At 43.8% G+C, this 142,589-nt stretch overlaps 7 protein-coding genes across 25 annotated transcripts; 5 read left to right on the top strand and 2 right to left on the bottom strand.

Moving 5' to 3' along the window:
* Positions 1-12,818: 12,818 nt before the first annotated feature.
* Positions 12,819-13,614, bottom strand: LOC120023247 (hydroxyacid oxidase 1-like). Its single transcript, XM_038967292.1, has 4 exons — positions 13,429-13,614; positions 13,227-13,318; positions 12,997-13,155; positions 12,819-12,902 (listed from the first exon to the last, which is right to left on the bottom strand). Exons 1-4 carry the CDS (start codon positions 13,601-13,603, stop codon positions 12,819-12,821), a joined length of 510 nt encoding a protein of 169 aa, XP_038823220.1. The 5' UTR covers positions 13,604-13,614.
* Positions 13,615-28,258: 14,644 nt separating this feature from the next.
* Positions 28,259-44,925, top strand: LOC120023748 (exocyst complex component 3-like protein 4). Of its 4 annotated transcripts, none has more exons than XM_038967836.1 (14): positions 28,259-28,482; positions 29,819-30,177; positions 30,690-30,812; positions 30,991-31,200; positions 31,413-32,046; positions 32,193-32,310; positions 32,468-32,596; positions 32,750-32,850; positions 32,994-33,092; positions 40,339-40,462; positions 40,755-40,877; positions 42,786-42,938; positions 43,186-43,307; positions 43,991-44,925. In XM_038967836.1, the coding sequence occupies exons 2-14, from the start codon at positions 29,850-29,852 to the stop codon at positions 44,217-44,219; spliced, it is 2,493 nt and encodes an 830-aa protein (XP_038823764.1). In that variant the 5' UTR covers positions 28,259-28,482; positions 29,819-29,849; the 3' UTR covers positions 44,220-44,925. The 4 variants fall into 4 exon arrangements, with proteins under 4 accessions (XP_038823764.1, XP_038823767.1, XP_038823768.1 ...); XM_038967838.1 differs by lacking the exon at positions 28,259-28,482 and adding an exon at positions 29,469-29,575; XM_038967839.1 differs by lacking the exon at positions 42,786-42,938.
* A 6,823-nt stretch (positions 44,926-51,748) lies between these two features.
* Positions 51,749-59,031, top strand: LOC120023604 (tumor necrosis factor alpha-induced protein 2-like). Of its 2 annotated transcripts, none has more exons than XR_005472717.1 (12): positions 51,749-51,832; positions 52,249-52,461; positions 53,306-53,957; positions 54,056-54,167; positions 54,384-54,506; positions 54,673-54,767; positions 54,902-54,997; positions 57,247-57,373; positions 57,602-57,724; positions 57,822-57,928; positions 58,071-58,192; positions 58,429-58,545. XR_005472717.1 is itself a non-coding variant. In XM_038967645.1 (12 exons), the coding sequence occupies exons 2-12, from the start codon at positions 52,251-52,253 to the stop codon at positions 58,565-58,567; spliced, it is 1,956 nt and encodes a 651-aa protein (XP_038823573.1). In that variant the 5' UTR covers positions 51,749-51,832; positions 52,249-52,250; the 3' UTR covers positions 58,568-59,031. The 2 variants fall into 2 exon arrangements, 1 of the variants encoding a protein (XP_038823573.1); XM_038967645.1 differs by having other exon boundaries at positions 57,822-57,977; positions 58,429-59,031.
* Positions 59,032-66,541: 7,510 nt separating this feature from the next.
* LOC120023153 (eukaryotic translation initiation factor 5-like) lies at positions 66,542-72,978 on the top strand. 2 transcript variants are annotated; one of them, XM_038967163.1, is made up of 12 exons: positions 66,542-66,647; positions 66,902-67,109; positions 67,799-68,078; positions 68,259-68,340; positions 68,508-68,680; positions 69,182-69,293; positions 69,402-69,523; positions 69,712-69,876; positions 70,109-70,270; positions 70,408-70,572; positions 70,743-70,880; positions 72,620-72,978. In XM_038967163.1, exons 3-12 carry the CDS (start codon positions 68,007-68,009, stop codon positions 72,716-72,718), a joined length of 1,290 nt encoding a protein of 429 aa, XP_038823091.1. In that variant the 5' UTR covers positions 66,542-66,647; positions 66,902-67,109; positions 67,799-68,006; the 3' UTR covers positions 72,719-72,978. The 2 variants fall into 2 exon arrangements, with proteins under 2 accessions (XP_038823091.1, XP_038823090.1); XM_038967162.1 differs by lacking the exon at positions 66,542-66,647 and having other exon boundaries at positions 66,654-67,109.
* A 111-nt stretch (positions 72,979-73,089) lies between these two features.
* On the top strand, positions 73,090-109,251 carry LOC120023151 (MAP/microtubule affinity-regulating kinase 3-like). 12 transcript variants are annotated; one of them, XM_038967161.1, is made up of 19 exons: positions 73,090-74,520; positions 74,918-74,995; positions 76,024-76,194; positions 76,446-76,499; positions 86,525-86,573; positions 90,597-90,662; positions 95,570-95,640; positions 97,716-97,772; positions 98,362-98,598; positions 98,748-98,867; positions 101,135-101,234; positions 102,378-102,490; positions 102,596-102,743; positions 102,859-103,061; positions 103,176-103,279; positions 104,428-104,694; positions 106,417-106,496; positions 108,188-108,232; positions 108,580-108,777. In XM_038967161.1, the coding sequence occupies exons 1-19, from the start codon at positions 74,470-74,472 to the stop codon at positions 108,654-108,656; spliced, it is 2,091 nt and encodes a 696-aa protein (XP_038823089.1). In that variant the 5' UTR covers positions 73,090-74,469; the 3' UTR covers positions 108,657-108,777. The 12 variants fall into 12 exon arrangements, with proteins under 12 accessions (XP_038823089.1, XP_038823087.1, XP_038823078.1 ...); XM_038967159.1 differs by having other exon boundaries at positions 98,748-98,888; XM_038967150.1 differs by lacking the exon at positions 106,417-106,496 and having other exon boundaries at positions 108,580-109,251.
* A 62-nt stretch (positions 109,252-109,313) lies between these two features.
* Positions 109,314-113,638, bottom strand: LOC120023154 (creatine kinase, testis isozyme-like). The gene is made up of 8 exons (XM_038967164.1): positions 113,548-113,638; positions 112,654-112,855; positions 111,714-111,868; positions 111,447-111,579; positions 110,755-110,926; positions 110,341-110,464; positions 109,997-110,186; positions 109,314-109,619 (listed from the first exon to the last, which is right to left on the bottom strand). The coding sequence occupies exons 2-8, from the start codon at positions 112,844-112,846 to the stop codon at positions 109,441-109,443; spliced, it is 1,146 nt and encodes a 381-aa protein (XP_038823092.1). The 5' UTR covers positions 112,847-112,855; positions 113,548-113,638; the 3' UTR covers positions 109,314-109,440.
* Positions 113,639-115,434: 1,796 nt separating this feature from the next.
* Positions 115,435-129,146, top strand: LOC120023394 (tRNA (adenine(58)-N(1))-methyltransferase catalytic subunit TRMT61A-like). Of its 3 annotated transcripts, none has more exons than XM_038967405.1 (4): positions 115,435-115,625; positions 116,560-116,963; positions 123,193-123,459; positions 128,215-129,146. In XM_038967405.1, the coding sequence occupies exons 2-4, from the start codon at positions 116,633-116,635 to the stop codon at positions 128,505-128,507; spliced, it is 891 nt and encodes a 296-aa protein (XP_038823333.1). In that variant the 5' UTR covers positions 115,435-115,625; positions 116,560-116,632; the 3' UTR covers positions 128,508-129,146. The 3 variants fall into 3 exon arrangements, with proteins under 3 accessions (XP_038823333.1, XP_038823332.1, XP_038823331.1); XM_038967404.1 differs by having other exon boundaries at positions 115,436-115,625; positions 116,601-116,963; XM_038967403.1 differs by having other exon boundaries at positions 115,619-115,718; positions 116,601-116,963.
* The last annotated feature ends 13,443 nt before the right edge of the window (positions 129,147-142,589 follow it).

Genomic DNA, 142,589 nt, shown 5'->3' with positions numbered 1-142,589 from the left:
TTTACACCACTGGTGGCAACAATAAATGAATGACACACAATATTTGTTTCAGTCATCAATGGCACTGCCCTTGCTCTCACAGACACCTAATGGGACAAATAAAAATATGAGTCTTCTAGCTAAGTCTATGGTTTAAGTCTATGGTTATTCCTCATCTCCTATTTGCTCTTGTGCCCTCTTTCCCCTCTGTCACTTTCACAATTTTCTCTCCGGACACACAGAGCTCTGTTTTGACTGGATTACTCACTGAGCCCATCCAGGCATCTTACAGCCCAGTCTGCTTGTCAAATGCAATCACAATGGCTGGCATGTCCATCTCATACAGGGAGATGATCCTCCTCTCTGGTGGCACATCTAACAGCTGGGATATTACCATTTGACATCCTCAGTGCCAGGAGGGGAGCAAGGAGTGGATTGTGATCAGATCTTCCTGACTACTTTCGTAGGTAGTCAGGCACGCATTGTACACTTACAAGTGTAGACTGATCTGGACAGTGAAACCATTTAAATCATCATTATCCCGCCTTCTAAAATAATTTACAGGTGGCACCATTGACTTATGGCATCAATATGTGTATAAAATAAATACATATTATTTTGAAAGAATAGCTGTCAAATAATTTGCATACAGGGAGGGACCAGTAAATCGGGTCACAATACTGACACAGTGAATGGATATGAAAAACATTTTAATACCATGTGTAGACATATTTCTGTAAATGTGGGCACAATCAGAATGTGGACCAAATCAGGACAAAGGGCGCATGTTAGTGCCAGGTAATAAAGGAGGCTTCTGAAACCTACTCTAGAGTATCATGGTCACACAATATATCGATAGTATAAAAAAAAATGTATAATTGAAATAGTCAGCACAATAAGATAATATAAAGTACATTGAGTAAATGTCACTACCACTACCTGGTATAATTTTATCATACGCTAAATGTACTGATCAAACAGGACATTTATAGATTATTGACAGTAGCCTACGCTAATATCGTACATAATACACCTACATTTTTGCCTCCATAAGTCTGTTTACTTATGTGACCTTTCTCACAAGACAGACCATTTAAACTACTGTGAAAATGCTCTTATTAAAGTAAATGTATTATTTTCAAATGGTAAAGCTCTCAGTGGATTATAGTGCAACCATTAAGGCTGTTGCTCACATGCTCCTGCCACCAGCTGATACAGTTGAAGTCGGAAGTTTACATACACTTAGGTTGGAGTCAATAAAACTTGTTTTTCAACCACTCCACAAATGTCTTAACAAACTATCGTTTTGGCAAGTCGGTGAGGATACACTAAGTTGACTGTGCCTTTAAACAGCTTGGAAAATTCCAGAAAATTATGTCATGGCTTTAGAAGCTTCTGATAGGCTAATTGATATAATTTGAGTCAATTGGAGGTGTACCTGTTGATGTATTTTAAGGCCTACCTTCAAACTCAGTGCCTCTTTGCTTGACATCATGGGAAAATCAAAATAAATCAGCCAAGACCTCAGAAAAACAATTGTAGACCTCCACAAGTCTGGTTCATCATTGGGAGCAATTTCCAAACGCCTGAATGTACCACGTTCATCTGTACAAACAATAGTACGCAAGTATAAACACCATGGGACCACGCAGCCGTCATACCGCTGAGGAAGGAGAAGCGTTCTGTCTCCTAGAGATGAATGTACTTTGGTTCGAAAAGTGCAAATCAATCCCAGAACAACAGCAAAGGACATTGTGAAGATGTTGGAGAAAACGGGTACAAAAGTATCTATATCCACAGTAAAACGAGTCCTATATCGACATAACCTGAAAGGCTGCTCAGCAAGGAAGAAGCCACTGCTCCAAAACCGCCATAAAAAAGCCAGAATACAGTTTGCAACTGCACATGGGACAAAGATTGTACTTTTTGGAGAAATGTCCTCTGGTCTGATGAAACAAAACTAGAACTGTTTGGCCATAATGACCATCGTTATGTTTGGAGGAAAAAGGGGGATTCTTGCAAGCCGAAGAACACCCTCCCAACCATGAAGCATGGGGGTGGCAGCATCATGTTGTGGGGGTGCTTTGCTGCAGGAGGGACTGGTGCACTTCACAAAATAGATGGCATCATGAGGGAGGAAAATGATGTGGAAATATTGAAGCAACATTTCAAGACATCAGTCAGGAAGTTAAAGCTTGGTTGCAAATGGGTCTTCCAAATGGACAATGACCCAGAGCATACTTCCAAAGTTGTGGCAAAATGGCTTAAGGACAATAAAGTCAAGGTATTGGAGTGGCCATCACAAAGCCCTGACCTCAATCCCATAGAAAAATTGTGGGCAGTAAAGCGTGTGCGAGCAAGGAGGCCTACAAACCTAACTCGGTTACACCAACTCTGTCAGGAGGAATGGGCCAAAATTCACCCAACTTATTGTGAGAAGCTTGTGGAAGGCTACCCGAAACGATTGACCCAAGTTAAACAATTTAAAGGCAATGCTACCAAATACTAATTGAGTGTATGTAAACTTCTGACCCACTGAGAAAGTGATGAAAGAAATAAAAGTTTAAATAAATCATTCTCTCTACTATTATTCTGACATTTCACATTCTTAAAATAAAGTGGTGATCCTAACTGACACAAGACAGGGATTTTTTACAAGGATTAAATGTCAGGAATTGTGAAAAACTGAGTTTAAATGTATTTGGCTAAGGTGTATGTAAACTTCTGACTTCAACTCTATCTGTGACCATGGCTGGTGTAAAAGCCCAACGGTCTGAATTGTCTGAGGAAAGTTCCACTGAACATGGCTCGAACACATCCCACAAAGCTCTTCTGACAACCTAGAGAGAGAGAAAACATTTCACCCCTCTTCTCCAGCTCTTTTTGCCCTTTCTCTCACTCACACACATTTTCATAAAAGCTACTCTGACAACATAGGGCTGGAGAGAAACACATTTCACCTGGGTGTTCTCCTTCCTCCGCTGAGTAGAGAGAGGGAACAGGATGAGTCATGGCACAGAGAGACTGGAGGAATTAAACAGACTTGATTTGTTGCATAATTCAGGTTTCCTGACACTCTCCTGTACTGCTGAAGGTGGGAGGGGGGCTAATTTTCACATCATGCTGAAGTTAGACACATACATGAGCAGAACATTGATAGACAGAATTACATTAAAAAGCACTTTGTGTGATTCACCTCTATCACGTATACACAAGGGAGTCAAGAAGCAGGTGCAGAAAGAGGGTTTAATAATGATGATGCTAGGTAGATGAACAAAAGGGTAGCGTACTGAATGTGAAAATAAATCAATACTGCCTGATGACTGAGGCTACTGAGGGCTAAATAAAGGGAAAGTAATCAAGGTGATGATGAAGTCCAGGTGTGTGTAATGATGGGGAGTAGGTGTGCGTAATGATGGTGAGCAGCTGTGCGTAATAATGGTTTCCAGGGCCAGTAGTTAGTAGACCGGCGACATCGAGCGCTGGAGAGGGGGAGCGGGAGTAGGCATGACAATATTCCCCCTGAAACGCAGCTCCAGTTGTAGGACGACGCCGACCAGGAGGACGGCCCCGAGGGCGAGGAGCGGGCCTGTCCAGACGACGGAGTTGGAAATCCCGGACGATGTTGTGGTCCAGGATGTCGGCCGCCGAAACCCAACAGTGCTCCTCTGGGCCGTACCCCTCCCAGTCCACCAGATACTCCCAGATACTCCCAGTCCACCAGATACGCCCCTACGACGTTGGGAGTCCAGTAGGGACCTGACAGCATTGGCAGGGGTCCCATCGATGTCCAGGGGAGGCGGAGTGGTGTCGCGGTGTGCGGCATCAGCCATGGGACCATGAACCACCGGCCTAAGGAGGGAAACATGAAAAGAGGGTGAGATCCGGTAGTTGGTGGGCAGTTGTAAATGGTAAGTTACCTCCTTGACCCTCCAGAGGCCTTGAAGTGCCCCACAGACCGGGGTCTCAGCTTCCAGCAGGGCAGGCGGCGCGTGAAGTTCCTGGTGGAGAGCCAGACGCGATCACCAGGATGGAACGCGGGAGCCTCACTGCGGTGACGGTCTGCCTGATCCTTCTGATGGCGGACAGCGCACTGGAACCTCACGTGGGCTGCATTCCACATGCCGGAACCACTCGTCCACTGCAGGGGCCTCATTCTGTCTCGGAGTCCAAGGGGGAGGTAGGTGCCGGCACTCCCGAAGAAGGTTATCCAGACGGATGGCCATCGGGATGAGTGCGTCCAAGGATGTGTTGTGAATCCCGACACGTCAACTTCATCTGGACCTCTTCGCGCAGTGCTCTCCGGAATAGAGTGCGGAGAGCCGGCTCATTCCATCCACTGGAGGCTGCCACAGTCCGAAAGGTGAGGGCATACTCTGCAGTGTTCTGGGCACCGTGCTGGAGTTGGAGAAGTCGTTCACCTCCCTCTCTGCCTTCTGGAGGATGGTCGAAGACCTCCCTGAATAGAGCCATGAACCTCTCATTGGAACCTAGCTCTTCCTCTCCCTTCTCCCAGACGGCGGTAGCCCACTCCAACGCCCGCCCGGTCAGCAGGGAAATGACCGTGGCAACCTTGGACCTCTCGGTAGTGGGAGTTCCCTTCTGAAGGGCAAAATAGAGGGAGCACTGGAGTAGGAAGCAATGGTATTTCGATCGAGTACCGTCATACTTATCCGAAAGGGACAGTCGGACATCGCCGACCTGGGCAGATAGCTGGGTAGGCTGGGGGACTGGCTCACTGTGACGACCAGTGGTAGGATGCCCTCTGATAGGGGTAGGGAGAGCCTCGCTGGTGGTGTCGAGGCGGTGGAGAACGTGGAGGAGCTCCTCCATGGCCGTACCCAGTTGCACCAGCTGGTCGTGGTGTTGCTGGAGTAGATGACCCTGTTCCTTGAACGTCTGCAAGATGGTTTTATCCTCTGTTGCTTCCATATTCTGAGGCAGTATTCTATCACGTACTGTATATGCAGGGAGTCAGGAAGCAGGTGCAGAAAGAAACTTTAATACTGATGATGATGATGATGATGCAAGGCAACGTATTGTACGTGAAGATAAACCAATACTGCCTGATGACTGAGGCTACTTAGGGCTAAATAAAGGGAAAGTAGTCAAGGTGATGATGAAGTCCAGGTGTGCGTAATGATGGTTGCCAGGGACGTTGGTTAGTAGACCGGCGACATCGAGCACTGGAGAGGGGGAGCGGGAGGAGGAGGGAATACCTGACAGGTGCATCACACATTTTTATTTTACAATAAATTACATCACCAAGTGGTGAGCAAAATAAAGAGTAGTACCTAAAATAAAGAAAGGCAACCTACAACTGTAACTATCACATACAATAGGTGATTCTGGTCTCACAGTGTCAACATATGAAAACATTAATATCACTAAGCATTAAACACTGCAAAGTCCCAATCCTAAAGGCCTCCTCTGAGAGAGCTGACAAGGCTATTTAAAGCTCTTCGCTTTGGGGATGACAGTCGATAATCTATCTAGCTCTCTACTGTACTGGGAATGTATAATTTAACACAAAGTAGGCAGCACTAAAGTGACAAATTGTGTCTCTATTCCTCTCCTGGTTGCTGTGCTGTTCATGAGTGACTGTGGAGAGGATGGACCATTCCTCAGTGACCTCCATCTCCCTGGTTGGGCAGGTTTATCTCTCTGAAGCTAAAACCAGACCTGACACACTCTGTCTGGGCTCTGTCTGGGTGGTGGGTATGGAAGTTTTATTTTACAATGGATGTAGGGCTCTGTAGCCTGAATGCAAATTAGCTGATTTCCATTTTAAAAGGGAGAATAAATGTTGGGTTTCCACCGATATACTGACTATTAGACGCAGCCTAGTTTAACTGTGTTAGGACAAGTGTAGAGTGATGTGAATGTTTTACTTCTTTAAAAACTTTATTTATAGATTTTCAGATATGAGAACAGAAACAGTACAACCCAACAGCTCATTTTCCCATCCCTCCCTCCCATCCATCCATCCCTCCAACCCACCCACCAAGGCATCATACAAGGATATGCTAGAAAAGTAAATTAAATATGACAGAAACAAACAGTAATAGAAAAAAAAACAATGGAAAAAGTTCAATAAAACGAAGTAAAAGACAGGCTCTCCAAAAACGGCAGTGAACGGGTTGTGGCTAACAGTTGTATGACACATGTGAGAATGCCTCAAAAATGGGATCCCAGAAGCCACTCAAAGATTGGCATGACCAAAACATGTGTCCCACAGTCGCTGGACTGGTGGCATCTCAAACACTTGGGGTCAACATTTGGATATATTTTTGACAATCTGTCATTTGAGTAATGAAAGTGGTGCAAAACCTTAAACTGAATGAGCCCATGCCTTGTGCAAAATAATGAGGTGTGGATACGCTCAATATTTTGTTGTCATCTATCATCGGGTAGGACAACACCAATGTCTTGCTCCCATGCAGATTTTGTACCTGCCAAGGAAGGCGGATTAATGTTCTGTATTATGTCGTATAATCTGGAGATTGTGCCCTTCAGATACGGGTTAAGATCTAAGCACCTATCAATTGGACACTAAGTGGGCTCAAGTGGAAATGAAGGGAAATGTTTTTGGCAAAGCTGCGAGTTTGCAGATATCTAAAAAAGTGGGTATTGGGAATATTACGGTCAACCTTCAGAGTATCGAATGAGACAAATGTGTTTTCAACAAATAGGTCACAAAAAACACCAGACCATTCCTATACCAGAACGCTGTGTCAATCTGCGATGTTGGTAAGAGATCATTAAATGTTAATAGAGAGAAGCCGCTTGCTTGTTTAAACCTAAAGTGATTTTGGAATTGAGAGCAGATTTTAAGGGAGTTCTTGACAATGGGATTCAAAACATGGGTGCCAAGGTTCATGGGCAGTGGGGAGCACAGGAGGGAGACCGGAGAAGTTGGAAGGCTTGACTGTAACTCCATGATGGCCCAAGTTGGACCATCCTTGTTCTCAAATGTAGAAACCCAATAAACACATTTAGATATATTTGCTGACCAATAGTAGTGTAGAAAATTGAGGCTTAGGTCTCTCTAAATATGTCACGGTTGTGTGTAGAGACGGACCAAGGCGCAGCGTGCTCTGAGTTCCACATCTTTATTTATGTGAAACTTACACAAAACAAAAGGAAACAAACAACGAACCGTAACATAAGAGGTGCTACATGCACTAACTCAAACAAGATCCCACAAAACACAGTGGGGAAATGGCTGCCTAAATATGATCCCCAATCAGAGACAATGATAAACAGCTGCCTCTGATTGGGAACCATACCAGGCCAACATAGAAATAAAAACACCTAGATAGGAACACCCCCCCTAGTCACACCCCGACCTAACCAAAATAGAGAATAAAAAAGGCTCTCTATGGTCAAGGCGTGACAAAATATACCTTTGTCATTCGTGGATTTGACTTACTCCAAATGAAGTTGGAAATGTAGCTGTCCAGTTGTTTGAACATCGACTTTGGCAGAAAAATGGGAATCATTTGGAATAAGTATAAAAACCTAGGTAGTACAGTCATCTTGACAGAATTAGTGTGACCTGCTAATGAAATGGGAAGAGACAACCACCTTATGAAATTCTGCTTAGTGCGCTCCAGGGGTGTTTTGAAGTTATGGTTAAACAGAGTCTTAAATGACCATGTGACCTTTATCCCCAAATAAGTAAAGACCTGATGCTCCACCTTAAATGGGAAATTGGCATACCCAATTCCTTCTGCTAACTGATTAACTCTTGAAGCTAGGGGGCAGAATTTTTATGTTTGGAAAAATAACGTTCCCAATGTAAGCTGCCTATTTCTCAGGTCCAGATGCTAGAATATGCATATAATTGACAGAGTAGGATAGAACACTCTAAAGTTTCCAAAACTGTCAAAATATTGTCTGTGAGTATAACAGAACTGACTTTGCAGGCGAAAACCTTATAAAACCTTATTTTGAAAAATCCCTGTTCCATTGCCTGCCTTTCGTCCATTTAAAGGAATATCAACCAGATTCCTATTCCTATGGCCTCCTCAGGGTGTGAACAGTCTTTAGACATAGTTTCAAGCTTTTATTCTGAAAAATAAGCGAGATATATCAAATCGTGTCAGTGGATAGCCAGATGTCCTTCCATTAGTTGATGCGCTCGAAAGTGGTAGCTCAACATTCTCTTTCTCTCTTGTATTGAATAGTTTACAGTCCGGTTGAAATATTATCGATTATTTATGTTAAAAACAACCTGAGGATTGATTATAAAAAACGTTTGACATGTTTCTACGAACTTTACGGATACTATTTGGAATTTGTCAACCCTTGATGACCTGCCTAAGGCTGTGGAATACTGAACATAACGCGCCAACCAAATGGAGGTTTTTGAATATAAAAATAATCTTTATCGAACTGGGAGTCTTGTGAGTGCAAACATCCGAAGATCATCAAAGGTAAGCTATTAATTTTATTGCTTTTATGACTTTCGTGACCAATCTACATTGCTGCTAGGTGTTTGTAATGTTTTGTCTAGTGATCGATAAACTCACACAAACGCTTGGATTGCTTTCACTGTAAAGCATATTTTCAAAATCTGACAGGTGGATTAACAACAAGCTAAGCTGTGTTTTGCTATATTGCACTTGTGATTTCATGAATATAAATATTTTTAGGAATTCTTTTTGAATTTGGCGCTCTGCAATTCAGCGGTTGTTGATGAAAATGATTCCGCTAAAGGGATCCGTGCGTCAAGAAGTTAATGGGGAAGAGCACACTTTTTGTTAGGTTTAATTTATAACCAGAGAATGTCCCAAAACCTTGTAGCATGTCCAAGAGATAGGGTATAGGCTCCACAGGGTTAGAAATGTATAAAATAAGATATTCTGCATATAATGACATATAGTGAATTATGTCGTCCTTAGTGTTCCCTTAATCCTCTCCTCCGCACACAGGGCGACAGCAAGAGGCTCCATAGCCATATCAAATAGGAAAGGGGATAAACAGCAACCCTGACTGGCCCCCCTGTGGGGAGGGAAGTAGCTGGAGGTAACATTGTTGTTGCGAACACAAGTCTCTGGGGACGAGTACAAAGATAATTTGATACCTTAGACATGCTTTTAACTACTCCCACACAGTAGAATGAGACAAATTAAGATGGCACCGAAGAACATGGCTGATGTTTTACATTCTCCCAACCAATTGTGCATTTTTTAAATACATTTTTTGCGTTTTGTGGAACTTTTTAAAAACTTATTTTGTACATAATGTTGCTGCTACCGTCTCTTATGACCGAAAATAACTTCTGGACATCAGAAAAGCAACTACTCACCACGGACTGGAAGAATATTTTTCCTTTAACGAGTCCGACAAGAAGGATATCTTGCTTTCACTGGAACAGGCCCAGATCCACGCCTTTTAAGTGAAGAAAAGACGCTGGAAAAGGGGACGCAGATCGGGGATCCTTCTGAGAAGCCGAAGGTGAGCAAGTAAACTCCCAATGCCTTCCATTCTCCCTGCTAACGTGCAATCGTTAGAAAATAAAATTGATGACCTATTATTAAGATTGTCCTACCAACGGGACATTAAAAATCGTAACAACTTATGTTTCACCGAGACGTGGTGAAGATACGGACAACATAGAGCTGCCGAGATTTTCCATGCACCGGCAGAACAGAGACGCTACATCTGGTAAGACGAGGGGTGGGGGTGTGTGTATTTTTGTCAATAACAGCTGGTGCGCGATGTCTAATATTAAAGAAGTATCGAGGTATTGCTCACCTGAGGTAGAGTACCTTAAGTTGTCGACCACACTATCTACCAAGAGAGTTCTCATCTGTATTATTCGTAGCTGTCTATTTACCACCACAAAGCGAAGCTGGCACTAAGACCGCTCTCAACCAACTCTATAAGGCCATAAGCAAAGAAGAAAATGCTCACCCAGAAGTGGCGCTCCCAGTGGCCGGGGACTTTTAATGCAGGCAAACTCAAATCAGTTTTACCAAATTTTTACCAGCATGTCACATGTGCAACCAGGGGGGAAAAAATCCTAGACCGCCTTTACTCTACACACAGAGATGCATACAAAGCTCTCCCCCGCCCTCCATTTGGCAAATCTGACCACAATTCTATCCTTCTGATTCCTGCTTACAAGCAAAAACTAAAGCAGGAAGTACCAGTGACTCGCTCAATACGGATACGGAAGTGGTTAGATGACACGGACGCTACACTACAGGACTGATTTGCTAGCACAGACTGGAATATGTTCCGAGATTCATCCAATGGCATTGAGAAATACACCACCTCGGTCATTGGCTTCATCAATAAGTGCATCGATGACATCGTCCCCACAGTGACTGTACGTACATATCCCAACCAGAAGCCATGGATTACAGGCAACATCCGCATCGAGCTAAAGGCTAGAGCTGCCACTTTCAAGAAGCGGGAGACTAATCCGGACGCTTATAAGAAATCCCACTATGCCCTCAGACAAACCATCAAACAAGCAAAGCGTCAATACAGGATTAAGATTGAATCTTACTACACCGGCTCTGACGCTCGTCGGATGTGGCAGGGCTTGAAAACTATTACGGACTACAAAGGGAAACCCAGACGCGAGCTGCCCAGAAATGCGAGCCTACCAGACGAGCTAAATGCTTTTTATGCTCGCTTCGAGACAAGCAACACTGAAGCATTACCAGGACGACTCAAAGCATGCGCGGACCAACTGTCAAGTGTCTTCACTGACATTTTCAACCTCTCCCTGACCGAGTCTGTAATACCTACATGTTTCAAGCAGACCACCATAGTCCCTGTGCCCAAGGAAACGAAGGTAACCTGCCTAAATGATTACCTCCCCGTGGCACTCACGTCGGTAGTCATGAAGTGCTTTGAAAGACTGGCCATGGCTCACATCAAAAGCATCCTCCCGGACACCCTAGACCCACACAATTCGCATTCCACACCGCCCTTTCTCGCCTGGACAAAAGGAACACCTATGTGAGAATGCTGTTCATCGACTACAGCTCAGCGTTCAACACCATAGTGCCCACAAAGCTCATCACTAAGCTAAGGACTCTAGGACTAAACACCTCCCTCTTCAACTGGATCCTGGACTTCCTGACGGGCCGCCCCCGGGTGGTAAGAGTAGGCAACAATACGTCTGCCAGGCTGATCCTCAACACTGGGGCACCTCAGGGGTGTGTAATTAGTCCCTTCCTGTATTCCCTGTTCATCCACGACTGCGTGGCCAAACACGACTCCAACACCATCATTAAGTTTGCTGACCACACAGTGGTAGGCCTGATCACTGACAACGATGAGACGGACTATAGGGAGGAGGTCAGAGAACTGGCAGTTTGGTGCAAGGACAACAACCTCTCCCTCTGTAAGCAAGACAAAGGAGCTGATCGTGGACTACAGGAAAAGGCAGGCTGAACAGGTCCCCATTAACATCGCCACCGGACAATTTATATTGAGAAAAAAAGGAGTACTGTTTAGCAGTGGGTTTGCTCCTCCTCCATGGATCAGACAAATTATAGAAGTCTAGAAATGAGTTGATTACTGAGCCTGATTTAGAAATTACATTGTTGGGTTTCGGTCTGGATTTGTTTAGACTTGGATGCAATACACAATTGAAATCTCCGCCCAGTATCAAATGAAGAGAGTTAAGGTTGGGAAGGGTTGCAATGAGGTCAGAAAAATTGAGCGGCATCCCAATTAGGACCGTAGGGGTTAGCCAGAATAACCTGTGTGCTAAACAATTTCCCCATCACTATAACATATCTGCCATTATTATATGAAATGACTTTGGAGGAGACAAACGGGGTGCCTTTTCTGGTAATGATAGCTGGCCCTCTGGCCTTAGCACCAAAGTTGGAGTGAAATATTTGGTCTACCCATCCTCTCTTTAGTTTATCATGGTCGCTGAACCAGAGATGGGTCTCTTGGAGAAAAAGAATGTCTGGACTTAAAGACTTAAGATGAGCATACATTCGGCTACTCTTGACCATATGGTTAATTCCTTTTAAGTTCCAGCTGATAAAGCATGTGGAGCCTAGAGTATGTGAATTAGGTATAGTCATAGTAATTAGAAATTAATGTTAGTACGATCACATGGCCAGTGTGCTGAAAGGTCAGAGTAATCAAATATAAAGAAAATAAAAAACAGCTAAAAACAACAAAATACCCAGAAGAAAACCTTGGACCCATATGCTGGCCTTCCCCCTGTTGGAAGGCTGCCTCTACCTCTCCTAGACTAGAGCAAGATACTACCATGTTAAACTGAACCTCAGTAGAGCTCTATCCAGGGCGAACATAATCAAGTTTACACATAGGGAAGGGATTCTGGAGGGAACCACCTCAGTTCTCAAATGTATCTTGTTCAATATGCCTATTTGAAGGATAGTAAAACAATATATAAAAAGGAGGAATATGTCTCCCCCCAACCAACCCCATCCACTTGGGATGACTTTAAAAAAAATAACAATAATGATAATGAAAGGAAAACAAACCCAGTATAATTTAACATTTGTATAAATGTAACCCTCGGTTGAACATCCTAACAAGCCAGAACACTGAAAATTGACTGTGAAACATTTGATAATTAATACCCGTCCTGCAGTGTTCGCTCGGCTGTACAACCTGCGGTCCCATGCCAGCAACCACTAAGCACCAAGGCGGACCAACCAGTCTTAAAGTAAAGAATAATACACGTGGTCCTTTGGGAGTATAAACTTGTAGGTATTAAACATGAAAGTAACCTTTACCTCTGAACTCAGATAAAGGAGAGGATAGGTTGAGAATTAGTCGACAAGGAGGAAAGGCAATGTGAGGAGGAAATGGCCAGAGTAGGTTAATTATCCATTGTTACCTGCCAGGGCCATCGCCAGGTGTAGCTCATCTCTCATGAGCTCCAGAACATCACTGACACCCTGCTCCCCCTACAAACACACATTTTGACATTTTAGTTATTTAGCAGCAGGTAAAACAACCACATATGGTCCTTGCATTATCTGCACACACACACAGTGGTACCTGGCAGGCGAGCCCCCAGAGTACAGGCCGTCCGAGGAAGACAGCAGTAGCCCCCAGAGCTAAGGCCTTCAGGACGTCTGTCCCTCTTCTCACCCCTCCGTCAAGGTACACCTCACACCTCCCTGCTACTGCTGACACCACCTCAGACAGCACATCCAGCTACACACATAACATATGTCACAGGTCAAGAAGTGAAATATTACTGAAGAGTGTGTGTTGGGCTCCCTCACCGTAGCTGGGACCCCGTCTAGCTGCCTTGCTCCGTGGTTAGATACCAGGATCCCATCTACACCGTGGATAAGTGCTTCTAACGCATCTTCAGCTGGAGGGAAGAAGGGTAGATATAGATGTATAGACATGTTACTACTTCTCTGCCATGAAACTTAAACCTGCCTTATCATTATGTGGCGTGTACTGTGTGTTGTGTGTCACCTCTCAGGACACCTTTGACGACCACAGGGAGGTGTGTGTTTTTCTTCAGCCAAGCAATGTGTTCCCAGCAGAGAGTAGGGTCGATAGCCTGAGCGACATAGACAGCCAGCCCACTGTCCTCACCGTAACCCTCAGCACTGGAGAACGCCAGCTCTGCCGAACCAAAGTTAGTCATCCTACACACGCACACACACACACACAAACACAAACACTCAGGTCTGGTCTGTTCAACGCTGGTCCGACCAATCTGATTCCACGCTTCAAGACTGATTCGATCACGTGGATTGGGATATGTTCCGCATTGCGTCCAACAACAATATTGACGAATACGCTGATTCGGTGAGCGAGTTCATTAGAAAGTGCATTGACGATGTCGTACCCACAGCAACGATTAAAACATTCCCAAACCAGAAACCGTGGATTGATGGCTGTGACGATCGTCTTGCCATGGAAGAGAGGACCAAAACGCAGCGTGTGAAAAATACATTCTTTTTAATTATAACGCCGAAACAAAAACAACAAACTGATGATCGTGAAGCTATTTAAACAAATCGTGCTGACACTAAACACTACACAATGACATAGACAATTACCCACAACAGCCCAATGCCTATGGCTGCCTTAAATATGGTTCCCAATCAGAGACAAATGAATGACAGCTGTCTCTGATTGAGAACCATTCAGGCAACCATAGACATACCTAGAAACCTACACTCAACACTAACCCATACACTCTAACAAAACCCCCTAGACACTACAACCACCCAAGACAAGAACACAAACATCCCCCCTGTCACACCCTGACCTAACCAAAATATTACAGAAAATAAAGATAACTAAGGCCAGGGCGTGACAATGGCAGCATTCGCATGAAACTGAAAGCGCGAACCACTGCTTTTAACCAGGGCAAGGTGACCGGAAACATGACCGAATACAAACAGTGTAGCTATTCTCTCCGCAAGGCAATCAAACAAGCTAAGTCCCAGTATAGAGACAAAGTAGAGTCGCAATTCAACAGCTCAGACACAAGAGGTATGTGGCAGGGTCTACAGTCAATCACGGATTACAAAAAGAAAACCAGCCCCGTCGCGGACCAGGATGTCTTGCTCCCAGACAGGCTAAATAACTTTTTTGCTCGCTTTGAGGACAATACAGTGCCACTGACACGGCCCGCTACCAAAACCTGCGGGCTCTCCTTCACTGCAGCCGAGGTGAGTAAAACATTTAAACGTGTTAACCCTCGCAAGGCTGCAGGCCCAGACGGCATTCCCAGCCGCGTCCTCAGAGCATGCGCAGACCAGCTGGCTGGTGTGTTTAAGGACATATTCAATCAATCCTTATCCCAGTCTGCTGTTCCCACATGCTTCAAGAGGGCCACCATTGTTCCTGTTCCCAAGAAAGCTAAGGTGACTGAGCTGAACGACTACCGCCCCGTAGCACTCACTTCCGTCATCATGAAGTGCTTTGAGAGACTAGTCAAGGACCATATCACCTCCACCCTACCTGACACCCTAGACCCACTCCAATTTGCTTACCGACCCAATAGGTCCACAGACGACGCAATCGCAACCACACTGCACACTGCCCTAACCCATCTGGACAAGAGGAATACCTATGTGAGAATGCTGTTCATCGACTACAGCTCAGCATTTAACACCATAGTACCCTCCAAACTCGTCATCAAGCTCGAGACCCTGGGTCTCGACCCCGCCCTGTGCAACTGGGTCCTGGACTTCCTGACGGGCCGCCCCCAGGTGGTGAGGGTAGGTAACAACATCTCCACCCCGCTGATCCTCAACACTGGGGCCCCACAAGGGTGCGTTCTGAGCCCTCTCCTGTACTCCCTGTTCACCCACGACTGCGTGGCCATGCACGCCTCCAACCCAATCATCAAGTTTGCGGACGACACTACAGTGGTAGGCTTGATTACCAACAATGACGAGACGGCCTACAGGAAGGAGGTGAGGGCCATCGGAGTGTGGTGTCAGGATAATAACCTCACACTCAACGTCAACAAAACAAAGGAGATGATTGTGGACTTCAGGAAACAGCAGAGGGAGCACCCCCCTATCCACATCGACGGGACAGTAGAGGAGAAGGTGGAAAGTTTTAAGTTCCTCGGTGTACACATCACGGACAAACTGAATTGGTCCACCCACACAGACAGCGTTGTGAAGAAGGCGCAGCAGCGCCTCTTCAACCTCAGGAGGCTGAAGAAATTTGGCTTGTCACCAAAAGCACTCACAAACTTCTACAGATGCACAATCGAGAGCATCCTGTCGGGCTGTATCACCGCCTGGTACGGCAACTGCTTAGCCCACAACCGTAAGGCTCTCCAGAGGGTAGTGAGGTCTGCACAACGCATCACCGGGGGCAAACTACCTGCCCTCCAGGACACCTACACCACCCGATGTCACAGGAAGGCCATAAAGATCATCAAGGACAACAACCACCCAAGCCACTGCCTGTTCACCCCGCTATCATCCAGAAGGCGAGGTCAGTACAGGTGCATCAAAGCAGGGACCGAGAGACTGAAAAACAGCTTCTATCTCAAGGCCATCAGACTGTTAAACAGCCACCACTAACATTTAGTGGCCGCTGCCAACATACTGACTCAACTCCAGCCACTTTAATAATGGGAATTGATGGAAATTATGTAAAAATGTACCACTAGCCACTTTAAACAATGCCACTTAATATAATGTTTACATACCCTACATTACTCATCTCATATGTATATGTATATACTGTACTCTATATCATCTACTGCATCTTGCCATCTTTATGTAATACATGTATCACTAGCCACTTTAAACTATGCCACTTTATGTTTACATACCCTACATTACTCATCTCATATGTATATACTGTACTCTATACCATCTACTGCATCTTGCCTATGCCGTTCTGTACCATCACTCATTCATATATCTTTATGTACATATTCTTTATCCCTTTACACTTGTGTGTATAAGGTAGTAGTTGTGGAATTGTTAGGTTAGATTACTTGTTGGTTATTACTGCATTGTCGGAACTAGAAGCACAAGCATTTCGCTACACTCGCATTAACATCTGCTAACCATGTGTATGTGACAAATAAAATTTGATTTGATTTGAAGTATGTTAGTAGGGTATCCTATTAAGGCATGTAAAGAGAGGTCAGTGGCTAGCCTTAGGTTGCGACTATATCACATTTTAAGGTATGACCCAGGTGCAGACAGTGTTGAAGAAACAAAAGTTTCTTCTTTAAACAAGGGCAGGCAAACAACAGGTCAAGGCAGGCATGGGTCAATAATCCAGAGAGGGTGTAAGACACCGGAATAGCAGGCGGGCTCAGGGTCAGGTCAGGCAGAGGTTGGTAATCAAGAGTAGAGGCAAAGGTACAGGACGGCAGGCAGGCTCAGGATCGGGGCAGGCAGGCAGGAAAGGTCCAAACCGGGAAACTAGAAAACAGGGACTACAGAAAAGACAGGAGCAAGGGAAACCACTGCTAGGTTTGAACGAACAAAACGAACTGGCACAGACAGACAGAAAACACATGTATAAGTACCCAGGGGATAATGGGGAAGATGGGCGACACCTGGAGGGTGGTGGAGACAAGCACAAGGACAGGTGAAACAGATCAGGTGCGTGACAGACTAGGCTAATTAATACCTTGACACCTTGCACCGAGGCTGTACAGCCGCAGCTAGTTGGTAAAAGCTAATTGTGCCATGTACTGTAAATAAAATACTATTCAAACTATATTGTCCTTGTGAGAACATGTCACGCATCATTGTTCATAACGTTAATGTCACGCCCTGACCATAGTTTGCTTTGTATGTTTTATATGTTTTGTTTGGTCAGGGTGTGATCTGAGTGGGCATTCTATGTTGTATGTCTAGTTTGTCTGTTTCTGTGTTTGGCCTGATTTGGTTCTCAATCAGAGGCAGGTGTTAGTCGTTGTCTCTGATTGGGAACCATATTTAGGTAGCCTGTTTTGTCATTGTGGGTGTGGGTGATTGTCTATGTGTAGTGTTTGTGTCAGCACTATTGTTTATTAGCTTCACGGTTGTAATTTTGTTGTTTTTGTAGTATTCAGTTTTTTCAATTAAAATGACGAACACTTACCACGCTGCGTATTGGTCCTCCGATCCTTCTCGATTCTCCTCGTCAGATGAGGAGGACGAAGACAGCCGTGACAGAATCACCCACCACAAAAGGACCAAGCAGCGTGGCAACGGGCAGCAGCAGCGATCACAGGACTCCTGGACATGGGAGCGAGATCTGAACTATGTCACTACTTGGGAGGAGATAGACAGGTGGTCGGTCGACCCAGGGAGAGTGCCGGAGCCCGCCTGGGATTCTCTGGAGCAGTGTGAGGAGGGATACCGGCGAAGGAAGGCAGCACGGCAGCGCGACAGGTACGAGAGGCAGCCCCCCCCCAAAATTTGGGGGGGGCACACGGGGTGTGTGGCTAAGCCAGGTAGCAGACCTGAGCTCACTCCTCGTGCTTATTATAAGCAGCGCGTTACTGGTCAGGCACCGTGTTATGCGGTTAAGCGCACGGTGTCGCCAGTACGTGCCCATAGCCCGGTGCGCTATAGGGCAGCCCCCCGAAAGTGTCATGCGAGTGTGGGCATCCAGCCAGGGCGTATGGTGCCTGCTCAGTGTGTCTGGTCCCCGGTACGCCGTTTCGGTCCAGGGTATCCTGCGCCGGCTCTGCGTGCTGTGTCTCCGGGGCGCTGGGAGGGTGCAGTGCGTCCTATGCCTGCGCTCCGCTCGTGCCGGGCAAATGTGGGAGTGGAGCCTAAGGGAGAGGTGCGCATAGTAGGCACTAGATCTCCAGTGCTCACCCACAGCCCGGTTCAACCTGTGCCTGCACTCTGGAGGGTCCGGGCTAGAGTAGTTATCCAGCCTGGGGGAGTGGTGCCAGGGCTGCGCACCAAAGCTCCAGTGCTCCCCCACAGCCCGGTCCTTCAGGTGCCTCCTCCTAACACCAAGCCTCCTGTAGGTCTCCCCAGCCTGGTGGGTCCTGTGGCAGCCCCACGCACCAGGCTGTCTCTCCGTCTCCTCCCTACAGAGCTGCCCGTCTGTCCAGCGCCGCCTGAGCCGCCCGTCTGTCCAGCGCCGCCTGAGCCGCCCGTCTGTCCAGCGCCGCCCGTCTGTCCAGCGCCGCCTGAGCCGCCCGTCTGTCCAGCGCCGCCTGAGCCGCCCGTCTGTCCAGCGCCGCCTGAGCCGCCCGTCTGTCCAGCGCCGCCTGAGCCGCCCGTCTGTCCCGCGCCGCCTGAGCCGCCCGTCTGTCCAGCGCCGCCTGAGCCGCCCGTCTGTCCTGAGCCGTCAGAGCCGCCCGTCTGTCCTGAGCCGTCAGAGCCGCCCGCCAGTCAGGAGCCGCCCGCCAGTCAGGAGCCGCCAGAGCCGCCCGCCAGTCAGGAGCCGCCAGTGCCGCCCGCCAGTCAGGAGCCGCCAGAGCCGCCCGCCAGTCAGGAGCCGGCCGTCAGTCCTGAGCCGCCCGTCAGTCCTGAGCCGCCCGTCAGTCCTGAGCCGCCCCTCAGTCCTGAGCCACCCCTCAGTCCTGAGCCGCCCCTCAGTCCTGAGCTGCCCGTCAGTCCTGAGCTGCCCCTCAGTCCAGAGGCCCCCCTCAGTCCAGTGGGGCCCTTCAAGAGGGTCGCCGCTCAAAGGACGCCAATAAAGTGGACTAAGACTATGGTGGAGTGGGGTCCACGTCCAGCGCCAGAGCCGCCACCGCGGACAGATGCCCACCCAGACCCTCCCCTATAGGTTCAGGTTTTGCGGCCGGAGTCCGCACCTTGGGGGGGTACTATCACGCCCTGACCATAGTTTGCTTTGTATGTTTTATATGTTTTGTTTGGTCAGGGTGTGATCTGAGTGGGCATTCTATGTTGTATGTCTAGTTTGTCTGTTTCTGTGTTTGGCCTGATTTGGTTCTCAATCAGAGGCAGGTGTTAGTCGTTGTCTCTGATTGGGAACCATAGCACGCACCCCTGGGGAGCTCCAGTGTTGAGGATCAGCGTGGCAGATGTGTTGCTACCTACCCTCACCACCTGGGGGCGGCCCGTCAGGAAGTCCAGGATCCAGTTGCAGAGGGAGGTGTTCAGTCCCAGGATACTTAGCTTAGTGATGAAGCTGGTTGAGAGAATGCCAAGAGTGTGCAAAGCTGTCATCAAGGCAAAGGGTGGCTACTTTGAAGAATCTCAAATATAAAATATATTTTCATTTGTTTAAAATGTTTTGGGATACTACATGATTTCATATGTGTTATTTCATAGTTTTGATTTCTTCACTATTATTCTACTATGTAGAAAATAGAAAAAATAAAGAAAAATCATTGAATGAGTAGGTGTGTCCAAACTTTTGACTGGTGTCCAGACAGCGATGTAAGGGCCCCCTCACCTCATTGAAGGCTGACCTCTTCTTCATGACTGCCGCCGTGTAGTAAATGCGAATATTCTACGGAAGACATCCTCCTTCTCCTGAAGTTAGTGGAATTTGACTACAATGGGTCTTGCGGTTCCCCATTCTTCGGTGCGGACTGTAAGCTTTTGTGCACACGGTCAAGGGTGGGGGCGTAATCGAGGCCTAGAATTTCCTGTAGCAGTTTAGCTATAGACAGGGTAGGCCGCAATCCACCTACGGTCTCAAGTCCCTCTCTCACACCGAAAATGCAACCGTTCCCCTGGCGCTGTCTGTTCTTGAACAAGTCACCCGATGATAGCCGGGTGACTTGCTCTTCCAGTGTCACCACTTTGTCGGAGTAAGTATTTGCGTTGCCTTCTAGGCTATTCAGACGGGTGTCCTGTTTCAACCAAGTCTTGTTAAACGGAGTCCATCTTTGTGTTGACCTCGGTGGCGAGAGTGGCTATTTGTGAGGATAGGTCAGTGGATAGTGACTCCACCTTAGCCAGCACAATCTGTTCAGACTTAATGATAGCCGCCATTACCTTGGCTAGCTCGGGGGGGATCAGAATCAGTGTCACATCAATACTCAGAGTCACATCAATACCTTTGTCAGATAACACTGTTAAACAAATAATGTATGCTACTGCTAGCAATCAAGAGCAAAATCTGACTGAACGACTCAAAAACTCCCCAGCTTATGCTCTCCAAATGGAGGTTAGCTGTGAGGACCGAGACGTCCATGCGTTGACTTTTGTTTGCTATATATGTTGGGGGATGCTATTCACAAGCGTTAGCGGACTTAGGTATAGGCGACATGGGCAGCCACCCAGGGCAGTATCTTGCCGGGGGCGGCACGGGGCGGCCGCACAAAGAAATTCGGATTGGTGACATTTGCGTGATCAGTTTTCTATCGCTCATTTGCATGTCACGTCAATGATATCATGTCACTGTGTGGGACTGTGGGTCAATTTTGTGAGCTAGTATAACACTGCACTTTAAAGAACAATGCACTATAAATAACACTCAGACTTGGATGGCAGAGGACTTGCATAGAAACTGAAGAACTTGCCTGATTTGCCATCGAAGACCATGACCCTGCTTGAGCTGCTGATATTTATACATGAAAGGGAGCTCTCAGAAATGTATCCAAATTTGTGGACTGCTCTCAGAATTTGTCTTACTCTTCCAGTGACCGTAGCTGAAGCAGAGAGGTGCTTTTCAAAGCTGATGCTTATCAAATCAGCAGGTAGCCTAGTGGTTAGAGTGTTGGGCTAGTAACTGGAAGGTTGCAAGATCAAATCCCTGAGCTGACAAGGTAAAAATCTGTCATTCTACCCATGAACCCACTGTTCCTAGGCAGTCATTGAAAATAAGAATTTGTTCTTAACTGACTTAACTAGTTAAATAAAAGTTCAATTTAAAAAACCTCAGGTCCACAGGAATCCCTTAGTGGCCTTGCTGCCATCAGTATTAACTATGCAATTACTGGGCAGATTTCTTATGATGATGTAATTGATGACTGCATCAAGGAAGGCAAGAAAGGTCAGGGTTTAGATGGCAGTTGTGCAATTTAGTTTGTGTGTTTCTTGTTTGAAGTGCAATAGTGTAATAATCAGGTTCTCTTCTTTATAAGTGTGTTATTCTATTTGTGTATTTGTCTGATATAGGATTTGTGCAATTTAGTTTAATTTGTGTTTTTTTGTTAGCAATAGGGTAATAGTGTAATAATTCGATTCTCTTTTTTATTTGTTATTATATACTACAATTTGTTTCTATTTGTCTTTGTTACTTCATTTTGATATTTATGAGTCTTATTTTTGTATATATTTTTCAATTTTTTAGTTTTAAATGTTAGGATTATTTATTTGTGTTGTTCCAAATGTATTTTTGTTTTTGTTGGGGGGGAGGGGCTGAAGGGGGGGTTCGCCCAGGGAGCCATACAAGCTAGAACCACCACTGTTCATAAGGACATACTGTTCTGTCTCACAATTCCGGAGCATGAAACGGTATAGTGGATATTCAGTGCGCTACATGGCTATATTGACAAAAACAGATTCCATATGGGATCGAATGGTGGACTTTTGCACAGATGTGGCTCTATTTATTTGCGGGAATGCGGGCTGGCCTCTGCACTCTAGTTAGGAATGTGTCTCCCTCTGCCATATGGATGCATTATATAATACACCGAGAACTACTGGCGGCAAAAGAGCTGAGCACAGAACTCGGAGATATACCGCAGCAGGTAACTTCGATAGTAAACTACATCCACTGCGTGCATGACAATGCTATTTCACACCAAGGCTTGGTGGCTATCGAGGGGGACTGTTGGAAAGATTTTTCGCATTGAGAGAGAAATTGTTGTCATTCACAATGGATGTCAAAAATAAAATAAAAAAGACGGTTGACTTTCTGTGTAATGAAAAGAAAATAATAGAAAACTGCGTCAGTGAGTGTCCCAAACAAGTTACGACTGCTCATCTCCAACGCTTGGAAGAGCACTTTGGGACCTACTTACCAATCCATTTGACTGTGATCCTGGCTCAGTTGACATGCTGGTAAGTTAAATCGAACAGCTGAACGAGCTGTCATGTAACCGAATGTTGCAGACAACGCATTCACAGGTCACTACGGATGAGTTTTGGTTCCTGACTCAAAGGGAATCCCCTTGCGTCTCCCTCTGAGCGTTAATGCCGCATTCAAAACAACTGGAAACTCGGAAATCTCCGACTACTTACTTCAGTGCGATTGAGACAAGTGGGAACTCGGAAAGAAACGAGCTCCGACTGGGAAAAAATAGTTTTGAACGGTCATCCAACTCTGAATTCTTTCTAGAGCCCCGACTTTCCGACCTAAAGATCACTGACGTCTTGATTTGATCTCGTATTTGACCTCGTTGTATTGAAAGCACCATAAAAGTCATGGTAGGCTACCCTTCGCCAGCTCATATCTGTGTGAAGCTGGATTCAGTTCTCTCGTCTGCATTAAAACCAAATATCGATACAGGTTGGATGTGACAGCAGAGATGAGGTACGCTTTCGAGTGGCGCAGTGGTCTAAGGCACAGCATCTCAGTGCTAGAGGTGTCACTACAGACCCTGGTTTGATCCTGGGCTGTGTCACAACCGGCCGTGATCGGGGGTCCCATAGGGCGGCGCACAATTAGCCCAGCGTCATCTGGGTTAGGGGAGGGTTTGGCTGGGGTAGGCCATCATTGTAAAATAAGAATTTGTTCATAGCTGACTTGCCTAGTTAAATATTTATTTTAATTTTTTTATTGGTGACCACACCCCTTGACTTTGAAAATCTCAGACGCGACGTGCATCATGACATTATGTCAGACTAATTTTCAATTGACTGTCATAGTCCCACATTAAACTTGATGGTGAGTTGAGAAGACAATCAGAAATACTGTTAGAATATTTTCCAATTGACTGCTATAGCCCAAAAAATACATTTAACATTGGCTGTTAATTACATAACTTCTTTCACATGGTTAGGGTTGCAAGACTTTTCAGATATCAAAATGGGGGGTTGGCCAAATTTTTGGGGGAATCCCTGCACTAACTCATCATTCATACCTTGTGGTCATGCCCAAGCCCCAAGCCCTTGACCTGTAGTCCAGTAATGCATTGGCTCCAAAGTTTAATCCAATCATCATTCAGGATGATAGTGGGGTGAACAGGCCGTGGCTCAGGTGATTGATGTCCTTGACGATCTTTTTGGCCTTCCTGTGACATCGGGTGCTGTAGGTGTCCTGGAGGGCAGGCAGTGCGCCCCCGGTGATGCGTTGGGTAGACCGCACCACCCTATACAGTTCCTTCGGAAAGTATTCAGTCCCCTTGAATTTTTCCACATTTTCTAACGTTACAGCCTTATTTTAAAATTGATTAAATAGTTTTATCGATTCATCAATCTACACACAATACCCCATAGTGACAAAGCAAAAACAGGTTTTTAGAAATTGTTGCTAATTTCTTAAAAATAAAAATATTACATGTACATAAGTATTCAGACCCTTTACTCAGTACTTTGTTGAAGCACCTTTGGCAGCGACTACAGCATTGAGTCTTCTTGGGTATGGCGCTACAAGCTTGGCACACCTGTATTTGGGGTGTTTCTCACATTCTTCTCTGCAGATCCTCTCAAGCTCTGTCAGGTTGGATGGGGAGCGTCGCTGCACAGCTATTTTCAGGTCTCTCCAGAGATGTTCGATCGGGTTCAAGTCCGGGCTCTGGCTGGGCCACTCAAGGACATTTAGAGACTTGTCCCAAAGCCACTCCTGTGATGTCTTTGCTGTGTGCTGGCGAGGGGTAGCCTACGAGCTGGCGAAGGGTAGCCTACCATGTGCTTAGGGTCATTGTCCTGTTGGAAGTTGAACCTTCTCCCCAGTCTGAGGTCCTGAACGCTCTGGAACAGGTTTTCATCAAAGATCTCTCTGTACTTTGCTCTGTTTATCATTCCTCTCGATCCTAACTAGTCTCCCAGTCCCTGCCGCTGAAAAAAATCCCCACTGCATGATGCTACCATCACCATGCTTCACCGTAGGGATGGTGCCAGGCCTCCTCCAGACGTGACGCTTGCCATTCAGGCCAAAGAGTTCAATCTTGCTTTCATCAGACCAGAGAATCTTGTTTCTCATGGTCTGAGAGTCTTTAGGTGCCTTTTGGCAAAGTCCAAGCGGGCTGTCATGTGCCTTTTACTGAGAAGTGGCTTCCGTCTGGACACTCTACCATAAAGGCCTGATTGGTGGAGTGCTGCAGAGAGGGTTGTCCTTCTGGAAGGTTCTCCCATCTTCACAGAGGAACTCTAGAGCTCTGTCAGAGTGACCATCAGGTTCTTGGTCACCTCCCTGACCAAGGTATTTCTCCCCCAATTGCTCAGTTTGGCTGGGCAGCCAGCTCTAGGAAGAGTCTTAGTGGTTCCAAACGTATTTAATTTAAGAATGGTGGAGGCCACTGTGTTGTTGGGGACCTTCAATAGTGCAGAATTGTTTTGGTACCCTCCCCCAGATCTGTGCCTCGACACAGTCCTGTCTCGGAGCACTACGGACAATTCCTTCGACCTCATAGCTTGGTTTTTTATCTGACATGCACTGTCAACTGTGGAACCTTATATAGACAGGTGTGTGACTTTCCAAATCATGTCCAATCAATTTAATTTACCACAGGTGGACTTGTAGAAACATCTCAACAGAAAGAGGATGCACCTGAGCTCAATTTAGAATATTATAGCAAAGGATCTGAATACTTATGTAAATAAGGTATTTCTGGTTTTTATATCTAAAAACCTGTTTTCGCTTTGTCATTATGGTGTATTGTGTGTAGATTGCTGAGAATTTGTATTTATTTAATCAATTTTAGAATAAGGCTGTAGCGTAACAAAATGTGGAAAAAGTCAAGGGGTCTGAATACTTTCCCGAAGACACTGTATATACAAAATTACAAAGCATATTAAGAAAAAGAAAATAAAGAAAATGTATCAACACAGAGGTCTCTGATCGTTACTACGATAACTCTGTGGAGACCGAAGTGGCCTCCAATGTTATCCAAGCCTGAGACTGGGTTTGGTAATTTGTAAGTCTAATAATAGCACATCTGCCTGAAATCAGTAAATTATATCCTCTTAACAAAACATACAAGACAGAGTGAAAATGAATATGATTTAGCATAATCTCCTTATATTACTGTTATAGCCATCTATAGTGAAGGGGAAACGCACCAAAATGGTTCCTATCAAGGATCCTTCTGTGCTCCAGCCCAGCTAACTGTAACAAAAAAGGTATGGAAGTTTTAGGCATGAGTGAGAAGATGGGAGTGTTAGTCTGTGATTCCATGAGTTATGTTAAGCTGTTGACGCTAAATCCAACTTCAAGAACAGTGCTTCGGATAAGTGTAATCCTCTCTCTCTCTCTCTCTCTCTCTCTCTCTCTCTCTCTCTCTCTCTCTCTCTCTCTCTCTCTCTCTCTCTCTCTCTCTCTCTCTCTCTCTCTCTCTCTCTCTCTCTCTCTCTCTCTCTCTCTCTCTCTCTCTCTCTCTCTCTCTCTCTCTCTCTCTCTCTCTCTCACACACACACACACACACACACACAGTTGAGTGATAACATTGTATGTCCACGAACACACAGTTGTTGACTCTACATGAGTTGGCAGGTAGCCTAGTGGTTAGAGCATTGGTCCAGTAACCAAAAGGTTGCTGGTTTGAATCCCTGAGCTGACAAACTAAAAATATGTCAGTCTGCCCCTGTGCAAGGCAGTTAACCCACTGTTCCCTGCATGCCAAAACCTTGGATGCTCTTCTCTGAATTAGAGGGGTTGGGTTAAATGCAGGAGACACATTTCAGTTGTACAACTGACTATATATCCTTCTTTTCCACATCTTGACTAGAAATGTTTACTTATGTCCTTGGCTGTAGGACAAAACCTTTTGCCTATGATAACAAATTATTTGAAAATATACACTACATGGCCAAATGTATGTGGCACATCTCATTCCAAACTCATGGGCATTAATATGGAGTTGGTACCCCCTTTGCTGCTATAACAGTCTCCACTCTTCTGGGAAGGCTTTCCACTACATGTTGGAACATTGCTGCAGGCACTTGCTTCCATTCAGCCACAAGAGCATTAGTGAGGTCGGGCACTGATGTTGGGCGATCCAATTGATCCCAAAGGTATTCAATGGGGTTGAGGTCAGGGCTCTGTGCAGGCCAGTCAAGTTCTTCCACACCGATCTTGACAAACCATTTCTGTATGGACCTTGCTTTGTACACAGGGGGCATTGTCATGCTGAGTCCCTTATGTAGGAAAGGGCCTTCCCCAATCTCTGACACACAGTTGGAAGCACAGAATCAACTAGAATGTCATTGTATGCTGTAGCGCTAAGATTTCCCTTCAATGGAACCAAGGAGCCCCAACAATGAACAAACAATCACAGACCATTATTCCTCCTCCACTAAACTTGCCATTTTTTTTTGTATATATTTTTTATTTAACCTTTATTTAACTAGGCAAGTCAGTTCAGAACAAATTCTTATTTACAATGACGGCCTACCCCGGCCAAACCTGGACGACGTTGGGCCAATTGTGTGCCGCCCTATGGGACTCCCAATCACAGTCGGATGTGATACCGCCTGGATTCGAACCAGGGACTGCAGTTGGCACTATGCATTCGGGCAGGTAGCTGTAACTGTAACGTAACAAAATGTGGGATATATATATATTTTTTGGGGGGGGTAAAAGATTCATGCTATATTTACGTGTTGTGTTAAAGGCATAGAATAGGATACACTTCACCCTATCAGAGCAAATACCAAGGCTATAGGGCAGGGTTCCCCAACTTGCGGTTCATGGGCCAAATTTGGATGATGTTATTTGCCCCCCTCACACAAGTTTTCTGAGCAAAAATAAATAAAACACTTTTATTTTGATTGTTGGACATAAAAGACTGTAAAAACACCAGCAAATCAGCTCCATGTGGTTTTAATTTTGGAAATCTGTTAAAAAGTATTCCCACGCATAATGTCAACGTATACAAATGTATGCAATGTTTAAAAGTATTATGTTTTAGTCAAAGATCAAATCAAATTATATTGGTCACATACTCTTGGTTAGCAGATGTTATTGCGAGTGTAGAGAAATGGTTGTGCTTCTAGATCCGACAATGCAGCAATATCTAACATGTAATCTAACAATTCCACAACAACTACCTTATACACATACATTTTAGTAAAGGAATGGAATAAGAATATATCCATATAAATATATGGATGAGCAATGACAGAGCGGCATAGGCAAGATGCAATATTATGTCTGTTTGGGCTCATTGCGTTCAATTTGCAGTCCTCAAATTTTTCGTAATTATGTTCCGGCCCCCTGACCATCCATTCAAGAAATAATCGTCCCGTGGCTGAATGTAGGTGATGATCCCTGCTATAGGGGCAATCATAGATAGATGTCGAACAATTAGGAGAATTCTACCTAAAGTAAGCTAAATAGTTATCACCCCTGAGTCTTAAGGTCAGCAACAAGTATGATACCATATATACTGTAATTTCCAGCCTTGATGAGATCAACAAACAAGTAGGCCTAATTGACATGTGGTCATTGGGGAAGTTGTCTAAATATTGTCTACAGTCGCCCTCCAGTGACAAGCAACAGGAATGACAGGCGAATATTGCTAGGCTAGTTCTCTTTTCTAAGCATTGTTTTGCTATTTAGAGATAGACCTGTCGCCTATTTTGCGTAGTGTAGACGTTGAAATGTCTCAAAACTATGACTGAAAATAGTGCAGTCCGGTTTATCAGCATCGGTGTCATTTTATTTGCCATGGACGTAGGCCTACACCAAATATTTTACACCAACAAATACAGTGTAATGATTAACTTATTTTCTAACAATAAACCGCTCGAGTCTCTGAGTCACATGGTGATTTTTGCTTCTCTCATGCTGCTTGGCACGCTGCCTAAAAGGGATTTTATTTTTCATGTTTCTTGAGGTCGTATCAACTTCCAACCTCCCGCAGGTTGTCTCGTGACCACATGATTGCTCTTTAGATACCTGGCGAGGTGAACATGAAAGTGAAAACAGCTGTAAACCCATGTGAAAACCCCTGGGCTGGTAGGCTACTCACTCACTGCTCCAGACAGTAGAGTTGCTCAGGTGAGTGAGGCTATATTACCTGAAATCTTGTGGTGTCTTTTGAATTGTGAAAGGGTATATTCTTGTAAACTAAATGTGTCTGTCTATATGTCTAAAATAAGAGCAGAGGATTATGCTATGGCAGATTGTTTTTACAGACTAGGCTTCATGCTTCATGGTGCATTTGTCATGTAATTGTTTAGCCTCTGCGTGCTAAGTATTGCTATAAAAATGGTGATGTATAGGGCTAAGCAGAGACATATTTCAATAGATAAAGTTAACTTCCCTTTAAAACAATACAGGCAATTTGAGCATGTTACTGCAAATATCAACAAATAGGCTCTCTCAGGAAAATGTAAGTTTGTTTTATTCATTAGTTTGTTTTGAATATTTAAAAGCCAAATCAATTAGGCGGTACAGAAAATATTCAATGATTACCATTACAGCATAATTTTATACAGACATTTACATGTGTCTACAGTTTACAGACAAAGACATTTATATTAGAGAGTGAGTAGGCCTTCATGTGTTTTACTAATTAACCATTGCCTGCTGCCTCATTTGATTGTTCTTTGCCCTTGTCACACTGTCTGTCACTTCTTCCTCTGGACAGTACCTTCCTGTTTCTGTTAGAGGCCCTCGGCCCAGTGCATACCAATAACAATGGTATTTTAGTGTAAACAAACTGTAATCCAACCCTGGTTGTCTGTACTCAGTCCTTCAAAACAAACCACCACTGGACCCAAAAGCTAGTCCCTCTCACAGGGTATAGGTTGTTTTTTAGGTTTTTATTCTCAGTTTACAGATGTAGGAACTTAATTTTAACCAGTTTGCTACAGCAGGAAAATATTCCTGCAGGTACAGGAAATGTGAATTATTATGTGGATTGTAATTAAATTATAATTTTCGTAAGGAAAAATTAAGTCTGAAATGTCAAAGTGGAAATTACAAACTTCAGAAACCTTTTAAAACTCAAATACACTACACATTTGATATTTTCTGCATTGCAGGAAAGTTCTCCTGCAACAGGGTGATCGAATTAAGATCCTACATCTGTACCTCTCTTACACATTCACGTCAGAAGTGGAAAATCCATTCTTATCAGTGACTCATGGTAATTACAGGTTATACACAATGTATCCATAATATGATTCTTATTCATGTAGGAATGCTACCCTTATTTTTAACTTGAGGTACTTTGCCAGGTCGGGTTGGTTACCGTGACGGCACACCCTTTCCCCCTTACCTTCCATAGAAAATGGCATGTTGGCTGTAAACATAAGCTTTGCTCCTGTTCCTGCTGACTGCTGTGACAGGCACCAAAAGTTAAAGGCACTTTTAACAACACATTCAACAGACAACTCCTTGCCTGAAACAAGGGACATTCAATGCCAAGCAGAGATCAGATGGCAGGGATTGGGGAACCTGGGGACATGGAGGAGGTGAATGAAGCTCAGGGTCTAGAGGGGGACAGATCCTCCCTCAAATCCACCATGGAGAGGAACGTGAAGACACAACCTGACGGCCCGGTGAAGGAGAAGAAACTGGGGATGATGAAGCAATTCAGGGAGAGCATCAAGCGGGTTGGAGAGAGGAGTCCTCTGGCCTCAAACAGCCAAGAGTCAAAGGACAAATCCAATTCAGAACAGGGGGGACATGGTATTGACCCTGAAGTGACCTCACCAACCCATCAGCTGCCACCCCCTCCCTCACCATGTAAGTTTTCCTCAGATTTGTCCCTCTGTCTAATTAAGTGAGTTATGAAATATGCTCTTGAGTCAAGAAATGGCTTCTCAAGGTCATGGGAAAAGGACGTCTCAGGAGACACAGAATGACAGTAGAAATGGCAGGAAGGGCTCTCTAATTGGGAATTTCAGCTGGACATGAGCCAGTCTGAGCAGGGGGCTTTCATCATTACTCAATTACTGACATTCCTATCTTAATGAAGTTTATACAAAACTCGGAAACAGCTGCCAACCAAGCAGGATATACACTAACATAATTAACCTTTGTACAATAACACAGATTTTTTTAATGACGAATCTGACAGAAGCTGCTTAACTAGTTGTCAAGGTTGTGTGACTTCTTCTGTGTGTGCGTGTGCGTTTGTGTGACTGTGCGACTGTCCGTGTGATTGTGTGTGTACGGTCAGCACACCTACTATTACACTGCAAAGTTGTTTAATTACTAGCATTATTCAATGTCATAGAGAACTTTCTCTTGCTCAGGTTTGAGTGCTGGGTCTCCTATGGCCTCTCCCCTGAAGGGTCTAGGTGGGTCCTTCCAGAGGAAGGAGGGAGGAGAGAGTGCAGAAGATTCACTCCAGAAAAAGCACACCAGAACACGCTCAGGTACACCACTGTTTACCCAACCAACCAGAGCTTGTTCAATCAATGGTTGACAATAAATACTGTTCAAAGACAAGCACAAATACATATCATTTACTGAGAGAATTCTAGAGAGCTCGTTGGGATATTCTGAGTCTTTGTAAAGTCTTCGTAATCCGTAATCTGTCTTGTCCATCTATAGACCCATCGGCAATTGGGGACTCTCTTCTAAAGAAGGGGGCTTCCATTCGACGGAGTTTGCGACTTGTGGGGAATAAGAAGGACAAGGCCCTCAAACAGGAGCAGCTCCAGCCTGTCACTGAGATCACTGTGGATGAGAAGAGAGAGAAGGAGAGGGTAGAGATAAAAGAGTCATACATACTCCCAGAGATACCCCTCACACCCCTCTCAGGTGAGGTTCGTTCTCTCTCTGTCTTTGTCTCTGTCTCTCTCTCTCACTCATCCTCTTGTCCATTTTTATTTGTTTTACCAGTAGAGATCACAAAATATATCATTTGTGATGTAAATCACTATGGTTGTGTCTGTGCAGTATGTGTGTATTAGGTATAACAGCATAAGCTTCTATGCATTAATGCCTTTACTCTGTTTGCTCTTACACTCCAGTGATGCAGATCAATAAGCTGATTGGGATGGAGGTGCTGGAGGAGGCCTATCTGAACCTCCTCTCCCTGTGCCAGGAGTTCCAGCAGGAGAGGGAGGAGTGCACGGAGGAGGCCTCCTCTATGGAGCTGGCCAAGAAGGAGAAGGACCTGAGGCTCCTTTACAATGCCCTGCTGGACAAGGTGAAGGAAATAGTGCGGGACTCCAACTCCTTTCCCTCTCGCAACAAGGATCTCTTGGTGCATGTGGCCCATGTCATCCAGGAGGAGGAGAAGAGGGAGGCAGAGCCTGGGGTCGCGGGCATGGTTGGGCCTGGGGGTTGGCGGGGGGCCTGGAGAGAGGCTGTGAGCGAGGGTGTACAGGCCACACTGAAGAGTGTTCACTTGGACAGGCCCGAGCAGAATGCCTCCTGGCTGGCTATCCACCTGGGTATGCTGAGCAAGGCCATCGTGGAGGACTTGAAGAAGGTGAAGGGAGAGCTGCAAGGCTCTTACCCACCCAGCTTCAATGTGTTCAGCACCTATGTGAGCTGTTACCATGGTGCTGTCAGCCAGCACCTGAAGAGGCTTCAGCAGCAGGTGACAGATCTGAAGGACTACTACACCCTGCTGGACTGGATCATCAATCACTATGAGAGGTGAGGAAGACTTAAAGTCATTGTCTTGAGTAAGAAGTGTGTGTGTGTATGTATGTATATATATATATATATATATATATATACAAAAATATGACTCAAGATGATGAGTAGTATTGTATCTGAGAGACACCATCCCTGTTGAACAGTGAGAAGGTAATGAGTAGTCCTTCATTGAGACCAGAGATGGAAGCTGAGAACATAGGCCTCTCCCTGGAGGAGGGTTTCCTGGACCAGCTCAAGGGGAAATACTGCATGCGGGCAAAGGTGAGGGATTGAACACTCCACTAAGAGACAGATGGATAGATGTTTAGGAAGAATTCAGGTTGAATGCAGGTACCACACTGATGAGCAAAATATACGTTTTTGTAAAACTCTTCTAGTCCTTTAGCCTTTATTCTTTTGCTTTCCATGTCTTTTCCAGGAGGACATGAGAGCTTCACTGGATAAAATATTAGAGATTGAAAATGAGGACATGTGGATAAAGAAACAGGCACCAGAGACTGACGATGAACACTTCTTTAAATCTGACATACACATGGATATCTGGACGGTATTGTTTTGTCATGATTTTATATAATGCAATAGCATCATATCTCCGTTAGAGGGCAACATTGCCTACTTAGTTACATTTTAATTATAGCGGCAGGCTACTAAGGCTACTATAACTCTGTAGGACTTGAAACTGATGTTGTTCTTTGTGTAGAAAGTTAAGAGCAATGCTGTAAACTCCAAGAGGATTGATGCAGACCTGGAGATGAGAGTAGTCTGTTCCTGCCTAGAAGAGTTACAGCAGTTTCCCAAGCGGTATGCTCTGCAACAGTCCAGAGTCTGCTCTTTCTATCTCTATCCTAACCATTATTCACTGGAACATAAAACTGGACCTTGTCCTTTGTTTGTTAATAACTCCATGACATTATCTCTCCTTCACTCTCTCTACATCTCCATAGATTTGAGAACGAATTTAGGTACTGCTGTAACAGTATGGAAAACCCTTCACTTTGGGCTGACTATCAGATAACCTACATCAACAGCTTTAAAGCTCTTAAGTAAGTCAGATTCCTCTCTTCACTACATCTGGTCAACAACCCTCCCCTTTCCTCTGCCCTCAACACACTGTAGACGGGAATGTCCTGGACAACAGTTGATAGACAGTCAGTTCAGCTTTCCAGACACTTTGGGGTACATTTACCAAAGGATGGTGTGAATAAATAAAAATAAGACCGCAGTCTAAAAGATTTACCCGAGAACAGAAGTCTTGGCTCAGAAGACAAAGTCTCAGCATTAAAGGAAAACTGGGACTATGAAATGACTATTTCACAGGCATTTCCTGGAACCCATACTAGGTCATTTAGCCTGCCTGCAAGATAAACATAAAAAAATACACACCAATAAATGTTGAATTATGGTTAAATATGCATCTTATCTATCTTACAAACATACTCAAACATACTCAAACACACTAACATGCAGGCACGGTGACACACTATATCATATTACTGTATAAATTACAGTGAAACTATTGAAGACTAAACCCAGCTAGCACATAACGTTCTCAGAACCATGTGTTTCCATGCTTCAAGATTGTTTTGATTAAGCAGACTGGGATATGTTCCGGGTAGCCTCTGAGAATAATATCGATGAATACACAGATACGGTAACTGAGTTTATCAGGAAATGTATAGGAGATGTTCTACCCACTGTGACTATTAAAACCTACCCAAACCAGAAACTATGGATATATGGTAGCATTCGCACACCCTGGTTCGAATCCAGGCTGTATCACAACCAGCCATAATTGGGAGTCCCATAGGGCGGCGCACAATTGGCCCAGCGTCGTCCGGGTTTGGCCAGTGTAGGCCGTCATTGTAAATACAAATTTGTTCTTAACTGTCCTGCCTAGTTAAATAAAGGTTCAATAAAATAAATACATTTGCGCAAACCACTGGATTTAACCATGGCAAGGTGACTGGGAATATAGCTGAATACAAACAGTGTAGTTATTCCCTCCGTAAGACAATCAAACAGGCAAAACGTCAGTACAGAGACAAAGTGAAGTCTCAATTCAATCAATTCGATCTACAGACAATGACGGACTACAGAGGGAAAACCAGCCACGTCGCTGCCACCGACGTCTTGCTTCCGGATAAGCTAAACACCTTTTTCGCTCGCTTTGAGGATGACATATTTTGCTCGCTTTGAAGTTGACACAGTGCCACTGACGCGGCCAGCTACCAAGGACTGTGGACTCTCCTTCTCTGTGGCCGACATGAGTAAGACATTTAAGTATGTTAACCCTAACAAGGCTGACGGCCCAGACGGCATCCCTAGCCGCGTCCTCAGAGCATGCGCAGACCAGCTGGCTGGAGTGTTTACGGATATTCAATCTTTCCCTATCACATTCTACTGTCTCCACATGCTTCAAGATGTCCACCATTGTTCCTGTTCCCAAGAAAGAGAAAGTAACTGAACTAAATGACTATCACCCTGTAGCACTCACTTCTGTCATCATGAAGTGCTTTGAGAGACTAGTCAAGGATCATATCACCTCTACATTACCTGACACCCTAGACTCACTTCAATTTGCTTACCGCCCCAATAGATCCACAGACGATGCACTGCACACTGCTCTATCCCATCTGAACAAGAGGAATACCTATGTAAGAGTGCTGTTCATTGACTACAGCTGAGCCTTCAACACCATAGTACCCTCCAAGCTCATCATTAAGCTTGGGGCCCTGGCTCTGAACCCCGCCCTGTGCTTTCTGGGTCCTGGACTTCCTGACGGGCCGCCCCCAGGTGGTGAAGGTAGGAAACAACACCTCCACTTCGCTGATCCTCAACACAGGGGCCCCACAAGGGTGCATGCTCAGCCCCCTCTTGTACTCCCTGTTCACCCATGACTGCGTGGCCACGCACGCCTCCAACACAATAATTAAGTTTGCAGACAACACAACAGTAGTAGCCAACAATGATGAGACAGCCTACAGGGAGGAGGTGAATGCCCTGGGAGTGTGGTGCCAGCAAAATAACCTCTCACTTAACGTCAACAAAACAAAGGAGCTGGTCGTGGACTTCAGGAAACAGCAGAGGGAGCACCCCCCTATCCACATCGACAGGACCACAGTGGAGAAGGTGGAAAGCTTCAAGTTCCTCTGCATACACATCACTGACAAACTGAAATGGTCCACCCACACAGACAGTGTGGTGAAGAAGGCACAACTTACTTACTGACTTTATTGTCCCCATGGTGAAATTTTGTTGCAGTGTCATGTACACATTTAAAGTGGCGTTTAAATACAAAACAAAATTGACAATACAACTTTCATACCAGTTACATACCAATAAAAAAAAAAATATCAGAAATAAAGAAAGAAATAATAACAGCACCTCTTCAACCTCAGGAGGGTGAAGAAATTTGTCTTGGCACCTAAAACCCTCACAAACTTTTACAAGTTCACAATTAAGAGCATCCTGTCAGGCTAAATCACCGCCTGGTACGGCAACTGCACCACCCACAACCGCAGGGCTTTCCAGAGGGTGGTGCGGTTTGCCCAACGCATCACCGGAGGCAAACTACCGGCCCTCCAGGACCCCTACAGAACCCAATGTCACAGGAAGGCCAAAAAGATCATCAAGGACAACAACCACCCGAGCCACTGCCTGTTCACCCCGCTATCATCCAAAAGGCGAGGTCAGTACAGGTGTATCAAAGCTGGGACCGAGAGACTGAAAAACAGCTTCTATCTCAATGCCATCAGACTATTAAATAGCCATCACTAGCACCTTAAGAGGCTGCTGCCATATATATATATATATATATATATATGACTTGAAATCACTGGCCACTTTAATAATGGAACACTAGTGACTTTAATAATGTTTACCTATTTCACATTACTCATCTCATATGTATATACTGTATTCTATTCTATCCTACTGTATTTTAGTCTATGCTGCTCCGACATTGCTCGTCCAAATATTTATATTTTCTTAATTCCATTCCTTTAGATGTGTGTGTATTGTTGTGAAATTGTTAGATATTACTTGTTAGATATTACTGCACTGTTGGAGCTAGAAACCTAATTATTTCGATACACCCGCAATAACATCTGCTAAACATGTGTATGTGACCAATAAAATTGTATTTGATTTTGCATACAACTTCCCACAACGTTCTGGAAATGGTACAGGATAGTTGCTTGGCTTTGGAACATTCTCAGCACATTTAAGAAACTTGACAAAATAACATTATTTGCCTGGTATTTCATTACTTTGACAAACATCCAAACATGGTTTAATTTAATAAACATTTTGGTATTGTTTTCGGAACATTCTCCAACTGGTTTGACATTGGGAATGCTCTCAAATAGTTCAGAGAAGGTTAAGAAACAACATTCTCCTGTGGGAATTTCAAACTTCAGCATAACGTTTCCACCAGGTTTCCTCATGGTACTATTTAAAGTAACATTTAAGAAAACATCTATAAAGAAAACACAAAAAAACATTAGTAACATAAGTAAATGTTATTGTAAAACAATTGAAAAACATATACATATCCGTTCTCAGCGCCAACAAAACTCTCTATCCTTTATCTTGTTAAGTGTGTTCAGGTGTCTTGGCCGCGCCGACTAATTGGCCACGTCTGATCTTATTAAGTACTTGTTTCCTTTGAAATGGGGTCTGTTTGAATAAATTAAAATGAACAGATTTGTATGAGTTAAAAAAACAAAGCTTGCTAGCTCCATCCTGTTGGTGCTGTAGACTAATTCAATGGATAGAGAACAGAAGATCACTGACAGTGTCCCACAATGAAAATAAATGTGTTTGCATGATTAATGCCTAAGCAAATTAATTTCCATGGGTCCTATCTGTGCTTGGAATTCAAAACAGTTAACCCAAACGAAGCTAGCAGTGTTCTTAAATGTCTTATTGAAACATTCAATAAAAGTTTTAAGGAAGTTATTAAAAAAACTCTAAATAACTTAGAATTGAATAATAAATCTCCCAGAAAAACCTTCAGGGAACCATAGTAAAAACGTTCTCAAAACCAACCTGCAACAAAAGATGTACATTACATTCTCAAAAAAAAAACTTCAGTTCTACTGGTCAAGAAATGTATGGCTTCGTTCCCAGAACCAATGGGAAACCAAAAACGTACATTCCCACAACTTCCAAGGAACCAAATGTGCTAGCTGGGAAGCTGTTTCCAGCCAATAGGCATCTCTGGAGTATAGCACTGCCTGTCTAAAGAGAGAAACACCACATGGTTTCCGGGAAACGTGGCTAGTGTAAGAGAATTGCCTGAGTAGTTCAAGCTCTAAAAATAGAAAGCCCCCCTCTCTCCACATTCAAAGAGCTGGTAATTTCACTGAAACAAGCAACAGCATGTCTCTGTCAGTAAAAAAATTAGGAACACAATATTAGAGATGGACAGAAACAGTCAAAATTCTCTCCTGCAGATTTAGTTATTCATATTCAAGGAGACAGGAGACTTAAAATAATGATGGTCAGATATAACTTTATACTGTTTATCCTTATTTCCTTAAAAAAAACGCATACAGTTGAAGTCGGAAGTTTACATACACTTAGGTTGGAGTCATTAAAACTTGTTTTTCAACCACTCCACAAATTTCTTGTTAACAAACAATAGTTTTGGTAAGTCGGTTGGGATATCTACTTTGTGCATGACACAAGTAATTTTTCCAACAATTGTTTACAGACAGATTATTTCACTTATAATTCACTGTATCACTATTTCAGTGGGTTAGAAGTTTACATACACTAAGTTGACTGTGCCTTTAAACAGCTTGGAAAATTCCAGAAAATGATGTCATGGCTTTAGAAGCTTCTGATAGGCTAATTGACATATTTTGAGTCAATTGGAGGTGTACCTTTGGATGTATTTCAAAGCCTAACTTCAAACTCAGTGCCTCTTTGCTTGACATCATGGGAAAATCAAAAGAAATCAACCAAGACCTCCACAAGTCTGGTTCATCATTGGGAGCAATTTCCAAACGCCTGAAGGTACCACGTTCATCTGTACAAACAATAATACGCAAGTATAAACACCATGGGACCACGCAGGCGTCATACCGCTCAGGAAGGAGACGTGTTCTGTCTCCTAGAGATGAACGTACTTTGGTGCGAAAAGTGCAAATCAATCCCCGACAACAGCAAAGGACCTTGTGAAGATGCTGGAGGAAACGGGTACAAAAGTATCTATATCCACAGTAAAAACGAGTCCTATATCGACATAACCTGAAAGGCCACTCAGCAACGAAGAAGCCACTGCTCCAAAACCGCCATAAAAAAGCTAGACTACCATTTGCAACTGCACATGGGGACAAAGATTGTACTTTTTGGAGAAATGTCCTCTGGTCTGATGAAACAAAAATAGAACTGTTTGGCCATAATGACCATCGTTATGTTTGGAGGAAAAAGGGGGAGGCTTGCAAGCCGAAGAACATCATCCCAACAGTGAAGCACGGGGATGGCAGCATCATGTTGTGGGGGTGCTTTGCTGCAGGAGGGACTGGTGCACTTCACAAAATAGATGAGGGAGGAAAATTATGTGGATATATTGAAGCAACATCTCAAGACATCAGTCAGGAAGTTAAAGCTTGGTCGCAAATGGGTCTTCTAAATGGACAATGACCCCAAGCATACTTCCAAAGTTGTGGCAAAATGGCTTAAGGACAACAAAGTAAAGGTATTGGAGTGGCCATCACAAAGCCCTGACCTCAAACCTATAGAAAATTTGTGGGCAGAACTGAAAAAGCTTGTGCGAGCAAGGAGGCCTACAAACCTGACTCAGTTACACCAGCTCTGTCAGGAGGAATGGGCCAAAATTCACCCAACTTATTGTGGGAAGGTTGTGGAAGAAGGCTACCCGCAACGTTTGACCCAAGTTAAACAATTTAAAGGCAATGCTACCAAATACTAATTGAGTGTATGTAAACTTCTGACCCACTGGGAATGTGATGAAAGAAATACAAACTGAAATAAATCATTCTCTCTACTATTATTCTGACATTTCCCATTCTTAAAATAAAGTGGTGATCCTAACTGACCTAAGACAGGGAATTATTACCAGGATTAAATGTCAGGAATTGTGAAAATCTGAGTTTAAATGTATTTAGCTAAGGTGTATGTAAACTTCCGACTTCAACTGTAGTTACACAAGCAAAACATCAGAAATTGTTAACATTCTTACAACCAATGTTCCATCTAAACTGCGCACGTGCTCAGGCGCGCAGCTCCCCCGGGACTGCCTCGCAAGAAGAAATATCAGCCTGTGCAGAGAAGCTCGAGATTGAACTTCACTCAACTTTCTAGAGTTTCCCCCTTAGTTAACACAATCAACGTTTCCCTTTTACTGTGGGAATTGTGATTGAATCAACGCAATATTAGTATGTAGCCACGTGTGCACATTTGTACATATTCTTTGCTAGTTAGTGAGTTATTAGCCCAGTTATAGATCATTTGTAGTCAGCAATGGGGGAGTGATTGCTTCTTACAAGAGCACAAAACATGTACATTTCTAGACATCTTTGAAAAGCAAGTCAGATCAAGAGCTTTTTTTCTTTCTTAAAGGGGCAGTGTTGTATTTTGAGACAGGTTTCAATAAGCTAAGTAGCCATTAGTCAGAGGGTAGCATAATTTGTCTGATTCTCTGTAATAATGGTATGGTAAAAATAATGCATTTTATTTTGTAAAGTGGTTTCTAGCATCAAACATCACCTAAATTTCAGTCACCTCCTTGTCCGAAGGACAAGTGGTTGAACAGGTTAATGTTAGCCCTGCATGTTTATTTCAAAAGTCTCATGGAATGTAAGCCTACATTGAACACCACACATTGGCTGCTACTGTAGGCTGAATGATAGAACAGCTATTTCCATGTTATGGGATGCATTTTCTCCATTGCTTTTGATGGTAGGCCACTCTTGTAGGCCTACATTATGATCATCCACAGTAGCCTAATTGGCTACTGTCTGAAACTGTAACTTAAAGCGGGTACAGCCTCGGGGTAAACAGTAAACGCACACTGGAATTTGCACAGAATCTTCAAGTTTGCCCTCAGCAGAGATTAAATTTGCTCAGTGCCCCCCAAAAATGAAGTGAACATTGCTTATAACCCCTGTTGAAACCCTTCCCTTGGTCTGTTTCGCAATTTTTCGGGAAGTCTCGCAATGTGGCGCCTCTGGGTTTAGAAACTCTGTCGCGTAGGTGTGTATGCATGATAACCTGACCTAACCTCAGACCTGTTTCATTTCCCTCTTTCTCTTCCTCCAGGGAGCACATGGAGGGTTACAGAGAGAGCTGCCCGACACAGGTGGACCATCTCAGCAGAGAGGTGGATGGCTTGGTCCATAGACTGGTCCAGGGCCTGGAGGACCAGTTTAAGAATGATGTCAGGGTAGGTGAGGGGGAGAAGTTTGATTGACCTTTGGTCTTGTCCTCATTCTACAAATACCCCTAAGTTGAGCAGTGTGTTGAGGTGATTGACATCTTTCCTACTTGTCTCAGGTGACCTGGAAGTTACTTAGTTTGGTAGTCTACTGATTTCTTTGCACACGTTTCTGTAAAGGCTTTCTCTCAATCGCTCCTGCTGTCAATGTTATGGATGGGTGAACAAACAAATAAATTAATGAATGAACAAATTAGTGAGTGAATAGATGGGTTAATATGTGTCTGTTTTCTTTTTCCAGCCTTACCTCAGGAGAATGATGACGAGGAAGTGGCTCTCCACAGATGAGGACTTTCAACAGCTGTTGAGCAGGACAGAGAAGCTGTCCCAGCGCTGTTCACAAATGAGACATCCATATGTACAGGTTAGGAATGGGGAAGTGCTGTTCATATTGTTTTAAATGCAGGATATACTATACCAGTCAAGTTTTAGAACACCTACTCATTCAAGGGTTTTTCTTTTTCCCCCTATTTTCTACATTGTAGAATAATAGTGAAGACATCAAAACTATGAAATAACACATATGGAATCATGTAATAACCCAAAAAGTGTTAAACAAATCAAAATATATTTGAGATTCTTCAAAGTAGCTACCCTTTGCCTTGATAACAGCTTTGCACACTCTTGGCATTCTCTCAACCAGCTTCATGAGGTAGACACCTGGAATGCAGTTCAATTTACAGGTGTGCCTTGTTAAAAGTTAATTTGTGTAATTTCTTTCCTTCTTAATGCGTTTGAGCCAATCAGTTGTGTTGTGACAAAGTAAGGGTGGTATACAGAAGATAGACCCTATTTGGTAAAATACCAAGTCCATATTATGCCAAGAACAGCTCAAATAAGCAAAGAGAAATGACAGTTCATCATTACTTTAAGACATGAAGGTCAGTCAATCCGTACAATTTCAAGAACGTTGAAAGTTTCTTCAAGTGCAGTCGCAAAAACCATCAAGCGCTATAATGAAGCTGGCTCTCATAAGGACCGTCACAGGAAAGGAAGACCCAGAGTTACCTCTGCTGCAGAGGATAAGTTCATTAGAGTTACCAGCCTCAGAAATTGCAGCCCAAATAAATGTTTCACAGAGTTCAAGTAACAGACACATCTCAACATCAACTGTTAAGCGGAGACTGCATGTATCAGGCCTTCATGGACGAATTGCTGCAAAGAAACTACTAGTAAAGGACGCCATTAAGAAGAAGAGACTTGCTTAGGCCAAGAAATCTGTCCTTTGGTCTGATGAGTCCAAATTTGAGATTTTTGGTTCCAACCGCCGTGTCTTTGTGAGACGCAGAGTAGGTGAACGGATGATCTCTGCATGTGTGGTTCCCACCGTGAAACATGGTGGTGTGATGGTGTGGGGGTGCTTTGCTGGTGACACTGTCTGTGATTTATTTAGAATTCAAGGCACACTTAACCAGCATGGCTATCACAGCATACTGCAGTGATACGCCATCCCATCTGGTTTGTGCTTTGTGGGACTATCATTTGTTTTTCAACAGGACAATGACCCAACACACTTCCAGGCTGTGTAAGGGCTATTTGACCAAGAAGGAGAGTGATGGAGTGCTGCATCAGATGACCTGGCCTCAACAATCACCCGACCTCAACCCTATTGAGATGGTTTGGGATGAGTTGGACCGCAGAGTGATAGATAAGCAGCCAATAAATGCTCAGCATATGTGGGAACTCCTTCAAGACTGTTGGAAAAGCATTGCAGGTGAAGCTGGTTGAGAGAATGCCAAGAGTGTGCAAAGCTGTCATCAAGGCAAAGGGTAGATACTTTGAAGAATCTCAAATCTCAAATATATTTTAATTTGTTAACACTTTTTTTGGTTACTAAATGATTCCATATGTGTTATTTCATAGTTTTGATGTCTTCACTATTATTCTGCAATGTAGAAAATAGTAAAAATAAAGAAAAACCCTTGAATGAGTAGGATGTGTCCAAACTTTTGACCGGTACTGTACACTCAAGTAAGCGAAGTAAATCATGCCCCTTGATGATCCATAGGAAGTTGGAGTTACTGGAAAAGACCCGAGAATTTCCTGACCTTACCATACTGGAACTTGACCATGCATAGAATGGAACATTATTTGAGTTGATGTGGCAATAGGAGTAAATGGCAGGAAAAGAGGGGGAGGAGGATGGGTGTCACTCAGATGATCAGTCATGGCAGTCACTTGAAAGCGAAAGAATAAACAGAAGACTTTCATGTCTATTTGTAATCCCTTTCTCTGGCCTCCACTGTGCCTGGCCTGTGTTCCTCTGCATCAGATGTTTGTGAGCAGCTTGCACTACTATGTGGTGAAAGAGTATGTCTCCCAGCTGATGAAAAACAACTACTCCTGTAAGAACAGGAAGCATGACAAAGCAGCCACCAAGATGAGGGTGCAGTGGGATGAACTCAATGATTTGTTTGAGGAAATGGTAACACTTCTTAATCCTGAACTACAAACTGAATTGTGGCCAATTTACATCCACACAAATTGTACTTTTCATGTTCATTCAACATTGTCTAAAATTGTAAATACTACAGTACATAAATTTGTCTCAGCGTTATGTCTTTGTGCTTTGAGGAATGCTACTTTGAAAATTCAGTGCTGTCATAAACAAATGACATGTGTTATTACCATTCATGACTAGTAGACACACTCATAATAATTTCCTCTTGTAGAAGACAACACATGACTGGCTCCACCCAGTAGGAGACCACCTGAGTAACATAATTGGGGAAAAGAACAAGAGAGACATAAAGAACCACCTGAAACATTTAGTAGCGGACTACCCAGACATCAGGTAATCCTGCATCTTCCTGTGGCCACATCTTGTATCTGTTGATTTTGGTGATTTTTTTTACAAAATATAATCAAAGTAAAAACAGATCATATGAATTCTACTCTGACTGTTATGGCCCTGAGAAGAACAGCAGTGGAAGATAAAGTCAGCAGTGTTCATCAGACAGGGGAAGGGTGTTGACTAGGCAGTGACAGATTGAGAGCCAGATAGTGCTGCTCCAAATATGATAGAGAGCCGTGTTGAATCTCAACAGCAGGATGTAGGAGGGGCAGGACCAGCCGGGAGAGACAGAGGTGGGAGACCCCCGATGAGAAGTGAACACTTGTGCCTGGTTTCTCGGAATAGGGCTTTAAGTGCTGTACTTTCCCAGGCAATTACCCTGGTCTGGGTTTTTGTGAATCATTTTTTTTCCGATTTTTTTACTTCTCCAAAGCAAGATTGACAGATTATTATTATTATTTGTATTTATTTTTTTAAATTGTATTATCTTAAAATATATATATATATATTATTATTTGTCATGACAGCCCCATTAACAAAATTGAGTAGCTAGCTGATTTGGTTCTGGGTGTTGAGATTATGGAATTTTAGACCAATTCATTTCACAAAACATTTGACGGTTCATTTCTCCTGCTGATTCTCCAAGAGTGATATTCTGTACCCTCTCTCCCCTCTGTCTGCAGTAAGAAGCACCTATCGTCCGTGCTGTACTTCAGGGGCTTGGTGCGGGGCAGGGAGAAGCGGGTAATCCTGCAGTGTCTCACTGAGCTGAAGAAGAAACTAGGAACTGCAGGGAACACTGGAGATAAAAAAAGAGGCCTCTTCATTGATATGCAGGTCACCATCACCAATACAAACTGTCTGGCTGACATGCCTTTCTCCTGCCTCTCCTCTCTCCTCCCAGACAGCTAATCTACAGGCCTAGATACAAGAGCCTACCACAGAGATGGTAACCTAACCAAGCTGTCTGAGAAGGCCTGAGGAGGCTTATAAAGAACATACTGTAGGATTACCAGTAGGATCACTACGCAAAAAGCAAACATAGTCTAATGATTATTTAAATGTGAATGGACCTTTACATGGTAAATCTTGTTCATGCAGTCAGAGGTTATTTAAGACACCTCATTGATTAAGCCTTCTTTTTTTATATATTGTCACTTTAGCCCACTGTTGTTGCAAAAGAAAGCTGAGAACATAATTAATAATGGGCCTGATGCTAAATGAACTCCATGGTAGGGCTCAAACTGTATGTTCAGTGTTGAATGAACTTTACCATTGATTTACCTATTTTCAAGCTATTCAAATGTGTCGCTGCAGTGCACATATTACATGTCAACATAGAAAAGACTCCCTTAGAAAGTCCCACAGTCCACTGTCCTGTTGTTTTGTGGTCAAAACAAGGTTTCAAAATATCTGATAATGTCATTTAACCACAAACAAATACACGAATACAAGTTTCTCCCGTTGTTAGGGAAGTGAGAGTTTTTGTTCCCCTCTAATACTTTTTGGCCACATTGACAGGGCAGCATGCAACACAAAGGTTTGTACTCATGTGTCTGCTGTCTAGTATGAGTATAGATGAAGTCCATCACAATAAATTCATCCAACATCAACTGCAGGGATGGGGAACTGGCGGCCCGCAGCCCGCTTTTTGTAGAATACATTTTCAACAACAAAAAATATACAGTACCAGTCAAAAGTTTGGACACACCTACTCATTCAAGGGTTTTTCTTTATTTTTACTATTTTCTACAATGTAGAATAATAGCAAAGACATCAAAACTTTGAAATAACACAGGGAATCATGTAGTAATCAAAAAAGTGTTAACAAATCTAAACATATTTTAGATTCTTCAAAGTAGCCACCCTTTGCCTTGATGACAGCTTTGCACACGATTGTTTACAGAGAGATTATTTCACTAATAATTCACTGTATCACAATTCCAGTGGGTCAGAAGTTTACATACACTACGTTGACTGTGCCTTTAAACAGCTTGGAAAATTCCAGAAAATGATGTCATGGCTTTAGAAGCTTCTGATAGGCTAATTTACATCATTTGAGTCAATTGGAGGTGTACCTGTGGATGTATTTCAAGGCCTACCTTCAAACTCAGTGCCTCTTTGCTTGACATCATGGGAAAATCAAAAGAAATCAGCCAAGACCTGACAAGTCTGGTTCATCCTTGGGAGCAATCTCCAAACACCTGAAGGTACCACGTTCATCTGTACAAACAATAGTACGCAAGTATAAACACCATGGGACCACGCAGCCGTCATACCGCTCAGAGAGGAGACGTGTTCTGTCTCCTAGAGATGAATGTACTTTGGTGCGAAAAGTGCAAATCAATCCCAGAACAACAGCAAAGGACCTTGTGAAGATGCTGGAGGAAGCGGGTACAAAAGTATCTATATCCACAGTAAAACGAGTCCTATATCGACATAACCTGAAAGGCTGCTCAGCAAGGAAGAAGCCAATGCTCCAAAACCGCCATAAAAAAGCCAGACTACTGTTTGCAACTGCACATGGGAACAAAGATCGTACTTTTTGGAGAAATGTCCTCTGGTCTGATGAAACAAAAATAGAACTGTTTGGCCATAATGACCATCGTTATGTTTGGAGGAAAAAGGGGGAGGCTTGCAAGCCAAAGTACACCATCCCAACCGTGAAGCACGGGGGTGGCAGCATCATGTTGTGGGGGTGCTTTGCTGCAGGAGGGACTGGTACACTTCACAAAATAGATGGCATCATGAGGGAGGAAAATTACGTGGATATATTGAAGCAACATCTCAAGACATCAGTCAGGAAGTTAAAGCTTGGTCGCAAATGGGTCTTCCAAATGGACAATGACCCCAAGCATACTTCCAAAGTTGTGGCAAAATGGCTTAAGGACAACAAAGTCAAGATATTGGAGTGGCCATCACAAAGCCCTGACCTCAATCCTATATAAAATTTGTGGGCAGAACTGAAAAAGGGTGTGTGAGCAAGGAGGCCTACAAACCTGACTCAGTTACACCAGCTCTGTAGCTTGTGGAAGGCTACCCGAAACGATTGACCCAAGTTAAACAATTTAAAGTCAATGCTACCAAGTACTAATTGGGCGTATGCAAACTTCTGACCCACTGGGAATGTGATGAAAGAAATAAAAGCTGAAATAAATCATTCTCTCAGCTATTATTCTGACTATTTCACATTCCTAAAATAAAGTGGTGATCCTAACTGACCTAAGACAGGGAATTATTACTAGGATTAAATGTCAGGAATTGTGAAAAACTGAGTTTAAATGTATTTGGCTAAGGTGTATGTAAACTTCCGACTTCAACTGTAATTGGGAAGTCAGTTGGGGCTTTTTGAGAAGAGAATTTCCAATCCCAATGATAATAACAATCAATCAATCAATAGCTCTGACCAATTCCCGAGGTTTGTAAGACCATGGGTATAATAATAATTAGTCAAAGACTCAGCTTATACAAAAGGTTAGTACAGTTTATTCAGAGAACGTTCTAAAGTCAAGAATACAAAACAATTCATTTTATACTGACTTCTCACGCCCACACATTCACACAACCATACACACACCCATACAGACGCACACACATACATACACACACACAAACAGACGCACACACATGTCCTGCTACCCAGCCGACAGAGATTAGTGACCTTGTCCTTGAGACATACTCCCTGTTCTCTCCCAAATCTCTAGTCAGGTCGGCACCAAGCTCAGACAGTCTGTGTTTAAAATACCATAAAGACATATTGTCTTTACCCTAATTCTGACTAGGACTACACATTTATTGATTATGATTTATACATTCTAATCACTTCCATACAATTATATGTTTCAGGGCGGAATATTCTAATAATTCAATTAACAGATAATTCTCACCTAACACTTTTTCGGGTGTAAAATATGGGTTTTGAAATATCAGATCTGAGATTTGCACTAACCAAATGCAGTATTTTGGTTAGGGAAGTGAGAGTTTTTGTTCCCCTCTGATCATATGTTTCAATTAACGATAATGTTGGCCACTTTTACAGGGCAACATGCAACACAAAGGTTTGTACTCATCTGTCTGCTCTTAACTTTGAGTCAATCACAATAAATCCATTCAACATCTACTGTATAGATCTACTGTTCTCATAGTTCACCGATCATTTGTCAGCTCATGAAAGCTCATACTGTAGCTATAATGATAAGCAAATGTATAATAAAGGCAATCATTATCTTGAAAATAAAGTTTTAGTTTAAGTCAAGGCATTATACACATGATGTGCCTGTTTATCATGTGAGCTGCCAGCAGGTCAAACCAGCACATGATAGTATTGGGAAAATAGTTAGGAGAATGTTGAGATCCCTAAAAACGACAGACTCCACAGCATCATCAGATCACAGAAGCAAAGCCACGCCTACATGAAAGCCAATAACTTCATATGAAGAAACCAGGTTGCCAAAGAACAGTTCAACCTCGTTATAAAATTACTACCTGGTATCCTCCTGACCTGTCTATTGCTAAGCAACACTAAACTCTGCTGGACCAGACACAGGGGCAGAGAACCCATCATTCATAGCAACACGTGCTTTGGCAGAATGAAGTTAATAAGGAGGTTGAGGGACGAAGCAGGTAATGATAATTTCTTAATTTTCTCAAATCTAGAACTCAATGACATTACATAACAGAAAAGAAATCAAACTAAGCTTTCACTGCAAGCATGCTCCAGCGGCAGAGTCTATATCCGCATTTATAATCCAGGGTCACTACACAACTCCCTCCTTTTTCAAAGAGCTGAATGAAAGATCCCAGAAATTTTCCATACGCACAAAGAGCTTATTTCTCAAAGAATTTGGCACAAATTTGTTTACATCCCTGTTAGTGTCACGCCTGCTCCCTTTCTCCCTCTCTGGCGCCCGAGGGCCCCAGCCTGCCCTTCATTACGCATACCTGTCACCATCATTACGCGCAGCAGCTCTCATTGGACTCACCCCTGGACTCCTTCACCTTGTTGATTGCCCCATCTATATCTGTCTGTTCCTCCGTTGGTTCCCCATGTCAGCATGATTGTCGTTTACGTTTCCCCTGTCCAGACGCTGTCCGTGTTCTGTTTTATGTCTGTGTTTTCATTAAATGTTCACTCCCTGTACTTGCTTCTCGTCTCCAGCGTCTGTCCTTACAGTTAGTGAGCATTTCTCCTTTGCCAAGATAATCCATCCACCTGATAGGTGTGGCATATTAAGAAGCTGATGAAACAGCATGATCATCACACAGGTGCACCTTGTGCTGGGGACAATAAAAGGCCTCTCTAAAATGTGCAGTTTTGTCACACAACGCCACTGATGTCTCGAGTTTTAAGGGAGCGCACTATTGGCATGCTACTGCAGGAATGTCCACCAGAGCTGTTGCCAGAGAATGTAATGTTCATTTCTCTACCATAAGGCACCTCCAACGTCGTTTTAGAGAATTTGGCAGTAAGTCTAACCGGCCTCACGTGTAACCACGCCAGCCCAGGACCTCCACATCCGGCTTCTTCACCTGCGGGATCGTCTGAGACCAGCCAACCAGACAGCTGAGGAAGCTGTGGGTTTGCACAACCAAAGAATTTCTGCTCAAACTGTCAGAAACCATCTCAGGAAAGCTCATCTGCGTGCTTGTCTTCCTCACCAGAGTCTTGACCTGACTGCAGTTCAGTGTCGTAAACAACTTCAGTGGGCAAATGCTCACCTTCAATGGCCACTGGCACGCTGGAGAAGTGTGCTCTTCATGGATTTGGATTGTTTTTATTTAACTTGGCAAGTCAGTTAAGAACAAATTCTTATTTACAATGATGCCTATCCCAGGCTAAACCCGGACGACGCTGGGCCAATTGTGTGTCGCCCTATGGGACTTCTAATCACGGCCGGATGTGATACTGCCTAGATTCAAACCAGGGACTGTAGTGACGCCTCTTGCACTGAAATGCAGTGCTTCAGACTGCTGTGCCTCTCGGAAGTCCATGGATGAATCCCGGTTTCAACTGTATGGCATCTAGTGGGCAAGCGGTTTGTTGATGTAAATGTTGTGAACAGAGTGCCCAATGGTGGCAGCGGGGTTGTGGTATGGGCAGGCATAAGCTACAGACATCGAACACAATTGCATTTTATCAAGGGCAATTTGAATGCATAGAGATACCATGATGAGATCCTGAGGCCCATTTGTCGTGTCCTTCATCCGCCGCCATCACCTCATGTTTCAGCATGATAATGCATGGCCCCATGTCGCAAGGATCTGTACACAATTCCTGGAAGCTGAAAATGTCCTAGTTCATCCATGGCCTAAATACTCACCAGACATGTCACCCATTGAGCCCGTTTGGAATGCTCTGGAATGATGTGTACGACAGCGTGTTCCAGTTCCTGCCAATATCCAGCAGTTTCGCCCAGACATTTTAGAGGAGTGGGATAACATTCAACAGCTTGATCAACTGTATGCGAAGGAGATGTGTCGTGCTGCATGAGGCAAATGGTCACACCAGATACTGACTGGTTTTCTAATCCACCCCGCTACCTTTTTTTAAGGTATCTGTGACTAACAGATGCATATCTGTATTCAGTCATGTGAAATCCATAGATAAGGGCCTAATGAATTAATTTCAATTGACTGATTTCGTTATATGAAATATAACTCAGTAAAATCTTTGAAATTGTTGCATGTTGCATTTATATTTTTGTTCAGTGTAGAATAACCCAAGGTTAGACTAGTTAGAAGGAGGCAGGAAATCATGTGGATGCAAGGCTCGTATCATTTGGTATTGGGGGACGCATCCAATTTAGGTGAAAAGAGGTTAATTAAATCACGGCTTGCTTGAGCCTGGGGAGGGGAGGAGCCTGTGGTTTTAGAAAGGGTGAGGAAAAAGGGGGTTAGCAGGTGTCTGAAAAAGCCCCTTTGAGAGTTTGCAGATGCAGGTGTAAGATTTGCAGAAGCGTCCGCGAGAATATAAGTGTTGTTAGGGGTGTGGTTAGGAACACAGATAGGTTATTAGGATAGGATTAGAATAAGGATTAGGATATAAAAATACTGTATGTTTTTGTGGAGAAGAGTCTCTGGGCTTGCTTGAAGAACCTCTTGTCTGCTGAAGAAAGATTTTGCTGTAGCTTTTTAGCTTAAGATACATTTAGATTTGAATTATACTTAGTTTTTATTCTTAGTGTTAAAGTAAAGTTCTAGAATAAATCCTTAAGGTTACCTTATTGATATAAGTTTTAAAGTAGCTGTTAAAGTTTTTAGACACCGACTGAAAGACGGATCATCCTGAGGGGGGCGACAAAAACTGTTTATAGTTGTAGACGGTAAGAAACCATTTTTCTTGTAATTTAATGCTGTGCTTATCATAAAATTGTAATAGATAAAAAATATTGCATTGGCAGTATAAGGGTGCTGAAGGTATCTAATCCACTTAACTTTTGCTTATCACAATATTGATTGATTTAACTGGGACTTTTTATGCCTGTTTCTGGAATTTTGAATAAACTTGCTTTAGTGTTCTGAAACCCTGTGTCATCAAAGAGTCATACAAGTGCATGTCGTTTTACTCTAGGTTTCTGAGATTGACTTGATTGATTGAGGATTTTTAGCATTGGTTAATTCGTCCATTGTGAACCCGAGTTGCTGGGATAAAAGAACCTGAGACCGAACTATAGGTACTGAGTGCATTGGTCAGCGTCATAAGAGGGGTGATTCTGGGCTTAGTCAATCCACGAAATAGTGGCCTCTCATAGTGGGCTATGGTGGAAGCTCTGGCCTGGACGATCCTGAGAAGGCGCCAGGTGGAACGAGAGCGAGGCAGCATAGGCACTAGGCTCTGAGGATAGGCCACTTTACTATATGGCCCTTACTGTTGAGTTTGAGGAACAGTCCCTAGCTGTAAACTAGCTCAGTGGTAAAGCAGAGCGGCATCTATCAGATCTGGGGGATTAATGACAAGGGATAACTGACTGCTATTGGGTAGGCAGGGTCGAGTTGAGTTGTTAATTTTGAAGAAGTGGTATTTTAGCTTTGACACTCCAACAGCACCCTGGAGAGGCGCACTGGGAATGGACAAGCAAAATATTTTGCGCCCCTGCCTTTTACAAAGTGGGCACTGCTTATCACAGGGCGGCATCAGCGCTCACCTAAAAACCCCATATGCCACTGGTTGAGAGAAATTGTCATTGTTTTGGGGCAGAATTATGTGAGGTTTTATGTTTTGTTGTTGGAGGTGCGTCTTGTTCAGTTTAGCTCAGAAAATGTGGCCGCCTAATCCTGCCTAATGAGCGGGTCGGCCGTGGTCTTATGCAACCATACCAAACATAACATACTGATGTGAGTATCCCGGATTTAAGTGTACTATATTATGTCTAGTCTATGAGACCAGGCTGCCACGCGAGCCCACCCTGTCCTGCTGCAGCCTATAAATGGAAGTGCTTTTACGATTTGTAAACGTGGTCTGTCCTGTCGGGAGAGTAGATCTATTCCTTTCAGTTCACACATATTTTTCTATCTGGTTTTAGCAGGTAGGTCTTTATTACATGCTTTCTTTTGCCTTTACATACTGAAAGTTTACTTATGATGTCAAATGTTTTCATTTACAAAATATACTTAGCAATTATATATATATGCCGACTGTATTTCTAACCTTTTACCCAAATTTTGTTAAGGGTAGATAGAGATAATGTGACATAAAAACGCCTTTAAATATTGTAGAGTACCCGGAGGGGTGTGGCCAGACCAAGACTCGAACCCTGGTCAAGCGATAGTCAAGCCAATACTTCAACCGTTATGCTAAGAGGTCCAAACCTCTTGCTGAGGTCGCTAGGTGTTGGGTTAATGTCGCTACAATATTTAACAATGCAGCAGATTGAACACAATCAGTTTATAACACATTGCAAATGCAGTAAGTGACCATCTGTCTCTGACTGTCTCTCTGTAGCAATGAGGACCCTGCGGACCAGAAACACCTCCGAAATAGGATCCACTAAGCCAGAATCTCCAGTGGAACACAGTGGAAAGACAACATCAGCTGGAAGAAAGTTTAAACATTTTACACTGCCCCCTATCCTTAGACGGAATTCCAAGAGTAACAGCAACGTCTCCTTTCCAGATGTACCCAACACATCCTGTCTTATAGCTGCCCCCCAGAAGGGTGAGTGAAACCTACAATGAGTTCTCCCCTTCTATCTGTAATTCCATCTCTTTTTTTACATTTTATTATTCCTAGGTTATCATAGGTTATCATAAAAATCCCAGATATTAAATGTACATTTTTCTCATGACTGATTTTTTTGTTTATCACATCTGTAAATAGTTCTAACCAGTGATGTTAAAGTACTTTAAAGTACTACTTAAGTAGTTTTTTCGGCTAGCTGTACTTTACTTTACTATTTATATTTTTTGACAATTTTTACTTTTAATTCACTACATTCCTAAAGAAAATAATGTACTTTTTACTCCATACATTTTCACTGACACCCAAAAGTACTTGTTACATAATTAATGCTTTGCAGGACAGGAAAATTGTCAAATTCACGCACTTATCAAGAATACAGGTGGTCATCTGGTCTGTCAGATAGAAATGCCTTGTTTGTAAATAATGTCTGAGGGTTGGAGTGTACCTCTGATTATCCGTACAAATTTTAAAAACAAGAAAATGGAGCCATCTGCTTTGCTTAATATAAGGACTTTGAAATTATATATGCTTTAGCTTTAACTTATGATACCTAAGTATATTTTAGCAATTACATTTACTTTTGATACTTAAGTATATGTAAAACCAAATACTTTTAGACTTTTACTCAAGTAGGTAAGTATTTTTTTGCTGGGTGACTTTTACTTGAGTAACTTTATATTAAGGTATCTATACTTTTACTCAAGTGTGACAATTGGGTACTTTTCCCACCACTGGTTCTAACATGTCGTACGTACATGTTTTATGGCAAATAGTTTAGACACTGTAAACACTACACTGTTTTTGTTGTCTTTTCCCTCAGAGTTGTTGACTCTTGAGCAGAACCTTGAGAGAAATTGCCTGTCTGCTGCTGGCCAACAGCTGATAGACAGAGAGGAGCATCTATATGGACAGATCTCAGAAGTAGCTCAGCCAACCACAGAGAGAGAGAAGAAGGAGAAAGAGCAGCTCGCCAGAGATCACAAAGGCCTCCTCAGCCACATAGACCTGGCTGTGAAGAGTTCTCTCAGTCTGGACGAAGACAGTCTGGAAGCTCTGAAGTCTGCAGTGAAGGCTATCCTACAGGAGGAGGAGCAGGATAGGCGATGGCTGAAGCAGAAGAGTAAACGGCCTTCCTGGAGGCCCCGTGAGTGTAGACGTCACCACGACACTGTCATCCAGAGCCTGGTGGAGGAGTGTATGGTCAATGCCGAATTGCCCCCTGAAGAGAGCAACAAGCTACGCTCCTCCCTGCAGAGGGACATCTGTGGGAAGGGCAGACGCCTACAGGAGGACCTGCTGAGGGTGGTAAAGGATGTGAAGGGCTGTTACCCAGAGGACATGGATATCTGCAACCTCTATGGAAAAATGTACCACCAAGCCTTCAGTGCAGGGATGAGAAAGATTGCAGAGTATGGGCTGGGCATGGTTGACTGTTCTTACCTCCTGCATTGGGTGAATGTTGCCTACCCAGAGTGAGTGATATCTTATTTTTGTTTGCTTATTCAAATACTATATAAGGAGGTTAGGAGATGTGACTGATTAACATAGTAACTCCTGGTTTTTGTCTTAGGATTCTACAAAATCTGGAACTGACCAAGGCGATTAACCCTGAAGCGTTGGGAAAGCTGTTGACTGAAGAGTTAACAACACAACTGGAGAATCAATATCTTACTCACCAAGAGGTAAATATGATTTAAATAAAAATGTCTCCTGCAAATTGGAGCACAGCTTTCTGACCCATGTGTTAATGTTTTCGACCAGGAAAATATTAGCTTTACCCACCTAGATGTGAATAATTGATTGTAGATCATAAAAAAGTTACGTATACAGTAATTATCCCAGAGATAAATATATCCCTTGTTAGATAATGAATTGTTTTGTTTATGCTCTATTTTCAGACAGAGGTGCAGACATTGATCAACAAAGTGCTGAATGTAGAGGAGCAAGCCTGGAGGGAGGGATCTGTGCCAGAGCTCAGAGACAACTGTTACTTTAGCCCCTTGGCCATTGATGTCATTCAGGTAGACATCATATAGGAAATATTTGGCATCTTCATGCCTTTATTGCTCTTACTATTCAGTTAGTCACAAATTACGTTGTTTATTTCAACAGAGATTCATTTCAAATGGAAAGGTCACTTATTCTCCATCTTTAACCAGCTCACTTTCTATTTCTCTGTCCCTTTAGTTTGTTAATGCTGCATTCGAATCAGTAGAGACAGTTTTGGGAGACACGTCCAAAGTCCAGATGATTGCGTGCCTGTTGAAGGACTTCTTGAATAGGTAATATAAACTTTTTGCAGGACAGAGTTGCATGTTATGAATCATGAAGTAACAATGCATTGTGTTGTATTCTACTCCAAATACTATCAAATCAAGATGATCTATTACTAATGTACCAAATTACACACTTCCAGCTACAAGAAATTCCAGGAGAAAGTTCTCAAGGGAAGCAACAATAGAAACAGCAGAACTGTGATAATGGCCAATCTTTCCTGTGTTGAACAATTTAGGTATGTTTTATTTTCTCTTTATGTGATGTGATGTCTAAATTGATAGGACCACCATGACAATTTAGTCATTTAATTTGATCAAATCAAACTTTATTTGTCACATGCGCCGAATAAAACAAGTGTAGATGCTTATTTACAAGCCCTTAACCAACAGTGCAGTTCAAGAAGAGTTAAGAAAATATTTACCAAATAAACTAAAGTAAAAAATTATTAAAAGTAACACAATAACATAACAATAACGAGACTATAATACAAGGGATACTGGTACCGAGTCAGTGTGCGGGGGTACAGATTAGTTGAGGTAATTTGTACATGTAGGTAGGGGTGAAGTGACTATGCATAGATAATAAACAGCGAGTAGCAGCAGTGTACAAAACAAATGGGGGGAGGGGGTTCAATGTAATAGTCTGGTGGCAATTTTATTAATTGTTCAGCAGTGTTATGGCTTGGGGGTAGAAGCTGTTAAGCAGCCTTTTGGTCCTAGACTTGGCACTCCGGTACCGCTTGCCGTGCAGTAGCAGAGAAAACAGTCTATGACTTGGGTGACTGGAGTCTCTGACAATTTTATGGGCTTTCCTCTGACACTGCCTATATAGGTCCTGGATGGCAGGAAGCTTGGCCCCAGTGATGTACTGGGCCGTACGCACTACCCTCTGTAGCACCTTACAGTCAGATGCCGAGTAGTTGCCATACCAGGCGGTGATGCAACCGGTCATGATGCTCTCGATGGTGCAGCTGTTGAACATTTTGAGGATCTAGGGACCCATGCCAAATCTTTTCAGTCTCCTGAGGGAGAAAATGTTTTGTCGTGCCCTCTTCACGACTGTCTTGGTGTGTTTGGACCATGATATTTCATTGGTGATGTGGACACCAAGGAACTTGAAGCTCTCGACCCGTTCCACTACAGCCCTGTTGATGTTAATGGGGGCCTGTCCGGCCCGCCTTTTCCTGTAGTCTGCGATCAGCTCCTTTGTCTTGCTCACATTGAGGGAGAGGTTGTTGTCCTGACACCACACTGCCAGTTCTCTGACCTCCTCCATATAGGCTCTCATCGTTGTCGATGATCAGGCCTACCACTGTTGTGTGGTCAGCAAACTTAATGATGGTGTTGGAGTCGTGTTTGGCCACGCTGTCGTGGGTGAACAGGGAATACAGGAGGGTACTAAGTACACACCCCTGAGGGGCCCTTATGCTTATGGCCTTATAGAGTTCGTTGAGTGCGGTCTTAGAGCCAGCATCGGTCTGTGGTGGTAAATGGACAGCTACAAATAATATAGAAGATAACTCTCTTGGTAGATAGTGTGGTCTACAGCTTATCATAAGGTACTCTACCTCAGGCGAGCAATACCTTGAGACTTATTTAATATTAGACATCGCGCACCAGCTGTTATTGACAAAAAGACACACACACCCACCCAGATAAAAAAACATGTTCCTTATGGAACAGCGGGGACTGTGAAGCAACACAAACATTTGCACAGACACATGCATACACACACACATACACATACATACGATAACATACGCACTATACATACACATGGATTTAATAATGTAGATATGTGGTAGTGGTGGAGTAGGGGCCTGAGGGCACACAGTGTGTTGTGAATGTATTGTAATGTTTTGGCAGCAGCTAATGGGGATCCATAATAAATACAAATACCCCTCGTCTTACCAGACGTATCATCTCTGTTCTGCCGGTGCATGGAAAATCCCGCTAGCTCTATATTATCCGTGTCTTCCTTCAGCCACGACTCAGTGAAACACAATATTTTACAGTTCTTAATGTCCCGTTGGTAGGATAATCGTAATCGTAGGTCATCAATTTTATTTTCCAATGATTGCATGTTAGCAAGTAGAACGGAAGGCAGTGGGAGTTTACTCGCTCGCCTACGGAATCTCAGAAGGCAGCCCGATCTGCGTCCTCTTTTCCTCTGTGTTTTCTTCACGTAAATGATGGGATTTGGGCCTGTTCACGGGAGAGCAGTATATCCTTCTCGTCGGTCTTGTTGAAGGAAAAAGCTTCTTGCAGTTCGTGGTGAGAAATCGCTGTTCTGATGTCCAGAAGTTATTTTCGGTCCTAAGAGACGGTAGCAGCAACATTATGTACAAAATAAAATTTAAAAATAAGTTACAAACAACGCAAAAAAGCTAACAAAATAGCACAATTGGTCAGGAGCATGTAAAACGTCCGACATTCTCTTCAGCACCATCTTACTAAGCCATTCTACCTGTATGATTCCACACAGGGACTATATTGTGAAGAAAGCAGATCTCTTCCCAGTGGATATAAAGGAATGCTGTTTGTCCATAGTAGCTGATATGAAAAATTGTGGCTACAGATCTTTAACAAGCCCCATACACAAGGACCTCAAGGTATTGCTGACTTACACATCTAAAATCCAGGCTTTGTGAAAAGTTTGACTTTGCATCTGAGGAAAGGAAGTAATATAAAGTGGAATGTACCTACTAGCCTGTCATTGGTCTTGATATTGATATGTTGTCTATCTGCCTCCTCCTCTACACACACACACACATAAACAAACACACACACACACACACACACACACACACACACACACACACACACACACACACACACAGTCTCAGTACAGCAGTCTGGGAACGCCCATATGGTTGGAGAAGAAACAGGTGTTTGAGAAGCTGTTGGAAGGAATTAACAAACACACCCAGGATGTTAGGGGCTTGACTGACTCCTGCCATCAGGTAAATTGATTGACAGAGCGATTGAAAGATGGAATGGCTGATTTATTGATATATTGAGAAGTTGATTGATTGAATGAATGGTTGGATGGTTATGCAGGAGCTGCTGGGCCAGCTGCACTTGGAGGTGACAGTGGAGTACGTGAGGAGGCTACTGAAGAGGAAGATCAAGCTGAGAGACAAAAGGATGCAGGAGCAGGCGGCCAGGTTGGTGTGTGAGGATGGCCAGAGACTAAACAAACTGTTCACTGAAGCGGTGAGAATACACATACACACACACACACACACACACAGACACACACACACACACACACACACACTGGAAATAACATTGTGACTGTTTTCACAGGGTTCCAGGGAGGAGTGGCTGAGTGACATTCTGGCCAGGATTGCTGAAGTGCTGAAACTCCAAGACATTTCCTCCATACAGCTGGAAATAGTAACTCTGAGTCAAGCTTACCCTGATCTCAGGTTGAACTTTCATACTTCTTACTCACATAACTGTTATTACACAACACTGTAGTTTTGAGATTTTGTATCTCCTTTGCATACTATGTAGTGATGGCTGATATTGATACAGAAATAATTCAGGTTATAATGCTAAATTCAGTTAAAGTTCATTGCACAAGGCCAATAACACACTGCAGATGATTCTGTGTTTGCATTGTACAACCGATGAGCTCACCCTTTTCCCCTTTGACCCGCAGTGACGTCCAGGTGACCGCCCTGCTTAGCCTCAAGTCCAACCTTTCTGCCTCAGCTGTGAAGAGGATAAAGAAGACCCTCCTGGACATCCAGGACACCACCAGCTCCCAGGATGGCCCGTCGTTTTTCTCCAAGGTATAGGGTTTCCACTAGTTACCACTATCATTTTGGTCTTAATTTAATGTTAGGGTTAGGCATGAGGTTAGCAGTGTGGTTAAGGCTAGAGTTTTAAAATCATATTTTAACACGAGAAATTGTAAAAATGGGTGTGGTTTATGATTTGGTGGCTGTGATAACTAGTGACGACAGGTCAAATGATTGTTGAACACTCTTGAGTCAAGTCTGTAGTGTTAACCATGCAATGATAAGCTGTACTGTATTAGATTGTTGCAAAATAGCTTGTCTTTTGTATATGGGCATTCTTAAAGGGACTTATTTCACATTGCTGTACCTTATGAGCTTTTGAGGGTGCTGTGAAGAGTAGACATTTAATATATTGATATAATACTGTCACGCCCTGGCCTTAGTTATCTTTGTTTTCTTTATTATATTAGTTAGGTCAGGGTGTGACATGGGGGATGTTTGTGTGCATTTGTCTCGTCTTGGGTGGTTGTATTGTATAGGGGGTTTTGTAGAGTGTATGGGGTTGTGTTCAGTATAGATGTTTAGGAAAGTCTATGGTTGCCTGGTTTGGTTCTCAATCAGAGACAGCTGTTTATTGTTGTCTCTGATTGGGAGCCATATTTAAGGCAGCCATAGGCATTAGGCTATTGTGGGTAATTGTCTATGTGATGTTGCATGTTTGCACTCAGTATTATAGCGGTCACGTTCATTTTGTATTGTGTGTTAAGTGTTCTTCGTTATTAAAAAGAAGAATGTATTTCTCTCACGCTGCGCCTTGGTCCACTCCTTTAAACGGCCGTGACAAATACGGTTATTTTAGGTTACTGCAGTTTTTTCCTCCATGAGAATACTGTGTTCTTATAGATTTGTATGTTGTATTTTGCATGTTGAATTATTTATGTAATAAAAAGGACTATGCATTACGTCTGTAAGGCACCTCTGTATAGTTCTCTGTCATTTCTTCTTCATGTTCACACTTCAAGTTTGAGTGTTTTCTTCCTTACTCAAGGGTTTCCCTCAAATTGGTTAGTCAACCATTCTAAGTCATTGTTACTATTTTGTCAACGACAAGGGGAAGTATACACACTAAGTACTTGTCTAGCCGACTGTGATTTGTTTTGTGTATCAGTTCCAGGTAAATGCTCACTTTACCAGTAAGCTGCCTATTACTTTGGAAAGAGGAAGGAAACAGCATTAACAGGACAGGCTGCCAATACTTCCAGGTTAATGTCTCTAGCTCCCCTGGAAGACTGTCAGTGTTTTGATAATATGTTGTGATAAGGATTTAAGGGGAAACACCAGACCTTGATGATAATATCCCCTGGGATACTATTGAGGAAGCATGTACAGCATTAACAGCATTGTTAACAGTTTTTCAAGTGAGTCAGGCTGCCAGTTCTTCCAGGTTAATGTCTCTAGCTCCCCTGGAAAACTGTCAGTGTTTTGATAATATGTTGTGATAAGGATTTAAGGGGAAACACCAGACCTTGATGATAATATCCCCTGGGATACTATTGAGGAAGCATGTACAGCATTAACAGCATTGTTAACAGTTTTTCAAGTGAGTCAGGCTGCCAGTTCTTCCAGGTTAATGTCTCTAGCTCCCCTGGAAGACTCAGTGTTTTGATAATAGGTTGTGATACGGATTTAAGGGGAAATACCCCTTGAGTGTTGAAATGGTTTTAACACAGTCAAAACTTGTCATCTCTGGCAATCGTTGGAACATACAGCCTGCAAAACATAATAATTTATAATCATAATGATTACCATGATCCAACAATGATACATGAGATTTGATTTTATGTCATGCTCATTGTAATGAAAAAAACAATATCATTACTGATTGCAAACAGCATAAGAAGAATAGAGAAACTCACTTGAGTTCATTGCAGGTGTTGAAAGTCTTGAAGAAGTGCATTGTACCTGACATGACATACCTGCACAGTTTAGCACATTCATTCAACATTGTGCCTGGTCAAACAGTTATAGACCATGAAACAGTTGTGGGACTAAGAAAAAGCGAGACCTAACTTTTTATGAAGTCCTGTAGCTCTTGCCAACAGACTATATGTGCCATGAGCATCAGAGTTTGGCTCATCATCTTTGGAGCACAGAATTGATGCACTACGCAGAGGAAGAAAAGAGACATGGAGAGAAATGTCTTAGTATAGACTTACAGTGATACACTGTATAATCTCTGTGCACATCCCTGCTGGTTGAAGTAACTGAATGACATCCTGATGCAGGCGGATGAAGGCATCTTCCCCAGACACACACCTCTCTAACTGACTATTCATTATGAAGGATCCTCCTCAGTGATGTAGAGCTGTCTTCCTAAGGTGGGTCAGAAAGAAAGAGAGAGAGACTCAGGAGGTGTACTGATAGACCGAAATGAGTTAAATATTATATTCACAGGAACTGCTTGGAATATTATCACAAATATATGTTTAAAAATCGATACATGTTAGAAATCTAACCCTCAAGAAGTAGGACACCTGTACTGATTTGTTAGTTTTGAGATTACATTAATGATCCTATACGTGATTCACCTGCACAGTGGCCAGTAGTTGCCTCTCAGCCTGTGGGAACCAGTCTGTCAGAAGAAGGTCAACTGCTTGGAGAGCCTCATTCCAGAGGTCAGGGTGTCCTAGCAGCTCCTGACTGGAAAAATAACCCAAAACATGTAATTGTTACACTGAGTATCTGTGTAGAACACAGTAAAGACCTCCTTTATTTTACTAGGCAAGTCAGTTAAGAACAAATTCTTATTTCCAATGACAGCCTACCAGTGAACTGCCTTGTTCAGGGGCAGAACAACAGATGCTTACCTTGCCAGCTCAGGGATTTGATCCAGCAACCTTTTGGTTACTGGCCCACCGCTCTAACCACTAGGCTACCTGCTGCGCCATTGTGCCAACAATCTGGAAGATCCGGTGTAGACAGTCAAACGTACACAGATGATAGCAAGCAATCAAATGCCTCAGCAACTCAGCCTCTTTGAGCAGGGGTATTAACCTCAGAAGCTCCCCCGGCATAGTTCTCTGCACCTCCTTTAGGTAGCACTCCAGTTGATTCATAGTGTCCTCTGCTGGCAGTTTAGGGAAGTTTTTGTCCACAGACGCCTCAATATGGTGAAAGTACCTTTGGAGAAGGTTTTCTGAGTCTGTATCATCCTTCTGCTGAGTCTCACGGCACAAAAAACGAATTACCATTATTATACCGTACATGTACTCTAAGTTGATTCAATATAAATTGAATACTGATTGTTTTGGTCATAATACATTACATTAAAATAACTAATTGATCCCAAGCGATGTAGACATATCTTCTTGCTTTTGGAACAAACATGATGAATGACAAACAATAGGTAGACCACAGTAAGAATCTGGATCTCACCATCTGATGTTCCTCATCAGAGGACTCTCATCCTTCCTCCTTACTTTTTCTGGTCATCAAGATTAATCTCTTCATGGTTCTCTTTTGGGTTGATTGTCTGACACACTGATTGCCACAAAAGGTACCAATGCTGAACTCAACTGGTCCTCAGTCAGAATCCAAGTAGGTAAATATTATGATGTAATATCTTGAGGGAATGGAGCAGGTGCATGTACAGTAGTACAGATGAGGAATACTGTAAGTCACAGTTTGTCAACCAACCACCAATGTCCATACAAGAGGCTGTCTGCCGAACTATGTACAGTAGAGCTGGAGCAGGGAATTCCCCCCTTTTCCCATTAGTGACACTCCACAGTCATGGTGTTGCTTTCAGTTTCTGTGGCTGCATTGTACTGGATGCCTGCCAATATAACATTACATTTTGTAACAATAGACTCATTATGAGGACTGTTTTTAACGATAATCCTGTTAATAGTTAATAGGACTAACTGATGATAGGACACAATACATTTCAAATGTGTTTGAAAGATAAACATGCAGGAGGTTATTTATTTTTATTTAACTAGGCAAATCAGTTAAGAACAAACACTTATTTACAACAACGGCCTACCCCGGCAACACTGGGCCAATTGCACACCACCCTATTGTACTCCCAATCACAGTCAGATGTGATACAGCCTGGATTCAAACCAGAGACTGTAGTGACAACTCTTGCACTGAGATGCAGTGCCTTATACCACTGCGCCACACGGGAGCCCATTACATTGTAGAACTTTCCTATATGGGTGAACACCGTCTACCCTTTTGAATTTTCCCAAACTTTCCTAGGTCTGGAAAAAATTCAAGGAGTGAATATTATTTACAACAGCTCTACCTGGTTGTTTCATTCCACACTCATACAACCAAATTCCCCAAACATTCCTCCTGGGATTATTGCTATCCACTCATAACTGGCCCTGACATGCTGGTGGCCTGGTTTCATAGAGAGAAAAAAAGAAGAGGAAAATTGCATATATTTGTGTCTGCCACAGTAGAAATATATTGATTGACTGAGAAATATAGTACCAAACCAAAGCCTGTTTGTTTTACAACAGCTAACCAGAGATGGTGTTGGCAGTGGTTGTGGTAGTGGTTGTGTATCAGGATAAAGGGAATTTCCCCAAGTGAGCTCGAAACTTTTCCTTTTTGTTAACATGACAATCATGATTATTCAAAGCTGAACTAATGATGATGCAATACTTTTATCAGTACCAGAGAGGAAGAAGGAAGCCATATGTTTATCTTTGTCCAGCATGGTCTCATAGACTAGACGTAACATAGTAAATGTAAATCGGGAGATCTTAAATTAGTATAATATGTTATGTTTGGTATGGTTACATAAGACATAAGGTTACTTATGGCAAAAACTAAAGTAGGGTGATTGGTCGGGGTGGATGGGTAGACGTTTAGCAATTTTGCAACCACTTACTACTTTTTAGCTACTTTGCAACTACTTAGCATGTTAGCTAACCCTCCCCTACCCCTAACCTTGATCCTTTAACCTAACTCCTAACCCTAACCTTAACCCTAACTTTAACTCATAGCCTAGCTAAATTGGAATTCGTAACATATCATACGTTTAGCAAATGCGTAATATATTGTACGAATTGTAATTTGTACACAAATTGCAATTCGCAACATATCACAAAAATTGGAATTTGTAACATATCATACTAATTGTATTGTCCATGTTTACTATGTTACATCTATCTGTCAGTACTAATCAGAAGGGAACATGCTTTTGAGGGCACTGAGCCATACATATTTGGGTTGGAGGACTGCAGGGAGTGATATGAGGGAGGGGCCTTCATCTGTGTGTAAATATAGAGAAATCTGGTGAAATCAACAGTTTTGTTATCATTATGATAGCCAGTGGCACCATAATGTACAAATACATGTAGAACAATTAATCAGAGATGGTGAATTTGTCCAATGGGTGATAGGGGAGGGCAGGGGTAACAAAAAAATCATGCAGACAGTTCACGCAAAAACAGGTTTAGAAACTGGTTCACGTTTTGGAAGCGCATGAAGCGAGACGGTGGATGGTGGTTGGAAGAGCGTGCTTGTTTGGAATGGAAAAGCGTTGCGGTAGCTTTTGATAAAGAAGAACATCAAGATGAAGTAGCTGCATTATAAGTGGGATGCACTGTTGAGTGCTACATCCCGAGGGGTTCGTGCTGATTGTACGAAGATTGTGACAGCCGATTAAATGGCGTCCTTTGAGAAGGCAAGAACACGATGTATGTCAGGAGAAGTGCAGTATTATCATAAGGAGACATATACTTGGAATACGGAGAAGGAATGGATGAAAAAAGAGAGGCAGAGGAGGTCTAAGAGAGAGAGGGAGGAAGAGGGTGAGCTTGAGTCGGTTAAAAATGGCAGAAAAAAGGGAGATGGTTTGTCGTCGGATGGGGCCACAGTGTCTCCTGACCCCTCCTGTCTCAGCCTCCAGTATTTATGCTGCAGTAGTTTATGTGTCGGGGGGCTAGGGTCAGTCTGTTATATCTGGAATATTTCTCCTGTCTTATCCGGTGTCCTGTGTGAATTTAAGTATTCTCTCTCTCTCTCTCTCTCTCTCTCTCTCTCTCTCTCTCTCTCTCTCTCTCTCTCTCTCTCTCTCTCTCTCTCTCTCTCTCTCTCTCTCTCTCTCTCTCTCTCTCTCTCTCTCTCTCTCTCTCTCTCTCTCTCTCTCTCTCTCTCTCTCTCTCTCTCTCTCTCTCTCTCTCTCTCTCTCTCTCTCTCTCTCTCTCTCTCTCTCTCTCTCTCTCTCTCTCTCTCTCTCTCTCTCTCTCTCTCTCTCTCTCTCAACTGTTCTGCCTGCGGCTATGGAACCCTGACCTGTTCACCGGACGTGCTACCTGTCCCAGAATTGCTGTTTTCAACTCTCTAGAGACAGCAGGAGCGGTCGAGATACTCTGAATGTGATCGGCTACAAAGAGCCAACTGACATTTACTCCTGAGGTGCTGACCTGTTGCACCCTTGACAACCACTGTGATTGTTATTATTTGACCCTGTTGGTCATCTATGAATATTTGAACATCTTGACCATGTTCTGTTATAATCTCCACCCCGGCACAGCCAGAAGAGGACTGGCCACCCCTCATAGCCTGGTCCCTTTCTAGGTTACTTCCTAGGTTCTGGCCTTTCTAGGGAGTTTTTCCTAGCCACCGTGCTTCTACACCTGCATTGCTTGCTGTTTGGGGTTTTAGGCTGGGTTTCTGTATAGCACTTTGAGATATCAGCTGATGTAAGAAGGGCTTTATAAACAAATAAATAAATACATTGATTTGATTAAAGAAGAATGGTAGAAAATGTAAGCAGTGTGAGCTGAAGACAGGAGAATAAATTAAAGTGAATGAGGACGAAGTATCGAAGGTGGTAGGTGTGGTGAAGTTATAATTATAATTATATTATACTCATAAAGATGAGTCTGTGAAAGTAGGAGTGAAGTTTTGGGAAAAAGTGGACCATTGCCTTTTGGCTGATCGATATGTGGTTTCAGGGTGGGTGAAAACAGAGTTGGGTGCTGTGGTCTTGTGATAATTGTTTGTGTTTCTGCTGGTCAGAGGGAGAAGGCGCTCCGCGTGAAACAAATGGGGGCAAGAAATGTGATTTGTTTTGCTCACAAGAAAAGGGCACCATTGAAAGGAGTGATTACTGGCGTAGCGGTAAATGTAGAAGTTGACCAACTGAACGGGAAGATTCCCAGTGTTTGTGATGCTCATCATTTGGTGCGACACAGACAGGGTGGCGTGAGTGGTGAAACAGAAGAGTCATTGTCTGTTCTTTTGAGTTTTGATGTTGATTCTTTGCCTGACAAAGGGATGTTAGGATATATAAGTTATCCTGTACGAGCTTTTGTGCCGAATACATTACATTGTTACAGGTGTCAAGCTTATGGACATGTGACAGCAGTGTGTAGGAGGGAGATTCCTAGGTGTGAGAAGTGTGCAGAAGGGCATGAGACAAAGGAATGTGTAGCATTGGGGAAAGTAGCGGTATGTGTTAATTGTAGGGGTGCCCATGGGGCTGGGGATCAGAAATGTTCCGTGCGAGAGAGGCAGGTTGAGGTTTCCAGGGTTAGAATAGTGCAGAAGTTTTCATATGTGGTGGCAGTGAAGAAAGTAGAGGAAGATGGGTCAAGGGGTAGGGATCTAAGAGGAGTGGTGTGAGTAGTAGATCTTTACCAGTACAGAAGGATAGGCCAACAAGTAATATATGTTTCAGTAAAATTGGATTTATAGCATTTATAGCAATGGTTATCAACTGTACTGCAAGGTTGGAACGTAAGTTGCAGAAAATTGAGGTTGTAGTGTCAGCTGCAGAGAGGTATTTGGGTGTTTGAGACTTGACATCATAAGAGTTCCAGGGTGTGTTAAGTGGTGCTGTCCCATCCTTTCAGATTGTTGACCTGAGGTAGGACTAAATAGATTTAAATAGTGGAGTAGGGGGGTGTGCTTTTTTTGTGAGTACAGTGTTAGATGTTAGGGTATTTGTTTATTTATTTCTTCAAGCAAAGTATAAGGGAGTTGTACTACAGTCTAGTAGTAGGTGGCGGTAATGCAACATTTATTGGGTGCCAACCGCCGTTTAACTTAATCGAAGAAGAAGTTCACGTTTTGGCTACAGAATAATCATCCTATCTGAGAGAACGTTCGAGAGGTAGCGAGTCAATTTTACTATCGTCCATCTGATTGCTAGGTGTTTAGCTAGCTAACTAACTAATAATTGTTGTATGATATGTTTGGGTCGAGTCCATGTTGTATTTAGCCAAAGCTAGTTAGCTAACGGCAACATACAAAAAGCTAGCTATCTAACGTTAGCGCGAGTGTATCAAAACGTGTTTAGCTAGCTAACGTTAGTCGCTGTATCTAACTAGTTTCTGCTGACTAACTCTTATTTTTGTTTTTTCTTAGACACCCCAACTCTGACGGCGTCCCGAATATTTTCACAACAGGGGCAAGAATCTGCTAGATCGTTTATCACCTCTGAAATTCTGCCACCTTGCATCATTGAATTACAATCCCAGCAACACACCAGCTATTGGCAGCAGCAGTACTAGGCAACACTTCACTGTGCCTCTTGGACGACCATCGTTGTTTATGTCTTTGTTTTACGAAAACGGTGAGTGCATAATGACCAGCTATAGAAATACGCTGCTGTCGTAAATATATACGCATTGTTTTTGTTGTATGTATATTTCGATGTAGCTACTTTTTATAGTGAAATTCGTGGCGTAGTTATGTCTTTGCTAAATAAGAATATCAAAATGGCGTCTCCCGTCACTCGTGCCATCTGATAAATCATGACGCACTCTGCAGCACTAACTTACCTAGATTCATCAGTCTGGCTTCCCGGTTGCTAATCAACCTGATCTCGTTTGTAAGTGGTTTGTATATCGAAGTGAAAGAATGCGTATACATACATGTTAACGTTAGACACGTTTGCTGTGTTTTAGCTCACGGTAAAGCGAGATCAGTTGGCTATCTGTTAGCTAGTGCATACGTTTTCGTACTGGCCCCCTGTGGGAATCGAACTCAACCCAGGCGTTGCAAGCGCCACCAACTGAGCCACACGGGGTCTCGTAATTGAGTTTGTCAGTGGCGACATTTCACGAGAGCCACACTAACTTTTGACACATTGGGTAGCTAGCTAGCAACATACCCAACAACTATACACACAGGTTGTAACTAAAAGGTAAAGTCAGGTAATTATATAGGCTACTTAGGTATTCAATAAAAGCCATTGCCATCTAGGAAGTTATCAATCTGTGGAACTAGAGTTGATGTCCTGCCTTTCTCCCCTCTTTTCAGAGCTGTTGCGCAGCTGTTGGAACCTGTGTGGAGGAAACGTAGTCTACGATCAAGGCGCTTGCGGCCACAGTGGCAAACTATTTTTCATGTCAGAGACTGAGCACGCTTGCAGTCGTTTATGTCATCCCCTCTTTTCCAGACAGAAGATCCCAAAAAATCCCCATTCAAGATATTTTTATCTTACTGATAGTGCTAGTAGCCAGTCAAAATGTCGGTCAACGTCAACCGCAGCGTGGCAGACCAGTTCTATCGCTACAAGATGCCCCGTCTGATTGCTAAGGTGATTATCTGGTATAATCTTGTCATGATCCTGTCAGGAAAATAGCATTGTCATTCAACATTCTTGATATTTGCATTCTTGGTCAGTTTTCCAATGAAATGTGCAGGACTCAATGGTGGTCCATTTGAAAAATGATTCTTATAAGTTATTTATAGTTTTTGTGGTTTGATTTGTGTCCAGGTTGAGGGCAAGGGAAATGGAATCAAGACGGTCATTGTCAACATGACTGATGTTGCAAAGGCACTGAGTCGGCCTCCAACATGTAAGTTGACCTCCCCACTCCCATAGTGTTGATTCTAAAATGGTTACGTTGACTCGCACCATACATTGATATGTTACCTAACATTTAGTGAAGTGAAGGTATCTGTTGTGTGCATGACCATCCATTAGATTAGTGGATGTTGATTGCAACTCATAACCTCTTTGCAGATCCGACCAAGTTTTTTGGTTGTGAGCTTGGTGCGCAGACCCAGTTTGATGCAAAGAATGACCGCTTCATCGTCAACGGATCCCATGAGGCAAACAAGTTGCAGGACATGCTTGACATATTTATCCGTAAATTTGTGCTGTGTCCTGAGTGTGATAACCCTGAAACCGATTTGGTAAATATTTGATGAACATATTTGTCCTTTGTGGTGGGTGTTTGAGTAGTGTTGTCAAGAGTGGGACAGGAATTAAATGTGTTGAGTGCATTTATGTGGGACTTTGCAAAAGAATTTGCCCTTTTTTTATATCAAAGCCACAGATGTTGGTCAGTTATTTTGCTGGTAGTGTTTCTTCCTTTTTTAAATCATGTCTTTTAGTTCACTCCCAGTGTTATGTCCTTGAGGCGTGTAGATATAATAAAGCCCTGGTCATGTTTTTATGTAGATTTATTTGACATCCTGCCAACTTGACTTGTGCTATATCTGCCTTTTTGGGTCCTGCTTGTGCATGTCCCAGCCATTTGGGATCTCATCTGCTACATCATACACAGCAGTGAGAGATCAAGTGTCTTTCTCCTGCAATGCAGTTATGGTCTCTTTTGGGTATGTGATTACTTGTCTATTATGGGTGGTATAAAGAGTGATTATGTTAATATGTTGGTTGACCTTTCATTGCAGCATATCAATCCTAAGAAACAAACCATTGGTAACTCCTGTAAGGCCTGTGGGTACCGTGGCATGTTAGACACTCGACACAAGCTCTGCACGTTTATCCTCAAAAACCCACCAGGTAAGCACACAATAAGAATTTGCCCATGACCGGTTTGTTTTTCTTATCTTAAAGTCAAGTCCGATATGTGGCCTGTTGAGTGAAAGCGCCAATGGCTTTTTTCAACAGAAAATGAACCTGGATCTGTGAAGGAGAAAAAAGAGAAGAAGAACCGTAAGAAGGACAAGGAAAATGGCTCTGGCAGCGGAGAGGCTGGGAACCATAACGACATAGATGCCCCTGATGCCGTGGTGAGTATCCTCATTAATGTGTGCAAGCCATGTCAGTTTAAGTTCTTAATGCTAGTGGTTGAATAGGGGGAACCAACCTCCATCACCACTCTCCAAGCTATTATTGTTCTGAAGGACTAGTCTGTCAGTAACCCAAGCCTGTCTGTCTAGCAGCTATTGATCCCTTGAGAACGTGTGTTGTGTATCAGGACGGTGATGATGATGACGACGAGGATTGGGCAGAGGAGACCACAGAGGAGGCACAGAGAAGAAGAATGGAGGAGATCAGTGCCCATGCCAAAAACCTGACCCTCAGTGAGGACATGGAGAAGACCCTGGAAGAGAGGGTCAACATATTCTATAACTTTGTCAAAGTAAGTTGTGCCTGAAATCAATTACAAGGACAATGAAAGTCGGTGATCCATTGTGAAAATTTCTCATTGATATAGGGGTATAATGACAGTGAATGTTTTATGAAGGCGACCTAGAAGTTTTGACTGGCCATAAGTAATTTTTTTCCCTATTCAACACAGAGCAATATTTGTGCTTCTTAGGGGTCATTTTGAAAATCATGTTAAAAGCTTTCTCACTGGTTATTTTCTCCAGCAAAAAAGGGAGGATGGCGCTATTGATGCAGCAGATAAGGAGATCTTGGCAGAGGCAGAGCGTCTGGATGTGACGGCCATGGGACCGCTGATCCTGAGCGAGCTACTGTTTGACGAAAACATCCGTGACCAGATAAAGAAATACAAACGCCATTTCCTTCGCGTGAGTCTTCAAACCCCCATTGTTACATTTGACCTCTGTCATAACCTCTTACCACTGGTAATGTGTTCAAGAGGGGACAAAGCCTTGACCAAAACCTTTGCCAAATTGATTGTGGTTTTGTTACTTTTTGTCTTTAGTTTTGTGTGAATAATAAGAAGGCCCAGAAATACCTCCTGGGAGGATTTGAGTGCCTGGTAAAGCTGCACCAAGCCCAGCTGCTGCCCCGTGTGCCTGTCATACTCAAAGACCTGTATGATGCTGATCTAGTGGAGGAGGATGTAATACTGTCCTGGGCAGAGAAGGTGTGTGTGTGGTTAAACTTGTACGTGCTCTCACACACAGTTCAATACAGCTGCATGTCAGACTGATCACCTTAATACCTAGTTTCTTGTAAAATATAACTTTTTGTCATTAAAATTTCTGTTTGCTCCTTCTCTGTGAGTGTCATTGCTCATTACTTTATATATTTCAGGTGTCTAAGAAATATGTCTCTAAGGAACTTGCCAAAGAGATCCATGCGAAGGCAGCTCCTTTCATCAAGTGGCTGAAGGAGGCGGAGGAAGAGAGCGAGGGCAGTGAGAAAGAAGAGGCAGAGGATGAAAATGTGGAGGTACTGGTCAGACTGTCCACTGATATATTTTCATAGCTTGCACAGTTTATACTTTGTGGTTTGAGTTGGGCTACTAGGATATGCTTAGTGAACACCGGCCAAACTCGGACGACGCTGGGCCAATTGTGCGCCGCCCTATGGGACTCCCAATCACGGCCGGTTGTGAATGGGTGTCTAGTGATGCCTCTAGCACTGAGATGCAGTGCCTTAGACCGCTGCGCCACTCGACTGATGAGTGGCTGAGAGAGATTGATGATTGTTAGACTTCAGTGCGGCTTTTGACATTAACGATCGTGGTCTGCTGATGGGAAAAACGCATGTTTTGGCTTTACACCCCCTGCTATATTGTGGATAAAGATTTTCTTGTTGTAACAGAACAGAGGGTGTTCTTTAATGGAAGCCTCCAACATAATCCAGGTAGAATCAGGAATTGCCCAGGGTAGCTGTCCAGGCCTCTTACTTTTTAATATCTTTACTAATGACATGCCACGGGCCTTGAGTAAAGCCAGTGTGTATATGTATGCGGATGACTCAACACTACACGTCAGCTACTACAGCGACTGAAATGACTGCAACACTCAACAAAGAGCTGCAGTTAGTTTCAGAGTGGGTGGCAAGGAATAAGTTAGCCCTAAATATTTCCAAAACTTAAAAGCATTGTATTTGGGACAAAACATTCACTAAACCTCAACTAATTCTTGCAATGAATGTAGAAATTGAGCAAGTTGACTGTCATGGTCAAAACATGTTGATACAACACTAGGTAAAATAGGTAGAAGTCTGTCCATAATAAAGTGCTACTCTGCCTTTCTAACAACTATCAACAAGGCAGGGCCTACAGGCTCTAGTTTTGTCACACCTGGACTACTGTCCAGTCGTGTGGTCAGGTGCCACAGAGGGACCTCGTAAAATTACAATTGGTCCAGAACCGGGCACCCCGGCTGGCCCTTAAATGTACACTGAGCGTTAACATTAATATGCATGTAAATCTCTCATAGCTCAAAGTGGAGGAGAGATTGACTTCATCACTACTTGTTTTTGTAAGAAGTGTTGACATGTTGAATGCACCGAGCTGTCTTTCTAAACTACTAGCACACAGCTCGGACACCCATGCATACCCAACAGGATATGCCACCAAAGGTCTCTTCACAATCCCCAAGTCAAGAACAGATTATGGAAGGCGCACAGTACTACATAGAGCCATGGCTACATGGAACTCTATTCCACATCAGATAAAATTAAATGATAATTCCTGAGTGGCGCAGCGGTCTGAGGCGTCGCTACAGACCCAGGTTCAATCCCAGGCTGTGGTCACTACTGACCGTGACCGGGAGACCTGTGAGGCGGTGCACAATTGGCCTAGCGTCGACAAGGTTAGGTAGGGTTTGGCTGGCCGGGATTTCATTTTCCCATCGTGCTCTAGTGACTCCTTGTGGCGGGCCGGGCACCTGCAAGCTGACTCTGATAGCCAGCTGGACGGTGTTTCATCAGACACATTGGTGCGGCTGGCTTCCGTTAAGCAAGCAGTGTGTCAGGAAGCAGTGCGGCTTGGCAGGGTCGTGTTTCGGAGGACGCATGGCTCTCGACCTTTGCCTGTCCCGAGTCCGTAGGGGAATTGCAGGGATGGGACAAGACTAACTACCATTTTGGATCTCACAAAATTGTGGAGATACAGGTTTGAGTTTTGACGCCAGTATAATGCACAAATAAACACTTATTTTCCATCCTGCTCTCCTCAGGTTGTATATGATTCTTCTGCTCGGGAACTGAAAGTGGAGAACGTAAAACTGGACAAGCCTGACGAGGAAGAGGACTACTTTGATATTGATGCAATTTAAACAAGGAGGCCATTTTGAGAAGTTGTAGTTTTGAATCACATTTTCTCATCCTGCCAAATTGCCAGCCCTACTCTCCTTTTCACACAACCTCACTGCTTTTGTTAACATAGCGCTATTAGTCACTGCACATTAACTCTGTAATTGAGACATTTGATTTATGCGATATTGGTGTATTTTGGGGATTTACTTGACTGCACACTAATTGTTGTAGTTTTTCATTTGCATTTTTTTCCAGTCATTAAATAATGTTTTGCTATCCACAACTGTTATATTTTTGTTCAATTTAGTCACAGATACACAACCTTCGGTTAATTGTTAGATGGGATTCTTGAACTTGTCTGAGATAAGTGGTGTATGTGTAAACTACATGCCCACTAGGGATGTCACTGAACACTGCATTGGTATTCCCTCCTTGACAAGTCAGCAGTGCCATCTCGGCAGATATTGAATACAAAACTGTTTTGAAATAGGAGAGCACAGAAAACACTGGAATTATGACACATCAGGGTGATTCCTTATCCCAGTTGTTTTCAGTATATTGTATATTGCAACAGCCAATCCAGTCATAACAAAGCTAATTTTGGAAGCATGAGCCCTGACTCATGGTTTCTGTAGGTAAGGCATAAACTTTATTTCCAATCTGTCATTGTGAATCACTGAGCAGTGATAGTGCTACCATCACGGTCTACTGAGCGCCACAATGAGCGCTAAGGGGTCGCTGGTTTCCTCACGTCTGCCATTAGACGGTAGCGATCTCTGAGGCAGTGATGGCATTGCGGACCAAGTCTTTTCGGTGAGCTGCATCCTTTGGCTCCCAAACAGCTCTTCGATTAAATGCTTGAAAATAGCCCAAGAACCAGGGGAAACCGTGCACACAAAACCAAAAAAGGCGTCTACCATTGTCAGGTCGTGATGCACGTTGAAATAAAATTTTACCTGGACAAATTTCGATCGCCTACATTTGTTTGCCAAATGGACTAGATTGACGTGCTCACTTTGTTTCTGCAGTGAATCCTCTTAAGAAAATGATTTTGTAATGTATTTGCAGATTATCGTTTTGAAGCAGTAGCAGTACGCAAATCGGGGAGCCAAATAAAAGGCCCTTTAGCCGATGCGATTCGGTTCCTAACGTTCACCAAAAAGAGCCATTCGTTCGCGAACGATCCATCACTATCAGACAGGATTTGGGCCGATCCAACAGAGCCCGTGAGTGGTAGCCATTTTGCTCCCACCTAAAACACTAGTTTCATTCGGAATCGAAGATGGAAGAAATAGAACCGACAGCAAGTCCAAAAGCTCAACAATTTTGAAACCCAGGAATACAGACGGATATCAAGGCACACACGGACAACATCACAACAAAATTGCGATTTTGGGAGCGGTGACATCTGAACCTTCCGCCGTCCACTATGAGTAGCGTAGATTGGAGTCGATCAACCTCTGCTTAGTTCAATTTAACAGCCAATGTATTGTCTTTTTTGCAATGAAAAATAGTTAACATACTTAATTCTGAACATAAAGGACGATAGGGCGAATGCCCTGCTGCCGAGGAGCGTTATAGGGAAATACATGTCATTCAATTCTGTCTGCGTCTTCGTGACATCTTGAGACAAATTTGGATTGGATGGACCGATGTTGAGACAGTTGCCGAATTCATGGTTTGTGTCCAAAGGCAAGAATACAATCGCCTCCCCTCGTATTGCCAAAGGAGGTGCAGAATATAGGGAAATAGACAACATTTAATCGAGAAAATGTCAACAAAAACTCCTCTACCTACAGTCAATGAGAAAGAGACAGAGAGCGTAAGTAAACTGTTATTATTAGCCAGTTAGAGGTGTTTTGTCTCTGACAATAGAAAGTAGGCCTAACCACGAAACTATTTTCCTTACATTGTATCATATGGTTTTACATACTGGTTACATTGTATCTGAGTGTTCGATACATTGTGTCACGCAGGAGACAGGCATATGTTCGGCTCAAACAAAATCCTCTACTGTGCACGCCCTGGCTGTAATCTCATATGTTGCCTGATGTCACGCCAGATGCTCTGTTTGGTCTGTGGATAGTGATAAATAGCCTACTCATGTGTATCTCCATCCAAACAACCTTACCCGTTAGACTAGGTTCTGACTGGTTTTCAAGTTCTATTGCTTGCTCTCAATGATATAGGCTTACAGTGATATTTCCCACCACTTCTAGTTCAATGACAATCGTCTGACCGTTTTCATTCTCGCTCAGAGTATCCGGCAAGCAATGAAAAGACACCCCATCAGTGTAGTAAGTAAGGACTTTTTAATAGAAATCTCAGTAGGCTACCTGTCATTTTAATTTAGCCAAATTAGGATGATGCCTCTCTTGGAATGTATTTTTATTAATTAGATTTTGATTTCATGCAGTTGTATCTAGATGCTCTAATACTCTTTATCCTGTCATTCATTCTGGTTCATAAGAAAGGAATATTATATTGAGGAAACATTCCAAGGGTATATATTTTTTTTAAAGTGTGACCTACTTAATGCAGTTTATAAGGGAGGTGAATTGTTCTCACATTTAGATATGTTGTTAGTGGATCACAACAGAAAATAAAGCATCCCTGGCATTCCCTGCGAGTGATAACAGCACTGTAACCCAGTGTTATAGTTGGCTATACTGGAAGTCTAGCCTTGTCCAACAGACTGAGGAGCGCAGCGTTCTGTCTGGTTTACGAGACCTTTGGACATCTGCTGAATCTAATGCATTCTTACTGGTAACATCCTGATCAATGCAAACATCAGAATCATTTTAATCTATATTTTTCCTTTTCATCCAGTTCAGCGCTGTACATCTTTTCCCACAACTCCAACTGTCTGTGGTGTAGCTGTGCGGCCAAGTAACCACTGATGCTCAGGTTAGGGGCGGGGTTGTTAGGGCGGAGCAGGGCGGAGTTAGAGAACAGAGCAGGCCATGCTAATGGAGCTGACCTGGGTTGGAGTCGATACTGACCCATAGAAAAGTATCAGTCTGATTTTGGGGTTGGCTTTTAACCAGGGTCAGAACATCAGTATGCTGTACATACACTTGATAATCAGGCTGCACTAGTCAGTCACCTACATTAAGCTTTCTTTACCCGCTTGGTTAGCTTGATTATAATCTGTTCAGTAAAGATTTAATTAACAGGAGAGTTGTTTTGGAACCTTACAGTGGATGGAATCCCAAGCATGAGCCACTGCTAGTGCAGAGATGTTCCACTCCTTTGTCTGTCTGTCCGTCCGTGAGTCCATCCACAGCACGCTGTTCTACTCATGTCTGTCTGTGTATGTCCACAGCATACGTCTCACAGCAATGGGCGCCAGGAGGTCACCGCTCGCTCCGTCCGCACCCGGAACTCTGGTGCCGACGAGCAGCCTCATGTGGGGAACTACCGACTCCTGAAGACCATTGGGAAGGGCAACTTCGCCAAGGTCAAGCTGGCCCGTCACATCCTCACTGGCAGAGAGGTGAGAGGAGAGACTAGGCCTGCAGCAGGACAGGCTGCTGTAGCCCCTTTCTGGTTTACCTAGCTTCACTAGTCTATTCTTTCCCCTCTCAATAGCGTTGTTCTTGTTGTGCAAATATGAATTGTATCTTGTTCACAAGTGGGGGACATAAAAATAAAAGATAAGTAATGTTATGTGTGTGCTGTGTTGATCCCAGTGAAGGGTCCTCAGAGCATAATTGTTTACACACTTTGTTTTTGCTCTCTCCTCAGGTGGCGATAAAGATTATCGATAAGACACAACTGAACCCAAACAGCCTTCAAAAGGTAAGGATCCTCCCTGTGTGGCTGTGATTCCCAGTACACTTATTGAGGTTGTGTGGCAAAATAGATAATTTATCGTGGCTGTGTAACCGCTGACCTGTGTAGTTTTGGCCCTGTGCCTGTGCCCTGGTGGTGGTTGTGGCCAGTCAGAGGACATTATTGATATGACTGATGTGCTGCAGCAGGCTGGGTTTGACAGACAGACAGAGAGCATGACCAGGGCTTACCCAGGGTGATGGTGTGGTCGTTGGTATTCTGCCTGCCCCACTGAGACTCAGTAAGCATCTCTCTCACTCGCTGCTTAGCTGTAGTTTCCATCTGTTTTTCCAAAGCACCATTGATTCGGTGTTTTGTATTTAAAGTCAGGTCCTTTGACATAGGCTATGCTAAGTCAACAGAAACTCTGAGTAGGGCACTATAAAATCAGTGTTGTGGACAGAATCATGGAATCTAGACATTAAAATGGAATTCAACAATATAAAAAATGGATTGAACTTCAGTAGGAAATCAACCACTGAACAAAAATATAAACTCAACATGCAGCAATTTCAAAGATTTTCTTGAGTTACAGTTCATATAAGGAAATCAGTAAATTTAAAGAAATGAATTAGACCCTAATCTGTGGATTTCACATGACTGGGCAGGGGTGCAGCCATGGGTTCGCCTGGGAGAGCATAGGCCCACCCACTGGGGAGCCAGGCCCAGCCAATCAGAATGAGTTTTCCCCATAAAAGGGCTTTATTACAGACAGAAATACTTTTCATCAACCCACCCCTCCTCAGACACCCCGCAGGTGAAGAAGCCAGATGTGGAGGTCCTGGGCTCTGTGGTGGACATTCCTGCAGTCAGTATGCCAATTGCAACCTCCCTCAAAACTTGGGACATCTGTGGCATTGTGTTGGTTGTGTGACGAAACTACACATTTTAAAGTGGCCTTTTATTGTCCCCAGCACAAGGTGCACCTGTGTAATGATCATGCTGTTTAATCAGCTCCTTGCTTATGCCCCACCTGTCAGGTGGAATGATTATATTGGCAAAGGAGAAATGTAAACACATTTGTGCACATCATTTGAGATAAATAAGCTTTTTGTGCGTATGGAACATTTCTGTGATTTCTTTTTTTCCAGCTCATGAAACATGGGACGAACACTTTACATGTTGCGTTTATATTTTTATTCAGTATATATATATTGAATTTATTCTAAAATTCATTAATTTGCCCATGTTAGTAATAAGATGACATGCATCAGTGATTCGTTTTGTCCTGCAACTTTTTGAAATGGCACAGGAATGCCCCTGTGTGTGTATATATGTCTACATTCTGGTAGAGATAGAAAGTCATTCCCAAAAACCTTCTCAATGAAATGCTAACTACAAAGTGGCCTATGCCTACCTGGCAGAATGACATGATTATTTGCATCAATCCAGTGGCCATTTGTTTTGCAAACTGCAATCACATGAGCGCTACAGAAACATCATTAACCAAACAACGGTCTCTGGCTGGTGCGTACTTGAAATAAAGGGTAACTAAAATCAAAATTTCTTAGATTTTTCCAGACCTCAAAAGTGGTCTCCTGATGTGGTTTAAGCATTTTTGTGGACTTAGAACATCCAATTTTGTTGAAAACCTGGAAAAACAAAACGGAGAACAGAAGCATGCAAAAATTACAAAAATCTCTTACAATGGCGCCAGAGGGGATGGCTGCCGTTTTATGGGCTCCTAACCAACTGTGTTATTTTTTAATTTTTTTCGCATTGTTTGTAACTTATTTTGTACATAATGCTGCTGCTACCGTCTCATATGAACGTGTCTCCTGCCAAAATACCAGCAACAGTGTGTGAAAACCTTGTGAAGACTTACAGAAAACGTTTGACCTCTGTCATTGCCAACAAAGGGTATATAACAAAGTATTGAGAAACTTTTGTTATTGACCAAATACTTATTTTCCACCATAATTTGCAAATAAAATCATTAAAAATCCTACAATGTGATTTTCTGGATTTTTTTTCTCATTTTGTCTGTCATAGTTGAAGTGTACCTATGATGAAAATTACAGGCCTCTCTCATCTTTTTAAGTGGGAGAACTTGCACAATTGGTGGCTGACTATATACTTTTTTGCCCCACTGTATATATATATATATAATACAGTTGAAGTCGGAAGTTTACAAACACCTTAGCCAAATACATTTAAATTCAGTTTTTTACAATTCCTGGCATTTAATCCTGGTAAAAATTCCCTGTCTTAGGTCAGTTATGTTCACCACTTTATTTTAAGAATGTGAAATGTCAGAATAATAGTAGAGAGTGATTTATTTCAGCTTTTATTTCTTTCATCACATTACCAGTGGGTCAGAAGTTTACATACACTCAACTAGTATTTGGTAGCATAGCCTTTAAATTGTTTAACTTCGGTTAAACATTTCGAGTAGCCTTCCACAATAAGCTGAGTGAATTTTGGCCCATTCCTCCTGACAGAGCTGGTGTAACTGAGTTCGGTTTGTTGGCCTCCTTGCTCACACATGCTTTTTCAGTTCTGCCCACAAATTTTCTATAGGATTGAGGTCAGGGCTTTGTGATGGCCACTTCTATACCTTGACTTTGTGGCTCTTAAGCCATTTTTTTCACAACTTTGGAAGTATGCTTGGGGTCATTGTCCATTTGGAAGACCCATTTGCGACCAAGCTTTAACTTCCTGACTGGTGTCTTGAGATGTTGCTTCAATATATCCACATCATTTTCCTCCCTCATGATGCCATCTATTTTGTGAAGTGCACCAGTCCCTCATGCAGCAAAGCACCCCCACAACATGATGCTGCCACCCTCGTGCTTCACGGTTGGGATGGTGTTCTTCGGCTTGCAAGCCTCCCCTTTTTTCCCCCAAACATAACAATGGTCATTAAGGCCAAACAGTTATATTTTTGTTTCATCAGAATAGAGGACATTTCTCCAAAAAGTACGATCTTTGTCCCCATGTGCAGTTGCAAACCGTAGTCTGGCTTTTTTATGGCGGTTTTGGAGCAGTGGCTTCTTCCTTGCTGAGTGGCCTTTCAGGTTGATATAGGACTCGTTTTACTGTGGATATAGATACTTTTGTACCTGTTTCCTCCAGCATCTTCACAGAGTCCTTTGGTGTTGTTCTGGGATTGATTTGCACTTTTCACACCAAAGTACGTTCATCTCTAGGAGACAGAATGTGTCTCCTTCCTAAGAGGTATGACAGCCGCGTGGTCCCATGGTGTTTATACTTGCGTATTATTGTTTGTACAGATGATCGTGGCACCTTCAGGCATTTGGAAATTACTCCTAAGGATGAACCAGACTTGTGGAGGTCTACAATTTTTTTCTGAGGTCTTGGCTGATTTCTTTTGATTTTCCCATGATGTCAAGCAAAGAGGCACTGAGTTTGAAGGTAGGCCTTGAAATACATTCACAGGTACACCTCCAATTGACTCAAATGATGTCAATTAGACTATCAGAAGCTTCTAAAGCCATGGCATAATTTTCTGGAATCTTCCAAGATGTTTAAAGGCACAGTCAACTTAGTGTATGTAAACTTCTGACCCATTGGAATTGTGATTAAGTGAAAAAGTCTGTCTGTAAACAATTGTTGGAAAAATTACTTGTCATGCACAAAGTTGAAGTCCTAACCGACTTGCCAAAACTATAGTTAGTTAACAAGAAATTTGTGGAGTGGTTGAAAAATGAGTTTTGATGACTCCAACCTAATCTCGATCCCAAACCGGCTGTGCGCGTGCGCCATCGTGTGCTATCGTGCATAAATGTATTTTGCCCCCCTACACCAAACGCAATCACGACACGCAGGTTAAAATATCAAAACAAACTCTGAACCAATTACATTAATTTGGGGACAGGTCGAAAAGCATTAAACATGTATGGCAATTTAGCTAGTTAGCTTGCACTTGCTAGCTAAGTTGTCCTATTTAGCTAGCTTGCTGGTGCTAGCTAATTTGTCCTGGGATATAAACATTGAGTTGTTATTTTACCTGAAATGCACAAGGTCCTCTACTCCGACAATTAATCCACACATAAAACGGCCAACTGAATTGTTTCTAGTCATCTCTCCTCCTTCCAGGCTTTTTCATCTTTGAACGTATATGGTGATCTTATCTAAACTTTAATAGTATTACCACGACGACCGGCAAAACAGTTTGTCTTTCAATCACCCACGTGGGTATGACCAATGAGGAGATGGCACGTGGGTACCTGCTTCTATAAACCAATGAGGAGATGGGAGAGGCAGGACTTTCAGCGCGATCTGCGTCAGAAATAGAAAGGAGTTCTATTTTAGCCCTTGGCATCGCAGACGATCGCGAGCAGTGTGGGTGCAATAATTGAATAACATGGATTTCTACATTTATTTTGCGACGTACGCAACGTGTACGGTCTGATCAGCATGTACGTGTATGTAAACTTCCGACTTCAACTGTATATACTAGGCAGTGTCAGAGAAAGGCCCAAAAAATGGTCAAAGACTCCAGTCACCCAAGTCATAGACTGTTCTCTCTGCTACCGCACGGCAAGCGGTACCGGAGCGCCAAGTCTAGGTCCAAAAGTTTCCTTAACAGTTTCTACCCCCAAGCCACAAGACTGCTGAACAATTAATCAAATGGTCACCTGGACTATTTACTTTGACACCCCCCCCCCCCCCCCCCCCCCCCCGCCTTTGTTTTTTCACACTGCTGCGACTCGCTGTTTATTTTCTATGCCTAATCACTTTACCCCTACCTACATGTACAAATTACCTCGACTAACCTAACCTGTACCCCCGCACATTGAATCGGTACCGGTACCCCCACTATATATAGCCTCGTTATTATTATTTTATTGTGTTACTTTTTACTTTAGTTTATTTAGTAAATGTTTTTATTAAACACTTATTTATTGACCTGCGTTGTTGGTTAAGGGCTCGTAAGTAAGCATGTCACGGTAAGCTCTACACCTGTTTTATTCAGCGCATGTGACAGATAAAATGTGATTTGATTAAAACAAATTTCATTGAGCCCTATCTGAGTCATGAGGCTCTTTATGAGGTGGCTTGTTGGAAACACACAACACATGGAGCTTCTGTTAACAATTTAGTAATAACCCCTAGGAATAGTCATGTTGTGTTGGGTACTTGATGTAACTCATTTTTAGTAATACAAAGCTATCACTATCTTCCTTAAATGTTGCCTTTGCCAATTGAAATCCCCTTGTCTGACTTAGGCGATGATTTGTGAACAAAAGGAACTCTACCTCTCCAGCACCAACAAATCTAAGAGGTCCAGGTACACTGAGAAGAGGAGACTGCAAAATGTGGGTGGTTCTGTTATTGGGACAGTAAATCAAAACATGGTCTTAAGCCTAATTTTTTTTTTTTTTTCATCCTTCGTTTTTTAATAGTTTGGAAGAGCTCACATCTGTGACAAGCTCATTGTAATCTTTCACCTCCATTCCTCCCTAACTCCCTCCCTCCCTTCACTGAAGGTCACATGACCAGACAAGGCTGTTGTTGCCCAGTTTAGAGGGCAAAGGTTAGGGAAATGGCCAAAGCCTTTGATTAAATGAAAACATCTGAGAACAGTTGGTTCTCAGATGTTTGGAGTCTGGTGTGGTGTGGCCTCTGCTTCTACTGCTCTCCTACTCCCTTCTCATAAAGTCACCACAGAGCAGCACTAACCTGTTTTAAGTTCAGTATAGGCTAATGAGAGCAGAAGCAGTGCTCACAAATACATGTCGAATTGACTGTTAAAATGGGACCTGCTGTGACAATTAGCCTTGTAGCATAAGTAAAGGTTAGAGATCCATATATTAGCGCACTGGTAAGTAGTGATGGGGGAAAAAATCCATACAGTTTTTGACACTATATTGTATAGTTTTAACAATATTGCAATATTAATTTTGACTGGCTGTACCTGCACCAAAACTCCAGTATTTGTCCTTCATAGATTGTTCGCCATCTTCTTTTTAAATAGGGCCAATTTGTTTTCAGCACTTTTAATTCCATGACTGACCAAAACTAATTTTCTCTTGTCCCTCTGCAGAAGACATATGGTGAGCAATATGTTTGGAACATCGAAATGCAATAAAATCACAATATCGAATTGCAATAGATATAGAATCGTGAGAAATGCAATACATATCGTATCGAAACTTAAGTATTGTGATAATATCGTATAGTGAGGTACCTGACAATTCCCAGCCTTACTGGTAAGCCTGGATTGTTGGCAACACAATCTACATAGAAGTGTTGTGTCTATTGTGATGTTTTGTTATGGTGCCTTAGCCTGGTGGTTCCCATGTGGTCTGTTTGTGTGTGTGTGTGTGTGTGTGTGCAAGAACTGACCGGTTCCGCTCTTTATCACTACATAAGCCTGTCTATACTGCTGTAAGATAGTGTTGTCTGTTCCCTATGGTTTTCTATAGAGAACACCACGAAACCCATCCAGCAACCACACATAGGCGAACTCAGTTTTTTACGAAACAATGATAAGCCTGTCTACCTGCCTATCCATGACATGGAAAATGGTCCAGAACAGACTATGGGAGGCGCACAGTACTACATAGAGCCATGACTACATGGAACTCTACTCCACATCAGGTACAGTGCATTTGGAAATGATTCAGACCCCTCGACTTTTTCCAGATTTTGTTACCTTACAGCCTTATCCTAAAATGTCTTAAATTATTTTATCCCTCATCAATCTACACACAATACCCAATAACGACAAAGCAAAAAACAGGTTTGTAGAATTTTACTCATTTATTAAAAATAAAAAACAGAAATATAAGATTTACATAGGTATTCAGACCCTTTACTCAGTACTTTGTTGAAGCACCTTTGGCAGCGATTACAACCTTGAGGCTTCTTGGATATGACACTACAAGCTTGGCACACCTGTATTTGGGGAGTTCTCTGCAGATCCTCTCAAGATCTGTCAGGTTGTATGGGGAGGGTTGCTGCACAGCTATTTTCAGGTCTATCCAGAGATGTTAGATTGGGTTAAAGTCAGGGCTCTGGCTGGGCCACTCAAGGACATTTAGACTTGTCCCAAAGCCACTCCTGCATTGTCTTGGCTGTGTGCTTAGGGTCGTTGGAAGGTGTTGGAAGGTGAACCTTCGTCCCGTCTGAGGTTCTGAGCACCCTGGAGCACGTTTTCATCAAGGATCTCTCTGTACTTTGCTCCGTTCATCATTCCCTCGATCCTGACTAGTCTCCCAGTCCCTGAAAAACATCCCCACACCATGATGCTGCCACCACCATGCTTCACCGTAGGGATGGTGCCAGGTTTCCTCCAGATCTGACACTTGGCGGTGGTGTTATACATTTTGTATTGTAGTGGTGTAATAATGTTATATCATGTACTGTTTTATCTTTTGTTTTGTGTGATGTAGGTGCCTTAATGTGTTTGGACCCCAGGAAGAGTAACTCTACTGTGGATCCCTAATAAATGCAATTACAACATTTATTTCTCTATGTTTACGCAGCACTCTGAGAATATTTTGCTATAAAAATGGGTAGAGGGGTATAATGGGAAGAGTGTAATGAAAGTGAGCTAGACCTCAAGCCAAGGCTAAGACTTCTCTTCCCCTAGCAAGGAAGAGCCAAGTCGAATCTACGCTTGTTTGTTACTATGGTGTTCAGAGTGTTTTTCTGTTGAAGTTTAATTAACCCTTTAGTATTTTAGCTAAACCGGAAATCATACTATTCAGATGAGAGACTTGGAGATGAACGATGTTGAGGTTGGGTTTCAATGTGAACACCACCCTGGTCTGTCATCCTCCAAACAGCCTGGCTTCCCCAGTACAGAGCGTGTCGTGTCTGTGTTTCTTGATGGGTGAGCAGTTAGGATGGCATTAAGCTGTATGTTCCAGACATGGTGATATATTTCCTCCTATGCGTTGACTGCTGCAGCACCTTGTATTGGGTAATGCCAGGAGGCACAGTAGAAGCTAGAATGGCCAGTACATGGCACAGCATCAGGCACGGCTCCTGCTCTTTTAAATATGGATGACTTTTATTATTTTATGGGCGGAAGGGGGGATGGGAGCAGAGTGAGCTGTCGTAAAAGGAGGATCAATAATAAATAGCACTTAGTTATTTTATTCCCACTGAGATTGAACCCTAAAGAGCATTTTTGGCTCTGACACAACTCCGATCACTCTCTAATGGTTATGGAGCTTTTGTCTTGTGTCTGTGTGTGCAGGTGTCTTGCTCAAATAACGTTGAAACCGGTAAAGTCTACGGTTCTGAAAGATAGGCGAGGACAATAATCGGAACTTCACTTCAACTTCTTTAATAGCACAATGATGTATTCTAGATGTTTGTGAAAACCAGACTAGTGCTTGGGAAATATTTGGGCAGAGATACATTGCCCATAACTGCTCTGTAAGCGAAAACCATATCAGTGTCTGTCATCACGTGTCAGTGAGCTTTTCTTCCTAAGTCAGCCAACTGTCTTTCCTACATGTTGCCTTTCTTACTACTACTACTACTATAAGTGTTAGTATCATGCTTTTTTTGTAAGGCCTGATCGGCCCTGGGTATTAGTTGGTTGTCATAGTCACTCAATTAATATAGGTCTTTATTAGTACAAAATATTGCATGTTAACCAATAGTAACATTCCCCAACAATATCACAGTATGTGGAAGTGAATATTGTATTATTTAAGACATATAAAGCATATAGACTGAACAAAAATATAAATGTAACATGTAAAGTGTTTATCCCATGTTTAATTAGCTGTAATAAAATATCCCAGAAATGTTCCATATGCACAAAAAGCTTATTTCTCTCAAATGTTGTGCACTAATTTGTTTATCTGACAGGTGTGGCATATCAAGAAGTTGATTAAACAGCACAATCATTACACAGGTACACCTTGTGCTGGGGACAATAAAAGGCCTCTCTAAAATGTGCAATTTTGTCACACAACACAATGCCACAGATGTCTCAAGTTTTGAGTGGGGGAGCGTGCAATGGCATGCTGACTGCAAGAATGTCCACCAGAGCTGTTGCCAGATAATTTACTGTTAATTTCAATACCTTAAGCTGCCTCCAACTGCGTTTTAGAGAATTTGGCAGTACGTCCAACTGGCCGCACATCCGCAGACCACGTACGTGTATGGCGTCATGTGGGCGTGTGATTTGCTGATGTCAACGTTGTGAACAGAGTGCCCCATGGTGGGGTTATAGTATGGGAAGGCATAAGTTACAACAACGAACACAATTGCATTTTATCGGTGGCAATTTGAATGCACAGCGATACTGTGACGAGATCCTGAGGCCCATTGTCGTGCCATTCATCCGCCGCCATCACCACATGTTTCAGCATGTCGCAAGGATCTGTACACAATTCCTGGAAGCTAAAAATGTCCCAGTTCTTCCGTGGCCTGCATACTTACTAGACATGTCACCCATTGAGCATGTTTGGGATGCTCTGGATCGATGTCTACGACAGCGTGTTCCAGTTCCCTCCAATATCCAGCAACTTCTCACAGCCATTGAAGAGCAGTGGGACAACGATCCACAATCAACAGCCAGATCATCTATGTGAAGGAGATGCATGAGGCAAATGGTGGTCACAACAGGTTTTCTGATACACGCCCCTACTTTTTAAGGTATCTGTGACCAACAGATGCATATCTGTATTCCCAGTCGTGAAATCCATAGATTAGGGCCTAATTAATTATTTAAATTGACTGATTTCCTTATATGAGCTGTAGTTCAGTAAAATCTTTGAAATTGTTGCATTTATATATTATTTCAGTGTTTATATGTGTTTATATATGTGTGTGGGTATATATATATATATATATATATATATATATATATATATATATATATATATATATATATATATATATATATATATATATATATATATATACGTATATGTGTGTGTGTGTATGTGTGTGTGAGATATATATATAAATAAAATTCCACTTCTAACAGTTCCCTACTGTCTCTTCTCTGACACATCCAGTCCAACACTGAACAATTTGTTAATTTTCTCTCCCTGCAGCTCTTCAGAGAAGTAAGAATAATGAAGATTTTAAACCACCCAAATATAGGTAAGCAGAACACACACACATACACCTCCATACACCACACACTACCATACACTACACACCACGATACACCACACACTACCATACAGCTGAGTTACAGATGGTGGTGACAGGATACTCTGTTAATTGTGTTTAATTTTGTACCCCACTTACGTCATGATTTCCTCTGCTCAAATGTGGTTATAATTAAATGTGCAATGATAACCATTTAAAAGAGCGAGAGGGAGCCTCTTCTCCATCCCACCTCCACTATATATAGCCATGGAGCTCTCAGCCACTCATCCAGAGACTGTTAGATCAGCTCACTGAAAACACTGCAGGGAGGCTGATTTTACACTGTATACCCAATAAGCATTAGTGCCCTGTATAATATGCCCACATGTGAGATATGGTAGGCCAGAGAGTGTATGCAGCAACACACACACCATTCTAAGATGAGGGAGTGGAGGAGTGATCAAAGGAAATAAGAAATACATTTGTTCAGGCTCTTCAAGGCTACAGTTGAAGTCGGAAGTTTACATACACCTTAGCCAAATACATTTAAACTCAGTTTTTCACAATTCCTGACATTTAATCCTAGTAAAAAGTCCTTGTCTTAGGTCAGTTAGGATCACCACTTTATTTTAAGAATGTGAAATGTCAGAATAATAGTAGAGAGAATGATTTATTTCAGCTTTTATTTCTTTCATCACATTCCCAGTGGGTCAGAAGTTTGCATACGCCCAATTAGTACTTGGTAGCATTGACTTTAAATTGTTTAACTTGGGTCAATCGTTTCGGGTAGCCTTCCACAAGCTTCCCACAATAAGTTGGGTGAATTTTGGCCCATTCCTCCTGACAGAGCTGGTGTGACTGAGTCAGGTTTATAGGCATCCTTGCTCGCACACACTTTTTCAGTTCTGCCACAAATTTTCTATGGGATTGAGATCAGGGCTTTGTGATGGCCACTCCAATACCTTGACTTTGTTGTCCTTAAGCCATTTTGCCACAACTTTGGAAGTATGCTTGGGGTCATTATCCATTTGGGATACCCATTTGCGACCAAGCTTTAACTTTCTGACTGATGTCTTGAGATGTTGCTTCAATATATCCTAATAATTTTCCTCCCTCATGATGCCATCTATTTTGTGAAGTGTACCAGTCCCTCCTGCAGTAAAGCACCCCCACAACATGATGCTGCCACCCCCATGCTTCACTGTTGGGATGTGGTGTTCTTTGGCTTGCAAGCATCCCCCTTTTCCTCCAAACATAACGATGGTCATTATGGCCAAACAGTTATATTTTTGTTTCATCAGACCAGAGGACATTTCTCCAAAAAGTACTATCTTTGTCCCCATGTGCAGTTGCAAACAGTAGTCTGGCTTTTTTATGGCGGTTTTGGAGCAGTGGCTTCTTCCTTGCTGAGTGGCCTTTCCGGTTATGTCGATGTAGGATTCGCTTTACTGTGGATAAAGATACTTTTGTACCTGTTTCCTCCAGGATCTTCACAAGGTCATTTGCTGTTGTTCTGGGATTGATTTGCGCTTTTCACACAAAAGTACGTTCATCTCTAGGAGACAGAACGTGGCTCCTTCCTGAGCGGTATGACGGCTGCGTGGTCCCATGGTGTTTATACTTGCATACTATTGTTTGTTTTTAAAGACTAGCCTGCTGGCCTTACTGAGTCAATAGGAACATTAGCCCATGCTATTTAGGAGGGATATCACACCTGGCACAAATTATTGTCTAGTTGAGTTTTTCCTGCTGAGGGGTGCCCTATACCTGCGCCCAGAGGGGAGTAGTTCAAAGTCCGGGTACAGGGGGTGGCTTGGGTCTAAAATTATTTTGTGAGCCTTGCGAAGGGCCCTGACCTTAAAGATCTCATCCAAGCCTGTCTGTTTGACTCCAAGTACCTTGCTTGCTATGGTGATAATCCTTCTCAGCATATTTCTCTCGCTGACAGAGGCATTGCCAAACCAACAAACAATACAAAAAGTTAAAATACTCTCAATGAAAGATTTGTAAAGCAGAGTCAGTATAGTACAGTCTACATTAAAAGATCCCATCTTTTTGAGAAAGTACAGTCTCTGTTGGCTCTTTTTGTAGATCAGGTCTGTACATTTACTCCACTGAAGCTTATTGTCCAAGAGGACACCCAGGTATTTGTATTCCTCTACAATCTCTATATTCTGACCTCTGATAGATGTTGCAGAGGTAGGTGTTGTACGCTTCCTGAAGTCTATGCACATCTCTTTGGTCTTGTTGGTATTGAGGACCAAGTGTGATTCCTCACACCACTCTACAAAGTCATCTAGGACCGGGCCATGATGTTCCTCGTCATCATGCAACAGGCTGATCAAGGCAGTGTCATCAGCGAACTTAACGAGGTGTCTGTCAGGATGGGAACTAGTACAACTATTAGTGTACAAGATGTACAGGAGTGGGGACAAAACACATCCCTGAGGAGAGCCTGTGATGCTATTGCGTTTGTCCGACACGTGGGTACCGAATTTTGACTCACTGTGAGCGTTGGCTCAGGAGGTCCCAACAGCCACAAAACCAACTCCCCATCTAAAGAGAAGTCCTGAATGAGTCTCTGTGCCAGAATGTAGGGCTGGATTGTGTTGAAGGCTGAAGAAAAGTCAACAAACAGAACCCTAACATGGGATTTGGCATCCTCTAGATGTCTATAGACCATGTTAAGGAGGGTAAGAATGACATCATCAACTCCTCTGCTAGGTTGATAGGCAAACTGAAATGGGTCGAGAAGCTTCTGGGTGACGCTGAGAATATGACTTTCCACAAGTTTCTCAAGGCATTTCATTACTAAGGATGTCAAGGCGACAGAGCGGTAGTCATTCAACACATGTCCACTTATTTTGTCTGGGCCTGGACTTTTGTCTGTGTTACATCCCTTGAACAACTTTAAAACATCAGACTGTTTAACAACAACTCTCTCAAACATTTGTAATGATGCTTCCATTTGTTATACCTCCAACACAAAGTTGTCTGATTCAAATCTTGAGAAGAAAACATCTCCCAAGGTCAGCACTGGTTTTCCCCCTGCCTATGTGGGGGGCACTAGCCATGGATTTAATCCCTTGCCTGGCCACCCTTGCGTTTTCTGAGGAGAGGGTCCTCTCCACCCTTTGCTTGTATGCCTCCTTGTCCACCAGTATCTGTCTTCTGATCTCACATAGACAGGCTTTAAGAGATGTACAATCACCCTCAGCATAAACTGCCTTCTTCCTATCAAGTAGTGATTTTAGATCTTTTGATACCCAAGGCTTATTGTTGGGGAATATTTTATAGGTTTTAGTAGGCACAACTGACTCAACACAGACGTTTACATAGTCTGAAACAACATCTGTGAGTTCATCAAGATAGAGCTGCTCTCCTCATACCTCCCACATAGTACAGTCAAAACACCCCTGGAGACAAGTGATACTGTTGTCGTTCCAGATCTGGACAGTTTGAACTGTGGGTTTCTCCCTCTCCAGCAGCCGACAGTAGGTTGGCCTGAGGTAGACCACATTGTGGTCTGATGTCCCCAGGGGAGGTCTGGTGATGGCAGAAAACGCATTTGGTATTGTCCCATAGCACAAATCAAGAGTCCTATTTTTCCTAGTGTGACATTTCACATACTGGTGGTATGTGCGCAAAACTTTGCAAGGTACAGTTGTTAAAATCCCCTAAAATAAATTTGGGTGCGTCAGGGGAGATGGATTCCAGTTTCTGTGACAGATTATAAATAATCTCTGATGCCTTTGTTATATTAGCTTTAGGTTGAATGTACACAACGGTAACAAACTATTGGGGGACCTCACTGGGCAGATAGTAGGGTCGCAGCGACACAGAAAGCAGTTCAATGTCGGGCGTACAGAGTCTCTCTCTTACCAGGATCCATTTACACCGCTGGTCCCTGACAATGCCGTCAGCTATCCAGGACACGCATTTTTACAAAGTTGAGCCAGAAAGATGAAATTCTTAATTTGATTTTGAGTGTGGGCCTGAATTCAAGGACAAATCTTTCTCTTTTCCCCATAGTGAAGCTGTTTGAGGTGATCGAGACAGAGAGGACGCTGTACCTGGTGATGGAGTATGCCAGTAGAGGTGAGTAGTATGTTATGCCTCGGCTTCTCAGCCCCCATAACTGCTGTGATGGCATAGGGCTTGGTGAAGAGCCATACAGGAAACTAGGGCTGTCCCCGACTGAAAATAATCATGGTCGACCGAGAGTCATCTGTTCTTTCGACCCATCGATTGGTCTACATTTTCAAACGTGTATTTTTCCATATGTAGACAAATCCTATGTGTTTAATCAAATTAACTACAGTATTTTCACTGAGCTTGTCTGATGTGGGTCTCCCGGGTGGCGCAGTGGTCTAGAGCACTGCATCGCAGTGCTAGCTGCGCCACCAGAGTCTCTGGGTTCACGCCCAGGCTCTGCCGCAGCCGGCCGCGACCGGGAGGTCCGTGGGGCGACGCACAATTGGCTTAGCGTTGTCCGGGTTAGGGAGGGTTTGGCCGGTAGGGATATGTGGATATTGTAAAGTGTAAAGTGTGTAAAGTGTAAAGTGGATATTGTAAGTGGTTGTTCCACTGGATATCATAAGGTGAATGCACCAATTTGTAAGTCGCTCTGGATAAGAGCGTCTGCTAAATGACTTAAATGTAAATGTGTTAAGCGCACTGTTTGATGAAATAATTAAGACACACATGACTAGAGGGAGTCTGACCGCAATTGATTTGATTGTGCCGAGCCGGGCTCAGACTTGATGTGTTAAAAAAAAATGACAGTGAGTGTGACTAGCATCCATTGTCGCTCTCTCCTCCCTGCTGCAGCGACCACCACAGTGTTTATCGCGCTGTTCGTGCTGCTAAAGCTGCAACATAATTACAGCCATTTCTGACTGAAAACTTTTGTTACTGAAATCGCTCATTTGTTTCGGAGAAACATTCCCTATTCTCTCAACCCTTGATCTCTTTACGTGACACATGTATGCATGGCATGCACGTGACCAATAGGACCTGACCTATAGCATATCATAATCACATCAATAAACTGGTTATAATAAACTCTGAACACCCTAGCGCGTGACAAAAAAAATTGAAATGGGGAATGTTTATAGGTTGCTCAGGAGGTGAAGGGTAAGTCAGATGTGTGGAATACATTTGACATGTAGAAAATACTGGAAATAAAGAAAAATAAATCAAATCAAATTTCTATTAGTCACATGCGCCAAATACAACAGGTCTGTAGACCTTACAGTGAAATGCTTACTCATGAGCCCCTAACCAACAGTGCAGTTTCAAAAAATACTGATAAGAATAAGAGATAAAAGTATCAAGTAATTAAAGAGCAGCAGTAAAAAATAACAATATATACAAGGGGGTGCCGGTACAGAGTCAATGTGAGGGGGCACCGGTTAGTTGAGGTGGTATGTACATGTAGGTAGAGTTAATTAAAGTGACTATGCATAGATGACAACAGAGGGTGGCAGTGGTGGTTGGGGTGGGGGGGCAATGCAAATAGTGTGGGTAGCCATTTGACTAGATGTTCAGGAGACTTATGGCTTGGGGGTAGAAGCTGTTTAGAAGCCTCTTTGGACCTAGACTTAGTGCACCGGGAACCATTTGCCGTGTGGTAGCAGAGAGAACAGTCTGTGACTATGGTGGCTGGAGTCTTTGACAATTTTTAGGGCCTTCCTCTGACACCGCCTGGTATAGAGGTCCTGGATGGCAGGAAGCTTGGCCCCAGTGATGTACTGGGCCATTCGCACTACCGTCTGTAGTGCCTTGCGGTCGGAGGCCGAGCAGTTGCCATACCAGGCAGTGATGCAACCAGTCAAGATGCTCTCGATGGTGCAGCTGTAGAACCTTTTGAGGATCTGAGGACCCATGCCAAATCTTTTCAGTCAGGGGGTATAGGTTTTGTCGTGCCCTCTTCACAACTGTCATGGTGTGCTTGGACCATGTTAGTTTGTTGGTGATGTGGACACCAAGGAACTTGAAGCTCTCAACCTGCTCCACTGCAGCCCCGTTGATGAGAATGGGGACGTGCTCTGTCCTCTTTTTCCTGTACAATCATCTCCTTTGTCTTGATCATGTTGAGGGAGAGGTTGTTGTCCTGGCACCACACGGCCAGGTCTCTGACCTCCTCCCTATAGGCTGTCTCGTTGTTGTCGGTGATCAGGCCTACCACTGTAGCGTCATTGGCAAATGTAATGATGGTGTTGGAGTCGTGTCTGGCCGTGCCATCATGAGTGAACAGGGAGTACAGGAGGGGGCTGAGCTGAGGGGCTCCTGTGTTGAGGATCAGCATGGCGGATGTGTTGTTACCTACCCTTACCACCTAGGGGTGGCCCGTCAGGAAGTCCAGGATCCAGTTGCAGAGGGAGGTGTTTAGTCCCAGGGTCCTTAGCTTATTGATGAGCTTTGAGGGCACTATGGTGTTGAACGCTGAGCTGTAGTCAATGAATAGCATTCTTACATAGGTGTTCCTTTTGTCCAGGTGGGAAAGGGCAGTGTGGAGTCTAATAGAGACTGCATCATCTGTGGATCTGTTGGGGTGGTATGCAAATTGGAGTGGGTCTAGGGTTTCTGGGATGATGGTGTTGATGTGAGCCATGACCAGCCTTTCAAAGCACTTCATGGCTACAGACGTGACTGCTACAGGTTGGTAGTCATTTAGGCAGGTTACCTTAGGGTTCTTGGGCACAGGCACTATGGTAGTCTGCTTAAAACATGTTGGTATTACAGACTCGGACAGGGAGATGTTGAAAATGTCAGTGAAGACAGTTGGTCAGCGCATGCTCGCAATACACGTCCTGCTAATCCGTCTGGCCCAGCGGCCTTGTGTATGTTGACCTGTCTAAAGGTCTTACTCACATCGGCTGCGGAGAGGGTGATCACACAGTGTTCCGGTACAGCTGGTGCTCTCATGCATGTTTCAGTGTTATTTGCCTCGAAGCGAGCATAGAAGTAGTTTAGCTCGTAAGGTAAGGAGCAAGCTCTACGTAGCATATTATGTGTGCCAAACAGGTTCTGTTAGATTACAATATAGTTTCTCTAACCGTTTGGATCAATGTAAACAACTTTTTTTGTAACGTCTTTATTACAGCAAAATGGAACAGTTTATTTATTGTTCACGCTAATTATTCAAGGGTCAATGATTGATTGCATTTCAAATCATGAATGACTCATGCTGTGTGATGACATTAATGAATGAGTGATTGATTGTTACAGTACTGTAAGTTATATATTGAAATATAGACCAAAGTAAGTTTCAGTATTAAGAATAGACAGGATGCGCTCTTAGACCTACAGCTCAATGGTGGTTATGCGAGGCAGCTATACTAAGCCTGCTAATGATAATGACATTACTTATTATTATAATCATGATAATCATAACAATAATAGTCATAATAACAATAATGAGATCAATTTGGAACAGTGTAAGCAGTGTAAGCAACACTAAATACATTATAAATAATACCAGACAGGCTGTTCTAACTAAAAACAAGGTAAAGCCTTTATTACAGTATAGCAAACAGACTTATCCGACATGTTGTGTGTGGTTTGGTGCTTACGAAGGCTTGGTGCTCATGGAATCAGTATGCTATTAAACAAACAGGCAACAGAAGCAGGATTTGTCTTATTTCTGTCGATATATTGATGATTTTTAAGCCTGGCACATTTAACAGTTAGGCTACTTTTCTTAGACAATTAAGTCAAAAGGCTGTTTTTCTCATCTCGTCATTCTGCTGCTGCCTCCACAGCATTGTTCTCAACACCAATATGCTGGTTAACTTTGCTATTATGCACAAAGCAACATGGTCTAGGCGCCAACAGTGCACTGATGTGTTTCAGAACCGCTGACAGCGACTGCTATCCTACGCGGGAGAAAGCGCATATGTTATAAAATATAATTTTTATTAGTGTTGCACCATTGTTCCAACATAATATAACCATATACAATTTCAGTAGCACATGTCTTAGAGTGATGGACTGTGCCATCCCCACGGCCTCCATAATGGAGTAGTCCACTCAAACAGGTGCCAATTAGACAGGTGTCTTGTACACCATGAAAATTATTTATTTTTTCAATTGCTACTGCTCCAATAAAGAAATCTCAGTCAACCAAAAGCCTATTGACCAAACAAACGACCAGTCAACAAAATGGGGTCAGCCCTACAGGAAACATATCATATTCAGTACATTGCAACAGTGGCCACTGGCAACCTACTTCTAGGAAATCTGAAATGTGTGTTGACGCGTCCTGCATTTAGAGCAGAGTTGGAGAGCACTGGTGACTCTCTTTTGCGCACATAGGCCTACAAGCTCGCTCTTTCGCACACACGCTCACTTGCTGCTCCCGCAGATCAACACTGATTGTGTGTGGGAGGGTTTCGGGGATGCAGAACAAAATGTTTTATGGGGCAAGTTGTTAATGCTGGACCCCCCCTTCTCACCCCCTAACCTCTCAGCTGCTGTTAGCACACAAGAGAGCTGTGTCACGTTTTAGCATGGACGGGTTTGAGAGAACACAACACAGCTGCGTGGGCTGAAGAAAGCATCTGATGTTGTAGCGATACTCAGAAGCTTGTGCCTTCAGGACAGAACTACAGTAAAGGAATTAGAGTTCTGTGTCTCTCTGTCGGTGTGAGGAACAGTTAGGTTCACATGCTCCTCATACTGTGTTTTAAAGTAGTTTTTGATTCGGATTATTCTCTAAACTAGGGCTGTTCAATGTCGGTCCTGGAGGGCCGAAACACTTCTGGTTTTCATCCTCTCCTTCTAATAAGGGTTTAATTCAGACTTGGGACACCGGGTGTGTGCCATTAACTACCAGGTAGAAACAAGACACGGAAGTATTTTGGCCCTCCAGAACCGGAATTGAACAGCCCTGCTCTAAACCTTGACCTTATTTGATGTACAAAGTGTTTTCGTACCGTTTTCCCTTTGAAATACACAGCCTATAATTTAATATCCTTACTGTTGTCTTCTTTCTCTTGCAGGAGAGGTCTTCGACTACCTTGTTGCACACGGAAGGATGAAGGAAAAAGAGGCCAGGGCTAAATTTAGACAGGTAGGTACAGGACTTTACCCGCAGTGTGCTGGATTCTCACCCTGCCTGCCTGTCTGCCTGCCGATTCCTCACTGGTCAGTGTCCTAAACCACCCAGGATAGACTGCTGTTACTGTTAAGTTATGAGAAATGGCAAAACACAGAGCTCCCCTCATCGCTTATCTATCTCCCACTGACAGTGACACACTGGGGATGTGCTGCCTCCACACAGCGCTCTGCAGTGGGAGGATAGTCAGGCACACTCAGCAATGTCGAGGCTATAGCTAACTACTTCCCTGGTCTGACCGCAGGTTCATCTTTCTGCAGAGTTTCATTGGGAGTGATAAATCTCGAGCAGATGCTCACACAGGAAGAGGAGACCCAGTTTTCTCCAAGCTTCATGTCTACACTCTGTTTCTTAGACATGGTCTCTTTTTAGTTGTATCTGTCTTCTCACTCGACACCACATCTCCTCACCACATCCTTCACCTAGGGGGGTTGTACACCACATCTCCTCACCACATCCTTCACCTAGGGGGGTTGTACACCACATCTCCTCACCACATCCTTCACCTTGGGGGGTTGTACACCACATCTCCTCACCACATCCTTCACCTTGGGGGGTTGTACACCACATCTCCTCACCACATCCTTCACCTTGGGGGGTTGTACACCACATCTCCTCACCACATCCTTCACCTTGGGGGGTTGTACACCACATCTCCTCACCACATCCTTCACCTAGGGGGGTTGTACACCACATCTCCTCACCACATCCTTCACCTAGGGGGGTTGTACACCACATCTCCTCACCACATCCTTCACCTAGGGGGGTTGTACACCACATCTCCTCACCACATCCTTCACCTTGGGGGGTTGTACACCACATCTCCTTACCACATCCTTCACCTAGGGGGGTTGTACACCACATCCTTCACCTAGGGGGGTTGTACACCACATCCTTCACCTAGGGGGGTTGTACACCACATCTCCTCACCACATCCTTCACCTAGGGGGGTTGTACACCACATCTCCTCACCACATCCTTCACCTAGGGGGGTTGTACACCACATCTCCTCACCACATCCTTCACCTTGGGGGGTTGTACACCACATCCTTCACCTAGGGGGGTTGTACACCACATCTCCTCACCACATCCTTCACCTTGGGGGGTTGTACACCACATCTCCTTACCACATCCTTCACCTTGGGGGGTTGTACACCACATCTCCTCACCACATCCTTCACCTAGGGGGGTTGTACACCACATCCTTCACCTAGGGGGGTTGTACACCACATCTCCTTACCACATCCTTCACCTAGGGGGGTTGTACACCACATCTCCTTACCACATCCTTCACCTAGGGGGGTTGTACACCACATCTCCTTACCACATCCTTCACCTAGGGGGGTTGTACACCACATCCTTCACCTAGGGGGGTTGTACACCACATCTCCTCACCACATCCTTCACCTTGGGGGTTTGTACACCACATCTCCTTACCACATCCTTCACCTAGGGGGGTTGTACACCACATCTCCTTACCACATCCTTCACCTAGGGGGGTTGTACACCACATCCTTCACCTAGGGGGGTTGTACACCACATCCTTCACCTTGGGGGGTTGTACACCACATCTCCTCACCACATCCTTCACCTAGGGGGGTTGTACACCACATCCTTCACCTTGGGGGGTTGTACACCACATCTCCTTACCACATCCTTCACCTAGGGGGGTTGTACACCACATCCTTCACCTAGGGGGGTTGTACACCACATCCTTCACCTTGGGGGGTTGTACACCACATCCTTCACCTTGGGGGGTTGTACACCACATCTCCTCGCCACATCCTTCACCTTGGGGGGTTGTACACCACATCTCCTCACCACATCCTTCACCTTGGGGGGTTGTACACCACATCTCCTCACCACATCCTTCACCTTGGGGGGTTGTACACCACATCTCCTCACCACATCCTTCACCCAGGGTGGTTGTACACCACATCTCCTCTCCATATCCTTCACCCAGGGGCGGTGTGAAAACTGTGCCAGGTGGAAGACTAACTGTATCACTCTGTATGTGTGTTTCTCTGTAGATCGTTTCTGCTGTGCAGTACTGCCACCAGAAGCACATTGTTCATAGAGACCTGAAGGTAAGGACCCAGTGAGGGTGGGTGAACTAAAGTGGCCAAAGGCGGTGCTTTTTCCTGCTCACATGTTCTCCGTTGCACCACATACTCACTTAAAATGCCATTCCATTTAGCCAGCCTCTGATATGCTGCCACATGTAGAATAAATATTGATGCTTCTGTATTTTTATCTCGGTTAGCGTGAGGGGGTCGACCTCAGTGGGAGTTACTCTGTTCAGAGCTCCCATCTCATTTCCATCAGCAGCGTGTCCATACTCTGTAGAGCTTCATGAATGATCCATGAGGACAGATATGTAAGAGCAGAGAGCAGCTGTCTCCCCCTGTGTGTTTGACACTAACTTTGACTTGTAGAGCACTTTGTTTTGTGAGGGGTTTTTCTGTAGAGGGATCAGTAGATATTTTTTGTGCCTTTGACATCTCTACCTCTGATTGGAACTCTACTGTCAGCATGGATCTTTGTGGGTTATTCAAATGTGTTATGCTTTTACCTGTGCCCTAGGTAGTCTGTTACCTCTGTCTTTCAATCTGACGTCCCAGCGACCTCTCACCTCATCACCTCATTCTTCTCTGCCTTCCCCTCCTGTGTCTCTAGGCAGAGAACCTGCTGCTGGATGCAGACATGAACATTAAGATAGCGGACTTTGGCTTCAGTAATGAGTTCACCATGGGGAACAAGTTGGACACGTTCTGTGGCTCCCCACCCTACGCCGCCCCGGAGCTGTTTCAGGGAAAGAAGTACGATGGGCCCGAGGTGGACGTCTGGAGCCTGGGGGTCATCCTCTACACACTGGTCAGCGGCTCTCTGCCCTTCGACGGGCAGAACCTCAAGGTATGTAGAAAGACTCATAGAAATACTTCCATACTCAGTTCCTTTGTCTGTGGGAGATTCATAGTCAGTGAAACATAGGGGTAAAACTTGAGATAAGATGTCCTCACTCCTGTCTCACTCACTCTTTCTCCCGGTCCGTCTCTCTGTAGGAGCTTAGGGAGAGGGTTCTGAGGGGGAAATATCGTATCCCCTTCTACATGTCCACAGACTGCGAGAACCTCCTCAAGCGCTTCCTGGTGCTCAACCCGGCCAAGCGGGGGACTCTCGAGGTGAGAGAGGACAGCGAAAATGTAAATATTCAACACTTTATTCACTCCACCGTGGCATGATGGCACTCCAGAGCATTCTCTCCATCCACCTGCCTGCCATCTCTCCATCCGCCTGCCTGCCATCTCTCCATCCGCCTGCCTGCCATCTCTCCATCCGCCTGCCTGCCATCTCTCCATCCGCCTGCCTGCCATCTCTCCATCCGCCTGCCTGCCATCTCTCCATCCGCCTGCCTGCCATCTCTCCATCCGCCTGCCTGCCATCTCTCCATCCGCCTGCCTGCCATCTCTCCATCCGCCTGCCTGCCATCTCTCCATCCGCCTGCCTGCCATCTCTCCATCCGCCTGCCTGCCATCTCTCCATCCGCCTGCCTGCCATCTGTCCATCCACCTGCCTGCCATCTCTCCATCCCGCCTGCATGCCATCTCTCCATCCGCCTGCCTGCCATCTCTCCATCCGCCTGCCTGCCATCTCTCCATCCGCCTGCCTGCCTGCCGTCTCTCCATCCGCCTGCCTGCCTGCCATCTCTCCATCCGCCTGCCTGCCTGCCATCTCTCCATCCGCCTGCCTGCCTGCCATCTCTCCATCCGCCTGCCTGCCTGCCATCTCTCCATCCGCCTGCCTGCCTGCCATCTCTCCATCCGCCTGCCTGCCTGCCATCTCTCCATCCGCCTGCCTGCCATCTCTCCATCCGCCTGCCTGCCATCTCTCCATCCGCCTGCCTGCCATCTGTCGATCCTCCTGCCTGCCATCTGTCGATCCTCCTGCCTGCCATCTGTCGATCCTCCTGCCTGCAATCTCTCCATCCGCCTGCCTGCCATCTGTCCATCCGCCTACCTGCCATCTGTCCATCCGTCCATCCGCCTGCCTGCCATCTCCCCATCCGCCTGCCTGCCATCTGTCCATCCGCCTGCCTGCCATCTGTCCATCCGCCTGCCTGCCATCTCTCCATCCGCCTGCCTGCCATCTGTCCATCCGCCTGCCTGCCATCTGTCGATCCTCCTGCCTGCCATCTGTCGATCCTCCTGCCTGCCATCTGTCCATCCGCCTGCCTGCCATCTCTCCATCCGCCTGCCTGCCATCTGTCCATCCGCCTGCCTGCCATCTGTCGATCCTCCTGCCTGCCATCTGTCCATCCGCCTGCCTGCCATCTGTCCATCCGCCTGCCTGCCATCTGTCCATCCGCCTGCCTGCCATCTGTCCATCCGCCTGCCTGCCATCTGTCCATCCGCCTGCCTGCCATCTCTCCATCCGCCTGCCTGCCATCTGTCCATCCGCCTGCCTGCCATCTGTCCATCCGCCTGCCTGCCATCTGTCCATCCGCCTGCCTGCCATCTGTCCATCCGCCTGCCTGCCATCTGTCCATCCGCCTACCTGCCATCTGTCCATCCGCCTGCCTGCCATCTGTCCATTCGCCTGCCTGCCATCTGTCCATCCGCCTGCCTGCAATCTCTCCATCCGCCTGCCTGCCATCTCTCCATCCGCCTGCCTGCCATCTGTCCATCCGCCTGCCTGCCATCTGTCCATCCGCCTGCCTGCCATCTGTCCATCCGCCTGCCTGCCATCTGTCCATTCGCCTGCCTGCCATCTGTCCATCCGCCTGCCTGCAATCTCTCCATCCGCCTGCCTGCCATCTCTCCATCCATCCACCTCTCCATTCCTTGGGCCGGCATCTGCTCGACACTCATCACACCGCTCTCTTTTTGTACTGATTATATATTCTCCATTCTCTTTCTCTCCTCTGTTGGCACAATACATAATTCATGATCCCTCTTGTTTTTATCTTTCTTGTTTTCTGAGTTTTAGGCAGAGCAAAATGCAGGCACCAGCACATAGTTGTCTTGGTTTCTGTGTGTTCACGTTATGTGTGCTCACATCCATCCTCATCCCTCTTGACACTAGAAGTTCAGATTACATACAGTCCTGCATTGAAAGATGTCATTTAGAAGAGATATCGGCCTCGTGGTTGTACATTTCCTATTATCATTATCTTGTAAACCCATCGTACACGACCGTCCGATTGATTGGTGAGTTTGTTTGAGAATTAAATTAGACTGACTTTAAATGACGATTCAGCTTTCAAACAGTGGAGCATTGATTCGAATCAAAATCTCATTTCCAATTCTTATTTTTAGAGGAAATCACAATTCAATTTGTTATTTGAGTGCAATGAGGTGAAATAAGTGAACCTTTAAGTGGATTTAAGAAAGCGATCATGAGTTAAAGGACCCTGTTTTATGAGGACTCTTTTTTTAACATTTTATTTCAGCAAATCATGAAAGACCGCTGGATCAATGCGGGATCGGAGGAGGACGAGCTCAAGCCTTTCGTAGAACCAGAACAGGACATCGCAGATCAGAAGAGAATAGGTACTAAGAGGAGAAAACGACTCTTGTTTTTGAGCTTCACGAACTCTAACGTGTGGAGGCAGCAGCACAGCAACATAATCGCTCTCAGTATTTAAGCACTTTACAGTTTTCAAAAGAAAAAGATCAAACGCAGCATAAAAACTACTAAGAGCCTCCGAGAGGGAGAGACACATGAGACAGAGAGAACCTCCACATCTTGGCCTGGATAAAAGCACTAAGGGGTAGAGGGAGGGGGAGAGAGGGTGTACATGCTGAAAGATGTCCTCTGGAGTCTGGGGGTATTGCATAACAGCAGCTGGGATTTCTGTCAGAGCACGTTGGTTAGAGGGAGCTGCCAGTCACCTAGCGCAGAGAGAAAGAGAGCGGGCGGGAGGGAAAGATGAAATGGAGCACTGAGGGCTCTGTAGTCTAGTGGAGAGAGATCACGTTTCAGGGCGTTCCCCATCTCATTCACCCAGTGGAGAAGCACTGACTCCTCAGTGGGTTTAGTGAAGCCTGATCTGCCTGAACACATTGATTGTGGAGCACTGTATAGCCTAGTGGGGAGATGGATAGAGGGAGCTGATGTATGGTGGAACTGCCGCTCCGGGAGCTTCCCCACCTGGCATGCTCCTCTCAATGTGATGCAAGTAGCGCAGTGGGGGTGTAATCACTCCCCATCTTCCACTGCCTCCCAACCAATCACTTCCACCCCCGCTGTGCTGCTTGCATCACCTGTCCTCCTCTGCTGACGGATGGGGCAAGAGGGAGGAGGGGGGCCGGGTGATGACACCTGAGCTAGAATGCAATGCTGACTCACTCGCATGATGAGGTTGCTGCTACATTTAATAAGTGGTGGAACATCTCTTGTCGTTATGGTGAAAAAGGAAGATATAATATGTTTGCTTTAAATGAGTCAGAGGAGCAAGTGTGCGTAATTGCTTATGAATTTTTTATCTATGTAGAACACACTAAGGATGTGGGCTGCTATTGGTTGCTCATACTGGCGAATAAAGACCTTTCTGGTATTATGGCATTCATTTTGGGCTGCAGGATTGGGGTCAATTCCATTAAATGAAAAGTCCCTTAAAATAAGACAGTTTTTGACAGTGCTTGTGGAGGCCAGGGCTGTATATGTGAACTCATGTCTCTGTACTGTTCCAGATGTAATGGTGGGGATGGGCTTCTCTCCAGAGGATATCCAGGAGTCTCTGGCCAAGATGAAGTATGATGAGATCACTGCCACCTACCTGCTGCTGGGGAGGAAGTCTTCTGAGGTCAGAGCAACACAATGGATAGTTGTTGATGTCTTTGCTCTAGTGCTTAGTATATCCATTAGTGTCCAATCTTTTGAATGTGTGTGTTTGTAACCTTTGACCTAGCTGGAGCCAAGTGTTTCAACCTCCAGCAGCAACCTGTCCCTGGCTAAGCCCCGGCCCACCAGCGAGCTCAATGGCCAGTCCCCCTCACACCTCAAAGTCCAGCGGAGCGTCTCCTCCAACCAGAAACAGAGACGCTACAGTGATCAGGGTGAGACACTCTATCAGTCAGTCATTAACAACCATTCAGAGGGAATTCTCATCTTTGACAAATGCGTTTCAGCTCTACCATTTCCTCTCTTCCTCGTTTTCTCTCTCTTCTCCAGTGGGTCAGAATGTTGCCCCAGGTTCAGGACACCCTAAGAGGAGCCAGACCAGCACGGCCGAAAACAACATCAAAGAGGAGGGAGGGCGCAGTGTCCCCGGGGGGCGCTGTGTCCCCCCACCCAGCCCCTTGCTGGGGAACGCCAACAACCCCAACAAGGCTGATATTCCCAATGGCAGGAAGGGGGTTACCACTGTTCCCAACGTGAGTGTCTGCTATTCCATCCCATTATCAATTGTATAACATATTCTTACACTTGAAGTGGGGATGAATCCTCCATTCCGATATGATGATTTGTGATATTATTCCACCCTGCAGAATAACACTGGCTCTGACGGGATGACGAGGAGAAACACGTACGTGTGCAGCGACAGGAACGCTATGGACTGTCTCTCTGTCATTCCCAATGGGAAGGAGAACAGGTAAGGAACAGGCTAGAATTTTACTGTGTTCCCTGTGTTCTCCACATGGCATCAGCATTCAACACAGCACCTTCACTGTTTCTCCCCCCAGGGGCACAGAGGAGGGAACTATGTGTATCAATACTGTTATTATTGACAGAAGTTATTGAAGAAAAACAAGACCAGGCCTCCAGGGGAGAAATATCCTCAATGTTGTGCTCTTCATCTACTTTCCCCCCATCGCTTCTCTACTTTCCCCCCATGGCTTCTCTACTTTCCCCCCATGGCTTCTCTACTTTCCCCCCATCGCTTCTCTACTTTCCCCCCATGGCTTCTCTACTTCCCCCCCATGGCTTCTCTACTTCCCCCCCATGGCTTCTCTACTTCCCCCCCATGGCCTCTCTACTTTCCCCCCCATGGCTTCTCTACTTTCCCCCCCATGGCTTCTCTACTTTCCCCCCCATGGCTTCTCTACTTTCCCCCCCATGGCTTCTCTACTTTCCCCCCCATGGCTTCTCTACTTTCCCCCCCATGGCTTCTCTTTTTTGGCCCCTTTTTTCCTCCCCCCAACCTTCTGGTTTCTTCGTGGTCTGGTCGTGTCCCAGTATGACTGAGACGTATGCCTGTGTGATGATTAGCCCGTCCTCTGGCTTTGCCCAGGTGTTGACTGGTCCTGGTCTGGCTCTGGTCCTGGTCTGGCCCTGGACCTGGTCCCGGTCTGGCCCTGGTCTGGCCCTGGACCCGGTCTGGCCCTGGTCTGGCCCTGGCCTTGGCCCTGGTCTGGCCCTGGCCTTGGCCCTGGCCTGGCCCTGGTCTGGTCCTGGCACTGGCAGCTCCACTACCTACCTCTGGCTTGACTATCCAAACCTGTGCTAGTCACTCCATGTTTCACCAACAAGTTTTCCTCTCTTTGTTTAGTTCTATCTGGATATTAGGACTCCAACTCACTTCAACAATATCACACTATAGTGAACTACTAGAATAACTCTAAATGAACATTATTGACACAGATTAGATGTCATTTTAGAATTTAGAGTTTAGGACTTGAAGGTAAGGTACTGGTGATATGATAATGTCCCAGCTGTTGATTCTATGTATAGAACTGGTATGTACAGCCAGGTGTTTGTCTTTCTTCTCCGTCTGATCTCTTCCCTCCGTCCTCCCTGCAGTGTGGCCGTGTCTCCTGGCCAGCGGAACCCTGTGGCATCCACCCACAGCATCACCAGCGCCACCACGCCAGAAAGACTACGTTTCCCACGAGGCACGGCGAGCCGCAGCACCTTCCACAGTGGTCAGCTGAAGGAGCGCCGCACGGCCACCTACAACGGGCCCCCAGCCTCACCCACCCTGTCCCAAGACGCAGCGCCCCTTTCCCAGACCCGCAGCCGCGGCTCCAGCAACCTCTTCTCCAAACTCACCTCCAAACTCACACGCAGGTAGGTGTCCGGGACTACAGCTTCATGCCACTCAATTCAACTATGAGTCCAAGCCCCTAAAATATACTATGACTATATCAAGCTATATGGTTTGTTTTTAATCATTCTGAGTGGGCTTTGAACGGCGTGCTTTTTAGCATCATGAATCACATTGTGTGGAACATCCACAGTCCTACTAACAATAGATTGTTCCAGAAGCACTGATAACGTAGCCTGGGTGCCAGTCTGAGAAAGACATCAAATTAAACATACCTCAAGTGTAAACCAGCAGGGAAAACCAACTTGAATTTTTGTCCAGACTGAGTAGATTGAACACATCTCAGACAGGCAGCCAGGCGACTGTCAACAATTCGGGGTTGTCCCGAGACTAACCTGACATGAGGAATAGAAATCAACATATGTCATTTGAACCTTCTCCTCCTCGCCATTGATTCCAACCACCCTGTTTCTTTTCACTCATTTCAAGTTTCAACCAATCATATTCTTTCAGTTTCTTGCCTCATTTCACTGTTTCTGTGTGTTTGCTGATTCTGTTGTAGAAACATTTCCTTTAGGTTTACGAAAAGGTAGGACCCCCTATTACCTTCAGTGTGTGCAATTAATCAACTAAAACCAGTACTAGGACAAGCTGGAACTGACATACTGCTTAGAACCTCTGTTTTGTGACAGTGATTGGTCTTAGGCTTCTGGAGTTAACGATGGGTTAGATTGTAAGGGCAGTGTTGCTCTCTCGATCGGTCAGTTAGTTAAAAAATCCATCAACAGTCAACAGAAAGCTTGACACTAATCAATCTCCAATGCATGCAGTGGGGACGGTCCTGCTTACAAAGTTGCTATTGACTCTGATTTGTTTTTAACAAAGTAATGATTGATCTGTATTGAACTGTTGTTCCAGGTAAGTTTGTGTTTTTTATGTAGACAGATCTGTGCTTGAAAGGTAGACAGATTATATTTGTCTATTCTAACTTGTCTTTATCTCTGTCCATAATTGGATTTTGCTGTATCTTATTAGTTGTGACCAATGCTCCCTATAATAACTTTGCTGGCTTGTAGGAATGTGATCGACTTTGTGATGTGGCGATGCAGGATATAGAGTATTCAGATAATAATTATTGTTTATAAGGCTTTGGGAACTTCAGTTTGTAATATTTCTTTGTGGAGTCGTGTTCACTTGTTGGGAACCGAGAGGGTTGTGAAATACTTTTTGTGAACCAGGCGTTCTGATGAGCAAGATCAGAGGGATTTATGTCTTGATACATCAATTTGTAAACATTTACAAGCAGATGGTCTGGCAGGTCAGGATATGTTGTTTACAAAGCTGGGACAATAGGCAAAGCTCTCCCACCATACCTCCTCTTCAGACATAACCTTCTGTTCTTCAGTCTGATTAAGTGACACACTGACATCTAGTGGCTACCAGAAGTTCTACATCTTGGGAAGTTGTCACCTTTTGCAACACTTCCATATTTCTTCATTCACCAGGTCCTTGTCACTCATTTCATTTCTCTGTTGATTCTTATTTCTGCACAGAGTAACATCCTGGAAACGATTGGTTTAAGTATAGGGAAGGAAGTCTCTTGTCTCAGTAGTAGGCAATGCGCTTTGATTTCTGTTCCCTCCCTTCACTCTTCTCCTCACTATTGTACTGCTGTGTGCCAATGTTTCCCTGACCTTTCTGTGCCTTTTAACCTTGGACCTTTTCACTGCTCTTCCTCCCTTCAGGGTCAGTATTGACCCGACCAAACGCCAGATGGCCAAATCAGGGCCTGCCATCCCTTCTGCCCAGGGAGCAAAGACTCTTAGTAAGTCTTCTGTTCACCTACCTCTCCCCTTCTTTTCTCCCCCTTTCTTCTTCCTTGTCATCCTGGCATCATCGGCCTGTGATCATGTCGAACATCAAGCTTCTTTCTCTGTTCATGTATCCGTAAAAAATACAAGCTTTTTTTCAGAATCCATTTTTTCTTCCAGATTCAGCAGCAGAAGATATAGAGAATTGTAGGAAGTCGCAGATGGAGACCTAGAGTAAGGGATCATTTCAACCCTTATGTCCCCACAAGAGTTAGTGTCAGAGTTCTGTGTGGAGAGAACGAATTTGTATACACACCCCAACACAGTCACATTCCCTTCTCTCCAGTATGTGTATGTGACAGACACTCCCAGCCCCTCTCCCTGTCCCAGATAAAGTCTCAGACCTTTTTGTGTCCCTCATCCCCCTGGCTTGAGGCTGATATCTTGCCCACTAACTAATACCCCTCCAGGAATCTAACTTCCTCTACCCTCCCGTAGAATCATTTCAAGGCTAGTCTGCATGTGTGGAGCACAAAACTCATTAGGGTCTGGACCTGGTATGCAGTCCCTGTCTACAATGGCCCTATGACTGGTTGCCTGATTGTCTTTTTAACCAACCACCCTCTTCTTTGGGGTGGCAGGTAGCCGAGTGGTTAGAGCGTTGGGCCAGTAACCGAAAGGTTGCTAGATCGAATCCCCGAGCTGACAATGTAAAAATCTGTCGTTCTGCCCCTGAACAAGGAAGTTAACCCATTGTTCCTAGGCCGTCATTGTAAATACGAATTTGTTCTTAACTGACTTGCCTTGTTAAACAAAGGTTAAATAAAACAATTAAAATACAAATATGAATTCTTGAAACATATCCAGTGTCACGCCGAGAGAAGAAACATCGGACTAGGGGACCTCTGTTCTGCTGTCTGTCTAGAGTAGACCGCATGAGTCCTCCCACAATAGCCCCAGTCTGCATGCACTGACCCAAATGCTGCGTTCGTAACAAAGTGGGTGGTGGGAATTTAAAACCATAAACAAATTATAGTGTTAAAAAAACATATTAATAGATAGCTTTTTATAAATAATGTTTTGTTGCATTTAACTGCTGTTCTCGAGGTCATTTATTTAGAAGGTGACATCAGAATGAGAGAAGTGAGCTCAGGATGATAGACGAGTTTCCCACTAGTAATTTCCAGTTTGAGGTCCGTTGAAGTGGATTTTTTCCAGTCGTATGTGGTAAATTCCCACTTGGTTACGAACACAGCATAATTGTGTGCGCAAACGTGTGGGTGTGTGGACTGTAGTTCCACTGTATGATTTTGTTTTTGTCGTGTTGGGGTGAATCTCTTCACGTCACCAAGCTGTCATACCATCATTCAACACATTTCCATTTGTGTATCCCCTTGCTCTGTCATCTGTTTAAGTGCTTTTTTTTGTTCCTTTGCTCTTGTTTTTATTTTGTGTTAAAGAAGCAAGAAAGTTTGAACACCAACGAGACTGATCAGTGCACAGGTTTCATGTCAATACTTCCATAATGAGGTTATAGTAACCTTGGTGGCTTTCTTGTTTTTATAACTCTATAATATACATGTTATATATCTGTCAATATATATATCAGTGTTATCTGTTCTTAAAATTACAAAATACTCTTTTGGAAGTCCACATTTAGTGTTTTTTCACTTCTAATCTTGCTCTGCTCCCTCAACTGTCACAGAGTCTCAACCGAGTTTGAAAGAAACGGGAGATTTGAGAGCTCAAGGTGAGGTGTAGGTTACTTTCTCAGCCTGATATTCCTGTGACTATAGGCTTGATATCACTTCACTCCCAGGCCCAGCTCTGTTCTCCGTTCATTTTGTCAGTCAACCAATAGTTCACTCTGTCAATTCATAGGGTTTACCCATGCCTCACCTTTTCCTCATTGAGTATGGTGCTTCATGACCATCTGTTTATTGAATGCTCTGCTAATTGACCCTTTGATCAACACCTTGCATTATTTTGTCTATTCATGGAAGACCCTTTTAAAACATATTGAAGGAAGTACTGTTATACAGATAGAAAAAGTTGAATTCACTAAAGCTGTGCATTTTCCTATCTCCTTCCTACCAGTCGCCATGTACCTGGGGATCAGAAAGGGGAAAGTAAAGACGGTAAACCCCGCTCCCTCAGATTCACTTGGAGTATGAGGAACACCAGTTCCATGGAGCCTTGTGACATCATGCGGGAGATACGCAAGGTGCTCGAGGCCAACAATTGTGACTACGAACAGCAAGAGTGTTTCCTGCTGCTCTGTGTCCATGGCGATGCTGAGAACCTTGTCCAATGGGTGATGGAGGTGTGCAAGCTGCCCCGCCTCTCCCTCAATGGCGTGAGATTCAAGAGGATATCAGGCTCATCCATCGCTTTTAAAAACATTGCTTCCAAAGTCACCAATGAGTTAGAGCTATGAACAAAAAGGGTGAAAGTATAAGCTGTACAATCTTTTTTTTACAAAATACTGAGTATGTATTGAATGAGTTTGGCAATAATCACTGAATTACTAATAACTACAGTATATAATCTGGTTGTATATGGTTTGTCATACTGAGAAAATTGACCAATAGCATTTGTCATCTCATGAAAGTTAACCTTTTCAGAGTAAATAATGAATCTGACTTAAGACAGCCACACATTGTTATACACCATTTCTTTAATTTCAAAGAATGTATAAGAGATGGAGTTCATGTAAATGCTCACATGGTAAGATCACCAATGTCTCAATAAAATTCTGTAAACTTGGCATATTTAAGTTCTAATCTGAGGATGTGCAACTTCATCAAAGATGGGAAAGAAAGAAACGTGGATTGAAACAGTTTTTTTATTTTCAGATCCACTATCACAATGAAAGAGGACCTTGTGAGAGAGTAAGTGCATTCCAGGATAGTGTCACACATTCATTCAGATGGCAAAGGGAAGCAATCACAAGAGTTTTCACTTCTGGGTGGGCATGATGCCATCGATAGACTGGCCTTTCTCCAGCTTCTTCTCCATCTCAACCAGCAGCTTGACTCCATCCACAACCATCTGCACCAGCTCCACCTCGGAGAAGCCCAGGCGATCGGCATTGGAGATGTCGAAGGTTCCACCCACGGCTGCGGTGTCTACTCCACCTGAAATAGACATCAGAAGAGGGACTGAAGAAAGATTCACCCATTTTGAACATTGTATCGTTTTGGTGCATCTGAGCAATGCTCTATCGATTCCTGGGGTCATTTCATGTTTCCATGTGTATCGGAGCCATCACTGTGCAAGCAGGCAGAAATACAGCCGGTATGATGAGTTTTGCATCATATGAGGACATACAATTCAAAATGGGTGAATAGTTCCTCCTTTAACATAGCTACAATAGTCCTTTTAGAGGAATTCCAGCTTTAATGCCTGAACTATTGCTGGTCGTTTTACAGCCTTAATGTAATTTACCCTGAGCAACAGAACAGCAAACAAACACAATTAGGTATCTGGTTCAGTAATGGAACATTTTCTGTACCTGTTCCACGTTTCTGAAGCCTTAGCCTCTTGAGTACCTCCTCGAATTTGGCATGCTTGCTCATGTTGGGGATCTTGACGTGGACTCCAGCACGCAGCCCTGTTCCCAGGTTGGATGGGCAGGTGAGCACGTAGCCTAAGTGCCCGTTCCACATGAATGAAGTGCCCTTATCTTTGAACAGGGTTTCAATCTGAGGAAAAGAGATTTGGGGGTCAAATTAAGAAAAGGATTACAAACATCGATTGATCATTGCCAGCATGTTTTCACACATGAATATGGCAAATTATGATTCATATTTCATTCTTAAAGCCTTATGAATGTATCCCTCAGATATTCCCTCTCACCTTTGTGAGGCCAGTACAGAAACGGTTGAACACCTCCTTCATGTTGCCACCCTTCTGCATGGAGATGACACGCAGGTGGTCCTCCTCGTTGACCCAAACCAGGAAGGTCTTGGTATCATTGTGCCTTGAAGATTAGAATAAATAAATGTTCTATGGTCCTCTGACAAGGTCATGGACAGTGGCTTATGAAGCCACCACCAGCATATAAACTATTTTGAACTTTCTCCCTTCGACTTACCAGAGATTTAGGAACACCTAGTTTGAGGGTAACTACATTTCCTATCCCTCTTGGCAGTCATTTACTTGAATAGGTTGGAGGGTAGAAAGTAAGAATGACTTCAGTGAGTAAGAACAAAACCAAATTGTAATGCCTTTGAGGACATCAAGTATGGGAATGGGAAATCCCTGTCTTACCAGATCCCCCTGCCATCGGGCCAGTCCCGGGCCATGCCAGAGGCCAGCAGCAGAGGAGACACAGGCTTGTCAAACAGGAAGTGGTCATCAATCAGCTGCTGCTGCTCAGCATCTGTCATGTTTTTCAGGGCGTAGTACTTCCCCTTCAGGTCACCAGACAGGGAGTCCAGAGCTGCAGAGGAACAGATGTGTCAGATACATTGTCTGAGGTTACTGGATGAGACTCCATTACGTGGCTTTCACTAATCTGGTGATCACATTACAACCATTGGACCCCAGCGATGGGGTCCAATCCGGCCCACGGGTGGGGAAAACTAACCAAATTCGAAACAGTGTAGAAATGATAATGGACCTACATTCATAGTTTCTTGACTGTGTCTAGCTCGCTAATATTCACCAAAATTAAAGCTAGACATTCAGGGAGCATCAAATTCCAAAAACGATAGAGGACCAATTTTCCCAAATGTTGACGGCTGGGAAATATAACCAAATGCAGTTCCCGGGCAACATGACGGACACCCCTGGGCTAAAGCGATCCTTTCCGGTCAGTAACAGATGTAGAAATACATTCACATAGTTCACCACTAGAGGGGACTCTTTACACAGTAATGTTGCATCAGGGACCAGGCATCATTCTGAGAATGGCATCCACTCAGAGCCCCAGCCCACTTTAGGTGGGTTTAGGTGAGTACCTTCAACAGACATTTTCTCAACGGCCCTTCGCTCTCCACGGCTGCAGTGTGGGGGCAGACAGAACCCCCGGATGCTCCTTCCTGTTCGGACACGGGAGCTAAGGACATAGTTGGGGTCCAGGTCATCTCCACCCTGTGAAAACAGACACCAAAGTTGAGTTCTGAATTCTCCGTGACTTATCAATACTGGTCAACTTCCTGCAGTGTACACTGTTGAATATGAGTCTCAGACCACTGTCAACCAGGGACCCATTTAAAGGGCAGTACCTTCAGGTTGTTTGGGTTGAGGTCAGTCTTGTGCTTGTCTGTAGGCTTGTATCCTCCATGTCTGTCCTCAATGATGGGGTCCAGCAGCTCCTTGAAGACCTCGTATGTCTCCTCATCTCCAGCCACACATCCCACAGTCATGATGAATGGATGGCCTGGAATGGGGGGTCAATCAGGGATGGATTCAATTAGGAAACAAATTGTAGAGCATGACAGATTAAACAGTGACAACCTCACTCAATACTTAGCATTTCATTAAGCTATATACAGGCGGAGTCGATAGACTCCGGATGGGTTAGTTTTACCAGGATTATCAACCCCCGTCTGAATGACACCATCTATGGTTAAGCCGTTGGCGGTGGCACGGTCTCTGAGTTTGGTGAACATGTTCTGGGTTAAGACCTTTGCCATGTGGTTGTTGTGCTGGCCTAGGTCAGGGACAGGTGACAGACAGCCTCTTGGTCAGTTTGGCCATTTTATCATTTCTGAACAATAACAAAACACATTCTACAGGGTAAGGGCATGGTGCATGGACACTACTCATTTCCCCTCAAAAAGGGTTAGGCTATACTATTTCAGTTCATATGGAGTCACCAGATCATCACTAATTGCAGTGACAACCTATGATGAGTTCCATATTGCTAAGTTATTATTATGGTATGCTTGACCAATAAGCATTATTCCTAAGTGATGCTTGACCCCTGCTGGATAACATCATAAATAAAAAGGTTATCCGAAACAAATCAATGCCCCATTGTGCTTTGGTACTGATGCAGGCCAATTGAATACCTGCAACATTCCACTTGAAGACATACTTTCATAGGGTTATATTACCCATCGGCAAGGTTACCGTGCAGAACAAAATGGCATGCCCTCACTAAACGCACATTTAAGAGGCAGAACAGATGGCTTAATGGTTGAAAGCTGCTTGGGTCTTTACCTGGGTTATCAATCCCGGTTTGAATGACATCATCCAATGTAAAACCACTGGGCGTTTGTTTGCTCCTTAGACGCTCGTAGATGGCAGGAGTCAAGATCTTGGCCATATGATTATTGTGCTGGCTGAGATCTGGGTACTCCTCACTAGAAGCGTACTTCATCTTCAGCGCGTTGTGGGTGTTTCCGAACGGCATGGCTGATCCCTGGACGCAACACGGAGTGGGGTAAAAACTGGTGAATGTGATCTTGAACATACTACAAATAGGCCTACGACAGATCTCAGTCAAATACTTGGTTTTTAATCAGGTGCGTGCGAGTTCAAGGCTGAATATGCGCACTGCAAAGTAGCGGCGGCACCAATGATGTCGGATCGCAGTCACCGCACTTAACGACAATCAGACGAGTATAGGCAGATGTCGACAGGCATTTGATAAAGAGAGGTGGAGTGATGGAACTCCAGTCAAATGCCAAAGATTGCGCAGTAGCGTCATTCCAATCCGAATAACTATTTTATAGTGCTCTAGACTGGAGTGGTAAATGCGTGTGATCATGTTGGAAATCATATCCAAATCACTCAGCCCTTGAAAAAAGAAAATGTAGGGTAGGCTATGCGAGATTGTAACAGACCAAAGCAAGATATTCAAAATAACAGGGTCTCGCGCTCGAACACGGCTACAGGCGTTATACAATTGTTTTCATTGTCTTTTGTTATCGAAATGTTCACGGAAAATGAAAAATATATATGGATGGACACAAATAGCCAATAAAATTTCGCCTCTGTTAAAAACCAAGTACTTGCTTAGTCACAATGAGCTGATTTGGGGTTAAAACGACTTATGCCATCAATGAATGATCAATGAATGTCATCCTGAACGAGTAGAAATAGTGGTCCTACCTGCTGCCGAGGCTGGTCACTACTAGGTGGGAAGACACAACGAGACCTATTTTTCCGACCGTGGCGAGCAATCAGTTACGTTATTTGGCTCTCCGGTGGAAAATGTTCTTGGAGATGGTTCTTTATAGTAGGCGAACTCGGCTCCCATTGGTCAGTATTTGTAGTCCATCTATTTGTCGATTATTAGGCTATACGAGATTGCAGTTTTCATATGTTCCTTTGGTCTTTCTTTACCAATGATGTAGCCTATATCTACCCTGGATTGCTGCTGATGCTATGTATTGGCCAGTGAGAGGTTTTGAAGCCAGCGGTCGGCCATATTGGCACTTCTCACTAGGCACAGGCCTCCATAGGAATGAATGGAATTCTACAGTATTTCAATTAAATGTTTCAAGGACAAAATTTCACGTATTTAAGAATGTATTTTTTTTATAGTGGGGACAGTAACATTAGTAATCTAAAAAATAAATACTTTAAGGAAAGTATTTTTTATTTTTATGTTTAGCTCACATAATATCATTTTTAAGTATGCATTAAGGTGTCTGTAATAGAATACATGTGGCAAAAACAAATATGTTTTACAACGGTGTAGGGAGGAGTGCTGAGATGGTGGTGCGGTAGCTTCAACATAGCGCCCCTTAATTAGTAATCTAGTGTATATATAAATCTTTGGTAATTACACATTTTCTCTTATTGTATAGCCTGGCTACGGATATCATATAACAACAGTTGAATTTAAATGTGGGATTTTTTACACATTGTTAAATTATATGAACTTCTTTGGCCTAACTAGAGCCATATATTTTTTATTTTATTTTTATTTGTATTTCATCTTTATTTAACCAGGTAGGCTAGTTGAGAACAAGTTCTCATTTGCAACTGCGACCTGGCCAAGATAAAGCATAGAAATTCGACACATACAACAACACAGAGTTACACATGGAATAAACAAAACATACAGTCAATAATACAATAGAAAAAAGAAAACAAAAAGTCTAAATACAGTGAGTGCAAATGAGGTAAGATAAGGGAGTTAAGGCAATAAATAGGCCATGGTGGCGAAGTAATTACAATATAGCAATTAAACACTGGAATGGTAGATGTGCAGAAGATAAATGTGCAAGTAGAGATACTTGGGTGCAAAGGAGCAAGATAAATAAATAAATAAATACAGTATGGGGATGAGGTAGATAGATGGGCTGTTTACAGATGGGCTATGTACAGGTGCAGTGATCTGTGAGCTGCTCTGACAGCTGGTGCTTAAAGCTAGTGAGGGAGATATGAGTCTCCAGCTTCAGTGATCTTTGCAGTTCGTTCCAGTCATTGGTAGCAGAGAACTGGAAGGAAAGGCGACCAAAGGAGGAATTGGCTTTGGGAGTGACCAGTGAGATATACCTGCTGGAGCGCGTATATACACAGACTCTGGGCCTAAATAACTGTTCTTTGCTAAAACTGTTTGAAATTCCTAGGGATTCATAAACAAATGTAGGACCATCATGTAAAAAATTATGATTTATGATTGATTGTTCTGATTTTTTTTTTTTTTTTTTAACAGATATATGTATTAGTTCCAAATAGGATATACACATATACCCCCCCCCCCCCCCCCAAACCCAAAGAGACAAAAACATAACAACCAAACATACACAGAAAAAAAATCCAATAATAAAAATACATTAAAAGTATAATATGCAGTCGCAGATAATTAAGCAATAATGCAGATTATGTTCTGCTTTTTTAAGAAATGCCATACGTCATCAACTGGAGCCTGCGCATCTCAGTTTGAAAATATTTTTAAGCGCCGCATTTGCGCGTTTTCATAGATTTATATATCATCTAAACAGCCTCATTCATTGCAGGATTCATGATTACTGTGAAAGCGAATAGTGTAAATGTTTGTGAACAGGAGCCTCGTCTGGTCAGTCTGATGACAAATCCACACGTGAGCTCTGCAGCATTTGAACAGCAAGTAACAAGTCCTAACTGATCATCAACCTCTCAACATAGCTAGAAGTCACTTCGCACATCTAATTCAATTTTGCTTTTATAGCTGCAAGTACCTAACTACATTTGATAAGGTATGTCAAAGTTTGCTCGCAAGTGTTTTTCGCCGTGACTGTTCATTGACCAACGAATGGGGTCAGATTTAGCGTCCAACCGTTTTTCCATAGGTAAGTTAGCTAGCTAACGTAGCGAGCTAGTTAACCATTGAGATACGTTTTCCACAGTGAAGTTGCCGAATAGCGGACTTGCAAAATCAAGATTAGCTATGTATATTTGTTGTTGGCGAGTTAAACTATCGTTAACTTAGTTGGTAAACGTTAGCTAAATTGACTAACGTTAGTTTGCTAGCTAACGGTTTAAAATGTAATGTATCTAACGTTAGCTAGCTACAGTAGCTACCAGATTGATATGTTAACTTACTAGCGCGCTAACGTTAGCTACAAAAGTATCATAACTAACGTTATGTATTTAAAAATTCACAAACGACTTTTCACTTAGTTTCTCCATATTATTGTCCGCCAGTCACACTGAAGTGTCTCTCCACTGTTCTTATTCGACAAACAGTTTAGAATTATTAAATCATACTTGTTTTCAAAACAAATAATAAACGCCGATACAGTGCACGCACATCAAATCGCAGTAGTCACATAAAAAAATATTTAGCAGATGTCATTGTTGGTGTAGCGAAATGCTTGTGTTCCTAGCTCCAACAGTGCAGTTGTATCTAACAATACACACACATCTAAAAGTAAAAATAAGCATTCGAATGAGTATGAAAGTAAACAAACCCATTTTGGAGGGATTTTGATCATATTTGACAGACCACATTTGTCCATTTAAAAGTACATTTTCAACTCGCATAGAAGAGGCAGGTCTGATTTCACCTAAACTATCAGCTAATGTCGCCCAGTACATTGATCAAACTTGTATTTATATTAATTTGTGAAAAGGTTGTCATGGGGGAAATGTTTACTAGTTTCCACTCCTTTTGACTTCATTTCTTTACAGTGAAAACACCTGAAACTCTTCACTTTGGTTCCCTCTTGTAGACCCCCGTGATAGGAGTCAAACAAGGCCGGCCATGAGTTTTGTAGAGTATTCAGAGTTTATCCAGGAGGGCGACATTGCAATTATCTTCCTGGGTCATGACTCAATGATGCCGGTCAAGGTGCAGCAGGGTGCCCAAACACAAACACGCTACGGAGTCATCCGCCACTCCAAAGACCTGATAGGCCAGCGCTTTGGCACCAAGGTCACCTGCAGCAAAGGTGGCTGGGTCTATGTGCTGCACCCCACTCCTGAGTTGTGGACCCTCAACCTGCCCCACCGCACCCAGATCCTCTACACAACAGACATTGCCAACATCACCATGATGCTGGAGCTCAAGCCTGGCTCTGTTGTCTGTGAATCAGGTGAGAGGGACAAAACCAGCTGTTTTCCAACTTTATGTAGCTACTTTATCTGAGGACATGAGTCATTTTAATCTTTCCATAACTTCACCCATTGCACTGAATAATTGCTAAGCATACTCATAAAGTAGAAATATTACATGTTTCATGTTCCCTATAAGAGAGGGACACAGATAATGAGAAAATATCTGGAGGAAGTATTTGTCATAGACTAGTGGTAAGCCACTCAAAAACAAAAGGATAAATGTGACGCTAATTATTCTTCGAACAGAGGTCGGTAAGCGAAAGCTCCCGCTCAAGAGCCGAGGGAAGTGGTTGGGACAACATCACACTTGGCTTTTGGTGATGCACGCCAAGTTGTCATGATTATCAAGAGTTGAAAAAAGACATTGTCTGTTTTCATTGGGTCACAGCATCACATTTACATTGAGGCCTGTTGAAATTATGCTCTTTTAAAGCAGAGATAAATTAATGTTGTGGTTTTACATCCCATTATTAACCTATTCAGTTAAGCGGTCAGTTATTTATGACAATAACCTGATCTGAACTAGACTTGAGATGGAACATCACAGTAGTACCATCTAGAAATCTCCCCAGTAAGGAGTGTGAACTGGTTGAATTCAATGCAGAAGTAAAGTGATTGTGTGTGGGTGGTTAATGGATGTTGACGCAGCCTGGGCTGTGTACGTGTCTGGCTTGGAGGGTCTGGGGGCAGATGGCTGCTTTTGCTGCAGTGCTTCATCATGTTTAACTGCTGTGCTGTTCCTTCCTTCACGGGTTATAGATGGAACACCAGTAAACGTGTGCGAATTCCCAGATGGTGTATCGATGAACAAAACTGCTTGGTCAGCCCCTGACATAATGGGGAGCTGCAACATGTCTGCAGTATTGTCACATTTATTAGCCTCTTCATGTGGGTGTTTACTTTGCTTTGAAAAAGGTCTGGTTCCAAAACATACACAGGGAGCAAAAAGCTAAGGCATTACTACAATGCACCATTGCATGCCGAGTCATTTTTGTTGGTTGGTTTTGAACTTGTGTAATATAATGTAGCCTAATTGAGTGATGAAAGACCCCTAATGTACCAACCTGAGGATCACCTGCCCATTAGATTTCATAATTTTTTTGACATTGAAACCATGTTTCACTCTGTAGAAAATAAATACTTATTGGATGTCTGGTCAGATATTATTCCTAAATGTTGATTATAATAGCTGACAAGACTGGAAGCTTATCAACTGATTATATGTAAAATCTACTTTATTACCTGCTAATACATGAACACTGGATGACGACAATAAGCCTATCTAAGCGATAACTTGTCCAATCTCAGGGGTGACTTTTATATTTTGTGTCCTGAGTGACTTTGTGAATGAGCTATGTAAACAGGCAGTAATTATCAGTTGGCTGTTCTGAGCACACCATGTGTTGTAGGGGAAATGCACAGTCACATAGAGGAGTCATCTAGATTGCGCTGAAGGTCGCCATTCTAGCCCCAGCCCTAGCAGAAGGTCTCATGTTCTGCTCCTTCACATGTCATTGTTTCATTTCTTCGCTGACCAGGCTCCATCCTGCTGCCAGGAATAGAACTTTTGATAGGAGTCCCAGGTCAGGGCTGTTTTCATCAACGCTGGCTTTATGGGAAGGCTAATGGGTGCTCACTGCTCAGAGCCTCTGAAGAACATGCCAAATGTGGCTGCCTTGTTATCCAATCAGGTGGCACCCTCGTGGTGGGCATGGGCTGAGTGCCAGTGCTAATGGCCGTTTTGTGAGATGGGGAGAGACTTTGGGCTCTTGTCCTGCCGCTCATCCTCCTCAGGCAGCAGAAATGTGCAATGTCTCTTACATTTATTTACATTTTAGTTATTTAGCAGATGCTTTTATCCAGAGCGACTTTGTGCATTCATCTTAAGATAGCCAGGTGGGACACCACATCACAGGCATAGTAAGTACATTTTTTCTCAATAAAGTAGCTATCAGCAAAGACAGAGCTGGAAGGGTGTGGTGATTATTTAAGATACTCTTTGAAGAGGTAGGGTTTCAGGAGAGGGGCAGGGACTCTGCTGTCCTAGCTTCAGGGGGAAGCTGGTTCCACCATTGTGGTGCCAGGACAGAGAAAAGCTTGGACTGAGCTGAGCAGGAGCTGCCCTCCCATAGGGGTATGAGGGCCAAGAGACCAGCGGTGGCAGAACGAAGTGCTCGGGTTGGGGTGTAGAGTTTGAGCATAGCCTGAAGGTAATGAGGGGCAGTTCCTCTTGCTGCTCCGCAGGCAACACCATGGTCTTGTAGTGGATGCGAGCTTTGACTGGAAGCCAGTGGAGTGTGCAGAGGAGCGGGGTGACATGGGAGAACTTGAGAAGGTTGAAAACAAGACTGGCTGCAGCATTCTGGATAAGTTGCAGGGGTTTGATGGCACAAGCAGGGAGCCTAGCCAACAGCGAGTTGCAGTAGTCAAGACGGGAGATGACAAGTGCCTGGACAGTCAACTTCACACATCAGCAAACCATACTCACAGATGGCGCTCTATCCCTCGGTCTTGACCTCTTTCGCTCTCATTCAGTCTTTGTCTCTGGCTCTCACATGGCAGGCTTATTAAATTAACAAGGCCACTCAGATTCTGAATAAGCTCTTGTAACCAGTGGAAGATGGAAATGGCATGTCCTCAGTGCATGCCGTGCTACAATTTGCAGAACAAATAGGCCTTCACATGTACTTTGAGGAATGTTCCTGCTTGGTAGTACCATGGAAGGTGACTAGATGTTTTAGATATTTGCGATTTGAAGCACCTTAGTGCGTAAGAATTGTCATAGTACAACATCACACACACTTGAATAGGATTTGAGCAGAGTTGTGAATGAAATCAGGCAGTAAACTACACTGAACAAAAATATAAGCACAACACATAAAGCGTTGGTTTCATGAGCTGAAATAAAATATCCCAAAAATGTTCCATATGGAAGAAATGCTTATTTCTCTCAAATTTTGTGCACAAATTTGTTTACATCCCTGTTAGTGAGCATTTCTCCTTTGCCAAGATAATCCATCCACCTGACAGGTGTGGCATATCAAGAAGCTGATTAAACAGCATGATCATTACACAGGTGAACCTTGTGCTCGGGACAATAAAAGGCCACTAAAATGTGCAGTTTTGTCACACGACACAAGCCTACAGATGTCTCAAGTTTTGAGAGAGCGTGAAATTAGCATGCTGATTTGAAGGAATGTTCACCGGAGCAGTTGCCACATAATTGAATGTTCATTTCTCTACCATAAGCTGCCTCCAATGTCCTTTTACATTTTGAACCGGGTGCCCCATGGTGGGGTTATGGTATGGGCAGGCATACAGTGCATTTGGAAAGTATTCAGACTCCTTGACACATTTTATGTTGCAGCCTGATTCTAAAATGTATGCAATCCCCCCCCCCCCCCCCCCCCCCCCTTATCAATCTACACACAATACCCCATAATGACAAAGCAAAAATAGTTTTTGTCGATTTTTTTTGTTTCTTGCGTTACTTTGTTAAAGCACTTTTGGCAGCGATTACAGCCTCGAGTCTTCTTGGGTATGACGCTACAAGCTTGGCACACCAGTATTTGGGGAGTTTCTCCCATTCTTCTCTGCAGATCCTCTCAAGCTCTGTTAGGTTGGATGGGGAGTGTTGCTGCACAGCTATTTTCAGGTCTCCAGAAATGTCTGGGCTCTGGCTGGGCCACTCAAGGACATTCAGAGACTTGTCCCAAAGCCACTCCTGTGTTGTCTTGGCTGTGTACTTAGGGTTGTACTGTTGGAAGGTGAACCTTCGCCCCTGTCTGAGGTCCTGAGCGCTCTGGAGCAGGTTTTCACAAGGATCTCTCTGTACTTTGCTCATTTCATCTTTCCCTCGATCCTGACGAGTCTCCCAGTCCCTGCCGCTGAAAACATCTCCACAGCATGATGCTGCCATGGATGGTGGCAAGTTTTTTCCAGAAGTGACGCTTGGCTTTCAGGCCAAAGAGTTCGATCTTGGTTTCATCAGACCATAGAATCTTGTTTCTCATGGTCTGAGTTTCCTTTAGGTGCCTTTTGGCAAACTCCAAGCGGGCTGTCATGTGCCTTTTACTGAGGAGTGGCTTCCGTCTGGCCACTCTACCATAAAGGCCTAATTGGTGGAGTGCTGCAGAGATGGTTGTCCTTCTGGAAGGTTCTCCCATCTCCACAGAGGAACTCTGGAGCTCTGTCAGTGACCATTGGGTTCTTGGTCACCTCCCTGACCAAGGCCGTTCTCCCCAGAATGCTCAGTTTGGCCGGGCGGCCAGCTCTAAAGTCTTGATGGTTCCAAATTTCTTCCATTTAAGAATGATGGAGGCCACTGTGTTCTTGGGGACCTTCAATTCTGTAGACAGTTTTTGGTACCCTTCCCCAGATCTGTGCCTCGACACAATCCTGTCTCGAAGCTCTATGGACAATTCCTTCGACCTCATGGCTTGGTTTTTGCTCTGACATGCACTGTCAACTGTGGGACCTTATATAGACAGGTGTGCCTTTCCAAATCATGTCCAACTAATTGAATTTACCACCGGTGGACTTCAAGTTGTAAAAACATGTCAAGGATGATCAATGGAAACATGATGCACCTGAGCTCAATTTCGAGTCTCATAGCAAAGAGTATGAATACTTATGTAAATATATTTTTTATAAATTTGCAAAAATGTCTAAACCTGTTTTCACTTTGTCATTATGGGGTATTGTGTGTACATTAATGAGGTAATACATTTTAGAATAAGGCTGTAACAACTAAATGTGGAAAAATTCAAGGGGTCTGAATACTTTCTGAATGCACTGTAAACTATGGACATTAAAGACAACTGCATTTTATCGATGGCAATTTGAATGCACATAGATACGTGACAAGATCCTGAGGCTCATTGTTGTCATTCATCCACCTCCATCACCTCATGTTTCAGCATGATAACGCACAGATATGTACACAATTCCTGGAAGCTGAAAATATCCCAGTTCTTCCATGGCCTACATGCTCACCAGGCATGTCACCCATTGAACAAGTTTGGAACGCTCTGATTATCGTGTACGACAGCGTGTTCCAGTTTCCGCCAATATCCAGCAACTTCCCCAGACATTGAAGAGGAGTGGGACAACATTCCACTGGCCACAATCAACAGCCTGATCAACTCTATGCAAAGGAGATGTTGGGCTGCATGAAGAAAATGGTGGTCACACCAGACATTGACTGGTTTTCTGATCCACACCCCTACTTAAAAAAAAAAATAAAAAAAATAAAGTGTTTCTGACCAACAGATGCATATCGTTATTCCCAGTCATGTGAAATCCATAGATTAGGGTCTAATGAATTTATTTCAATTGACTGATTTCCTTATATGAACTGTAACTCAGTAAAATCCTTTGAAATTGTTGCATTGTTGTTTTATATTTTTGTTCAGTATACAAAGCCTTGGAAATGGTTTACCATGCAGCACTACCCACACACAGCATCATACTAAAATGAGTAGTATCCTTTCCTTTAGACCCTTCATATACAGTTGTTTAGACCAGACACTTGTCATCCAGTTGAAGGTCTAGGAGAGAGACTAGTAGTAGTACAGCTCTCAACCCCTCTGCTGTTCCCCTGGCTCTGTCGGTCATCCGGTTAGTTGACTGGTGTGGCGTTAGCAAGTCAATGTGCCGCTGTGTGGTAAACATTGCCCCCATTGTTGCCATGAGAACAAAAGCAGCAGTGACGCAATGTCAGGAGCGGGAGGAGGAAGGGGCACTGTAGCCCATCACCATGTTCCCCTGCCTTGTCACATGATCACTTCAGATGCGATCAGACACAACTGCAGTTATTGTTGTGGTCATATGACACTCCAAGGTTTGATTACTTGCACAACTGTACTACTGTACATCAGACCCGTTGATTGAGTATAATGACATGAAAATGGAAGCACTTCTGTATTGATCTGTTTTCTACATTTTTCTCAGTTGTTGTGAACGCCCCAGTCATCTATAACAGGATTTCCAAAACTCAGTCCTGACCTTTTGCCCTAGCACTACATAGCGAATTCAAATAATCAAAGCTTGATGATGAGTTGGTAATTTGAGTCAGCTGTGTAGTGCTAGGGCAAAAACCAAAATGTGCACCGGGGGGGGGGCAGGACTGAGTTTGGGAAACCCTGATTCATGACACCACCACTGCTACTAGTCTCATAACCCATTCCCTGTATGTTTTGTTTGTAGGCACGGGCAGCGGCTCTCTGTCCCACGCCATCCTGCGCACCATCGCGCCTACTGGTCACCTACACACTGTGGAGTTCCACCAGCAGCGTGCTGAGAAGGCGGCTGAGGAGTTCAGGGAGCACCGCGTAGGCCACCTGGTCACCGTCCGCAACCAGGACGTCTGCAAGGAGGGCTTTGGAGTGACGGGGGTTGCAGATGCTGTCTTCCTGGACATCCCCTCCCCCTGGGAGGCTGTCAAACATGCCAAGAACGCCATGAAGAGGCAGGGTAAGAAGGGGTGTGCGTGTGTAGAAGCAGCCAGGAACTTGGTCCAGAGAACATGACTTTGGCTTGTCCACTCATGAATCCCAGCCAGCCTTTGTTCTCTGGCTGTGCAATGTAGTACAGTCAGTGCCATATTGGATATTGATCTGGGTCAGCAGAGCTCTCATTAAATGTGGCCTTGGCTCAGCTCATGCTTGTTCCTCTCTGTTACTTCCTTGACACACGGATGCAGAATAACGTGACCTGACTAAAGAGCATGCAGTGGTCTCCATGGAGATCAGGACCCATGTACAGTGGCGACAAGCCTGGGCAGGTTGGCAGCTTAGTGGGGTGGTCAGTATGTGTGCGTGCGTGACTGTATAGGCTAAAGGTGGGACATGGGTAGAATACATCACAAGGTTATAAAGTATTCACATAGTGCCCTAGGCTAGTACAGTTACTTACTTGGGATCACTGGTTTATAAACAGCTTTATAAAATATTTGTATAATCCCAAGGTGCATAAACAGATGGAATGTGGGACATGGACTAGTAACGGTGCAGAGAGACTCAGCACCCTTTCCTACGTTCTCTCCCATGGTAGACTGTTCAGTCCTCCCTTCTATGGTTTCACGTCTGCGTTTTCCTCTCTCTAGCTATCTGACCCTCCCTTACACACACACACAGAGCCACAAGCAAACAGACAGATATCTGGATGTAGAATCAGTCTCATGACCATACAGGGTTATGTGCTGCAGGGAGGTAGCGTGAGTCTCCTTTAGGCAAGGCACAATTTTGTTCCCTCTCTTCAGGGCTGAGACACTGGAGTCCCAGTCTCTCTCACACTCCTCTAGAGGACTGGACACTATGGAGCCGTCTCTCTCCATGCTTCAGCCAAGGGCATCTAGCATTTGACCAGTAAATTATACCGCCCATGTGAGCTTCACATGCTCCTGTACAGTCCTTGTGTAACCACTAATACAGGAGATTTCCGTACATTTTCCTTTCCCTGCTTTAGATTTGGTCTGTAGTATCTGAGAACCAGGGTAAGGGGAAGAATATGGAGCAGAGGAAATGGCTGTCTTTTTTTCTCTCTGTAATTCTTTCAATTATTTGGCCAGTGGCCTGCACCTCTTATTTAGAGAAGCTGTGCTCAGAGGACCCTAGATCCTGGCACAAACCCTCCTGCCCCCCACACACCCCCTCTGTTTGCCAAAGACATGGGGCCGATTGGGGCTGTGTTTTGAGCTTTCCAGAGAGAAGGGCTGCTCCTATTTGTCAACGTCTTATCTGAGAGATCCCACGTTTCCAACACTAGACATTGGCTGTGTCCGAAATCTGGCTTGCCTACTACTTACTTAAACTGCGTACTGTACTAATTGTACTACATACCATTTAGAACGTACTGTTTAGTAAAATCGAATGCAGTAAGCAAGGAATATCAGCATACTAGGCTCATCCTACTGAGAGTACGTCATCTTATACCCTGACTACACGAAGCGAGCGGCGAAAAATACATTTTGAAATCTGTTACTCAATTATTGCACCCACACTGCTCGCGTGCGTCAATGAGCGTCTGCGTTGCCAAGGGCTAAAATATAAGTCCTTTCTATTTCTGACGCAGATCACGCTGCAAGTCCTGCCTCTCCCATCTCCTCATTGGTTTATAGAAGCAGGTACCCACGTGCCATCTTCTCATTGGTTATACCCGCCTGGGTGATTGAAAGACTAACTGTGTTGCCGGTTGTCATGGTAATACTATGAAAGTTTAGATGCCAATCACAATATAAGTTCAAATATGGAAAAGGCCTGGAAGGAGAGATGACTAGAAACGATTCGGTTGACCGTTTTATGTGTGGATTAATTGTCGGAGTAGAGGACCTAAACAACCTAATGTTTATATCCCAGGACAAATTAACTAGCAACAGCAAGCTAGCTAAATTGGACAAATTAGCTATCAAGTGCAAGCTACCTAGCTAAATTGCCATAAATGTTTAATGCTTTTCGACCTGTCCCCAAATTAATATAATTGGCTCAGAGTTTGTTTTGATATTTTAAGCTGCGTGTCGTGATCGCGTTTGGTGTAGGACAAAATACATTTATGCACGATGGCGCACGATGGCGCGCGTAGCCGGTTTGGGTTTTAATGCACAATTGCGTTGATTCCCGCCATTCGTTGATTTTTTGTACAGTGTGATCCCTCAGCTGGTGTCAGGCACACATGGGTCTCGAAAGACAATTCTCTTCCTCAATAGTGTGCAGCGAATTCTACTATAACAGATGAAAAGCCTAAATGAGTATGACATCCTGGCATTTAAAGCATACCACAGTTTCAGAATTTCACATACCATAAACATTTATTTTTTCCGCATATCCAAAATGCCTGCTATTTGTAATGCAAGTACGGGTATTCGGACACTAGTTTTTGTAAGGGTTTGTATAGTAAGGCATATCTTACTTTATTTCGACTTTGGTGTGTGTGTGCTTGGCACATACTAGTAAATGTCTGCATGTGTTGCTTGCTGGACTCGTTAGGCTAAAAAGCCACCTCACTTTGTAGATTTAACAATAAATTATTCTCCCAGTGAGATTTTGGCATCTGTAATAGGTGTGTGATTTAGACAACATTCTTTACTCAGTCTGTCAAGGTTCTTGAAGATATTTTGGTAAGCTGCTCTCATACCCTGCTGTGGTTCTATGGAGCTTGTGTTTAGCAGAGAGAGGAAGATTCTTTGCAGTTTGCACACATTCTTGGATGTTAGTTAATGATGTGTGTAGGCTGTTTCTCTGGATACTTTAGCCCAGTGGAAACGCATGCATAGTCTTGTGTGTTTGTGATTCTATACACTCGTATTGCGTTCTGCTTCATCTTTCAGATCTGTGTATTACAACACTGGTCCTGTGACTGATTTCTTGTCACCATAGAAGCAAAACATGCGCACACAATCTCCTCCCTGGAGCCTGAGTGTTGCACGTCCAGGTTTTGGCCAGAGAGGAGGAGGAGGAGGTGGTGGAAGTAGACTAGAGAGCAGGAGGAGGAGACGATTCTAGTGATCCTGGGTTAAGTGGATCTGCTGTGATCCTGTTAAACTACACTAATGAGTGGCAGGGCTGTCCCTCTCTCCCACTCCACCTGTCCTAGTCCAACCGCTTTACTCCATCTGTCCTAACAACCCTCTGTTATCCTTTATTAGGCCTGACCACACAGAACGCACACAACGTCCCTGTTTTATGATGAGGGCACTTGACAATTCCTGACAGTCTCAGGACTGCTCAGACTGTTAAAGCAGGCCTTAAAGCTGCAAAGTCTAAGAAGCAGTACATTTGTTTTTTGTGCGCCATTTCTGTTTCCCGTTCCTAACTTTAGTTTTTACGTCTTTTACTTTCGGTTTTGTACACCAGCTGAAAATAAAATGTTTGTTATTGAAAATCTATTTCACCGCGGTTTAGATGGTACAATGATTCTCTACACTCTGGGTGCTTATTTTGTCACAAACTGAAATTAGGTGAACTGTTAGAATTTTAGCAACCAGGAATTGGTGGAGCAATTTCTGCATATTGCACCTTTGACTCATCTTTATCGGCTGGCCTTCCCTTCCTTGAAGACTTTTATGAGATAAAAAATAAATATAGATATTTATTTTCTCTTATTTAATGCACTTTGAAATTATTTTTGTGTTGCTATGGTGATGACCCTTGTTGACCAGTGGTTGATTGAGAGAAGCAGAAGAGGTGGAGCTAGTGGTGACCAGGTTGTTGTCAACACAAATCCAGAAAGTGTGTGAGAGCTATTGTTCAAGGCATTCGACAACTAGCTAGTCAAAACATCTGAGACAGCCTTGCATTCTGACCAAGGCTGCCTGGCCTCAGATGTTTTGACTAGCTAGTTGTCTTCTGCTTCTCTCAATCAACCAATGGTCAACAAGGGTCATCACCATAGCAACTACAATGACTTGGGCAACCAGTGGAACATTTCAATGTGTTCTTCTTTAAACTAAACTGGTCATGTGTATAGCATTTTACTCCTTGCTTTTAAAATGGTTGACTTGCTTCTTCATTGTTCAACATAACACACAAGAACAATAAGATGTTTATGATTAGGCCAATATCTCATTGTTGTGAATATCTAAAAATCTTTGGCTTTGTAAATCTCTTGACGTGTTTGATGTCAGCATTGGAATCCAATTCACCAGCCGAGTCTGTCTTAACCTGTCTTCTGAATCACAATATGCCTCTTAAAGGTGGCTAGAGGAGTGTCCAAAATCTCCATTAGGGATGAATAAACCAAACTCTGGAAGTTTACATAGATACTGCCAAAAGTAAAGAGTGTGAGATTTGAAACAGAATAACTGACTCAATAACTGGCTCTCCTTTTCTCTGCTTATTTGTCCTCTCTCTGTCTCCATCCTGTCATCTCCTCCTGTCACCACCCCTTTCTCTATCCTGTCATCTCCCCATCTCCTTCTGTCCCCACCTCTCTCTCTGTCTCTATCCTGTCATCTCCTCCTGTCCCCACCCCTTTCTCTATCCTGCCATCTCCCCATCTCCTTCTGTCCCCACCTCTCTCTCTGTCTCCATCCTGTCATCTCCTTCTGTCCCCACCTCTCTCTCTGTCTCCATCCTGTCATCTCCTCCTGTCCCCACCCCTTTCTCTATCCTGTCATCTCCGCATCTCCTTCTGTCCCCACCTCTCTCTCTGTCTCCATCCTGTCATCTCCTCCTGTCCCCACCCCTTTCTCTATCCTGTCATCTCCTCCTGTCCCCACCTCTCTCTCTGCAGGGGGTCGTGTGTGCTCCTTCTCCCCGTGTATTGAGCAGGTGCAGAAGACTGTTGAGGCGCTGGCTGATGAGGGTTTCCAGGAGATCAGCACTCTAGAGGTTCTGCTGAGGGTGCATGACGTGCGCACCATCACACTCCCCTTGCCGGACTTTGGGTCCGACCAGCCCTTGGAGACCCCGACTGACACCCCAGTCCCTAGCAATGCTTCTGTTCTCTGTAAGACAACCACGCCGCCCAGGGACATGGCAGGGCACACTGGCTACCTTACCTTCGCCACCAAACCCTCTGTGTAGAGGACTGACTGCTGGAGGTTGGAGTGGGCAGAGACTGTTGTCTAGGAGACTATGCCTGGGGAACTCCACAAGGTCTAAATGCAGTGCTGATGACTTGGGACCTAACCTGACTTGGGTGGAAAACCTGCTCAGACTGATTTACTGTACTTTCCCTTCCTCTCCACTGCTCAGCTAAAACTCTACATTTCAGTCGACAGCTGACATCCTTTTGGAGAGAGACATGATTGAGAAATAGCTGCTGTTTTAGGCTATTTCCAGTGTCTTTCATAGACTTTGATGAATGTATACATACAAACCCACACATCCCTAACACACTCTAACAGGGAGGGAAGAGCGGGCTAAGTGGGATTCTATAAATAGGCTGCTGATTGCTTAGGGTCTCTACACAGGGCTGTGAAGAGCTGTCTGAGAGGTTCGCTCTTAGTCTTTCATGTACAATCGCTCTAATCATGCTACTGATATGTTCTTGCATCATTCAGGATTGAAATAATAGTATCTTATTGTTGCCCAGTTACTCTCTGGAGGACAATTTTTTTGTTGCAATTTTTACATTTGTAGAATGGTGGGAGAAATTGTGTTTTGTCTCAGCTGAGGGGGATGCTGTAACAAGGCTAAATAAACACCTTACCGTTCTTCCTACTGCCCTCTGCTTGTGACGTTTTCTTTAACTATGGTCTGCTATTATCATCATTGCTGGATGGCCGGTGGCTCCAGACCAAAAAAGGCAGAGAAATGGCAGCCGTTCTAGGCTGGGAGGAGGAGGAGATGTTCTCCACTGCTCTCTTTCTCTTTGTGAGGGACTGTAAACCTCACTCTTTGATTGTAGATGAAACAGACTGTTACTCAGAAAAACACAACCTCTGCCCAATGACATTGTCCTCACTCCTTACGCATGACCAATGATTTGTACAGGTTTGTTTCAATGTTTTCATAATGGGAGAACCTAGAGGTTATGTAACGCTTAAAGGTTTGTGTTCTTTGAATAAAGCTCCCTACCGTGCTTAGAAAGTATGTGGGAGATGGGATGGTGAGTTGGTTATTGAAGTAATTGTGGGATTTTTGTGGGTTAACAGTCCTTTGTGGTCAGGTCTCCTGTGTAGAAGCTGACCCTGTTGGTGGGAAATTTTTTATAGAACCTTTATTTTCAATGCAGAAACCAAGGTCTCTTTTCCAGATTAGCCCAATATAGCACCACAATACACAAACATTAAACTACACATTCATATACACAAAATACATATTATACACGAAAAGCAAAACACAATCATAAAAAAGACATTCTTGTGTAAAATGGTCCCCTAACAACCTGAAATGCTCTAGAGGCAATATTTGTATTGTAGATCATTCCAGGAAATTGAAGTCTGATTTGCCTAACTCATCTCGACACCAAAGGTGTCTCTAGAGTTAACCAGCCCTTTGAACGGGTTTGGTAACTTGACATTTTAAATCTTAACAGTGATCAGTAAATCAGAGGTTTGTGGAGAGTGATGACTTCAAAGAGGTCCACCCAACCTTTGTGTAAAGAATACAGTGATGAGTAATAAAACGAAGGGTGCTATGAAAAACGGCTGCGAAGTGTTTAAGCGTAGAGGCTGCTCCACATATAGAAAGGTTGGCTGCACAATCTGCTAACTAGAGAGACTAAATCTGTTTCTGTAAATCTTAATTTCTTATTAAGCTCAGTCATATGTTTTTTAAACGATACATCATTGTCAATTCAAATGAGAGAGTTGTCTCACCTGCAGTCTGGTGTCATCAGCCTGTCCCCAGCTAAAGAAGGTCTAATCTGGAGGACAGAAACTGGGAATAGCAGCTCTGAGCCCCTGGAAATCCCACCCTTAATCAGCTTGTCATTTGCCCTGCTGAGCTGAGTTGTGGTACTAACTAATCAGTTACGTTACCAGCTAAAATATTGTATTCGGATTACAGATACTTTTGAAAAACTAGTTTACTTCTGGGATTATTTTTACATTTCTGAATGACATTCAACTCGAAAAAAGGTGCAGATTAAGTTTGTTCCACCTGAGCGAGTCTGACCACAAGTCAGAGATCCACTATGATGACACCAAATGCGTTTGATGAATCCTTTTTATCATCTGCTAATAGCTGAAAGTAATCAGATTACGTTACTGAGTTTGGGTAATACAAAAGTTAAATTGCTGATGACAATTTTGGACAGGTAACTAGTAACTAACGGATTACATTTCAAAAGTAACCAACCCAACCATGCACATATCCATAGTTGTGGGAAGTAGGAGTGCTGAGGGTGCTGCAGCACCCCCTGAAATATGTATATACAGTGGCAAGAAAAAGTATGTGAACCCTTTGGAATTATCTGGATTTCTACATAAATTGGTCATAAAATTAGATTATCTAAATCACAAAAACAGACAAACACAGTCTGCTTAAACTAATAACACACAAACTATTGTATGTTTCTTGTCTATATTGAATACATAATTTAAACATTCACGTGTAGGTTGGAAAAAGTATGTGAACCCCTAGGCTAATGACTTCTCCAAAAGCTAATTGGAGTCAGCTAACGTGGAGTCCAATCAATGAGATGAGATTAGAGATGTTGGTTAGAGCTGCCCTGCCCTTTAACTTTAAAAAACACTCACAAAATATGAGTTTGCTATTCACAAGAAGCATTGCCTGATGTGAACCATGCCTCGAACAAAAGAGATCTCAGAAGACCCAAGATTAAGAATTGTTGACTTGATTAAAGCTGGAAAGGGTTACAAAAGTATCTCTAAAAGCCTTGATGTTCATCAGTCCACGGTAAGACAAATTGTTTATAAATGGAGAAAGTTCAGCACTGTTGCTACTCTCCCTAGGAGTGGCTGTCCTGCAAAGATGACTGCGAGAGCACAGAGCAGAATGCTCAATGAGGTTAAGAAGAATCCAAGTGTCAGCTAAAGATTTACAGAAATCTCTGGAACATGCTAACATCTCTGTTGACGAGTCTATGATACCTAAAACACTAAACAAAAATGGTGCTCATGGGAGACACCACGGAAGAAGCCACTGCTGTCCAAAAAACATTGCTGCACGTCTGAAGTTCGCAAAAGAGTACCTGGATGTTCCACATCGCTACTGGCAAAAGTGTCTGTGGACAGATGAAACTACAGTTGAGTTGTTTGGAAGGAACACACAACACTGTGTAGAGAAAAAAAGGCACAGCACACCAACATCAAAACCTCATCCCAACTGTAAAGTATGGTGAAGGGAGCATCATGGTTTGGGGCTGCCTCAGGGCCTGGACAGCTTGCTATCATCGACGGAAAAATGAATTCCCAAGTTTATCAAGCCATTTTGCAGGAAAATGTAATGCTATCTGTCCGCCAATTGAAGCTCAACAGAAGTTGGGTGTTGCAGCAGGACAAAAACCCAATGCACAGAAGTCAATCAACAACATTAGAATGGATTCAACAGACGAAAATCCGACTTCTGGAGTTCTGACCTCAACCCGATTTGAGAAGCTGTGGCATGACCTCAAGAGAGCGGTTCACACCAGACATCCCAAGAATATTACTGAACTGAAACAGTTTTGTATAGAGGAACGGTCCAAAATTCCTCCTGACCGTTGTGCAGGTTGATCCGCAACTACAGAAAACGTTTGGTTGAGGTTATTGCTGCCAATGGAGGGTCAACCAGTTATTAAATCCAAGGGTTCACATACTTTTCCCACCCTGCACTGTGAATGTTTACACTGTGTGTTCAATAAAGACATGAAAGCGTAGAATTGTTTGTTATTCGTTTTAAGCCGACTGCGTTTGTCTATTGTTGTGACTTAGATGAAGATCAGATAACATTTTATGACCAATCTATGCAGAAGTACAGGTAATTCCAAAGGGGGGGTGGGGGGGGTCGGTCAAAAGTTTTAGAACACCTACTCATTCAAGGGTTTTTATTTTCTACATTGTTGAAAAATAGTGACGACATCAAAACTATGAAATAACACATATGGAATCATGTAGTAACCCAAAAAATGTTAAGCAAATCAAAACATATTTTAGTAGCCGCCCTTTGCCTTGATGACAGCTCTGCACACTCTTGGCATTCTCTCAACCAGCTTCATGAGGAATGCTTTTCCCACATATGGTGAGCACTTGTTGGCTGCTTTACCTTCACACTGCAGTTCAACTCATCCCAAACCATCTCAATTGGGTTGAGGTCGTGTGATTGTGGAGGCCAGGTCATCTGATGCAGCACTCCATCACTCTCCTTCTTGGTCAAATAGCCCTTACACAGCCTGGAGGTGTGTTTTGGGTCATTTTCCTGTTGAAAAACAAATGATAGTCCCACTTAGAGCAAACCAGATGGGATGGCGTATTGCTGCTTAATGCTGTGGTAGTCATGCTGGTTAAGTGTGCCTTGAATTCAAAATACATCACAGACAGTGTCACCAGCAAAGCACCATCACACCTCCTCCTCAATGCTTTACGGTGGGAACCACACATGCAGAGATCATCCTACTCAGCGTCTCACAAAGACACAGCGGTTGGAACCAAAAATCTCAAAATTGGACTCATCAGACCAAAGGACAGATTTCCACCGGTCTAGTGTCCATTGCTCGTGTTTCTTGAAAGTTTCTTCAAGTACAATCGCAAAAACCATCAACGCTATGATGAAATTGCCTCTCATGAGGACCGCCACAGGAAAGCAAGACCCAGAGTTCCCTTTTTTATTTCAATATTTTTTTATTTAACCTTTATTTAACCAGGTAGGCCAGTTGAGAACAAGTTCTCATTTACAACTGCGACCTTGCCAAGATAAAGCAAAGCAGTGCGACACAAACAACACAGTTACACATGGAATCAACATGTGTAACTAAAGAGTGTAAACATGTGTAAATAAAGAGTTCAAGTCAATAACACAATAGAAAAGTCTATATACAGTGTGTGCAAATGAAGTAAGATAAGGAGGTAAGGCAATAAATAGGCCTTAGTGGCGAAATAATGACAATTTAGCAAGATGTGCAGAAGATGAATGTGCAAGTAGTGATACTGGGGTGCAAAGGAGCAGAAAATATATAATAAATAACAATATGGGGATGAGGTAGTTGGGTGGGCTATTTACAGATGGGCAATGTACAGGTGCAATGATCTGTAAGCTGCTCTGACAGCTGATGCTTAAAGTTAGTGAGGGAGATATGAGTCTCCAGCTTCAATGATTTTTGCAATTCGTTCCAGTCATTGGCAGCAGAGAACTGGAAGGAAAGGTGGGCAAAGGATGAGTTGGCTTTGGGGGTGACCAGTGAAATATACCTGCTGGAGCGCGTGCTACGGGTGGGTGCTGCTATGGTTACCAGTGAGCTGAGATAAGGCGAGGCTTTACCTAGCAAAGACTTATAGATGACCTGGAGCCAGTTGGTTTGGCAAGAATATGAAGCGAGGGCCAGCCAACGAGAGCATACAGGTCGCAGTGGTGCGTAGTATATGGGGCTTTGGTGACAAAACGGATGGCACTGTGATAGATTGCATCCAATTTGCTGAGTAGAATGTTGGAGGCTATTTTGTAAATGACATCGCCAAAGTCAAGGATCGGTAGGATAGTCAGTTTTACGAGGGTATGTTTGGCAGCATGAGTGAAGGATGCTTTGTTGCAAAATAGGAAGCCGATTCTAGATTTAATTTTGGATTGGAGATGCTTAATGTGAGTCTGAAGTGGGTGGACCACTTCAGATTGTCAGAGATGTGTACGCTGAGGATCTTGAAGCTTTTCACCTTCTCCACTGCGGTCTCGTCGATGTGGATGGGGGCGTGCTCCCTAGTCTCCTGAAGTCCACGATCAGCTCCTTCGTTTTGTTGAGGTGAGGGAGAGGTTATTTTCCTGGTCCCACTCTGCCAGGGCCCTCACCTCGTCCCTGTAGGCTGTCTCGTCATTGTTGGTAATCAGGCCTACTACTGTTGTGTCATCTGAAAACTTGATGAAAAAGTTGGAGGCGTGCGTGATCACGCAGTCATTGGTGAACCGGGAGTACTGGGAGCATGCACCCTTGTTGGGCCCCTGTGTTGAGGATCAGCGTAGTGGAAGTGTTGTTTCTTACCATCACCACCTGGGGGCGGCCCGTCAGGAAGTCCAGGACCCATTTGCACATGGCGGGGTTCAGACCCAGAGCCCCGAGCTTAATGATGAGCTTGGAGGGTACTATGGTGTTGAAGGCTGAGCTGTAGTCAATGAACAGCATTCATACATAGGTATTGTTCTTGTCCAGATGGGATAGGGCAGTGTGCTGGCGGTTGAATCGTCTGTTGATCTATTGGAGCGGTGTGCAAATTGAAGTGGGTCTAAGGTGTCAGGTAAGGTGGAGGTGATATGATCCTTAACTAGCCTCTCAAAGCACTTTATGATGACTGAAGTGATCAGCTTCTTGATATGCCACACCTTTCAGGTGGATAGATTGCAGTGCCTTCGGAAAGTATTCAGACCCCTTGACTTTTTCCACATTTTGTTACGTTACAGCCTTATTCTAAAATGGATTAAATAAATAAAAATCCTTAGCAATCTACACACAATACCCCATAATGACAAAGCGAACAGTTTTGCCATTTTTGCAAATGTATTAAAAATTTAAAAAAACAGAAATACCTTATTTACATAATTATTTTTACTATGAAACTCAACATTGAGCTCAGGTGCATCCTGTTTCCATTGATCATCCTTGAGATGTTTCTACAACTTGATTGGAGTCCACCGATGGTAAATTCAATTCATTGGACATGATTTGGAAAGGCACACAACTGTCTATATAAGGTCCCACATTTGACAGTGCATGTCAGAGCAAAAAAACAAGCCATGAGGTCGAAGGAATTGTCCGTAGAGCTCCGAGACAGGATTGTGTCGAGGCACAGATCTGGGGAAGGGTACCCAAAAATGTCTGCAGAATTAAATGTCCCGAAGAACACAGTGGCCTCCATCATTCTTAAATGGAAGAAGTTTGGAACCACCAAGACTCTTCCTAGAGCTGGCCGCCTGGCCAAACTGAGCAATTGGGGCAGAAGGGTCTTGGTCAGGGAGGTGACCAAGAACCCGATGGTCACTCTGACAGAGCTCTAGAGTTCCTCTGTGGAGATAGGAGAACCTTCCAGAAGGACAACCATCTCTGCAGCACTCCACCAATCAGGCCTTTATGGTAGAGTGACCAGACGGAAGCCACTCTTCAGTAAAAGGCACACGACAGCCCACTTGGAGTTTGCCAAAAGGCACCAAAAGGACTCAGACCATGAGAAACAAGATTTGGATGAAACCAAGATGGAACTCTTTGGCCTGAATGCCAAACGTCACGTCTGGAGGAAACCTGGCACCATGCCTACGGTGAAGCATGGTGGTGGCAGCATCATGCTGTGAGGTTGTTTTTCAGCACCAGGGACTGGGAGACTAGTCAGGATTGAGTCAAAGATGAACGGAGAAAAGTACAGAGATTCCTTGCGAAAACCTGCTCCAGAGCGCTCAGGACCTCAGACTGGTGCGAAGGTTCACCTTCCAACAGAACAACGACCCTAAGCACACAGCCAAGACAACGCAGGAATGGTTGATGTGCTTATTGATTGTGACCTGCGGATGCCTTGTTCATCTTGCCCGGGCAGAGACTAAAATGTGAGCTTGTTTTTCCCAGTTATTTTTATTTTTACATTTTGTTCACACCTACATAAAATGATTATTATTCATTTTTTATTTTAAAGCATTGTAAACTTTTTATTTTTGGTCCAGTGGATGGTCGGTCTGTGGCCATGACAGTCTGTGAGTGGTTGCATTTCTCCACCCCTATCCCTTGACTGTTTACAGGAACAATGGTGAGGTGTTTGCTCTGTCCCTGTACTATAGATTGCCCTTTAACCTTTTTAGCCTTCTGCCTGGTGTGTTTAACTTGTCTAAAGTATGGTATCTTTAAAAGGTATTTTTTTTAATGTACACTGCTCAAAACAATAAAGGGAACACTTAAACAACACAATGTAACTCCAAGTCAATCACACTTCTGTGAAATCAAACTGTCCACTTAGGAAGCAACACTGATTGACAATAAATTTCACATGCTGTTGTGCAAATGGAATAGACAACAGGTGGAAATTATAGGCAATTAGCAAGACACCCCCAATAAAGGAGTGGTTCTGCAGGTGGTGACCACAGACCACTTCTCAGTTCCTATGCTTCCTGGCTGTTTTGGTCACTTTTGAATGCTGGCGGTGCTTTCACTCTAGTGGTAGCATGAGACGGAGTCTACAACCCACACAAGTGGCTCAGGTAGTGCAGCTCATCCAGGATGGCACATCAATGCGAGCTGTGGCAAGAAGGTTTGCTGTGTCTGTCAGCGTAGTGTCCAGAGCATGGAGGCGCTACCAGGAGACAGGCCAGTACATCAGGAGACGTGGTGGAGGCCGTAGGAGGGCAACAACCCAGCAGCAGGACCGCTACCTCCGCCTTTGTGCAAGGAGGAGCAGGAGGAGCACTGCCAGAGCCCTGCAAAATGACCTCCAGCAGGCCACAAATGTGCATGTGTCTGCTCAAACGGTCAGAAACAAACTCCATGAGTGTGGTATGAGGGCCCGACGTCCACAGGTGGGGGTTGTGCTTACAGCCCAACACCGTGCAGGACGTTTGGCATTTGCCAGAGAACACCAAGATTGGCAAATTCGCCACTGGCGCCAGGTGCTCTTCACAGATGAAAGCAGGTTCACACTGAGCACATGTGACAGACGTGACAGAGTCTGGAGACGCCGTGGAGAACGTTCTGCTGCCTGCAACATCCTCCAGCATGACCGGTTTGGCGGTGGGTCAGTCATGGTGTGGGGTGGCATTTCTTTGGGGGGCCGCACAGCCCTCCATGTGCTCGCCAGAGGTAGCCTGACTGCCATTAGGTACCGAGATGAGATCCTCAGACCCCTTGTGAAACCATATGCTGGTGCGGTTGGCCCTGGGTTCCTCCTAATGCAAGACAATGCTAGACCTCATGTGTCTGGAGTGTGTCAGCAGTTCCTGCAAGAGGAAGGCATTGATGCTATGGACTGGCCCGCCCGTTCCCCAGACCTGAATCCAATTGAGCACATCTGGGACATCATGTCTCGCTCCATCCACCAACGCCACGTTGCACCACAGACTGTCCAGCAGTTGGCGGATGCTTTAGCCCAGGTCTGGGAGGAGATCCCTCAGGAGACCATCCGCCACCTCATCAGGAGTATGCCCAGGCGTTGTAGGGAGGTCATACAGGCACGTGGAGGCCACACACACTACTGAGCCTCATTTTGACTTGTTTTAAGGATATTACATCAAAGTTGGATCAGCCTGTAATGTGGTTTTCCACTTTAATTTTGAGTGTGACTCCAAATCCAGACCTCCATGGGTTGATAAATTTTATTTCCATTGATAATTTTTGTGTGATTTTGTTGTCAGCACATTCAACTATGTAAAGAAAAAAGTATTTAATAAGAATATTTCATTCATTCAGATCTAGGATGTGTTATTTTAGTGTTCCCTTTATTTTTTTGAGCAGTGTATTATTTGTATTTTTTTCTAGTTGAGTATATTATTTATATTGCTTTGTGTTGTCTTGTCTCTGTGTGTATGTGTGTAAAACTTAATAAACAGAGTTTTCAAGAAAATAGCTGTGCAGCGACGCTCCCCATCCAGCCTGACAGAGCTTGAGAGGATCTGTAGAGAAGAATGGAAGAAACTCCCCAAATACAGGTGTGCCAAGCTTGTAGCGTCATACCCAAGCAGACTCGAGGCTGTAATCGCTGCCAAAGGTGCTTCAACAAAGTACTGAGTAAAGGGTCTGAATGCATATGTAAATGTGATTTTTCAGTTTGGCAAAAAATCTAAAAAACTGTTTTTGCTTCGTCATTAGGGGGTATTGTGTGTCTATTGATGAGGGGGAAAAACAATGTAATACGTTTTAGAATAAGGCTGTAACCTAACAAAATGTGGAAAAAGTCAAGGGGTCTGAATACTTTCTGAAGGCACTATCTTGGCAATGGCGAAATGCTCACTAACAGGGATGTAAGCACATTTGTGTACAACATTTACGAGAAATAAAGTTTTAATGCATTTGGAAAATTTCGGGGATATTTTATTTCAGCTTATGAAACATGGGACCAACAATTTACATGTTGTATTTATATTTTTGTTCAGTATAGTTGGTCATAATGGTCTTAATACTAATACTAAGCCTGATAAACATACTGTATCTGAAAAGTGTTCCATAGGTTTTCAAAAAAATACGGTGGACACCTCCATGAAAAATCTGTATGATTTATATTACAACTTTGCATACAATAACAATAAGTCCTGAGCCCTCTGGTGCTGGAGGGATAGGGGGTTGCTTAAGGGCAGGGGTCTCCAACCCTGTTCCTGGAGAGCTTTCGTCCTGTAGGTTTTCGCTCCAACCCCAGTTGTAACTAACCTGATTCAGCTCATCAACCAGCTAATTATAAGAATCAGGAGCGTTAGATTTGGGTTGGAGCGAAAACCTACAGGACGGTAGCTCTCCAGGAACAGGGTTGGAGAGCCCTGCTTCAGGGTCTATTTTTGTGGGTAATGCCAGAGGGGAACTGGACCATGGTTGTAGAGCAGCTTTTTCCCATAGATAATGATATAAATACGGTCCAAATAGCAGATACAGACATCGGATCATTGGTCATAGGGACAATCCAAACAAAATATAAAAGAGGGAACTGCTTGGTCACTCATCTCATAAGACAATTAGTAAGTGTCACACGACCATCTTACTACTACTACTTACTTACAGTGAATGCCTGTCAAATCCACAGATCATAAGCCACATTATTTCTAAATGTGAAGTATGATTGATTTATGAATTCTTACATTTCTCACTCAATTGCATATTTTAAACTGAATCAGAGGTGATTTGTGAGTGGTCTCTCAGTTTGAGGATGTCAAACACTCCTGGTCAGTTGATTAGATAAGCCTGACTCCAACAGTGCTGCAGTGTTCTTCCTGCTGATTGGCTCTCCCAACAGGCAAACACGTGGCCTCCGTACATCCATATTTTGTATGCGAGGTGATAGGAATTTTAGTTCGGAAAGAGATTGATTTCCAAGCCCTCTGTAAATTATAATTGATTGGTTTTGTGATGAAAAGCAAATAACTGTTTGCCCCTGCCAAAAGGCTAGGGCACACACTTCACACAGGCTGTTATGAGATTATTCTTGACCATTCACCAAGGATGATAGCCAAACAGGTACAGTAAAAACTATTCCTATATCTCTGTTGTAAAAACATCCCCTGTCAGCCAACCTCGTTGCCATTTCTCTTTCAATCCCCATTATCTTTGTTTTTCTCTTACCAGTTAGTGTCCACTAAGTGTACTCCTAACCCTTTCCCAGATTTAAGTTCCATCCATGATGAGTTATGGCTGCCTGTATAAGAGCTGTAATAGAAAATAGATTTTTGCAGCTACTGCGAGTGTCCCGTACCGATTCCCAAACACATTATCAGTTCACTAACATCATTACACAGCCATTATAAAACAACTCAGCTCCTCCACTTCACACACTGCTGCACACACAGCAGGGCATCAGGGTCGGGTGCTGCTGGTGACCCGCTGATATAAAGAATGCGAGAGAGACGCTATGGTATGATCTCATGCAGCTGAACACTGATAGTCTTTTCTCAGATCTTATGGACCCTCTTCCAGCTGAGGGCTCCGAGGCCTCCAGGACACATCCAAGCAGGGCAGGGACAATACACTGGGTTAATACGCAGGGCTGCATTATATTAGCTCAGTGATCAGGGAGGGGCACCGGCTTGGCGGAAATGTGATAAGATCATGGCTCTGCAGCAGGGGGGGAATGGTGGTGGTGTGATCTGTGACTCCTGGCCTGGTTGATCCCTATGATCTAGTGACAGCGAAGGCTACCTGGTGACAAAGGTGAAGGGGAGGAGTAGCAAGGTGGTGCTCCTGATTCTGCAGAGAACTGCAGTCATATTTCACCACATTCTTATCGCTCTATCATGATGGGGAGCTCACACATGCACATATATTTGAGAGGTGAAATGGCGATTGGGTTGTCTGTGTGTATTATCAGTAGTCAGTTCTCAAGGGTTGTCAGTTTTTCTCGAGGTCAGAGTCGATGCTTTGTTCTCTGCGGAACAGACGTCATGGCTAGCCTGTCAGCTGAGCAGGATGGCGTTGACTTTGTTTTCTACTCAGAAAATGTCACATTTATTCTCCACAACTGGAACATTGCCAAACTATGACCAGTGTAATATACAGTATTCGTTTACTGCGGATCAAGAATAGCACCAAACTTTTCCTTTTTATTAAAATGATCTCTATGTTACTGTAACAACTGAAAACAATGAAACTGACCATCATGGTCCACCATTTTACTTTAGTTTCCAGGAGCACACCACAAAACTTCCACATGCTGCCTGTTCCTCACCACAAGAATAGAAAGCCAAATGACTTATTAGCCATGGATTGTATGGAACATTTGTCTGCAACAACTTTGGAAATAATGTGACAGATTTGAAGTATAAACAGGTCACACAGAGGAGCTCTTCTATAGAGGACTACTGGGCCGTCATAATCTCAATGAGTCCTAATGAAAATAACAAGACAGTTCATTGAGTAGGGCTATAAAAGATTATGGTGCCCTGTGTTGGACAAACATATCTGTTATTATATGTACTCTGACTGCCTGGGCGTACAGGCTACCCAGTCATACAGTTTGGAAAGATAATATATTACCAATGTATTTTTCCTTTGGTTCCTAGGTCAGTGTTTTACATGACATATTTGACTATCACACATAAAACAGGAAACATGTTGTTATAAAGGCCTCATGCCAGGCAAATAGCTTGCCAATGATGTCATAGGAATTATGGTTGGACGTTGTACTCTTCAGGAGGAAAAGTCATAAAGCTCATATCAAACATGAGCCTTGTGTCACACACGCCCACTCACTATCAGCTTAATCACCAGATTTTAAAAGCTTTGTTTGAATGGGACCAACCTTCAGCCCACTACTGTGGTTGCCACTGGTCTTTATTAAAAGGGCATTTGCCCTCCTAACTTCTGACTGGTAAGGTCTATGATTATTTGTATGCAAGGACGTTGGTACTGTTCTATACCCCCTGACATCCATATAGCTAGCCTGTGGCTGTGGCAGCCCATTCCTCTCTGATGGATGTTGTGCACACGGTTTACTGTGTGCCTGTTTTAGTGCTGGACAGTCTCATACTCTCTCAAACATCTGTGTCCAACCCCTGAGGAAAATACAAGTAATTACATTGGGGAATAAGACGCCTCACAAGTCCTCAACTGGCAGCTTCATTAAATATTACCCGGAAAACACCAGTCTCAACGTCAACAGTGAAGAGGCGACTCCGGGATGCTGGCCTTCTAGGCAGAGTTGCAACGAAAAAGCCATATCTCAGACTGGCCAATAAAAAGATTAAGATGGGCAAAAGAATACAGACACTGGACAGAGGAACTCTGGCTAGAAGGCCAGCATCACCGGAGCCACCTCTTCACTGTTGACTTTGAGACTGGTGTTTTGCGGGTACTATTTAATGAAGCTGCCAGTTGAGGACTTGTGAGGTGTCTGTTTCTCAAACTAGACCCTCTAATGTACTTGTCCTCTTGCTCAGTTGTGCACCGGGTCCTCCCACTCTTTCTATTCTGGTTAGAGCCAGTTTGCGCTGTTCTGTGAAGGGAGTAGTACACAGCGTTGTACGAGATCTTCAGTTTCTTGGCAGTTTCTCGCATGGAATAGCCTTAATTTCTCAGAACAAGAATAGACTGACGAGTTTCAGAAGAAAGTAGTTTGTTTCTGGCCATTTTGAGTCTGTAATCGAACCCACAAATGCTGATGCTCCAGATACTCACCTAGTCTGAAGAAGGCCAGTTTTATGGATTCTTTAATCAGAACTACAGTTTTCAGCTGTGCTAACGTAATTGCAAAAGGGTTTTTTAATGATCAATTAGCCTTTTAAAATGATAAACTTGGATTAGCTAACACAACGTGCCATTGGAACACAGGAGTAATGGTTGCTGATACTGGGGCTCTGTACGCCTATGTAGATATTCCATTTAAAAAATCTGCCGTTTCCAGCTAC

The sequence above is a fragment of the Salvelinus namaycush genome, chromosome 28 (assembly GCF_016432855.1).
Source record: "Salvelinus namaycush isolate Seneca chromosome 28, SaNama_1.0, whole genome shotgun sequence".
Classification (NCBI taxonomy): domain Eukaryota; kingdom Metazoa; phylum Chordata; class Actinopteri; order Salmoniformes; family Salmonidae; genus Salvelinus; species Salvelinus namaycush.
The sequence above is the reverse complement of the archived record's forward strand: the minus strand, read 5'-3'. Positions and strand labels throughout refer to the sequence as shown.

What these genes read in the sequence shown, in the direction of transcription:
- LOC120023247 (XM_038967292.1), bottom strand. Translation starts at nt 13,603, where the DNA reads ATGACTAACTTTGGTTCGGCAGAGCTGGCGTTCTCCAGTGCTGAGGGT. An exon ending in CGTCAAAGGTGTCCTGAGAG is followed by an intron (nt 13,319 to 13,428) that starts GTGACACACAAC and finishes TCTTCCCTCCAG; the next exon opens with CTGAAGATGCGTTAGAAGCA. An exon ending in TCTGGGGGCTCGCCTGCCAG is followed by an intron (nt 12,903 to 12,996) that starts GTACCACTGTGT and finishes GTGTGTTTGTAG; the next exon opens with GGGGAGCAGGGTGTCAGTGA.
- LOC120023748 (XM_038967836.1), top strand. Translation starts at nt 29,850, where the DNA reads ATGCCAAGCAGAGATCAGATGGCAGGGATTGGGGAACCTGGGGACATG. An exon ending in TGAGACATCCATATGTACAG is followed by an intron (nt 40,878 to 42,785) that starts GTTAGGAATGGG and finishes CCTCTGCATCAG; the next exon opens with ATGTTTGTGAGCAGCTTGCA. An exon ending in ATGATTTGTTTGAGGAAATG is followed by an intron (nt 42,939 to 43,185) that starts GTAACACTTCTT and finishes TTCCTCTTGTAG; the next exon opens with AAGACAACACATGACTGGCT.
- LOC120023604 (XM_038967645.1), top strand. Translation starts at nt 52,251, where the DNA reads ATGAGGACCCTGCGGACCAGAAACACCTCCGAAATAGGATCCACTAAG. An exon ending in TATAGCTGCCCCCCAGAAGG is followed by an intron (nt 52,462 to 53,305) that starts GTGAGTGAAACC and finishes CTTTTCCCTCAG; the next exon opens with AGTTGTTGACTCTTGAGCAG. An exon ending in CCATACACAAGGACCTCAAG is followed by an intron (nt 57,374 to 57,601) that starts GTATTGCTGACT and finishes ACACACACACAG; the next exon opens with TCTCAGTACAGCAGTCTGGG.
- LOC120023153 (XM_038967163.1), top strand. Translation starts at nt 68,007, where the DNA reads ATGTCGGTCAACGTCAACCGCAGCGTGGCAGACCAGTTCTATCGCTAC. An exon ending in ACTGAGTCGGCCTCCAACAT is followed by an intron (nt 68,341 to 68,507) that starts GTAAGTTGACCT and finishes ACCTCTTTGCAG; the next exon opens with ATCCGACCAAGTTTTTTGGT. An exon ending in TATCCTCAAAAACCCACCAG is followed by an intron (nt 69,294 to 69,401) that starts GTAAGCACACAA and finishes TTTTTTCAACAG; the next exon opens with AAAATGAACCTGGATCTGTG.
- LOC120023151 (XM_038967149.1), top strand. Translation starts at nt 74,470, where the DNA reads ATGTCAACAAAAACTCCTCTACCTACAGTCAATGAGAAAGAGACAGAG. An exon ending in ACATCCTCACTGGCAGAGAG is followed by an intron (nt 76,195 to 76,445) that starts GTGAGAGGAGAG and finishes CTCTCTCCTCAG; the next exon opens with GTGGCGATAAAGATTATCGA. An exon ending in TCGACGGGCAGAACCTCAAG is followed by an intron (nt 98,599 to 98,747) that starts GTATGTAGAAAG and finishes GTCTCTCTGTAG; the next exon opens with GAGCTTAGGGAGAGGGTTCT.
- LOC120023154 (XM_038967164.1), bottom strand. Translation starts at nt 112,846, where the DNA reads ATGCCGTTCGGAAACACCCACAACGCGCTGAAGATGAAGTACGCTTCT. An exon ending in TCAACCCAAACAACCTGAAG is followed by an intron (nt 111,580 to 111,713) that starts GTACTGCCCTTT and finishes CTGTTTTCACAG; the next exon opens with GGTGGAGATGACCTGGACCC. An exon ending in TGAGAAAATGTCTGTTGAAG is followed by an intron (nt 110,927 to 111,446) that starts GTACTCACCTAA and finishes GTTCCTCTGCAG; the next exon opens with CTCTGGACTCCCTGTCTGGT.
- LOC120023394 (XM_038967403.1), top strand. Translation starts at nt 115,682, where the DNA reads ATGGGGTCAGATTTAGCGTCCAACCGTTTTTCCATAG. An exon ending in GTCCAACCGTTTTTCCATAG is followed by an intron (nt 115,719 to 116,600) that starts GTAAGTTAGCTA and finishes TCCCTCTTGTAG; the next exon opens with ACCCCCGTGATAGGAGTCAA. An exon ending in CTCTGTTGTCTGTGAATCAG is followed by an intron (nt 116,964 to 123,192) that starts GTGAGAGGGACA and finishes TTTTGTTTGTAG; the next exon opens with GCACGGGCAGCGGCTCTCTG.